General features: G+C 34.9%; 8 protein-coding genes across 15 annotated transcripts; 7 read left to right on the top strand and 1 right to left on the bottom strand.

Moving 5' to 3' along the window:
• Nucleotides 1-7,322: 7,322 nt before the first annotated feature.
• On the top strand, nucleotides 7,323-8,459 carry LOC130960254 (pathogen-associated molecular patterns-induced protein A70-like). Its single transcript, XM_057885622.1, has one exon. It carries the CDS (start codon nucleotides 7,359-7,361, stop codon nucleotides 8,166-8,168), a length of 810 nt encoding a protein of 269 aa, XP_057741605.1. The 5' UTR covers nucleotides 7,323-7,358; the 3' UTR covers nucleotides 8,169-8,459.
• Nucleotides 8,460-24,879: 16,420 nt separating this feature from the next.
• LOC130971426 (cytokinin dehydrogenase 3-like) lies at nucleotides 24,880-29,586 on the top strand. Its single transcript, XM_057897109.1, has 5 exons — nucleotides 24,880-25,516; nucleotides 27,645-27,772; nucleotides 28,169-28,435; nucleotides 28,813-29,081; nucleotides 29,147-29,586. Exons 1-5 carry the CDS (start codon nucleotides 24,925-24,927, stop codon nucleotides 29,433-29,435), a joined length of 1,545 nt encoding a protein of 514 aa, XP_057753092.1. The 5' UTR covers nucleotides 24,880-24,924; the 3' UTR covers nucleotides 29,436-29,586.
• Nucleotides 29,587-62,115: 32,529 nt separating this feature from the next.
• LOC130967392 (cytokinin dehydrogenase 2-like) lies at nucleotides 62,116-65,480 on the top strand. Its single transcript, XM_057892226.1, has 5 exons — nucleotides 62,116-62,864; nucleotides 63,859-63,986; nucleotides 64,072-64,338; nucleotides 64,440-64,711; nucleotides 65,043-65,480. Exons 1-5 carry the CDS (start codon nucleotides 62,222-62,224, stop codon nucleotides 65,329-65,331), a joined length of 1,599 nt encoding a protein of 532 aa, XP_057748209.1. The 5' UTR covers nucleotides 62,116-62,221; the 3' UTR covers nucleotides 65,332-65,480.
• Nucleotides 65,481-78,076: 12,596 nt separating this feature from the next.
• Nucleotides 78,077-80,080, top strand: LOC130984446 (uncharacterized). The gene is made up of 2 exons (XM_057907589.1): nucleotides 78,077-79,476; nucleotides 79,558-80,080. Exons 1-2 carry the CDS (start codon nucleotides 78,077-78,079, stop codon nucleotides 80,078-80,080), a joined length of 1,923 nt encoding a protein of 640 aa, XP_057763572.1.
• A 14,911-nt stretch (nucleotides 80,081-94,991) lies between these two features.
• On the top strand, nucleotides 94,992-98,430 carry LOC130973196 (cytokinin dehydrogenase 2-like). Its single transcript, XM_057897638.1, has 5 exons — nucleotides 94,992-95,694; nucleotides 96,379-96,506; nucleotides 97,130-97,393; nucleotides 97,680-97,942; nucleotides 98,026-98,430. Exons 1-5 carry the CDS (start codon nucleotides 95,049-95,051, stop codon nucleotides 98,336-98,338), a joined length of 1,614 nt encoding a protein of 537 aa, XP_057753621.1. The 5' UTR covers nucleotides 94,992-95,048; the 3' UTR covers nucleotides 98,339-98,430.
• Nucleotides 98,431-120,552: 22,122 nt separating this feature from the next.
• LOC130936152 (uncharacterized) lies at nucleotides 120,553-123,473 on the top strand. Of its 8 annotated transcripts, none has more exons than XR_009068069.1 (10): nucleotides 120,553-120,786; nucleotides 120,852-120,914; nucleotides 121,109-121,193; nucleotides 121,367-121,440; nucleotides 121,638-121,681; nucleotides 121,850-121,913; nucleotides 122,110-122,202; nucleotides 122,320-122,388; nucleotides 122,473-122,607; nucleotides 122,866-123,439. XR_009068069.1 is itself a non-coding variant. In XM_057866198.1 (8 exons), exons 2-8 carry the CDS (start codon nucleotides 120,912-120,914, stop codon nucleotides 123,347-123,349), a joined length of 471 nt encoding a protein of 156 aa, XP_057722181.1. In that variant the 5' UTR covers nucleotides 120,553-120,786; nucleotides 120,852-120,911; the 3' UTR covers nucleotides 123,350-123,473. The 8 variants fall into 8 exon arrangements, 2 of the variants coding, with proteins under 2 accessions (XP_057722181.1, XP_057722150.1); XR_009068070.1 differs by having other exon boundaries at nucleotides 123,284-123,374; XR_009068073.1 differs by lacking the exon at nucleotides 122,110-122,202 and having other exon boundaries at nucleotides 121,850-121,868; nucleotides 122,361-122,388.
• Nucleotides 123,474-124,899: 1,426 nt separating this feature from the next.
• LOC130972491 (cytokinin dehydrogenase 4-like) lies at nucleotides 124,900-128,978 on the top strand. Its single transcript, XM_057897180.1, has 5 exons — nucleotides 124,900-125,570; nucleotides 126,921-127,048; nucleotides 127,625-127,888; nucleotides 128,111-128,367; nucleotides 128,599-128,978. The coding sequence occupies exons 1-5, from the start codon at nucleotides 124,943-124,945 to the stop codon at nucleotides 128,885-128,887; spliced, it is 1,566 nt and encodes a 521-aa protein (XP_057753163.1). The 5' UTR covers nucleotides 124,900-124,942; the 3' UTR covers nucleotides 128,888-128,978.
• Nucleotides 128,979-141,096: 12,118 nt separating this feature from the next.
• LOC130984384 (extensin-like) lies at nucleotides 141,097-142,623 on the bottom strand. Its single transcript, XM_057907588.1, has 4 exons — nucleotides 142,147-142,623; nucleotides 141,904-141,989; nucleotides 141,578-141,638; nucleotides 141,097-141,150 (listed from the first exon to the last, which is right to left on the bottom strand). Exons 1-4 carry the CDS (start codon nucleotides 142,621-142,623, stop codon nucleotides 141,097-141,099), a joined length of 678 nt encoding a protein of 225 aa, XP_057763571.1.
• Nucleotides 142,624-144,179: the final 1,556 nt, after the last annotated feature.

The raw sequence follows: 144,179 nt of genomic DNA, 5'->3' as shown, positions 1-144,179 counted from the left end.
TCTTTCTACAATTTTCACTCTATACATAATTTATATTTTATATTAATAATTTAACAAATCAAAATATATCATCTGGTATTTTTTTACAATTAAAATAAAATTTTTCTTCCAAAATTAACAAACGCGCACTCTTACTCTTATTCTTCATCTTTATCTTTCTCTCTCTTTTCTCTTATTCTCTATTTTTTCTATCTTTCTGTTCTACAAAAAATAAAATTAACAAAATAATATAATTAAAATAAAAAATATTATTATTATATACATATTTTTTTAGTTTTAAACTTTTACCGCTTGTCTTTTTAATTTATATTTTTATTTTTCTTCTTTCAAATATTTATTACATATAATTTGGAGAGAATACTAATGTTATAATTAAAAATTAGAATAAAATTCAATTATTTAAAAAAATTAATTTTGAGTTAATTTTATAACTATCAGTATAATTTTTTATGCTAATATCTAATTATATTTTTATATATATAGAAAAAATATTATTTTTAAATAACAAGTATAAAAATTAATTATTTCTATTTGTGCAATAGACTTAAAATCTAATTCAATATAAAAATATATAAGTTAAATTGTTTTAAATTTTAGATAACAAATGTTAAAATTAATTATTAATAAAAAATTAGACTTTTTTATATAAAAATAATAACTAAAAATTTTATTATTTGATTTTTTATCTACAAATGCCTTGGTCTTCTTAGTTAGAGACTTTTGTCTACTTATGATTTTTTTTATAAAAATAGTTTGATTTTATAATTTTTTTTATGTCATGCATAATCTATGCTATCAGAACAAAGTGAACGGTAATTTTAAAAAAATTATATTCTCGTAATGAAGTAAAAATACTAGTAATATATAAAAAATAAAGTGTGTAAAATAATTAGAGAGATTAAAAAATTTTTTAATTTAAAAAAAATCAAATTTTAATTATGAAAAGTAATATATAATATATTTTATTCGTAAAATTAGTAATATATAATAAAATTATTTGTGCTGTTATCAACCTATCATGTTAGCGATAATTTAGTGTTTATCTCGTTTGCTAAATAAAAAAAAAAGAAAAGAAAGAAAACGTATCAGAGGTCAGCAAATTTTGAAAAAGTTGGTTAGTATTTAATTATAAAAAAAATTGAATCATTTTATACTATTAAATTTAATCTCACACTACTAAAAATATTATTAATGATCAATTAATAATTACAAAACACAAAAATTACTGACTCGTTATCATTCCTTTAAAATAAATAAATAATTTTAGAGCCGAGAAAGAGGAAAGTTGTTCGGAGGAACAACAACGCTGATCAAAGCATTAAAGCTGGCTGAGGACTCCATCTGCATGTCTTTGAAATGCAGTAAACAGAATTCCCGAAAACAAAAAAGTATATATGAAATTGTGGGTCTTGCTTATGAGACCTAACGAAGAAGAAAAGGTGCGGAGACTAGTGAGTGTTGGTTCAACCGTGGTTGGATTGCTGTGTTACGCTTACAGCACCTATTTCATCCCCCTTTTCGGAGAGTGGAACTGGTGGAAGATCTTTCTTTACCTCTTATTCAGTGAACTCCTCACCGTCTTCACGGGAGCTCTAATTGTACAGCTCATGGGAATCAAGTTGTTCTTAGGTGCTGAAACATATCTTGTTGAAACCCAAGCTCAGTCTCAGCCTTCTAATCAATTTCAATCCTCCAGCCAAGATGAGCATCAAGTAATCGTTGACATACATCCGCCGGTGAAGACGAGGGAGTCGACAGGTGAAGACAAGGAGGTGAGGCAGAGGCCGGCGACGACAACGGAGTCCACGGGTGAATTTGAGTCAATTGATAATTCGATAGCTAAATTAAGTCGGAAGCTAATTTTCAGGGTGATTTTGAGAAAATCCCAAAACGAAAAACACACTAAATGATTAATTATAGGTGCTGCTATATAGGAGATTGTATTGTATGATCAGTAATAAAATTAAAGTATCTTCTTCTAATGAACTTGTCCTGTAACACCTATATTATTAGCTCTGCATATTTATGTTCTAATATCTAATCTTACTAAATATGAAGAGTACTTGAAAGCTAATATGATTAATTTTTTCCAACTAATAATTGATATTTACCTTTTCCTTAAAGAATATAAAAGTAACTTTAATTTCGGATTCAATTTGTATTTTGCGTTTAGATTATGAATTTTGATTATCATTTGTCCAGTTCATCCCTTCTTTTTCTCTACCATTTAAAAGCCTTTTTCTACAATGTTGTCACTTGTCAACAAAAGAAATAAAAATAAGTATGTATATTTAAATAAAAATATTATTTGTATATCAAAATTAACTATTAAAATTAGTCACTAATATATTTATATATACATATATATGATTTAATTTATTTTTAATGTATATTTATATTTTAATATATATTTTATATTAGTGATTGACTTTAATAACTAATTTTAAAAATGCATATAATATTACTCATATTTAATTTGTGTTTGTATAAGCTACAATAATAAAGGTTTATTACATTGTTCTTACAAATAAAAGATTCTATTATATTATTGGTACCGTTGTTACAAATCCGATGTTATAATTCCACATCACAAATCGAGTTATTTAGATTATTTAAATATTTTTTATAATTAAATTCAATTAAATAATCTAAACTTAACAAAAATCAATTTTATTAATGAAAACATCTAGACACGCTATAACTCCGATCACTATTGTGTGCTTTTTCATATGTAAAAGAAATATAAATAACGCTGTATTATTAAATGTTCAATATAATGTCAGTAGGGGTGGAAAAAGGTCAGGCGGCCTGCCAGGGCCTGCAGCCTGGCCTAACCTGGCCTGTTATAAAATAGGTACATATTTAAACTCTTTTAAAAGCCTTAATATATTAATAGGTCAGGCCCAGACTTACTAATTAGTCTTATAGGCCTGTCAGGCCTGCCTGGGTCTATTAAAATATAATTAAATATATAAATAATTATTTATTATTAATAAAATTATGAGATATTTTAAATTTATTATATTTTATTATAAATATTTTTATATATTTTAAATATATTAAAAGTTTAAAATTTTTTATAAATATTAAATATATGACATATTACATATAACTATTTTCATTAAAAAATAATTTTTTTAAATAATATTTTTATTTTTGTAAAAAAAATTATCAAGCCTTTTAACAGACTTCAGGCCAGGTCAGGCTGAATAACAGGCTAAGCCTAGTATTTTATAAAGAGCCTATAACAGGCTGCAAACTAGGCTCAGGCCAATCAACTGTATAACAAGTCAGGTCTGTTAAAAGCAAAGCCTGACCTGGCTTAGCCTGTTTCCACCCCTAAATGTCAGGGACTGTCACAGGTTAAGTCTATCTCTGTGGACCAAAACGAGTGGCTGGAATATGGTCAAGGTCAACATAATTCACCCATTAATTATATATTAGTATAAACTAAAAAACATGGCGAATCTGAGGTATATATACTTAATTATTTATAGCATCAGCATGCATTACACACCGTTGTTTGCGTCACATACTTTTCGAGTACGTTTTCATTTATTAATTTTGTTAATTAAATCCCAACACCAAATGGGAGTTGAAATTTAAATTTCTGAGTGTTCTCATGCAACTTATCATCGAAAGATACCATGCAATAATAATGCATCTTTAGAGAGGATATATCTTTCCCATTACATACTTTCCACTTTCCAGCATCACAATATGTTTTCTGTACCACTATAATCTCGTCAAAGATAGTGAACACCACATACATGGCATATGCCTCTATATACCATGTGTGAATTATTGCTATTCTACTTATATTATAATAATATATAGTAATAATAATTGTTGAGAAACATAATACTAACCAAGTTAATTATTTAGTTTTCGTAGCTCCTTCCTTGAAGCTAAGAAGAGGTTCTAGAACTCATAAATTTCAAGTTAATTTTCTCTTAATTATTTATACTTGTGGAACTCGTTACCTAATGAGTGTATACATAAAGAGAAAGTATTGTTATTCAATATGTTTTAGTAACGTGTATCGTTGTATACATCTGATTGCAATAGTTATTAAGAAAAAGTTTGATATGCATGTTGTTTCTTTTTCTTTTTAAAAAAAAATATTAGAGAAAATGTTACTCCCTTCTTTGAGAGATATTAAAATAATATAATTTTTTATAAATGTATATTCTTCTCTTTTTTAACTTTTAAAAAACCTCCTCTTTAATCTATTTTAAATTTTAGAAAAGTCGAGGGGTCAGCAATTTTATTGAATTTTGGCCAGCATGTAACCAGTAGAGAAAGGTGAGCCATTGGATGAAATTTCACACCAATCTCACACCATCAAATCATTATTGATGACTAGTTGATGGCTAACAATCACAAAAATTGCTGGTCCCTAGCATTGCTCATAAATTTTTTGTGCTAACTAATGTTAACTAGGGATGTCAATGGGGCGGGGCGGGGGCGGGGGAAGCCTCCCTGCTCCCCATCCCCGCCCTCAGATTTGCTCCCCATCCCCGCCCCATTCCCCGCCGTGGGGGAATATTGCTCCCCATCCCCATTCCCCACGGGGCCCCATTCCCCGCGGGGACCCCATTCCCCATCTACATAATAGTTCTAACTAATTATTAATTTCTATATGAATAGAGCTGCAAGTATCTATCTTATACAAAAACTGCAAGATTTTATACAAAAACTCTAAATGACACGATGGTAACTTCTTTCGAAATAACACAATGGGGGGACGCAACGACGAGCCAAAGGACAAAACAGTGGACGAGGTGGGAGACGTGGCAACAGAGAGAAGAATGAACACAACGGCAAAATTACGAAAAGGAACGCCGCGAATAGAAATTACAACACGATAAGAGTGAGGGCACGGTGAGGTGTGACGATGTGGTGAGAAGGGTGACGAGGGGGTGGCTGCAGAGAGGTTGGATAGAGTATGGACAACCTTTGAGATCTCTGAATTGAAGAAGGGTTATGCAAATAAAGATTAGGAGTTTTGGGTTTCTATATATATGTCTATGTGAGAAATGACTAAAAAACATATATGAGAAATAAACTATTAAGAATAATTCAGGAAATTCATGAATTTCGGGGAATAGCGGGGACGGGGCGGGGATCCCCGCTCGGGTCCCCACGCCTGCTTCGGGGGAATTTTGTCCCCCATCCCCATCCCCACGGGGAAAATTCCCCACAATCGGATCCCCATTCGGGGCAGTCCCCGCAGGGATCCCCGCGTCTCGGGGAATTTTGCCATCCCTAATGTTAACTTTATCCATTTTAAAAAAAATTTAAAAAATATCCATTAACAAAATTTTATTTTTTATTATTAAATTTTGCTTAGCAAAATACCCTTTAATAAATTATTTTTTTATTAAATTATATTTTTACTAAAATATTTTCAAAAAAATTAATAATTAAATTATTTTTTTCTAAGATTCCTAACCTTCAATAATTTTTTAATTATTAAATTATGATTTTATTAAAAAAATTTAATAATTATTTTTATATTTATTATTAATTTTTTGATATCAATATATATTATTTTAATATTAAATAAAAAATTTTATCACTGTTAATATGTATAACAATTAATATATATTGATATTGAAAAATAATCGTACTAAAATTTTTTATTTAATTTTAAAATAGTATATATAGATATCAACAAATTAATAGTAAAATATAAAAAAATTGTTAGCGAAAATTTTAGTAAAATTATAATTTAATAATTAAAAAATTATTGAAGGGTTAGTATAATTATTAAATTTTTTTAAAAATATAATTTAATTAATAAAAGAATAATTTATTAAAAGATATTTTGATAAGCAAAATTTAATGATAAAAAAATTTGTTAATAGTTTTTTTTTTAAATTCTTAAAAAATAAATAAAGTTAATATTAGTTACCACAAAAAAGTTTAAAATGGATTAAAGAGGAAGTTTTTTAAAAGTTAGAAGAGAGATGAATATACATTTATAAGGGAGCCACTCAAATAAAGACACTGAAAACGTCTTTTTATAAAGATATTTTTTAATAATTAAAATTTAACACATATAATCCATTAAATTGTGTTATTTTTGTCAAAATTAGATTAGATAAATTGATTTGACCAAAAAATGGTGAATCAAATTTTGAATTGGTCTAAATTAATATTATTTTTTATAGAAAATGACTACAATACCTTATTATAAAAAATGACTAAAATGTTTCTATTATATATATATATATATATATATATATATATATATATATATAATAAGAGTATTTTAATCATTTTCTATAATATGCGTATTGTAGTCATTTTTTATAAAATAATAATATTAATTTAGATCAGTTCAAGATTTGATTCACTATTTTTTTTGGTTAAATCAATTTATCTAGCGTAATTTTGACAAAAATAACATGATTTAATCGATTATATATGTTAAATTTTAATTATTAATAAAAAATATCTTTAAAAAAATATATTTTAATCGTCTTTATTTAAATGACTTTTTTATAAGATAGAGAAAAAAAGAATTTTAATACCTCAGGAGTAAAATTTTCTCAAAATATTAATATGGGTTCCAGAATTTTAGTCTTAATATCAAGTCTACTATCCTATCTAACTCGAAGCTATGTCTGCTAAATTGGAGAAAACTTTGTATTCAACCGCACCTACTCAATCTAACTACTATTTTATGAGTAAAGTAGTCAGATCCAAAACAACAACAAATTAAATATGTCGCTAATAAAATTAAATCCCATGTTCCAACATTAAGAAATAAGAAATTCCAGTTAATATAACAACTAGTAAATTAAAGATATACATTTCATTATTTAAAATATAATAATTGCTTGGAACATACACATCAACCATTGCACGAAGACATACATACAATACAAACAAAAGCACATGTTTAGTTTTCTTCTTTAAGCAAAAAACAATTTTCATAAATTTGCTTTTAAAATACTGAAATAAATACTTTCAAGTTACAACACATTTTAAGAAAAAACACAGTAAGTAAGTCTCCCAAATCCAAGAGTAAAGAATGAGTTGATGGTGATAAATCTAAATAATAACAATTATGTTATGCATACAATAAAATTAATTTTTAAAGTTATTTATTAATATAAAATATATATTAAAAATAAATTTAATAATATATATTTATGACTAATTTTAATATAAAAATAGCATCTTTGAAATAATAAAGAGCCGCTTAACGTATAAACAAAATAACAGAAAACGACAAACTGCTACAAGAAGTAAACGTCAACCATGGCACCTTACCACTCATCTCATCATCACTTATAAATTTCTTCAACCTTTTTTTTCACCTCATTCACTCTTCACATACAGCATCCATGGCAGAACCAACAGCTTCAGTGACGCTTCTCATAGCCAGCTGGTTAACACCTTCTTCCATCTTCATCTTTGTCAACCTCGTCATTGGCACCATTGCCATCACCTCCCGCTTCACCTCCTCCCCCAACAACAACCGAATTCAAGAACATGAACTCCAACACCCTTTCACTCGCTCACCCTCCCTCCTGCAACGAGTCAGATCCTTCAGACTCACTCATCAATACACCTACGACACAACGCCGAGTACTGCCGAACCCGGCGAGTTCACTCAGCCTCAACTCGTTCGAACATCCTCGCTTTTGGAACGAGTCAGGTCCTTCAATTTCAGCTTCCACAAACACGAAACCACGGAAACATCACATGCAGAAAAAACAGATCATAACCAGTCCCAGGCCCAGGCCCAGGCCCAAACCAACCAACCGGAATCCGAAGAGCCGGAGAAACCGAAAGAAGTACCGCAGCTGAGACGAACTCCGTCGCTGTTGCAGCGCCTTCAGTCTATGAACTTCTCGCGCCTCTACAGAGGAGAAGAAGAACCCGAACCAGCCGAGGCAAGTGGTTCGGGTTCGGATCCGAGTCGGAAGGATGCTGAGATGAGGAAATCAGCGAGCGAGAGGGGGCATAGCGCGCGGGTGGAAGATGAGGAGTCGGTGGAGAGGCGGAGGCCGGCGACGACGAGGGAGTCGACGGGTGAAGACGAGGAGGTTGACGCGAAAGCGGACGATTTCATAAACAGGTTCAAGAAGCAGCTGAGGCTGCAGAGGGTTGATTCCATTCTCCGTTACAGAGAGATGCTCAGAGGAAACTGAACTCAACTATGACGCTTTTGGATTCCGCCATTGATGATGCAATGTGCGATGCTCAGCGAGTAACGTATTTTGTCTTATTTGCGTCGGGGAAAAGACTAAACTACCCTTCTACACCATTAGTAATTGTGTGTCTTCACTCTTCATAGAGAGATACATAGTTGGGTGAAGTTATTATTGTACCAGATCAAATTAATGAGAGTAGGATTATGTTGATGATGATTAATTATAGGTGCTTCTATATATCAGATTGTATTGTATGATCAGTAATAAAATTAAAGTATCTTCTTCTAATGAACTTGTCCTATAATACCTATATTATTAGTTCTCTGCATATTTTAAGAGTACTTAGAAAGTTAATATGATTAATTTTGGAGGACACTCTGCTAAACATACTTAAAATATATTATTTTAAAAATATTTTTTTATTAGTTAAAATTTAATACATATAATCAATTAAATTATATTATTTTTGTCAAAATTAGTTCAGAAAAATTAATTTAGCCGGAAAATCGGTGAACCAAACTTTAAACCGATCTAACTTAATATTTTTTTATAAAAATGACTATAATAACCTTATTATAGAAAATGACTAAAATATTCTTATTATATATATTTTTAATTTTGAAAACCCTAAATTCTAACCCTATAACGATACAGAAAAAAGAAAAGGGTTAAAATTTAGAGTTCTCAATATATATATATAATAAAAATATTTTAGTCATTTTTTATAACAGAGATATTGTAATTATTTTTTATAAAAAATATTAATTTAGACTGATTCAATGTGTAATTTATCAATTTTTTGGCCAAATCAATTTATCTGATATAATTTTAATAAAAATAATATAATTTAATAAATTATATGTATTGAATTTTAATTATTTAAAAATATCTTTAAAAAAAGACGTTTTAAGCGTATTTATCTAAATGGCTCCCTTAATTTTTTGAGTAAAGTATTGTTTTTATCTCCAACGTATGGAGTAAATCCTATTTGTGCCCCTAATGTTTAAATCGTCATATTTGTATTCCGAACGTTTATAAAAGTGATTTAATGTTATCTTGCCGTCAATTACACATCATGAATGCTTTAGTTTGAGTTTTAAAAATCTCTTCTCGAAGTTAGAATACAAATGTTTGGGATAAAATCGATGATCCACTCCAAAAAATATCTCATCAAAAGTTGAAATTAATTCCTACAACATTTACATAATTTACTTTTCTAAGGACATAATTGAATCTAAACACAAATAATGGGTATAATATTAAAATCGGACACATTCAAATGAGACCTAATTGAGTGAGAATAATTGAAAAATATAATCTGATTTGTTAATATAATTGATATATAGTAGGATAACATTGAATCACTTTTATAAATCTTAGGGATACAAATAAGACAATTTAAACGTTAGGGACACAAATAGAACTTACCACAAACGTTGGGACAAAAACTATACTTTATTCTAATTTTTTCAACTAATAATTGATATTTACCTTTTCTCTAAAGAATATAAAAGAAACTTTAATTTCGGATTTGATGTGTATTTTGCGTTTAGATTATGAATTTTGATTATCATTTGTCATTTCATCCCTTCTTTTTCTCTACCAATTAATTAAAAGCCTTTTTATACAATGTTGCATTGTGATCAGCAAAAGAAATCGAAATAAGTATGTATATTTAAATTGTGTCTCCATACGCTACAAGAATAAAGGTTTAGGACAACTATGGTAGAAAATAAGCATGTTAAATCATGAATTAAAAATATGTTAATGGTTACTGGTTAGTAAAGATTTTCACGGTATTTAAATTATAAAAAGACTGATTGAGATATGTATGTAAAGCATCAAGCATGTGATAGAAGGTGGAGGAACTTAAATTATAATCTCTTGATGATTATATTGAAGAATACTAGATATCTCTTAAAATTAGCTTAATTATGTTATTTGTTGTGCTTGTAAATACATGCAGTAGGTCATAGATTTCTGCATGCGTGCTCCTTCGGAACAACTTTATTATAATTATCCAAAAAAGTTGTGTGCTTTGAGAAAGATGATGGATGCATGGGACTACTATGATATTTGGATAAGTTTGCATGAAAAATAGAAACTCTGTTGATTCTATTCTAATCACACAGCTAATTTTGTCTTGTCAAGATAGTAGCTAGATGTGTACCACATCAGAAAAATTAATCATTATATATTTATAAAAAAATAGTTAATAATTAAATTTTAATGTACGTATAACATCGTTAAAAAATAAAAATAATTCACTTGGATTAAATAGACAATGCAAATATATCTATTCTTTTCTTTTCTTAAAAAGGAAGTATAAGGAGCCAATGAAATATTTGTACAATGTGTACAATAGGGGTTTAGGGATGTCCGATTCAGTATTAGAGATATAATCATTAGTATTACCTTTTTTCATCAGTTTAAACTTTTGGGATAAATAGTATCATGATATGGTATAGAAACTCTAGATCCAAAAGATCAAGAATTTGATCCTTGGTGAACCTTAACTTTTGAGATGAGTGGTTTGATGACATAAAATGTTTATTATCCCTAGTATTCGAATGGTTATTCTGAGTAATATAGGTGATGTTTATTTTTTAACTCATATAACCTATTATACACATTATACAAAAAAATCATGTATTTTTACCATTGTAGTGTATAAAAATATTAGAACGAAAAAGAAAAATATTTGATATTATGTATGAAGTCTGCTTCACAAGGCACAAACGCAGATTTTTTTTATTTAAATATTTTATTTATAAAAATATATAAATGATGAGATATTTATAAAATTGTATTATTTCGAGTGTTTAGTACTCAATTTTTGTCTTAATACATATTTTAAGTGCACCTAAAATATGACTTGATGTCATCCAGCTACACAGAATAGAATCTCAAACGCCAAAATATATTCGTTTTTCATTTATACCTTTAGCATTCGAAATGTGTCTCCTAATGTAATTTTGTAAATACCTCGTTGTTTATATATTTTTTTAATAAAATATTTATTTATTTATTTATTTATTTTTCAGACACATATTATTCAGTGTATTGGACTATTGGAGTATAGCTAGTTAAACTAACTGAGATAGTGTGTCAGGTTGTTAGTTTGTTAGAGTGTGACATTTCTGAATTCTGGTATAACAGTTTTCAGTCTAGAGCTGTGGCTATTCTCTCTCTGCTTTAGCTATTCCAGATTCTGATTCCTCTCTGCTCAATTTAGTTTCTTTACTGTTACTTTCTGCTGCATGACTCTGATATCCAAGGATCTTAGAATCCTGTCACATCAGGGGCGGAGTTAGAAATTATTTTGGGAGGGGCTAACATGAAAAATATAAGTTAAGAAAAAAGAAAAATTAAAAATTAAAAAAGGGTTAACCTAAAAAATTAAAAACTTATACATACACCTTATTAGTTTGGGGGGGCCATTGCCCCCCTTGTTCATAATGTGGCTCCGCCCCTGTGTCACATTGAGGTTTAGTTTGATAAAATTTTTTAAAAAGATGCTTTTGTATTTTTTAAAAGTTTAAATTCTTCATTTTGTGTTTGGTAAATCAAAAAGATTATGTGCTTATACTTGCAGTTTTTAAAAGATTGGGATATTCTTGAAAGCACTTAAGATAGAGCTTTTTAAAATTGACTTGTACTTTTCAAAATTTAAAAATTTAATATAATCTCACATGTTAACTAATTTTCAAATTTAATGCTTACATTTATGTCTATTATAATATTTTTAAATTTTAAAAATTAGTTTACCAAACACAATTGATATGCTTATGTTTATTAAAAGCTATTTTTGATTTGATTTACTAAACATAAATGCTATAATTTTTAAAAAACTATCTTTTAAAAGTTAACTTTTATAAGCTACTTTTGAAAAGTAAAAACTTTATCAAACTAAGACTCAGTTTGAGAAAATAATTTAATTAAGTTACTTTTGAAAAAATAACTTAAGTAATAAATGACTATATTAAAAGTAACTTATAAATAAATTATTTTTATTTGAATTTTTAGTTTTAAAAGTACTTATTTTATAAAAATATGATAAAAAGTAGTAGTATTATGAGAGAAGTCATTTTTTTTAACTTCTTTATAAATTTTTAAATAGCTTTTTAGAAAGCTGGAATTTAATTTAAAAAATTATACCAAACATTAATACTGCTACTTTTTATAATTCAAAAATTAAAAAAAGTTACTTTTAAAATTTTCCAAACAAATCCTAGGACTGAATCTCCAACATCACGTGGATTTTCATGGTTTACTCAAATCCGATTCTCGACCGCAAAACCTAGTGGGCTATGATCAGCAGAATCTATTTGAGCATCGGCCCAATTTTATTAGTCTCCTACATCCAAGAAAGTAATACGTAGTGTTCCAGGCCCAAAAGATGGGCTAAAGAAAGCAAGGAGAATAAACATATAATTGGGCTTCAGCCCCCTTCTTTTACTCTTAGAACTATAGACGCAAGTTGTCAATCATATCCTCCTTTATAAACCCAAAAAAAAAAGTTGTCAATCATATATTATTGTTACTGCTACTTTTCTATTCTATATAATCACCCATGCAATGAGTGAATTTTGTATAACTAGGTAAAATGACAAGTATATAGCTAAGATTTCAGGATTATTGATCTTATTTATTTATTAATTATATGTGGTCCAATGATTTAAGATTCTTTAAACCTTGTTTGTCTTAGTCGATTCTAGTGAATATTAATTCATTTCGACTTTTTAAGTATAAAATTTATCAGGAGGAATATTAGAGGATTTGCAAGATTTATTATTTTTAATTGGTAATTAATCAACAACGTTTAAAAATATAAATTTAAAGTATGTTGTTAAATTATTAAATTAAAAAAATTTAAACAAATAACTAAAAATATTAATAAAAAATAATAAATTTTACTAATTCTTAAATTTTTTTATAAAAAATATTAACTTAATCCATATACATCATGAAAATTTTAGAAGAATCATTTTACTAAGTAAAAAAGAAAAAAAAAAAGAAAAGTTATCTTATGTAAGCTAATTTCATTGTGAGAAAGGAAATAAACAGCACATACAATCATGTTTTTTTTTATATAGAAACACGACATATAAAATGTGACTATAAAAATGGTCAAAGCAAAACTTAATAATAATTATAAACAGTTAAACCAAATCCCATATATTATAATTAGGGATGGCAATATGTATTTTACCCGTAAATACCTAATTTGAGGGATTCTACTCGGTCAAGTAAGATTGCCAATTCGATTCGCAGTGGGCATTAAGATAGGGTGTGGGTTGAACTTTAACCCTACTTAACCAACCCCCATTATATATATGATATATTATATACTTATATAAAAATATGTTTTAAGTAGATATTGAACCAAAGACTTCTCATTAAATGCAAAAGATCCTTAACCATAAAAAAATTATTAATTGATAATTTAATATATTTTTTTTTACATAAAATTCAGTTCTATTTCAAATTATTATCAAGTTATATAATAATTTTTTATCTTTTTTGTAATCCGCGGGTCGGGTCGGGTACTTGTGGATTAATAGTGGATAAGGTTAGAGTTGGGATATTCTCAATCCATGGAAAAAGTTAGAGTTGGATTCAAATCCTACCCTACCCTACCCATTACCAACCCTAATTGCAATAGCTAAACGCAGCTTTTAGAAATACGTAGGTACCCTCTCTTGTATTGGTCTACGTCAAAGTGGCGAAATACGTAGGTACATATACGCAGTACATATTTCGGTACACACGATATATACCAATGTAGTGTTTGTTTTGAGTTATTGAGACGGAGACTGGGAGACTATAATAGAGGTGTTCGCAGTGCGATTTGGTTCAGTTTTTGAGAAAAAAGGGATCTAATCCGATCGTGTAATTAAACTGCGGTTCAGTTTTTTTTATCGAAGCCATCTGAACCAAACCAAACCAATTAAAATCAGTTTGGTTTGGTTCGATTTGTTCGATTTTTCAATCAATTAAAAAAATACATCACGATTAGCAACACTTTGAGCAAGGCTGATGGCTCCTTCACTATAATCCATACCAGTCAAATCAAAGAACTTGGAAAGGTAGCAAGAACAAGATTAATAACACGTGCAATGCAACATAAAAAAACCCAGATATCTCTCAGAAACCAATAGGCAGAACTTCCAAGTACTTATAAGTGTACCTTCCCTCCAAAAAAGCATATAATAGTATATACATTTCCATGCCACCTTTATGTAGCAACTTTCTTTGTTTACTTGAATATATCTTTGTTTTTCATGATTTTCACATATTCACACCTTGCTTTTGATGCTATGGAATTCTCATTTAATTAGCAATTAAATATATTTGTGTAAGAACAAATTTATACGGCACAAGATTCACATGCCTTCCGATTTCCAACAATACACATTTTGTTATAATAAATAGTAATTCAGAAATTTGCTAACTTTTACAAAATCTTTCTTTACTCTTTTTTTATATAAAAGAATTATAGAGCATATATTACTAAAAGTGCAGAACATCGCAAGAAATACCATACCCTTGTTTAGCTAATTCTTGGAGAAGCAAATCATTGCCTATCCCAATGTCAAGTACACTCCAACTAGAGAAAACTTTATTTCCTAATTCACTAGTTTCAGCTTTAACATCATCAACATGATTTGGTATGCGGCCTTGAGAGATGTCAATGCATAAGATTTTTGTCCAAGATGCAACTACTTCCATCACATCAGCCCTAAACCTGCACATACAAAATAAAGGCAGAAAACATAAATGAAAGCTAAACAAGTCATAATGTTCATCATTATAGATAGGAACTAGCAATAAACTACATAAACAAATACAATAAATCAAGGATAGAAACCAGCAATAAACTGAAACAATAAACTGAACAATAAATTGAGCAATAAACTGAACAATAAAAAATAAAGTGAACAAAACCTGAACAATAAACTGATAACCCTAAACTGAACAAGAAATCAATAACAAGCAAGACCAAATTATCAACATAAACTGAACAATAAACCATTAAACAGCATTCCAACAATACAAAATTATCAAGAATAAAGTGAACAAAACCTGAACAATAAACTAATAATCCTAAACTGAACAAGAAATCAATAACAAGCAAGACTAAATTACCAACATAAACTAAACAAAAAATCAATAACCAGCATTCCAGCAATACCAAATTATCAAGAATAAAGTGAACAAAACCTGAAAAATAAACTGATAACCCTAAACTGAACAAGAAATCAATAACAAGCAAGACCAAATTACCAACATAAACTGCACAATAAATCAATAATTATTAACTAGCATTCCAGCAATACTAAATTATCAAGAATAAACTGAACAAAACCTGAACAATAAACTAATAATCCTAAACTGAACAAGAATGGTAAACAACTAAACATTACCTGAATAGATGGCTCGGGCTCCATATTCACTTGAATCGGCTGCTGGGTGGAGGTGACGAGGTGCTATGTTGATCGTGGGTGCTGTCTGCTGTGTTGCCCTGTTGGGTCAGTGGGTGGTGGCGACTGGCGAGGTGTTGTGTTGATCTGGGTCTCCGTGTTCGTGGTGCACCGGTGGTGGGGGATCTCTGCTCTGTTCGGTGGTGGGATTCGGAGGAAGGCTTCGAGGTGGTGGGACTTGGGAGGAACGTCGGTGCCGCCGGTCTCGAACTCAAGGACGTGGGTGGCTGCTGGCTGGCTCCGTGGCTGGGTGCGCACTGCGCAGAGGGCGAGATATGGTGCGTTGCGTGGTTACTGGTTAGGTTTCCATTGGGGATTTGGGAGTTATGTTTCGATTGGGGATTTGGGGTGGGCTAGGGACGCAGTCGCGCAACAGTAGCATTTAGCAGCACACTAGGACTCGTTTGGGGGGTGGGGGTCTGGGGTTGGTAGTTTTTAGGGTTTTTTGGTCGAACCGGTTTGGTTCGGTTCGGTTAGAGTTTTCATGTTAAGAACCGAAAATCAAACCGCACCGCAGAAAAAATAGCAAAACAAGTTTTTTTCGGTTTTTTTGGTTTCGATATGTTCGGTTTTCAGTTTTATGTTTGTTGGTCTAGAGACTGGTACTAAAATTTCAGTCTCCGTCTTCAAATTTTCAGTATTTCAGTACCTCCAAAAAGTAAGGACACATGGGATTAAAATTTTTGGAGACAGAGATAGAAATTTAAATAATAATTTATGTCCAAAATAACCTCATTCTAATTAACTAATTCCTAATTTGCCCCTTTGACCAAATCAAATAATCAGGATTTTCTTCTTCTAATATAATCACATTTCGCAAACCTTGGAGCTCGAAGACCCTGAAGCTGCTGCCGCTACCCATCGCTGCTGACAAGACCACTACCTCGTCATCGCAATCGTCGAACTACCGTGAGCAAGGTTAGTCACTGTCACACCTTCATTTTCGTAGGCACATTTTTTAGTTCATGGTATCCTCGTGAAGCCTTTATTTCTCTTCTCTTCTCCTCCATATTTGCATTTTTCTTGTCGTCTCTTTTGTATTTGTGTTTGTTTTTGTTGTAATTTTATATGAAGTTGTATGTTATATGATTTTTTATTGAAAAGTTCAGCTGCTCTGCTTGTTGAAATTTTGGGTATATTTCAGTGTGTTCTGCAGATTATTTTCTGTTTCGATGTTTTTTGTTTTTGTGTGTTGCATAATTTAAATTTGTGTTCTAATGAACTTAGTTTTGTGTGCTGATTTTTTATTGAAACAAAAATGTCCTATGCCCTTATCTGGTTATCTGCTATATCTTAGACAGAGTCTAATATGTATTATTATTTTTTGTTTGTAATTTTTATAATTTTATTCAATAAGATATGTTTAAGTAATAAATAACAGAATTTGTGTGATTTTTAATAATATTGGACTGCAAACTTTGCTAGAATTGGATATGAAAGTGTGCCCAACTGCTCATACTCATAGTTGACTAAATTTAAATTAAAGTTTTTTAATAGGTGCATTTCGTATTTAAGTATACGCTGATTTGGATTTCATATTAGAGTCAACATTCTCTTCACCTATGTAATAACCCAATTTAAACTTCTATTTTTATTTCCTCAAGCCAAAAAAAGGGTAATATAAAATATTTGATTGTCACTTTTAGATAATTTATACTGTTATAGTGGCTAATACAATAGAATTATGTAAGGAAAAAATATGTATTATTATATTAACCATAATTTTCTCATCTTTATTACTACTATTTAGTATTTATACAAATAAATTGCTCATCATTCAAAAATTGTTATCATGATCTGAATGTTCTTCTTTAACTTATGAAAACTTTTGTTTTTGGCGCTAGAGTTAGTGAAATTTGACAAAAAGGCATTGAATAATTATATCTAATTTAGATTTTTTGATTTAATTAAATTGAATGTTTATGCAAATTTTTTATGAAATGATTTTGTTAGGAAGGAATGGAATGGTCGGAGATTATGAAATAATGTGTTTCTTTTTATGAAATGATGAGATTGAAGCATGATAATTTGATATTGAACTTTGTTCTTATATTATTTGTGTACTTTAGGAATAGAAATAGTGGAAAAGTGTCATTAGGCAGAAGGATAAATAGTAGAATTAGACGTGATGCTTTATAACGTATTATTAGTGAGAGTGATGAGAATTGAATTTGGGAGTTGAGAATGAACATAAATGCCTTTACTAATTTGTGTGAGTTGCTTCAAGTCTAAGGAGGACTTCGTGAGGATGGTCAAGTAAGCTTGCCATAAGAAGTTGCAACTTTTTTAATTATCTTAGCGCATCACAAAAAAAAAAAACCGTAGTCTAAAGTTAGATTTTGTAGGTCTAGAAAAATAATAGTTAGTAAGTATTTCAATAAGGTTTTAAAGGCTATTATATGTATGCAAAATTTGTTATTCGCCAAGGCCTCACCGGTTGAAGAGGATTGCATAGACCCAACATGGAGAAAGTTTAAGGTAAACCTAAATGGATTATATGTATAATTTGTTTTAAGCCTGGAAGGATTTTAAATCTAAAAATCGTAATTTTTTGTTGATTATAGGGTTGTTTGGGAGCATTAGATGGCAGTTATATAAAGGTGATAGTCCCCGAGTCTGATAAGTCAAGATATCGAATAAGGAAGAATAAAATTACCAATGTCCTAGGAGTGTGTATCCGATATATAAGTTTCGATATATAAGTTTTGTTTATGTACTTAGTGGATGGGAGGGATCTGCATCTAATTCAAGAATACTTCGAGATGCAATCACTCGTGGTAATAATCTCAAGATACCTCATGGTAATATAAAATTTATAAGTCATAAGTTAGATTTTGACATTAACCTTGACTGCACAGTAGTAGAGCTTATGTTGTTTGTATGTGTTCATACCCTGATCCAAAGTACTAGCCAGGCTCAATCCAGTTAAAAGTTCCAATCTGAAAAGATTGGCCCACGCCACTTGTCTGACCTTCCCTAAGAGGTCGGAATCAACACATGAAGGCAATTAACATAAGTAAATAACTGCCTCCTTATATCTTTCACACTCTTCTAGAAGAGAGATCCTAATAACCCTAAGATAAAGGAAACGTTATCCACCATCAGAAATGAAACTATTTCAGTGGTGGTTATTGGCCCATCTCCTATAAATACCCTGACGCACTCAGGTACATTTAAGTTCCAACACTTTAAACCTGCTTACCACTTGCTAATTTAGGCATTGGAGAGTCTTGCAGGTACCACCCTCCACCTATTCAAACATACACGTGCAACTCGGACGGTAGCTCCCAAGCATGAATAAGTCAGAGACCTCCATCCTTCAGCGTTTGGGCCTCTCATTTGAGCCCAACCACCCAATTTCAGGTAAACCCCGGAATATTGACACTGTTGTCGGGGACCCAGAGATCAACGCACAATGGCAGAAGACCAACATAAAGACGAGCACAGTGCATCTGAGTTCGATCAAGAGCATCAGAACGCGGCCAATAATAACCAAGCAATAATACCTCTATCAAGAACGGAAGGACCGTAGGGTGGTGCTTAGGGATCAAAGAGAATCTCCTCTGAGATTCATAAGCCCGGAAAGGAGGGGCAACCTCATTCCATTGACCTCATGGGATTACTACATGGCCACCAAGGTCGACTCAAGCAACTAGAACAAGAGCTGGAGCGACAGTGTGAGGCGGAGATGAGTCTAAAGAATGAAATCTAGCAACGAAAAGAGGTTGAAGAAAAGCTCTCGAAGCTAGAATCTAACCTCTGAAATAAGGATTCTCGCGCAGATCGGGAGGATACCCCTTTGGGGGAAGAAGACCCGTTCACTAAGGAAATCATGAGGGCTAAAGTTCCCAGGAACTTCAAAAGTCCTGACATGAACCTATTGACAGGATAACTTATCTGAAGCATCACCTCAGTAAATTCAAAAGTCGGATGTACTTAGCCAACGCATCGGACACTACTCACTGCAAGGTCTTTCCGACGACTTTAATAATGGCAGCCATGAAGTGGTTCGATAGCCTTCCCCTAGGTCGGTTACCATCTTTGACGACCTCTCGCGTAAGTTTCTCATGTGATTCTCAATACATAAAGAAAAGGTCAAGCGTGCACCTAGTCTATTCGGAGTAAAACAGGAGGTCAGAGAGACCCTTAGAGACTACATGGAGAGGTTCAATAAAGCATGCTTAGAGATTCAAGACCTACCTACTGAGACAGTAATAATAGGACTCGTCAATGGACTCTGAGAAGGACCCTTCTCCCAGTCCATCAGTAATAATGTTAGGTTAAAATTAACACTTAATTATTTTGTAGCTGTTAAAGTTAGCATTCAACAGTATAGAAAAAATAAAGATAAACAAATCATAGATAAAACACATAGCAAAACAAATAACTGAAACCTGGTTTAACATATGAAAAAAGAATTATAATGTGCATTCACAAAATAAAGACAAAAAAAGTATGAAAACGTATGAACATGATTTACCAGCAAGCAACTGAAATATGGCACACCATATACACTAATGTAAGAGCAAACACCAAAACAACAAACTAAGAAATGAGAACAAAAATTTCAACTTGACCACAAACCCAGTTTGCAGTGGTTTGAGAATCATGCATTACGTTGAAGAGCAAACCATGAGTGTGACATTTTGTCCGCTTCAAAATTGAGTTGATTAAATTCGACTTCTACTAACAAAATTATAATGAAACAAAATTATCTTCTTTTTTAGCTCTCAGTGATATAATTGAAAACATTTAGCAGAGTAAAAGAATTTCAAGCAATAAGCATATCAACTGCAAGCAATTTTGATTCTTGAAAAACAATGAAAAACAGCAAACATATAACTAGGTTATGTGCTCCAAAACTCAATCACCATGTAACTATTTTCTCCCCTTAAATTTCAAACACCACAAACTCAAAAGTACTCACCATGGAAAATAACTTTTTAAATTGTAACTTTATTCAAAGTTGACAACGATGCTAACTATCTCATACCAGTGTCATCATCAAATAATAAAAAATTTGGTGTCAAAAACATCGTAATCATCAACTTACATACCTTATTTGGAGGATAGTCCCTGTTTTTAGTATCAATATCAACCAATTTGCTCTTATCTAGTATCCCCTAACCAACAGACGAAAGTGAGAGAGAGAGCAAGAGAGAGACAGAGATCGAAAGTGAGAGGGAGACAAAGGGAGAGAACCGTATGCAAAGCAATGGAGAAACGGTGACAAGGCTTCCTCGTCGACGGCGAACTCGACGCCAAGCAGGAGAGTGACGCGACAGAATGGGGTGAACTGATGGGAGACATTGGGGATTGAGAAAGGAGGAAGGAAAAATAGTTGTCTAGAGGATTGGGTGAAGGTTTTATTTTTGTTTTTTTTCTTTTAATTAGTAGGAATAATTTGGTCATTTCACTTATTTTAGTCTCTGTATTTATTTTGAACCAAACAAAATACTGAGACATAATTCAATTCTATACATTTTTCACTAAACACAATACTGAGACTTAATTAAATCTCTGTCTCTCAGTCTCTGTCTCCGAGTCTCTGTTTCTCTTCCAAACGCTACCCTATGGTTGGCAATGAGTAAGAAAATTTTATTAAAACTATATTCTACCCTATTCGCAGATTGAGAATCTCTCAATCCTAATCCTACCTGCATCTTAAAATTTTAAATCTTATCCTACTCTATCATATTCGTAAAAATATCAATTTTTTGTTTTATTTTTATTTTATGTTAAATTTATAAATATACAAATATCCTAAATTACTAAATTTATAAATATACAAACTAGTTTAGTAGTTGCTTACTTATTGTACGACATTACATGAAAAAAATTGTAGATTCAACTCTCACCTCCTATATACCTAATTTTCACAAAATACGTATTATATATGGGATGCGAATAAAATAGAGTAGAATACACTCTAAATCTATATTCTATCCACAGACATATCCAGACCGATTTCTATCTTATCTATAGTGAATTAGATAGTCTATCCTATTCGAACAGATTGAGTCAAATTGAATACTTACAAATAAAATTTGTATTATCTTATCTTTATATTAATTGTAGTAGATTAAATAGTCTATTCTATTCAAATAGATTGGATCGAATTAAATACTCGGAGATAAGATATGCATTGGCAATCCTATATACACTCTTAGGAGTGTGTTCATTTGGTTTCAGCATGCACGTGCCATTTCAATGCTAATCGTTTTCTTGGAATACAATTCAACTATATTTAATTATATTTGTTTACCCGCCACTATACGTGATGAAGTGTAAAGGTTAGGGCCTAGATAGACTGGACCGACCTAAAGTTGTACATATCTAATGTTATTACTTCACGTTTCTGAATTCTAGGACAAGGAAAAATAAAAATGAACCAAACTACGAGGACGAGTGGACGACCACTTCAACAATAACATAAACAACATTTTACTTATGGGATATTATTTTCTGATTGAAATTTGGGACTAAGATTTTATAATTTTTTTTTTCTAAGAAAAGTCAAGCAGCCCATATATGTTGCTAATTATTTTTCATCTTACAATTAAATTTGTGTAATACGTGAAAATAAGATTTTAGATGTATAATCCACATATATGAGTCTTATAATGATATTTACAGAAATCGTTAATTATGTTTGGCGATTTCAATAAAAAAGAGAAGATTGAAGAATAATCAAGAACTGTTAAATTATTGATCAATGGTTAATGTCAATTTAAAAAATTGAGACTATCGATTTGACTAATTTTAAAAATTTTTTGTTCTACTTATAAAATCGTTAATCTCATTTTAATTTATATTTTGTCCTATTTTAAATTGTTAATATCATTTTTATTTATTTTTAGTCCTTTTTTAAAATTATTAATTACGATTTTTTGTGACATTAACAACTTCTATATCGACATATTACACTAAATTAGTATACTATCAATGTACTTATTACACTCCTATTATATGTTTATAATATCAAAAAAATTAGCCCATATATGTATGTATATTTAAATAATTATACTATATATATATATTAAAATCAGCTATTAATATATTAGAATAAAAATATATATTAAAAATAAATTAAATTACATATATATTTATATATAAATATATTAATAATTAATTTTAGTGATTAATTTTGGTGTATAAAAAATATTTTTATTATTTAAAATATGTTCATGAGCGTCTCTGATCTCTGATAGCTTTTACTTACATGAATGTTATAAATGTAATTGAGTGTGCCTGTGTTAATAACATGAACATTATTGTTCAATAAAACCAATAATTCTCTATCTCAAAATTTATAAGGACTATTATTTCAATATCGGAAATATTGTTTTCATGTACAGAAAATAGGAATGTTGTGCTAATTGAAATAAATTTAATTATTCGAGTGCTAAAACGAAAAAAAAAATCATCTATCTCCTGAAGCGTATATATATATATAGTATAACTTGGTATACACTGTACACATAATGTCAACCGTATAAACCATATATCATCTGTTGTTGACTTTGACATATTGTACGTCCCTCATTAAATTAATATCAAGAAGGAACAATAAAATATTTTTTGAAAAACAAATAATATGCATATCTTGGGCATTTGACCATAATATTTTAAACTCCGTCCAAAGGCAGCATGTTCGGTTGAGAAAATTAAATTAAGGATAAGGCATGAAATTAAACAAGAAAATCCAAATGCAGGCGTGCGCAAAGTAACGTACAAATGAAAAAGCAAATTTCACAGATCCAAGGTTTCATTTTATAAATTATTACTAGAGTTTAATTTTAATATATTGATAATATATGAAATTTTATATAATTATTTATTTTATATATTTAAATAATAATTTTAAAAATTAATTATTTTTTTACTACGGTGACAAATACACAATTAATTATTTTTTATTCTAATAGTAAATGAAAAGTAAATTCTTATTATTGTAATCAATTTCATTACGTCTACATTTTTTATAATAAATATTTCGATACTAATATTTGTTTAACTTGTTATGGACAAAAACAGCGATTGTTATGTTAACGTTACTAGATCATTACGTTATGAATTCGTTAAAATCTCACGTAAATACAATCAAAGGACATAAATCATAATAAATCAGTATAAAGTCGGATCATGGCATCAAAGGCAATAAATGCTTAATTAGACCATTACCTAAAAAAAGAAAAATAAAAACTCCACAGGTCTAATTTAAATATTAGAATATTTTATAGGATGTTTTTTCTATTTGTAAAAAAATTATCTAAAATGACAATATTAATAAAATAATAAAATAATACTTTAATTATTTTTAAATTTGTAATGTTTATTATCTGTAAATCTCATTATCTTAATTTAATGATAATTAATAAAGTCGGATCATGGGATCAAAGACAATAAATGCTTAAACCATTACCTAAAAAAAAAAAAAACTCTACCGATCTAATTTAAATATTAGAATATGAGAAGTGATAGGGACAAGTAACTTTTAAGTTTTGTAATTATCAATTGGTCATTCATAATATTTTTAATGGTGTGAGATTACATCTAATAGTGGAAGATTAATCACTTTCCTTTTAATGGTTAAGTGCTGGTTACAAAATACAAAAGTTATTGATTTCTTAGATTTTTTCTTAGAATATTTTTTAGGATGTCATTCCTATTTGGAAAAAAGATATTCTAAAATGACAATATTAATAAAATAATACGTTAATTACTTTTAAATTTATAATATTTATTATCTATAAATTTTATTATCTTAATCTAATGATAATTAATAGCATATTTTTTTTTTCTAAAGTGATAGAACAATTTTAGAAGAGCCAAATCCTTTGGATTTGGTACTATCAATATTTAAGTTAAAATTTTTGAATCACTCAAGCTGGTAACCTTATTAGCACAGATACGAACATAACTATTAAACAAGTATTTTTTTATTTTGTTAATTAAAAATAATAATAATAACAAAAAAATTTTAGTTAAAATCAACTAAAATATATTTTATTTAATATTTATTAATTATTATTTTTTTCAATCTAATATTACCCTAAATAGTATTGTAATAGTAGTGCATGCGTTGCGTAGTTCCAAATCAAAATAAGCACACAGAAATAACCGGCAACGACGTCGTTACACGCGCAAAAATACCCGCAACATTTTCCTCATCTTTGTGCTATACTGCTATATATATAGACAGAAGCTGAATTAGGCATTTTCATCAATTCAAAAGCATATATATAGAGTAATAATAATAATAATAAATGGCTAGGATCATTGTCCTTACTGTATGGATAATAATAGCGGTGAGCATGAGACATATTGGAGAAGCAAAAGAATGGTCACTACTACAAGCACCAAGTGAAATACAACAAAGGCTTATTCGTGACCCTCTCTCAATTTCACTAGCCTCAACCGATTACGGTCACATCATTCACCAAAACCCGTCAGCCATCTTCGCACCAATTTCCGTTACGGACATTTCTAACTTGATTCAATTCTCAAATTCCCTTCCTATCCCTTTCGGGATCGCCGCTCGAGGCCAGGCACACTCCGTTCACGGCCAGTCCATGGCGCGGGACGGGGTAGTGGTCAACATGACGGCTCTCACGGAGGGGAGAGGGGTGGTTGTTGTGCCGGATGGCGGTGCATTGGGTCCTTATGCGGATGTTGGTGGTGAAGCGATTTGGATTGATGTTCTGCATGCAGCACTTAAACGTGGACTCACGCCGTTATCTTGGACTGATTATTTGTACTTATCAGTTGGTGGAACTCTCTCTAATGCTGGCATTAGTGGCCAAACCTTCCTTTTTGGTCCTCAGATCTCCAATGTTCATCAATTGCACGTCGTTACAGGTATCATCTTTCATCCCTTCTACTTATCCAAACTCCGATACAATTAACTAAATTAACTTTACTTAAAGAAGTTGATAATTAAAAATCGTTAATTAGATGAAAATTTAGTCAAATCAATTAATTATAGATCAATTTTACGTAAAATTAATTGTACTTAAGTTTTTACCAAGTGTTTATTAGGTGGAGATTGTAGCTTTTATTATGCAATTGTATTTAGGAGGCCACTCTGATAAAGATGTTTAAAACGTCTTTTTTTAAAGATATTTTTTATTAAGTGGCTTCTTTGTATTTATGTGAAATTGATAATTGATAATTATAAAATGATTTAACAAATTTAATTAAGTTATTATTTAATGATTTTCAATTATCAATTTCACACGAAGATAATTGCACGTAAATTTCTACCGAATTTTTAGATAATTTAATATATTTAATTAAATTATTACCTCACTATTTTTACTATTAATTTTATACAAAAATAACTCGATTTAATTATATTAGAGGCAGCTACGCATGCCAAGACAATAATTAAGATATTAACGGGAGTGGATCCTCTCCAGTGGAGAAAAAACTGGATGGTGTCCAGAGGAGGATCTCACCTTTCATTGTTCTCTCTCTCCTATTTAATTTTGGTCCCACTTATAGAATTAAAGGTGAGAGATCACACTTTATTCTCTTAAGTATTAGAAAAAATGGAGAGGATCCATTTCCGATATTAACACATATTATATGTTAAATATATATAATTAGCTGATAATATTATTAAGGATTAAAAAAGATTAATAATAGGCTAAATGTTTTCTATATATTTTATTTGGTGATAAAAAATTTTTAAAATTAAAGAAAGAACTTATATAAAAAAACATATTACCGAAAGTCAATATATATTATAGAGAGAAAGACAAAGAAGAGAGAATTGTGTCGCAATATACTAGCGTATCACATATACGTCAACAGAAAACGAAACAAACATGTAATAGGTAGTTATATTAGTTTTTAAACTTTGGTTCTTCATATATGACTAAGCCACCTTTTAAAGTTTTGAAAATACACACAATAGACTAAATCTAAAGGCCATTAAACAAATAATTTTATTGAATAAAATCAAATTCAATTAACAAGTTGTTTAAGCGTATTCAAACGATAAGTCACATCATTCATATAATCATATCTTTATAGAAGATTTTAAACTCGTCATTTTATATGAATGAGATATATATAGGTGAGATCAATTTTATGAATGAATTTTGACTTTATGATTAAAATCTGATCCAAAATAAATAGATGTAGTGTACATGCTTCCAAAATATGGTAGTTCTTTGGAACTTTGATAGGGTCAAATTTCAAAATCTAAAAGAATAAAATCTGATATATTGCTTAACATGTTAGCTTTGTCCGCAACATACAGAAGAATGTTCTTTCGGGTTTAATTATCCGATCCACAAATATTTTTTTTTGATAAGGATTCTCCACTAATAATGTTATTTAATCCGGGCGTATTTAATTAGTTTCTGACCCGTTCTTAATTAATTAACATTCATTTTCTGTTATTCAAAATAGAATCTACACCATGACAAGAAAAACATAAAATTAAAGAGAATGTAATTGTCACGTGACTTCATCATATATTTATCAAGATTCTATGTAAACGATTACATCAATGATAGAGTGCAACAAGAAAATCCTAAGCCGTTTAATTTGCTATGACAATGGTTAAGGTTTTTTTAAAAAAAAAACAAGGCTATAATTCTTTTAGAGAGTGTTTTGGATAAAGTATTTGGAGTAGAATGAATGTATTTATTAAAGTATTTTAAACTTTTTAACCCAAAATGTTTTGTTTATTTGAATATTAATATAAAGAATATTATAAATTTCCAGAATTTTTATGGAATACTTTATTTAGTTTAAAATAAAGAATTTTAAATACTCTTATAAAATAAAGAATTCTAATAATTTCTCTTAAAAATTTGATTGATAAAAAAAAGAATTTGGAATCAAACTTGTCTCACATATATATGTACATCCTATCATCTTCTCTAATTGTACATACAAACAATAATATTTTAAAATTAATTGCATGTATTTAAATTTCAGAAATTTAATTAAATACATATGTATATGTTTGCAGGAAAAGGAGAACTAGTGACTTGTTCTACAGAGAATAACAAAGAGTTATTTTATGCCGTTCTTGGAGGTCTAGGTCAATTTGGAATCATAACAAGAGCAAGAATAGCCCTAGGGCCTGCACCCACAAGGGTATGTATCATATTCTATTTTTTACTTATTTTCTTATTAAATTTTTTATTTAAACAAATTAATAATAACCATTTTAAAAAAAATATATCCATGAACCACAATTAGAAATTATCAGAATAGTGATCGATCTTAGCGATTAACAAAAATTGGTTATTAATATCGGCTGATTTAGCGACAGAGATAGAGTTAGTTTCAATTAGGACAAAAAAATATTAGTCGCTAAATCGGTCGCTATGCTGATAATTTTTTGTAGTACACACATTATTAATTCTTGTTAATAAGTTATAATCACAAACTTTCTTTCAGCAAAAAGAAATAAAAAAATTTAATATTAACTCTTGTATAATTAATTAATTAAAAAAAATGATTCTCTTATCTTATTTATGTTTGTTGCAGGTGAAATGGGTTCGTTTGCTTTACAATAAGTTCACTGAATTTTCTGGCGATCAAGAGCATTTGATTGCAATGAATGGAAGAAACGAAACTATTGGAGCCAATTATGTAGAAGGTTTTCTTCTACTAAATCAACCACCACTAGACCTTTCTTTTTATCCAGAAGCTGATAAACCTCGCATAACTTCTCTTGTAACCCAATACGGCATTATCTATATTATAGAATTGGTCAAATATTATGACAATACCACTCAACAACATGTCCACGAGGTAATAATAATCATAATATAGTAAAAATTTACGTGCAGTTATTTATATATAAAATTAATAGTTAAAAATTATTAAATGATGATTTAATCAAATGTTAAATTATCTAATAATTCTTAAATATTAATTTCATATACAAATAATTGCATTTAAATTTTTACAATAAATAATCATATATTTTTTTAGAAAAACTTAATTTATAATATACTATCACATGAAAACATATGCAAAATTAAATAACTAATTTTCAAATTCCCTATTTAAAATGTTATCAAATTTTAGTTAGATCGATGATAGTATAAAATTCTTTACACGGTAAATGAATCAAAATTAAACTCTTCATACTATTTAATAATTTCCTTTTTGTTTTTATTACATAGGATGTTGCACTTTTGGTCCAAGGATTAAAGTTTGTACCTACGTTTATGTTTGAGAAAGATGTGTCGTATGAAGAATTTCTTAACAGAGTTCATTCTGATGAGCTGGCTCTTAGGTCACAAGGACTTTGGGAAGTTCCTCATCCATGGTTGAATCTTTTTGTTCCAAGATCTCGAATTTCAGATGTTGATGAAGGTGTTTTCAAAGGCATCATGCTTAAGCAAAATATTAATCCTGGAATTGTGATAGTTTACCCTGTAAACCGATCAAAGTAAGTTTTTTAATTAATCAATAATTGATAATACTGAATTAATTAATTAACAAATTAATTGACAGGTGGGATGATAATATGTCAGCAGTGACACCGAATGAAGATATCTTTTATGTTGTGAGTATTTTGCGTGCAACGGATTTTGATAAGTTGGAAGCATTTGAAGCTCAAAATCAAGAAATATTACAATTCTGTGAAGATGATGGCATTGGGATGAAGCAATATCTTCCACAAAACAAAACACATCAAGAATGGATGTTACATTTTGGTCCCAAATGGACACTTTTCAAACAAAGAAAACAAGAATTTGATCCCAGAAATATATTGTCTCCAGGACAAGGGATTTTTAATTAGCTAAGCAATAAACTATTTCGTCCTTTATTTGATATATTGTATATTGATTTGTTGTACATTCGATATCAATTACATTACTCTCTGTAACTAAAAATTGAATGTGTTTTCTAAGCAAAAATAAATAACTAAATAATCAATCCCGCTACGTTATCAACAACATTTTTGTCAACTTCTACCAACTCTTATTTATAATTATCTTTAATGAAAGTGTCTTTGTGGATGTGTTCCATAAAAATGTATTTTTTATGGCTGTGTATAATAGAAATGTCTTTATAGATATATTTTTTGGATGTGTTTCTTTATATATATATTTAAAATATAATAATTAATTATTATTAGTAATAAATTGGTAAATAATATGTTAGTACCTATACTTTTTTCTAAATAATAATGCTCATAAAATCCAAGTAGCTTGTGTAAGAGTTTATGGTTTATTTGAATTTGAGTCTCTTTAAATTAGGATTTTATTGATATGTTCCCTAAACGCACATTTTAAGGTATCATAAAATTTTAAAAGAGTTAAAATTTTTACTATTTTACAATTAAAAAATATTTTTAAGATATAAAATACTAAAATAGCTAAATCAGATGGCGGAAGAAAAATTTCACCAAAGTTGGTGGAAAAAAAAGAGGATCAAGAGGGAGTTTGGGCTTTGGGCCACATCTAATTAGGTAATACGTTTATTAGTAGTCCTTTCTTTTCTGTTCAAAAATATCTTCAGAAGTTATAGAGAAAACAAATTAACGCATGCATTGGGCTAATATTTGGTATTAGAAAATTATACTTACGGAATCGAAATGGTCTTACATTCACTGGACCCAAGTGAGCCCAAACGTAATTAACAAATCTTAGCTATATGAGTTTTTCGCTGAAGCTTGTGTACCAATGTGTGTGTTTGTATGAATATAAAAAAAAGTTTATACAAAGTTTACACATTTCTTGGATGAATAATACAATACAAAAGCACCAATCCCCCAACGACTCAACCTATGTTGAGAGCATGACCAAAAAAAAAAAAAAGCTATGTTGAGAGGCAGTTAGTTGAGGATGTAAAATGCCGCAGAAAACAGCTGACTAGCTGAGTTTGTAGTTTCTTTTCGGCTTCAGGCTTCATCCCTGTCGGTATACTCCAAAAAAGAAAAAAGAAATACAATACAAAAATAGTAGTAGTAAAAATTAGAATATATAACTAACATATTGGCGACAAACATTTAAATAAAGTTTAAATTTGTAGTGAATTAATTCTTAACATATCAGATTAAAAAATATTACGAAAACAAAAGAAGTTAAAATTGTTTAGAAGTGTTTTTGCTCTTTTAAATTTAGGAGATATCTAAATAAAATTATAGAGAAAATAAATTGAAAATATGATGTTGTCAGATCCTCCTATTCCTAATTTTTAATATTCAGAGTTCATCATTCCTATGGTGGAGGTTATACTTATAAGAACTTTAACGTTTAAGTTAGCATAAATCATAAGAGATATTAAGTTAGAAATTATAGCTGGATGCACGTATTTAAAATAGTGCATATATTACAAATTATGATCTTATGATGTTATGAATTTTTCTAATATGGATTCTGTTACGGTAGGTAACCGGAGATTAGCCCAATGGATAGCGTTTAACGGCCCAAGTGTATAATGGAGGAGAACTCCGGGTAGGTCCGCAACTCGGGAGGCTCCGTCCGACTTGTGCTCGCGTGTGAATGGGGGGTGGTACCTGCAAGGACACTCCGATGCCTAAGTTAGCAAGGGTGTAAGCAGGTCTTAGAGAGTATTGGACTTAGGGATACCTGAGGGGTGTCAGTGTACTTATAGTGGTGAGCCAATAACCACCGTTGGAGTAGTGCCGTATCTTTAGGGTGGTAACCGTCCCATTATCTTAGGGAGGTTAAGATATGGCTTTATGAAGTGGTTAGAGAGATTTCAGGGGCGGTTACTCATTTGAATGAGTATTTATCTGCCAGCTAATCTCACAGCCGACTTCTTCGTACTAAGTCGTGGTTGACACCGACCTCTTGAGTGGAGGTGGATGCTTTGCTAGGCCTAATCTACTGGATCAGGCCTTTCGTTTGGACCTGGGCCCTTAACATTGGGCCAGGGTATGAACAGTGCCCCTACTTGAGCCCAAGGTCCTTTCAAGGCTTGGGTTCAAGTAATTAACTCGGGTTCGTAGCCGACTTTCACGGGTTTTGAAACCGACGTGATTTTCGCGACCTTTTGTTTCTGACAGTTACGTCAATTCAAGCGTCGTGTCCGTTGGGGAAGCGTTTAGGGATTGAGGGCTTTGGTAACGGTGCAGTCGCATTAATGGCTGCCTCGTTTTTACCATTATGCCCCTTAGCCTTTTTATAAATACTTTCCCTCTCTTTCCATTTTCCGTTTCTGCAATCTTTCAAACTTCTCCTTATCCTGTTCGTGTTGCATCCTTGCGTTCAAAGATTTCTGTTCTTCTCCAACCTTCATTTTCGGATAAAGGTTAGCTTTGCTTTTTTCATGTCATGCTTTTTGTTTGCATGTTTTGTTTTGCAAGTAGATAGGTTGACCTGTAGATTCTAGTTTCGAATCTTTCTCCTTAGAGGCCGTGTTTTTTGATTTTTCTTTTTCTTTTTCCCTTTTTGTAGGTTTCTGCCACTTTTCTTTATATAAAAAATGGCTTCCGTAGACGTTCTTTCTCAATTGGTAGATGTTACGGTCCTTGGGGAGGAACCGTTGGTCGACGCTGAGTTCATCACTCATCTTCGTACTCATCACAGGCTCTGTACTTCAGAGGAGGACGAGCCCAAATACGAACTAATAATCCCGGGTCCTGAAGACCGGGTCTGTTTTGGGAGAGAAAATGAGGAGGCCCCTCATTTTTTCTTTATGTATGAGTGTATGATCACCCGTTTGGGTGTTTTTCTTCCTTTCTCAGATTTCGAGACATCTGTTTTGCATTATTGTAATGTTGCCCCTACTCAACTTCACCCCAATTCTTGGGATTTTTTGAAGATTTATCAGTTTATAAGCCATGCTCTGGACTTTCCGACTTCTCTAAAGATTTTCTTCTTTCTCTTTCATATGACCAAGCCCTTTAGTGGGCTCAACAATAAACAGCAATGGGTATCCTTCCGAGCCATTCAAGGTCGGAGGATTTTCACCCTTTTTGATGAATCTTTTCACGACTTCAAAAACTTCTTCTTCAAACTTCAAGCCGTAGAGGGTCACCACCCCTTTTTCCTGGATGAGCATTCCTCTCCCCGCTTTCCCCTTTATTGGTCGCCGCTTTCCTCTTGTGAAAAGTATGGTCTAGATGACCTGGATGAGGTGGAGGCGGCCATTGTGGGGTTTTTCCGAGAAGCGTGGGGGAAGTCCCCATATTTGGATACCAGAAAAATTCTTCAGGGAACACCGACTTTCGTTCAATCTCAAATAGGTAGTGCATGCATTCTTTATTTCCGAGTTGTTTCCGCCGACTTACATTTTATCGACTTGTAACTTGGTTGTTTCTTTTGTAGATATGGCAAAAAAGAACACTCAGGAGGCCTATCAAAGGGTCCGGGAGGCCAAGGCGAAGTCCCGGGCTAGGTCCGGGGGTGCCGGGGCGATCACTTCTCCTCCTCCTCCTCCTCCTCCTCCTAAGAATACTGGCACTCCTTCTCAACCCATTGTTATTTCTTCCTCGAGTTTGCCTCGACCACCCCCTTCTGCCCAAATTCTCTCCGAGCCCGAGAAGAAGAAGCGCAAGACTTTAGAGTCTGGCTCTTCTTCTTTTGATGGTGGGGTTAAGGCGGATGCTATGGCATTCATTCGAAAGAACATCTATCCTTTTATCAGTATGGATGATGTTTCTGTTCGAAACCACCTCACCACCATGGCTGAGGAGAGTTTTAGGGCGGCGGGTGTTTGCGGCAAACTTTTGGACATCTTTGAGAAGGCTCCCCTTAGCTCCTTGGGTGCAACCTCGAGGGTTGAGGAGTTGGAGGGGAGACTTCTTCTTTTTGAAAAACATGAGAAGGAGTTGAAGGAGGAGAGAGATAAATTGAGGAAGGAGAGGGATCACCTTAGGGAGGAGGTAGGTAAGCTCCGGGCTCAGTGCACTTTGGAGGCTAACCTGAGGAAGACGGTGCAAGACAGCTACCATAGCTTATTTCAAGATATTGTGGCCGTGAGGAAGGACTTGCTGAACTCTCGGAACGCATACGCCGAGTTGGAGGACTCTATCGCCGATGGTGCCGAGGAGTCTTGGAGAATTTTCTTGGAACAAGTCAGAGTTATCGCTCCCGACTTGGACCTTTCTCCTTTACATCCCGACAAGGTAGTTATTGATGGCGCCATTGTTGATCCTCCTGTCCCCGAGGTCATTTCCGAGTCAGACCTGAAGACTCGGGGACAGAGAATTATCGAGTCTCCTCCTCGTCCTACGGATGCCTCGGGTTCTTCCTCCGTTCCTCCAGCTGGTCCTGGTGGCGCCCCTCCTGATGGTGGTGATTCCTCTACTCCGATTAAAAAATGACTTCTTTTAATCTTATGGCTATATGGGGGCCCGGCCTGTGGGTCCCCCCTTTTTTAAACTTTATTTATCTGTTGGTGCTGGTGAACAATTTTTCTTTCTGGCCCTTTAAGGCCGTAAACAAAATATTCCAATCCGTACCCTTTTTTGGATAAGGGTTTTAAAAATAAATGCCCTTTTTTGGATAAGGGTTTATGTTACCTTGTGCGTGTACATGCTTTTCTGTTTTTGGATATGTTTGATCTTTTCTGAAGAAACCCCTTTGTTGGTTTGCTTCGTTTTCTCAAGCCCTTTTCGTTCAAAGGTTTGTATGCAACCTTTGAACTTTTCCAGGCTCTGATATCTCTTTTGTTTATCCTTTATACTCAACTTTTGCTTTTAGTGAGTTTTTATGACTTAGGTTATTTTTGCGATGCGTTTTACTCGGAATATATCCGAGTTTTTCTACTCGGGTTCTTGTCTTTGACTTATGAGTCGGACTATTCCCGAGTTTAATACGATCAACTCATATAACCTCTTTACACCGACTTGTACCTCGTCGTTTCATCCTGACGACCATGTTAGGTCGGTTCATGGGATTTTCACGTTTTGTCGAGCTTAAGTCGGCGCGTTTCGTAGAAAGACTTATAAAAATAAAGGAGGATATTTAATAGAGACATAGTAATGAAAAAGATCTTTATTAATTGGGAAGGTACCTTTTTGCTACTAAGGGTCTTGATAGCCTATTTTCCCTTAGCCTCTACTATGATGCCTCGTTAAAAACCCTTCTCCAGAAAAAACCCTTTTCTTTGGGAAAAAATCGTGAAGTTGGGAAAAGAGTACATCAGGGAGTAGAGTTCGCTTTTAACTGTAGTACCTTTTCATATTACAAGCATGCCACGACCTTGGTAGCTCAGTGCCATCCAAGTCGGTTATTTTATAATAACCTTTTCCTAACACTTCCTTGATTTTGTATGGCCCTTTCCAATTTGCGGCGAGCTTTCCATCTCCTGATTTGTTGACTCCAATGTCGTTTCTGATTAGGACCAAGTCATCTAAGGCAAATGTTCTTCGAATGACTTTCTTGTTGTATCTGGTAGTCATCCTTTGCTTTAGTGCCGCTTCTCTTATCTGGGCATTTTCTCGAACTTCGGGGAGCAAGTCGAGCTCCTCTTTATGCCCCTGTATATTTCCGACCTCATCATGGAGAATTACCCTTGGGCTTTGCTCATTGATTTCTATGGGAATCATGGCTTCTACACCATAGACTAGTCGGAAGGGTGTTTCTCCTGTGGCGGATTGGGGGGTCGTCCTATAAGCCCACAATACTTGAGGGAGCTCTTCAGCCCAAGCTCCCTTTGCTTCCTGTAATCTCTTCTTCAATCCTGCCAGTATGACTTTGTTAGCTGCCTCGGCTTGCCCATTGGCTTGTGGGTGTTCCACCGAGGTGAATTGATGCTTGATTTTCATACTGGCTACCAGATTTCTAAAGGTGGAGTCGGTGAATTGGGTTCCATTGTCTGTGGTGATGGAATAAGGTATTCCATACCTTGTGATGATGTTTTTGTAGAGGAACCTGCGACTTCTTTGGGCGGTGATAGTGGCTAGTGGTTCCGCTTCTATCCACTTTGTGAAGTAATCTATTCCCACGATTAAGTATTTGACTTGCCCTGGTGCTTGGGGAAAAGGACCTAACAAGTCCATTCCCCATTTTGCGAAAGGCCAGGGGGAAGTTATACTGATGAGCTCTTCTGGTGGAGCCACGTGGAAATTTACATGCATCTGGCATGGTTGGCATTTCTTCACAAATTCTGTGGCATCTTTCTGCAAGGTTGGCCAGTAGAATCCGGCTTGGATTACTTTTCTGGCTAATGACCTTGCTCCGAGATGATTTCCGCAGATTCCACTATGTACCTCTTCCAATACCTCGGCGGTTCTTGAGGTCGGCACGCACTTCAGCAATGGTGTTGATATCCCTCTTCTGTAAAGGACATTTCTCACCAAAGTATAATGCTGTACTTCCCTTCGGATCTTTTTAGCTTCTTTTTCCTCTTTGGGGAGGATGTCCAATTTCAGGTATTCGACTAAGGGATTCATCCATCCGAGGTTTAGGCTGGCTACCTCAAGTACCTCTTGTTCATCCTCTATTTTTGACACCGAGGGCTCTTGGAGGGTTTCTTGGATCAGGCTTCTGTTATTCCCTCCGGGTTTGGTGCTTGCTAATTTGGATAGGGCGTCCGCTCTGCTATTTAGATCCCGAGTTATGTGTTTTACCTCGGTTTCTGCGAAGCGCCCAAGGTGCTCCAAAGTTTTTTCCAAGTACCTTTTCATACTGGGGTCCTTTGCCTGATATTCTCCGCTTATTTGGGAGGTCACCACTTGCGAGTCGCTGTAGATCATCACTTTTGTAGCGCCAACTTCTTCTGCTAACTTTAATCCGGCAATCAAGGCTTCATACTCTGCCTGATTGTTTGAAGCCGAAAATTCGAATTTTAAGGAAACCTCTATCTGGGTTCCTTTTCCATCTACCAATATTATGCCTGCGCCGCTCCCTGTCTTGTTGGAGGATCCGTCTACATAGAGTTCCCATGTAATCGGTTTTTCCTTTTGTTCACCTGCATATTCTGCAACGAAGTCGGCGAGACATTGAGCTTTAATTGTTGTCCGAGTTTCATATCTCAAATCGAACTCGGAGAGCTCTATCGCCCATTGAACCATTCTCCCTGCAACATCCGTCTTTTGAAGGATTTGCTTCATGGGCTGGTTTGTACGGACCTTTATTGTGTGAGCCTGGAAGTAGGGTCGTAGCCTTCGTGAGGCTATCACTAAGGAGTAAGCAAACTTCTCTAGTTTGTGGTACCTTAGCTCAGGACCTTGTAGAACCTTACTGGTGAAATAGACCGGGTGTTGCCCGACCTCGTCTTCTCTGATCAGGGCTGATAAGATAGCCCTGTTTGCGACGGATAGGTATAGGACGAGGTCTTTTCCCCGATATTGGTCGAGTTAATATAGGAGGTTGGCTTAAGAATTTTTTGAACTCTTGGAATGCCTCCTCACATTCCGGAGTCCATTCAAACTGGCATCCCTTCCTTAATAGGGAAAATAATGGAAGGGATTTTAGTGCCGATCCTGCCAAAAACCTGGAGAGGGCTGCAAGTCGGCCATTAAGCTGTTGAACCTCTCTCAAACAAGTCGGGCTTTTCATTTCTAGGATGGCTCTGCATTTGTCGGGATTGGCCTCAATCCCTCTTTGTGTTAGCATGAAGCCTAGAAATTTCCCCGCTTCTACTGCGAAGGCGCATTTTGCGGGATTTAGTCTCATCCCATGCAACCTTATAGTGTTGAAGACTTGCGAGAGGTCTGTTAAGAGGTCGTTTTCTTGCTTGGTTTTTACTAACATGTCGTCGACGTATACCTCCATTAGGCTCCCTAGGTGGGGAGAAAACACTTTGTTCATTAGCCTTTGATACGTGGCTCCTGCATTCTTTAGTCCGAATGGCATGACCACGTAGCAATAGTTGGCTTTTGGTGTGATGAACGATGTTTTCTCCTGGTCGGGTCCATGCATCGGGATTTGGTTATATCCCGAGTAGGCATCCATAAATGATAGGTATTGGTACCCTGAGCTGGAGTCCACCAGGGTATCAATACTCGGTAGAGGATAAGGGTCCTTAGGACACGCCTTATTCAAGTCGGTATAGTCGACGCACATTCTCCATTTACCATTCTGTTTCTTGACTAGCACTACATTGGCTAGCCATGTTGGGTATTTGACCTCTCTGATAAAGCCGGCTTCCAAGAGCGCCTGTACTTGCTCTTCTACTATGGAGGCCCTCTCTGGGCCGAGCTTGCGTCTTCTCTGCTGTACAGGTCGGGACCCTGGGTAGACCGAGAGCTTATGGGACATGAGCTCGGGATCAATCCCGGGCATGTCGGACGCCTTCCAGGCGAAGAGGTCGGAATTAGCTCTTAGGAGTTCACCCAACCTTTGTTTCAGAGTTTCCCCTAGGTCGGCTCCTATGTAAGTGTTTTTTCCTTCTTCCTCTCCGACTTGTATCTCCTCGGTTTTTCCTCCCGGCTGGGGTCGTAGCTCTTCTCTGGTTCTCGCTCCACCCAGCTCTATGGTGTGGACTTTTTTGCCCTTTCCTCTCAGATTTAGGCTTTCGTTATAGCACTTCCTTGCCAATTTCTGATCTCCCCTCACCGTTGCTATTCCTCCTGGAGTTGGGAATTTCATGCAGAGGTGAGGAGTTGATACCACTGCTCCAAGGCGATTAAGGGTAGTTCTGCCGATTAAGGCATTGTAGGCTGACCCTTCGTCGATGACTATAAAGTCTATGCTCAGAGTCCTTGATTTTTCCCCTTTTCCAAAGGTGGTGTGAAGGGGTAAAAATCCCAGTGGCTTTATTGGCGTATCCCCTAACCCATATAGGGTGTTGGGGTAAGCTCTCAACTCTTTTTCTTCTAACCCTAGCTTGTCGAAGGCGGGCTTGAAAAGAATGTCCGCCGAGCTTCCTTGGTCTACTAGGGTTCTATGGAGATGGGCGTTAGCTAGGATCATGGTTATTACTACGGGATCATCATGCCCGGGTATTATCCCTTGCCCATCTTCTTTCGTGAATGAGATAGTGGGGAAGTCGGGTGTCTCTTCCTCGACTTGGTAGGCTCTTTTGAGATGTCTTTTGCGAGAAGATTTGGTGATTCCGCCTCCCGCAAATCCTCCCGAGATCATATGGATATGTCTTTCTGGGGTCTGTGGTGGCGGATCTCTCCTGTCCATATCATCTCGCTTTCTCTTTCCATGGGTGTCCGACCTCTCCATGAGATATCTGTCAAGCCGACCTTCTCTAGCCAGCTTTTCTATCACATTTTTGAGGTCGTAACAGTCGTTGGTGGAGTGACCATATATCTTATGGTACTCACAATACTCGCTGCGACTTCCCCCTTTTTTATTTTTAATAGGTCTTGGGGGTGGCAGCCTTTCAGTGTTGCAAATCTCTCTGTATACGTCCACTATAGAAGTCTTTAGAGGAGTATAAGAGTGGTACTTCCTGGGCCTCTCGAGACCGAGCTCTTCCTTCTTCTTGACTTCCCTTTCTCTCTCCCTAGAGGAGGAGGTGGGTCCAGGTCGCGAACTCAGGTCTCTTAGCTTTGCATTCTCTTCCATGTTGATGTACTTCTCGGCCCTTTCTTGTACATCACTTAGAGAAACGGGGTGTCTTTTAGATATGGACTGTGAGAAGGGACCTTCTCTAAGTCCGTTGACTAACCCCATTATTACTGCCTCTGTGGGCAGGTCTTGGATCTCTAAACATGCCTTGTTGAACCTTTCCATATAGGCTCGTAAAGACTCTCCGACCTCCTGTTTTATTCCCAGGAGGCTCGGTGCATGTTTTACCTTATCTTTTTGGATTGAGAACCTCATCAAGAATTTCCTTGAGAGGTCTTCAAAACTAGTGATGGATCTTGGGGGGAGGCTATCGAACCACTTCATCGCTGCTTTCGATAAAGTGGTCGGGAAAGCCTTGCATCTCGTAGCGTCGGAGGCGTCAGCTAGGTACATCCGACTTTTGAAGTTGCTAAGATGATGCTTTGGATCCGTAGTTCCATCATAGAGGTCCATATCAGGGCTTTTGAAGTTCCTTGGAACTTTTGCCCTCATTATGTCCTCACTGAAAGGATCTTCTCCGCCTGGGAGTTGATCTTCTCCTTCATCGCGGGAGTTCTTGAGGGAGGATTCTAGCTGTAAGAGTTTTCTTTCTAACTCTTTTCGCCGTTCCATCTCTTCTTTAAGGTACCTTTCGGTTTCCTTTTGCCTCTCCCGCTCTTGTTCCAATTGCTCCAGGCGGCTATGGACCAGTCCCATTAGTTCAGCTACGTGAGCTGGTCCACCCTTTTCTGATTCGCGACCATCTGAGGAATTTACCTTCGGATTTTTCATTCCGGAGGTACCCTCTCTATGTTGGTCGTTATCTTCCTGGTGCTGGGCCAGGTCTTCATTGTTATTGCCTGCGTTCAGATTCTCTTCTTCGGAATCTGTTTCCGCACGGACTTCTTCGTGGAATCTATCCGCCATTGATGGACGATCTCTCGGGTCCCCGGCAACGGCGCCAATGTTACGGTAGGTAACCGGAGATTAGCCCAATGGATAGCGTTTAGCGGCCCAAGTGTATAATGGAGGAGAACTCCGGGTAGGTCCGCAACTCGGGAGGCTCCGTCCGACTTGTGCTCGCGTGTGAATGGGGGGTGGTACCTGCAAGGACACTCCGATGCCTAAGTTAGCAAGGGTGTAAGCAGGTCTTAGAGAGTATTGGACTTAGGGATACCTGAGGGGTGTCAGTGTACTTATAGTGGTGAGCCAATAACCACCGTTGGAGTAGTGCCGTATCTTTAGGGTGGTAACCGTCCCATTATCTTAGGGAGGTTAAGATATGGCTTTATGAAGTGGTTAGAGAGATTTCAGGGGCGGTTACTCATTTGAATGAGTATTTATCTGCCAGCTAATCTCACAGCCGACTTCTTCGTACTAAGTCGTGGTTGACACCGACCTCTTGAGTGGAGGTGGATGCTTTGCTAGGCCTAATCTACTGGATCAGGCCTTTCGTTTGGACCTGCGCCCTTAACATTGGGTCAGGGTATGAACAGATTCATCTTTTCATGAGCTATTCTTATCATAAGATACTATTTTTTTTCTTCATATAATATCTTGTTCATGATTTTAAATTTATATATAATCGGGATAATTGGATAAGTACGGTTTTGATCCTAAGATTTAGGGTCAAAATCAAAATTGCTATTAATTTTATTTTTATTTAAAATCATTCTCAATATTTCATTTGTTATTAAAATCATCATTTATAAAATTTAATAATTAAAAAATAATCTTCTTTCTTATCTCTTTCTACCCCGTCATCTTCCTCCTCCCACCCTATCATCAGCATTCACTCTCCCTCATCCAAACCCAACACCTCTTCTCTTAGACTCAGAGACTATCCTCTATCAACGAGCAGCCTAACCTCCTTCTTCCTCTCATACCCGTGTCTTTGTCTCCACCAATGATAATCTGCTATCCTACCTCCAGCAGTCCAATGGCACCTCTGCCTCCACCAACAATGTCCCGATCATGTTGTCACTATTGCCTCCACCTATATCACTTCTCCTCCTCCATTCGCGTCGTTTTTCTGCCTCCACCCACCAAAATCTGTTCGCTTCTAGCAGTCTAACGACGCCTCTGCCTCCACCAATAACGCCCCTGTCGTTGCCACCTCCACTTGTGTCCATTCTCCTCCTCCACTTGCTTCGTTGTTCTGCCTCCACATGCGACGACAAAGTCGCCTTCAGCAGCTCAGCGGCGGTCCACCAATAGAATCAATGTGCCCACCGTCATCCACCTTCTCTATTACCAATAAGTTACTAATATAATTTGTATTTAACTGTTCTTGTAATTAGATTTATGAATTTCTGCTTCTTGTAATTGGATTTGAGTTTTGTTAATTGTATTTAGAAAATTTTAATTGTAGTTAGAGCTGAGTTTTATTAATTGTATTTAACGATTTTTAGGATTTGTTTGGGTGAATTTATAAGAAAATATTTTTTTAAGTTCTCTTTTTTCAAAAGATCATTTAAAAAAGTAAAAGTAATTTTATGTTTGGATATTTCATGTAAAAAATATTTGTATCTATTAATTATATTTGAGTACAATAAGATAAAATTATTTTTTTGTTTATTTATTAGATGAAAAATATTTTTTTTAGAAAAATATAAATTAAAACTTCTAAAAAATTTTTTTATTATTTTTTTAGTATTTTTATTTTTATCATTAGAAATTTATCAAACATATAAAAATAAAATATTTTTCATTAAAAAAATGTTTTCTATCGATTTAACGACATTCAAATAAGAACTTAGTTCTTCTTTCTAAAGTATTGAAAGGGACAAAATTGGGAGAAAAAAAAGAAAAAGTATGCAACGATGGGGATAAGGGATATTTTCTTTAATAAGGGAAGAGGACAACCAAATAAAGAAGATGATAAAAGGAATATTTTTATCATTTAAAAAAAATATTTTATTTAAAAAAATAATTTTAATACCAAATAAAATATTGGGATGCTTTTGAATAAAAAATAAAATTAGAAATGATTTTGATTTTGATTTTAGACTTAAAAAATCAAAACAGTACTTATTCTTATATAATTAATATTATAGCATTTCATTTAAATAATTTTTATAATATAATAATTAAGCTCATAAAGTTAAATTATTAAATATTAGAATGAATAATGACAAATTAATTAATATTCTCTTTGTAATATTTTTTTTAGAATTTAAAAAAGGAAAAGTATGAGGAGCCAATAAAATATTTTATTTATACAATGCGTATAATAAAAGTTTAGGAAGTATTAGAAATATAACTATTAGTGTTATCTTTTTTCATCAGCGTAAATATTTGAGATAAGTAGTATCATGATATGGTATTAAAGTTTTAGATTTATCAAAGCAGTTTCTTAAGATTTTTCATACTCTTCAATCTAATTTTTTATATTGGAGTTAGAGAAATTGTAAAAAAAAATATATGCTAACAAAAAAAAAAAATAGAATATATAATTAATTAACAACTATATTGTACACGATATCATTTTTTCCCCATCGCACTTCACATTTAAATCCTTAATCTTTAAAGTAATTTTTGCTCTCGGTACTCACTTCAATAACTTTAAATATGAGTGTATGCGTTACATTACCAGTTCTTCAGCTTAACATATAGTTAAATTCCTATACAATATCACTTTGACGAGTATTACAGTGTGCCTTTATAATTTATATAAAATGGACATTTTTTTAATTTATTTCCTCAAATAGAAGTCTTCTATGAAATTTATCTTACATGTATATATCTACTGTCTTGCCATGTATGTGTTATGGTAGTGTTTGTTTCTCATTTCGCAAGTTCTTCTAACTGTCTTTTCTTATTTTTTTATCTCCTCTTTTTGAAATCCATAGCTCATTATTAACAATTTGTTGAAAAGTATCACTTTGACAAAAAGAGACCACACATATTTACTTGCTTGAAGAAGTTGCATTGAGCAAGAGTAAATTTGAAATGATTTGTGCTAGGAACTAATTATTAGAAGTATAGACAAGTGATGTTAATTGGTTGAAAAATAGGTTAGTTATAAAAAAAAAAAAACTACTATCTTAATTTGTTAGAATTTTAAAATTAAAAATAAAAAAATTAGTTTACATTGACTTATATCATAATTGATTTTCTAGATTTTTTTTATTTAAAAAATATTTTCAATGATATGTATAATTGAATGATATGATTATGCTAAACTAATTAGTCAACTTGTGTTTGGTAATGAATTTATTAGTCTCTATTTTTAAATCTTTGAACTGAATTACATTTTAAGATTATTAAAATAGTTTAAATTCATCGGACTAATTTGCTTATTCATTTAATTAGATAGACTTTATCTTTAAAATTAATTTCATTTAAATTTTAAATTAAACAGACCAAATCTAATAAAAAAATGACAGATTAAACTTGCTAAATAGATAATTTATTTATTTTTTTTTAAATAATACTTTTAGTTTCTTTGATTCGATTCGAAAATTCAATTTATCAACTAAAAAATTATTATCTATTTATTAAAATATTTTACAAAAAATAAATAGATCAATCTATTGAACCAATTAAATTGATCATAAATAGTATAAATTAAAAAATTATAGTCGTTAAATAAAACAAACTTAAATAGATCAATCTATTTAATTTTAATGTGTATGATTAAACAAATCGAGTCTAAATGAGCTGAACGGACCATTTAATAGCATCAACCGAGTATAACGACCTACCGGATTATATTATCAAAAGTAAACGTGTTATTTACTCGTATGGTCCTCAACCTTTATTATTAAAATAAAAAATACAGTACAAATTCAAAACGCAAAGTCAAGGTACAAACAGATATTTTATAAGCTAGTGACATTTTCGTTGACTAGTATTTAGCGAATAACATGGTAATATTATTCAATTTTCCTTAGTACACTTGCTTATATATATTTTCATATATATCGTTGAATTCCTTCTAGTACATCATCTTTGATCTATTCCTTCCCCAACGTTATTTTAGCTTTTACATTTAACCACGTTTCTTATTTATGTCCGCTGCTGTTTTAATTATTCTATTTTTTTACTCATTTATCAATTATCATACATTCATGAAAAGTATATAGATATGTGTGCATGCATAAGTTTTCTTTTTCACATAGAAAAGTATAGGTGAAGAATAATATTAGTGAACAATGTAAATAATAGAATTAAAAAAATAAATTAATTTTAAATATAATTAATAGTTTGATTAATTAAATTTTAATAATAATTATTTTTTAAATTAAAAAAATTAAAATTTTCATATTACTAAATTAAATTTCTGTAACTATCTTTTTATTTTATCTTCCTTTTGTTTGATTTTTTTTTTTTTGCACTCTCAATCTAATCCTAACCCTCCGTCCGACACCACCGCCATCACCATTGGCGAGCACCATTGTCTACCCCTTTTTCTTTTCTTTATTTTCTTTTTCTACTTTCTTTCTCCATTTCTCCTCAATATCCTGTACGCTACCTCTAGTCTCTGTGCAAAGCCTAATCCCGGCGAGAAACCCCAATGCAACCCAGCAGCGGCTGAGCTCTGTGCCGCTGCAACACCGCCTCTGCTGCCTCTCTCTTTCCATTTTTCTCCTTTCACCAACGCAGGTTCCATGCTTCCTCCTGCCCGTGTTCTTTCGTTTATTTATTTTAACTAATTTTTAATTCTGCTTTTAGTATTTAGATTAGGCTTAGATTAATGGATTGATACTTTTTGGATTCCAAAATATTTGATGGCTGATTTTTCTAGATTGATTGCTACTTAAATTGAGTTTAAAATCCCTATTTACATATTGTGCACACCATATGCTCAATGAAATGACTAAGTGAAACTTTTTGTTTAATTCTTATGTTTGGCCAACATTTGTCTTAAATTTTGTTATTTTTAGGCATTATAATTCAGAATTGTGTAATGTTATGCTATTTATAATGATGTTTAGATTGAATTTTGACATAGCACTTGATTATTAGTTTTGTTTAAACACCAAATTGGTTTAAAATTTTAAATTTGGTCATTTCATTAGTGTAATTTAAGAAGTGCATATCATATTTAGTTAAGTGAATTGAATGAAACTACCTATTCATGTATGTTTTAAACATTCCATATGGTTGCCATTAGATTATTTTAAATTTCCATCCTTATACTTCTATGCCATGCATGCACAAATAAATTTGGTCACAACTCACTTTCCAGATGGACATATATATTCTAAGTGGAGATGCTGTTCATTTTAGATGCTCACTAAATGTGTTTTTTGTTTTTGCATTCTTTTTTATTTTTTTATGCTATATAATATTGCTAGAAAATATATATACAGTTGTGCATAACATACAATATAGTACTCAAAGGCCCTAAAATTTCAATTAGCAAGTCCACAATACTAGGGGTGGCAAGCGGGGAAGCCCGCCCCGCCCCGCCAGAAGCCCGCCCTTAGGCGGGCTGGCCCGCCCCGCCCCGCCTAGTGAGGCGGTCCCAGAATCCCAGCCCGTCCCGCCTAACGGCGGGCTGGCGGGCCAAGCCCGCCAAATATCTTTTTTTTTTTACTTTTAAATATTAAATAATATATATAAAGACATAAAAAAATCTCTTTTATTTTTATTTTTAACTATTATAATTTCTAAAAGTATAAATATATTATAATTTTTATATTCACAAACATTAAAGTCTTTGTAATTATAAATATCTAATAAATATAATTATAAACTAAGTTTTCATCCAAAACATAATTATAAATATTGTTCCCAAAGCAAAATAAACATAATCCAAAACATAATTATAAATATTGTCTCTAAAACAAAATAAACATAATCCAAAACACTCAATTTTCATCTTCATTCTCTTGTAAGTTGGGTTGGGAGAAGTTGGGTTTTGGTAAAAAATATTGTAAAAATACCCCCTTACTAAAAAGTACTAAGCCCGGCGGGGAAGCCCGCCCCGCCCCGCCAAAGCCCGCCAAACTCCGCGGTTTAAGCGGTGCGGGTTAAGCGGGCTTTTGCTATTTGGCGGTCCCAATTTTCCAGCCCAGCCCGCCTTTTTTGGCGGGTTACGCGGGCCAGCCCGGCGGGTTCAGGCCCGTTTGCCACCCCTACACAATACATACAAAACTGATTACTACTATAAAAAAATAAATTAATTAATAAACAAATAAGAAGAAGAAATAAGAGAGGATTGGCAAGGAAGGAATTGAAGAAACGAAAAATGGAGAATGGGAGTGTATCATTCACATCCAAAAAGAAATAATGAGTTTTTTTTACTTTTCAAAGCATAGAAATGAACTTGATTTTAGGGTGTAGGTGCGATTCAGTTGTGGCAGATCCATGCATGCTCTATATAAATACTTAATATAAGACTAACTAATTAGGTGAAATTTTTTATTAGTACACTTTTCATTGTTATTATTTCTTGTAAGTTATGTATAGTAATAAATTTTTAATGATATTTTTGGAAAAAGTATTAATAAAATCTTTTTAGTTGAAACTTGTTTAATAGTACGGTATCTAATTAGTTTGTGTATGTTTGATTGTAAGTCATAGAATGTACGGACATTACTGAAAGTGATGACACGAATCTTGTTGATGAGGTTTGATCTCTCGTATATTGCTATTTTTTCGTGAATTGCATATTTGAATTGATCATTAATCCACATGTTCATTGAATGATGTCTGTTTTGAACTGATTTGCAGTTATCGGATCATAGTTGCCTTGCCGAAGACGAAATACCAAGAGTTAGGATGCGGTTTGAGCATTTGAAGCTGGCTTAGGATTTTTATGCAACATATTCAAAGAAAGTCGGTTTCGATTCAATAACGTAGCGGATAGTTATTTCTATTGGTACCCATATGGTTATTTTGTAATAGCCTTGGTGTGGTGTATATAATTAGTTACAATTATGTTAAACTGGATATTTGATTTAATAGGATAGCGGATGTTTATTTCTATTGTTACCCAGTTGGTTATTTTGAATAGTTTGGGTGTAGTGTACGTGATTCGTTAAAAGTATTATAAATTGGATGTTCGATTTAATAGGAAAGCGAATGGTTATTTCTTTTGTTACCCAGATGGTTATTTCGAATAACCTGGATGTAGTTTGTGTGATCAGTTGCAAGTATTTTAATATGGATGTTCGATTCAATAGGATAGCGGATGGTTATTTTTACTGGTACCCAAATGGTTATTCGTAATAGTCTTGGTGTAGAGTATGTGGTCAGTTACAAGTAATAAAGGTTGGATGTTTGATTCTATAGGCTAACAGATGGTTATCTCTATTGTCACCCAAATGGTTATTTAGAAGAGTCTTGCTGTGGTGTGTAAATAGTAACAAATAGTAGAGGCTGGATGTTCGATTCCATATGATAGCGGATGGTTATTTTTATCGGTACCCAGATGATTATTTTTAACTAATAACTTTTACGCTTCGCTAATATCTTGAAACAGAATCCTAGAAATTTATCCTTTCTGTTGTAACAAAATTTCACCATGAAAACACGTAAACAATGTGAAAAAGATATTTGTGGTCTTAAGACTAAGGTCCAATTTGGGTTAACAACTTAAATAAGCTCTTTTGAAAAAAGAGTTTAAAGTAGAAGGACTTTTATTAATAGCAACTTATAAATATGTTATTTTGTGTTGATTTTTAGTTATAAAAGTACTTATTTTAAAGTTGTAGTGCTTGGATAAATAACTGAAAAAAATATAATTTTTTTACACAAGAGAATGGATATTAAAATTCTAATTCACAATAATCTTGATGGCAATGCAAAAGAAATTATTATATAGTTAGTATTTGTTGTTTTATTGTGCATGATATGGTAGGTTAAAATTAAAAATTAATATGAAATGTGTGTCTGATGAGCGGATAATTTATACGTTTTTTGGCATTGTTTTTAGTATATTTTTAGTATGTTTTAGTTAGTTTTTATTATATTTTTACTAGTTTTTAGTTAAAATTCACTTTTCTGGACTTTACTATGAGTTTGTGTGTTTTTCTGTGATTTCAGGTATTTTCTGGTTGAAATTGAGGGACTTGAGCAAAAATCTTATTCAGAGGCTGAAAAGGATTGCAGATGTTGTTGGATTCTGACCTCCCTGCACTTGAAGTAGATTTTCTGGAGCTACAGAAGCCCAATTGGCGCACTCTCAAGTGTGTTGGAAAGTAGACATCCTGGGCTTTCCAGAAATGTATAATAGTCTATACTTTGTCCGAGATTTGATGGCCCAAACAGGCGTTCCAAGTCAGCTCAAGAATTCTGGTGTTAAACGACGGAACTGGCACAAGAATGGGAGTTAAACGCCCAAACTGGCACAAAAGCTGGCGTTTAACTCCAAGAAAAGTCTCTACACATGAAAGCTTCAATGCTCAGCCCAAGCACACACCAAGTGGGCCCAGAAGTGGATTTTTATGTCATTTACTCATCTTTGTAAACCCTAAGCTACTAGTTCTCTACAAATAGGACCTTTTACTATTATATTAGAGATCTTTTGATCATGTTTTTATGATTGAAGAGGCTGGCCATTCGGCCATGTCTAGACCTTGTTCTTATGTATTTTCAACGGTGGAGTTTCTACACACCGTAGACTAAGGTGTGGAGCTCTGCTGTACCTCGAGTATTAATGCAATTACTAGTGTTCTTCTATTCAAGTCAGCTTATTCTTGTTCTAAGATATTCATTCGCACCCAAGAACATGATGAATGTGATGATTATGTGACGCTCATCATCATTCTCACTTATGAACGCGTGCCTGACAACCACTTCCGTTCTACAAGCAAACAAGGCTTGAATGTTTATCTCTTGGATTCCTTAATCAGAATCTTCGTGGTATAAGCTAGAATTGATGGCGGCATTCAAGAGAATCCGGAAGGTCTAAACCTTGTCTGTGGTATTCCGAGTAGGATTCAAGGATTGAATGACTGTGACGAGCTTCAAACTCACGATTGTGGGGCGTTAGTGACAGACACAAAAGAATCACTGGATTCTATTCCGACATGATCGAGAACCGACAGCTGAATAGCCGTGCTGTGACAGAGCGCGTTGAACATTTTCACTGAGAGGACGGGACTGTAGCCATTGACAACGGTGATGCCCAACATACAGCTTGCCATGGAAAGGAGTAAGAAGGATTGGATGAAGACAGTAGGAAAGCAGAGAGACAGAAGGGACAAAGCATCTCCACACGCTTATCTGAAATTCTCACCAATGAATTACATAAGTATCTCTATCTTTATTTTATGTTTTATTCATCTTTTAATTATCAATCCTCCATAACCATTTGAATCCGCCTGACTGAGATTTACAAGATGACCATAGCTTGCTTCATACCAACAATCTCCGTGGGATCGACCCTTACTCGCGTAAGGTTTATTACTTGGACGACCCAGTGCACTTGCTGGTTAGTTGTGCGAAGTTGTGATAAAGAGTTGAGACTGCAATTGAGCGTACCATGTTGATGGCGCCATTGATGATCACAATTTCGTGCACCAAGTTTTTGGCGCCGTTGTCGGGGAATGTTTGAGTTTGGACAACTGACGGTTCATTTTGTTGCTTAGATTAGGTATTTTTCTTCATAATTTTTAAGAATGAATTCTAGAGTTTCAAGGTGATGTTTTCATCATCACCAAAGCTGATTGATTCTCATCAATTTAGCTCTTGAATGCAATGTCCTGCTGAAGCTTGGCTAGCCATGTCTAATTTCTTTAGACTAAAACTTTAGACTAACATTGCATGATTCCTGGAATTCTTATTAAAAATTTTTAATCTCTTTATTTTCTTCTCCATATAATTTTCAAAAAATCCCAAAAAAAATTATAAAATCTTAAAATAAAAAATATTTTATGTTTCTTGTTTGAGTCTAGTGTCTAATTTTAAGTTTGGTGTCAATTGCATGTTTCTGTTCTTCTTGCATTTTTCGAATTCATTCATGTGTCTTCATTAATCTTCAAGTTGTTCTTGATGATTTCCTTACTCTGATCTTTAAATTCTCTTGTCTTGAGTGTTTTGTTGTTTCTCATATGCATTCTTAATTTGTTAGTGTCAGTAGTATACAAACTTCTAAGTTTGGTGTCTTGCATGTATTGTTTATTTGATCTTAGTGGCATTTTGATTATTCCTCATCATTAAAAATTCAAAAAAATATTTTAATTTGTGTCTTTTCAAGTCAATAATACAGAGAATTGAAGATTCAGAACATGCAGCAGAGGAATTACACAGAAAAAGCTAGGCGTTCAAAACGCTCAGTGAGAAAGGAAAACTGGCGTTTAAACGCCAGCCAGGGTGCCTGGCTGGGCGTTTAACGCCCAAAAAGGTAGAGTTTTAGGCGTTAAACGCCAGAATGGATACCATTCTGGGCGTTTAACTCCAGGATGGCACAAGAGGGAAGATTTTATTTTTAATTCAAATTTTTTTTCAAGTTTTCATAATTTTTCAAAATCAAATCTTTTTCAAATCATATCTTTTCAATCATATATTTTCAAAATCAATTTCTTTCCATTTTTCAAAAATACTTGCTAACAATTAATGATTTGATTTAAACATTTCAAGTATGTTGCCTTTTCTGTTGAGAAAGGTTTAATGTCTGAATCATATCTTTTAAAATTTCTTGTTAGCTAAGTCATTAATTTTAAAAATCAAATCTTTTTAAACTGTTTTTCAATCACATCTTTTTCAAAATTAATTTTTAATCATATCTTTTTGATTTCTACTTTCAAAAATCTTTTTCAAAAATCACTTTATTTCTTTTCCAACTTTAGTTTTCGAAAATCATCAATCAAATTTTCAAAATTTCTTTTAATTATTTTAAAATCTTTAACTTTAATTTCAAAAAAATTCTTCCCCTCTTCTCACATCCTTCTATTTATGAACTAACACTCCTCCTCAATGCACAATTCGAATCCTATCTCTCTTGATAAGTTTGAATTCTTATACCTCCTCCTTCTATTCTTCTTTTCCTTTGACACCTCAAGGAATCTCTATACTGTGACATAGAGGATTCCATACTTTCTTGTTCTCTTCTCTTTCATATGAGCAGGAGCAAAGACAAAAGCATTCTTGTTGAGGCTGATCCTGAACCTGAAAGGACCTTGAAGCGAAAGCTAAGAGAAGCTAAAGCACAACTCTTTGGAGAGGACCTAACAGAACTCTTCAAACAAGAAGAAGACATGGCAGCCGAAAACAACAATGCCAACAATGCAAGGAAGGTGCTGGGTGACTTTACTGCACCTACTCCCGACTTCTATGGGAGAAACATCTCTATCCCTGCCATTAGAGCAAACAACTTTGAGCTTAAACCTCAATTAGTTTCTCTAATGCAATAGAATTGCAAGTTCCATGGACTTCCATTGGAAGATTCTCATCAATTTTTAGCTGAATTCTTGCAAATCTATGACACTGTGAAGACCAATGGGGTTGACCCTGAGGTCTACAGACTTATGCTATTCCCTTTTGCTGTAAGAGACAGAGCTAGGATATGGTTGGACTCACAACCTAAAGAAAGCCTGAACTCTTGGAAAAAGTTAGTCAATACCTTCTTGGCAAAGTTCTTTCCACCTCAAAAATTGAGTAAGCTTAGAGTGGAAGTCCAAACCTTCTGACAGAAGGAAGGTGAATCTCTCTATGAAGCTTGGGAAAGATACAAACAATTGATCAGAAAGTGTCCTTCTGACATGCTTTCTGAATGGAGCATCATAGGTATCTTCTATGATGGTCTGTTTGAACTGTCCAAGATGTCATTGGACAGCTCTGCTGGAGGATCTCTTCATCTGAAGAAGACGCCTGCATAAGCTCAAGAACTCATTGAAATGGTTACAAATAACCAATTCATGTACACTTCTGAAAGGAATCCTGTGAACAATGGGACGAATCAGAAGAAAGAAGTTCTTGAGATTGATACTCTGAATGCCATATTAGCTCAGAACAAAGTATTGACTCAGCAAGTCAATATGATTTCTCAAAGTCTGTCTGGAATGCAAGCTGCACCAGGCAGTACTAAGGACGCTTCATCTGAAGAAGAAGCTTATGATCCTGAGAACCCTTCAATGGAAGAGGTGAATTATATGGGAGAACCCTATGGAAACACCTATAATCCTTCATGGAGAAACCATCCAAATCTCTCATGGAAGGATCAACAGAGACCTCAACAAGGTTTCAACAACAATAATGGTAGAAGAAACAGGTTTGGCAATGGCAAGCCTTTTCCATCATCTTCTCAGCAACAGACAGAGAATTCTAAGCAGAGCCACTCTAACTTAGCAACCATGGTCTCTGATCTAATCAAAACCACTCAAAGTTTTATGATTGAAACAAGGTCTTCCATTAGAAACTTGGAGGAACAAGTGGGTCAGCTGAGTAAGAAAGTTACTGAACTCCCTCCTAGTACTCTTCCAAGCAATACAGAAGAGAATCCAAAAGGAGAGTGCAAGGCCATCAACATGGCCAAATTTGGAGAGGAGGAAGAGGCAGTGATCGCCAATGAGGAAGACCTCAATGGACGTCCACTGGCCTCCAATGAGTTCCCTAATGAGGAACCATGGAAATCTGAGGCTCACACTGAGACCATAGAGATTCCATTGGAATTACTTCTGCCATTCATGAGCTCTGATGAGTATTCTTCCTCTGAAGAGGACGAAGATGTCACTGAAGAGCAAGTTGCTAAGTACCTTGGAGCAATCATGAAGCTAAATGACAAGTTATTTGGTAATGAGACTTGGGAGGATGAACCCCTTTCGCTCACTAAAGAACTGGATGACTTGACTAGGCAGAGATTACCTTAAAAGAGACAGGATCTTGGAAAGTTCTCAATACCTTGTACCATAGGCACCATGACCTTTGAGAAGGCTCTGTGTGACCTAGGGTCAAGCATAAACCTCATGCTTCTCTCTGTAATGGAGAAGCTAGGGATCTTTGAGGTGCGAGCTGCAAGAATCTCACTAGAGATGGCAGACAATTCAAGAAAACAAGCTTATGGATTTGTAGAGGATGTTCTAGTAAAGGTTGAAGACCATTACATCCCTGTTGATTTTATAGTCCTAGAGACTGGGAAGTGCATGGATGAATCCATCATCCTTGGCAGACCCTTCGTAGCCATAGCAAAGGCTGTGATTGATGTTGACAGAGGAGAATTGATCATTCAAGTGAATGAAGAATCCTTTGTGTTTAAGGCTCAAGAATACCCCTCTGTAACCATGGAGAGGAAGCATGAAGAGCTTCCCTCAAAACAGAGTCAAACAGAGCCCCCACAGTCAAACTCTAAGTTTGGTGTTGGGAGGCCACAACCAACTTTTAAGTTTGGTGTTGAACCCCCACATTCAAACTCTAAGTTTGGTGTTGAGAGGTTCCAACATTGCTCTGAGTATCTGTGAGGCTCCATGAGAGCCCACTGTCAAGCTACTGACATTAAAGAAGCACTTGTTGGGAGGCAACCCAATGTTATATTTATCTATTTTTCTTTGTTATTTTATGTCTTTCATAGGTTGATGATCATGGGAAGTCACAAAATCAATTGAAAAAGCAAAAACAGCATGAAAAACAGAAAGAAAAAAACAGCACACCCTGGAGGAAAATCTGCTGGCGTTTAAACGCCAGTGAGGATAGCAGAATGGGCGTTTAACGCCCAGTCTGGCACCATTCTGGGCGTTTAACGCCAGACAAGGGCACCAGACTGGCGTTTAATGCCAGGAATGGGCAAGAAGCTGGCGTTAAACGCCAGAAATGGGCACCAGCCCGGCGTTTAACGGCAGGATTGGCAGAAGGAGCATTTTTGCTCGTCACTTGGTGCAAGGATGAATTATCCTTGACACCTCAGGATCTGTTGACCCCACAGGATTCCCACCTACCCCACCACTCTCTCTCTTCTTCACCCATTCACCAATCACCTCAACACCTCTTTCCCAAAAACCCCTCACCTATCAAATCCTACCATTCTCTTCACCACTCACATCCATCCTTCATAAAACCCCACCTACCTCACCATTCAAATTCAAACCACTTTCCCTCCCAAACCCACCCATAATGGCCGAACCTTACCCCTCTCTCCACCCCTATATAAACCCATCTTCACTCCTTCATTTTCACACAACCTACACACTACTTCTCCCCCTTGGCCGAAAAATAAAGCCACCTCCATCTCCTCTATTTCTTCTTCTTCTACTCTCTCCTTTCTTCTTTTGCTCGAGGACGAGCAAAACTTCTAATTTTGGTGTGGTAAAAGCATTGCTTTTTGTTTTTCCATAACCATTTATGGCATCTAAGGCCGGAGAAACCTCTAGAAAGAGGAAAGGGAAGGCAAAAGCTTCCACCTCCGAGTCATGGGAGATGGAGAGATTCATCTCAAGGGTGCATCAAGACTACTTCCATGAAGTTGTGGCCATGAAGAAGGTGATCCCCGAGGTCCCTTTCAAACTCAAAAAGAGTGAATATCCGGAGATCCGAAGAAGAGGTTGGGAAGTTCTTACCAACCCCATTCAATAAGTCAGAATCTTAATGGTTCAAGAGTTCTATGCCAATGCATGGATCACCAAGAACCATGATCAAAATGTGAACCCGGACCCAAAGAATTGGCTTACAATGGTTCGGGGGAAATGCTTAGATTTTAGTCCGGAAAATGTAAGGTTGGCATTCAACTTGCCCATGATGCAAGGAGATGAACACCCTTACACTAGAAGGGTCAACTTTGATCAAAGATTGGACCAAGTCCTCATAGACATTTGTGAAGAGGGCGCTCAATGGAAGAGAGATTCAAGAGGGAAGCCGGTTCAACTGAGAAGGCATGACCTCAAGCCCGTGGCTAGGGAATGGTTGGAATTTATCCGACGCTCAATCATTCCCACTAGCAACCGGTCCGAAGTTACTATAGACCGGGCTATCATGATTCATAGCATCATGATTGGAGAGGAAGTAGAAGTTCATGAGGTTATATCCCAAGAACTTTATAAGGTGGCGGACAAGTCCTCTACCTTGGCAAGGTTAACCTTCCCTCATCTCATTTGTCACCTCTGTAATTCAGTTGGAATTAACATAGAGGGAGACATCCTCATTGATGAGGACAAGTCCATCACTAAGAAAAGGATGGAGAAAACAAGAGATCCCACTCATGGACATGAGGAAATTCTTCATCATGAAATCCCTGAGATGCCTCAAGGGATGCACTTTCCTCCACAAAACTATTGGGAGCAAATCAACACCTCCCTAGGAGAATTGAGTTCCAACATGGGACAACTAAGGGTGGAGCACCAAGAACATTCCATCCTCCTCCATGAAATTAGAGAAGATCAAAGAATCATGAGAGAGGAGCAACAAAGGCAAGGAAGAGACATTGAGGAGCTCAAGCACTCCATAACATCTTCAAGAGGAAGAACAAGCCACCATCACTAAGGTGGACCCGTTCTTTAATCTCCTTGTTCTTTATTTTTCTGTTTTTCGAATTTTCATGCTTATGTTTATCTATGTTTGTGTCTTATGATCATTAGTGTCTTAGTGTCTATGCCTTAAAGTTATGAATGTCCTATGAATCCATCACCTTTCTTAAATGAAAAATGTTCTTAATTGAAAAAGAGAAGAATTGCATGAATTTTGAATTTTATAACAGATTAATTATTTTGATGTGGTGGCAATACTTTGACTTCTGAATGTATGCTTGAACAGTGCATATGTCTTTTGAATTTGTTGTTCATGAATGTTAGCTCTTGAAAGAATGATGAAACAAGGAGACATGTTACTGAGGATCTGAAAAATAAAAAAAAATAATTCTTGAAGCAAAAAAAAAAGCAGTGAATACAAAAAAAAGAGAGAAAGCAAGCAGAAAAAGTCAATAGCCCTTTAAACCAAAAGGCAAGGGTAAAAATAAAGTCGTTATCCGAGGCAAAAAAAGAGTGTGCTTAAGAACCCTGGACACCTCTAATTGGGAACTCTAGCAAAGCTGAGTCACAATCTGAAAAGGTTCACCCAGTTATGTGTCTGTGGCATGTATGTATCCGGTGGTAATACTGAAAGACAGAGTGCTTTGGGCCACGGCCAAGACTCATAAAGTAACTGTGTTCAAGAATCATCATACTTAACTAGGAGAATCAATAACACTATCTGAATTCTGAGTTCCTATAGAAGCCAATCACTCTGAATTTCAAAGGATAAAGTGAGATGCCAAAACTGTTCAGAGGCAAAAAGCTAAAAGCCCTGCTCATCTAATTAATACTGATCTTCATAGATATTTTTGGAATTCATTGCATATTCTCTTCTTTTTATCTTATTTGATTTTCAGTTGCTTGGGGACAAGCAACAATTTAAGTTTGGTGTTGTGATAAGCGGATAATTTATACGCTTTTTGGCATTGTTTTTAGTATGTTTTAGTTAGTTTTTATTATATTTTTATTAGTTTTTAGTTAAAATTCAATTTTCTGGACTTTACTATGAGTTTGTGTGTTTTTCTGTGATTTCAAATATTTTCTGGCTGAAATTGAGGGACCTGAGCAAAAATCTTATTCAGAGGCTGAAAAGGACTGCAGATGCTGTTGGATTCTAACCTCCCTGCACTCGAAGTGGATTTTCTGGAGCTACAGAAGCCCAATTGGCGCGCTCTTAATTGCGTTGGAAAGTAGACATTCTGGGCTTTCCAGCAATATATAATAGTTCATACTTTGCTCGAGATTTGATGGCCCAAACAGGCGTTCCAATTCAGCTCAAGAATTCTGGCGTTAAACGCCGGAACTGGCACAAGAATGGGAGTTAAACGCCCAAACTGGCACAAAAGCTGGCGTTTAACTCCAAGAAAAGTCTCTACACATGAAAGCTTCAATGCTCAGCCCAAGCACACACCAAGTGGGCCCGGAAGTGAATTTTTATGTCATTTACTCATCTTTGTAAACCCTAAGCTACTAGTTCTCTACAAATAGGACCTTTTGCTATTGTATTAGAGAGCTTTTGATCATGTTTTTATGATTGAACCCTCTTTGGGAGGCTGGCCATTCGGCCATGCCTAGACCTTGTTCTTATGTATTTTCAACGGTGGAGTTTCTACACACCATAGATTAAGGTGTGGAGCTCTGCTGTACCTCGAGTATTAATGCAATTACTAGTGTTCTTCTATTCAATTCAGCTTATTCTTGTTCTAAGATATTCATTCGCACCCAAGAACATGATGAATGTGATGATTATGTGACGCTCATCATCATTCTCACTTATGAACGTGTGCCTGACAACCACTTCCATTCTACAAGCAAACAAGGCTTGAATGTTTATCTCTTGGATTCCTTAATCAGAATCTTCGTGGTATAAGCTAGAATTGATGGCGGCATTCAAGAGAATCCGGAAGGTCTAAACCTTGTCTGTGGTATTCTGAGTAGGATTCAAGGATTGAATGACTGTGAAGAGCTTCAAACTCGCGATTGTGGGGCGTTAGTGACAGACGCAAAAGAATCATTGGATTCTATTCCGACATGATCGAGAACCGACAGCTGAATAGCCGTGCTGTGACAGAGCGCGTTGAACATTTTCACTGAGAGGACGGGACTGTAGCCATTGACAACGGTGATGCCCAACATACAGCTTGCCATGGAAAGGAGTAAGAAGGATTGGATGAAGACAGTAGAAAAGCAGAGAGACGGAAGGGACAAAGCATCTCCATACGCTTATCTGAAATTCTCACCAATGAATTACATAAGTATCTCTATCTTTATTTTATGTTTTATTCATCTTTTAATTATCAATCCTCCGTAACCATTTGAATCCGCCTGACTGAGATTTACAAGATGACCATAGCTTGCTTCATACCAACAATCTCCGTGGGATCGACCCTTACTCGCGTAAGGTTTATTACTTGGACGACCCAGTGCACTTGCTGGTTAGTTGTGCGAAATTGTGATAAAGAGTTGAGACTGCAATTGAGCGTACCATGTTGATGGCGCCATTGATGATCACAATTTCGTGCACCAGTGTCAATGTATATTTTGTTGCTGTTTTTTAGTTTTTTTTTATTGTGGCTTTTCATAATTTAAAGTTTAAAAAAAAGTTGTTGTCTGCTACTTTCTAAACGGGTTCTAGGTACATCTATTGCTTTCTCTGATTACGGTTCTTCCTCACAGGTTCATCAATAGTCCGCTCACATTATTTAAAAAATTTAACACGCATAAAAAATATTATTTCTATAAATAACTGTGTATTATTTTTAAAATTTTAACACGAATCTTTACAACATCCATGATTAAAAATAATAAAGTCATAAATATGTAGACATCAAACATTATGCAACTATAGTATTTACAACCACTTTAACTCATATCTAGTTAAGCCACCCCTAAAAGTCATCTCTTTTTGCATCCATCGTTTCTTACAAAATTGAACATCCATAATTCATAGAAATTAAAAGTCAATCACATGAACAAGAAACAGATAAAGAAAAGAATTCTAAAATATCAAGCCCAAACTCCATCAAGTTTTATACAGTTCGCTTTAATCCAAGCATCCATGAACCATGTGATATTACTATTTTTGCTGTAATTTCAAAAAAAATATGAAAATCAACAGCAGAACGTCAACAGTCATGCACAGTATGAGTACACAGACAGATAACAAAAAAATCAAGTAAAACAAGGTCCTTGAAAGTGTACCAGTCAAAATTGAACTTCTGATTACGAAAATCACCAAAACAAGTCATAATATAATCAGCTTGATAGGCTCTAGAGATTAGTAATAATAGAAATTGCTTCCTAAATGCCGTAGATCATGTCACAACGCTCAACTTTAAACATTCATCATCTAGTATAATTTTCGCGCTGCAAGTATTAAAAAAATCAAACGGACCAATTAACTTGCAAATTCAAGGCAACGCATTATTTATTTCGATCTGGTGTGTCATAAGAACTATTCATACTGACTTACTCACTGTTTTTAAAATCTAAAACTGGTTTGTTTAGAAAATGTTCCCAAATATTGATTGCAAAGGTAGTCAAATATGCTGATCAACATGTAAATAGAGTCTTTACATGGTCAAACTCAATGCCAAAACTACTTTCATTTAGATCCTATTCAATCAAATGTACCAAATGCAAGTAGACATGTGAGGAAAAATTAAAATACACTCTCAGCTAAGACTAGAAAAATGTAAATTGATTCCAAATTATACTTACAATTTTTTCGTTAAATAAACAAACAAGATACCAAGTTAAACCTATCTCTTCAAAATCAAATATGCATAATCAGATAATTGAGCAGTTATTCAAATGTGACACCTTTTTAGGTTATGTATTGGAAGGAAAAAATAAGTTAACATCCTCAACCAAATTTCAAACAACTGTGCAAAAAATTCAACCATCCATTCATGTATAGAAATGACCATTCGACTTAGAGTGATTAAACAACTCACAAAGTAACAAATTTCAAGCACGTGCTTCACACCAATTACTGACTTACTAATACTTGGAGACAAAACAAATCCAAATACAGTCAAGCATTAAAAAACAAGACGCGAAAAATCGGATCCTCAACAACATGTACATGTCATTATTCTTTTCAGTTTCCTTATGTTAACAAACACTTGAAGAAGTCAAACAGACCCAGCAATTCCCACAAGTAGCAAAATCCTTCTATACAACCACAACATAAAAATTACTATGAACATCTAAACCTTGAAGAAACAGCTATCAGGAGACTAACCTTCAATAGGGGCAAGCAAACACACACCAGGTTGTTCTGGTTTTGTCCGAGGAAGACTCTAAGCGGCGCGGACATGTAGGGACTTCAACTTCGGGAGATGACCGTTAAAAGACAACGCGGGTGGCAGTTGAGCGACTTTCACGTGACGGCGACAGGGGGTTCGCCTGCTGCTGCTCGTCTTCACAATGGAAGCGCGCCGGGGATGGTCGGTTCGGAGAGAAGCAGGGTGGACGACAGAATACAACAGAAAAGAAGTGTCGGATGTGGGAAGGTCCTCCTTTGTTAATGCCGTTTCAATTGAGGGTAGAAAATGGCTACTACTTTTTAAATGTCGTTTCAATAGTGGAGAAAGAGAAAAGTTTTTACTGCTAGGTTCAAAAAGGGAGAGTAAATGGCATGATTATGATATTAGTAATTAAGATGATTAAAATTAAAATTAAAAAAATAATGTATATAAATATACTATGTTAATAATTTAATTAGACTAATTTTTAAGATCTATTATTTATATTATTCAACAAATTTATTGTCTACTTAGCATTTCCCTTTTCACATATATGCGTGCACAAATGTAAATCCTCTTGCTCTAAGGTATATATACTATATGCTTGATAATAATCTTGATTGATTTGTTGACTTTGAGATATTAAACTACAAAAAATGTGACTTTTAAGTTGTATGTATAACGATGTGGACTAATCTTTTTCACACTTCTTTTTCAATAAAAAATATTAAAACGATCTCCAGCATTTGACTATAATTTTTTAAAACTCCGCGTGGAAGGATAAACAACTATAACTAATTAAATTACAAAAACTAAACTATAACTTTTACTAATCAATAAAACAAGGGAATTAGTCAAAATGAAGTAGATACATATCCGAACTCTGGACAAGTTATTGCCATTCAAGAGAAAATATAATATAATATAATATAATATAATATAATATAATAACAATTAATCAATACATAATCATCATATATGATGGATGATGAAAGATGTTAAGAAAGACAGAGTATGAAAAATTAGTTCTAGAAAATAAGAAGCAGCAAAAAAATTTATAAGACGAATGATTTATTAATTTTATATTTAAAAATTGGTAAAAACTCATGTGAAGTCGATTTTACGTGAAATTAATATCTAAGAATTGTTAAATAAAAATTTAGTCAAATTAGTCAAATCATCTAACGGCTCTCAGTATCAACTTCACATAAAATCGATTGTATATGAGTTTTCATCTTAAAAGTTTTGAATTGAATATAATTATTTATAATATTATTTAGGTGTTTCTTTTCACTTAATTTTTTTAAAAATTTTTTAATAGGCGAAAACTCTTGGCGGTGGCTAACAAAAGAAAATGCAAAATAACAGGTGAAGAAAAATCCCAAGTCGGCCAAGTATGCATGGTTGCATCATGCAAATGACAGAATAACAAGAATACAATTATTGTTTGTTGTTTCTATTATATCCTTGCAGCTATATTCTTTTAGCTTACAACAACAAAATGAGTTTTCTTAGTATTTTAATGGAACATTTTTCTATAATTATTCATTATGAAAATTAAAAAAATTATCACTCCATAGCTTATCATTAAAAAATATTATGTTTATTGATATACTTGGTCATCTTTAAATTTAAAAAATGAAAATATTATATATATACTAAAATTTAATTACTAAGTTAATTATTATATATTTATATACAAATATAAATTATTTAATTTATTTTTAATGTATACTTTATATTTTAATATATATTTTATATATTAATGACTGATTCTTTTGGATATTGTTTAAAAAAATAATATTCACAAAAGTTTTATTATGTTATAATGAATATATAAAATATATTAAAAATTAATGTTTTTACTAAAATAATGTCATAAAATTATTATATCCCAAAAATTTAAGTTCATAAAAAAATAATATAAATAATTGTATTTCTTGACTTTTTGGACGTAGAACTTTGAGATTATATCATAAAATTATTTCTCTTAAAAATTTAAGCTGAAAAAAAAAAGATAATATAAATTATTATATCTCTAATAAATAAAAAATTGAATATTTTATCCCTTCTAATCAAATCAATTTGATATTCGATCAAATTGATTTGTTTCAGATATGTTGAGGAAAACAAATTAAAACTAAAGTTAAACCAGTCTAATTAAATTTTATTCCATTTATATATTTAGATTTACTTTTCATTAAAAGATAGTCCAAATCAGCCGCCGGTTTATACTTCTAAACAAAAAAACAGCGGGCATATCATTACAAGTTTCTTAACAACCACTCTCTTTTTTATTCACTTAAATTTGAAAAACGGGTCCAAAATAGACACTCAGTTAAATAATATAAAAATAACGTTATGTACCCTGATTTCTTATACTTCCTCGCCACGGAGTAGCTAGCTCAGTGTATAAATAGCACACAACCTATGTACCCAATAATCCACAGAAATCAGAGTTAGTGCTCTTACACACTTATATACATTACTCAAAGCATATGTATTAAGTAAAAATAGCACACAAAAATGGCAAGGTTTTCTATACTTGATAAAAATGGTTTTATGTTGGTTCTTTTATTATGTCTAGAAATTACTAGTATGCTCACAAATGCAGAAATATCCACAGATCTATGTCCAATATTATTTCATGCACCCACACCCATCACACTATCCAATAAATTTGCTTGTGACAATACTACCCTTACACTTGCCTCAACCGATTACGGTTTTGTGATTAACGAAAAGCCGTTAGCGGTTCTTGAACCAACTTCCACGCACGACATAACAGAACTGATAAAGCTGTCAAATTCCCTTCCTACCCCTATCCCAATAGCAGCTAGAGCGCAAGCACACTCGGTGTACGGACAAGCGATGGCGCGTGACGGGATAGTGGTGAACATGACGCATCTGAACCGTTACAGGCACGGGAAAGGGATTGTTATATTTCGCGATGAGAAGGATCCATGGAATTCTTATGCTGACGTGGGCGGGGAGCAGGTGTGGAACGATGTGTTGCATGCCGCACTGGAATATGGACTCACACCACTCTCGTTTACTGATAGTTTGGGCACTTCGGTTGCCGGAACCCTCGTCAATGCCGGAGTTGGTGGCCAAGTATTCAAATACGGCCCTCAGATCTCTAATGTTTATGAACTCGATGTTATTACTGGTATGCATTCCTATTATTCCCTATGCCTTTGTTTATGAGACACTGGTAAAAATATACAGAGACATAACATTGTACATAAAAATATAGTGGAAATTTAGGTGCAGTTTACTTCAGGTGAAGTTTGATAGCTGAGAATTTCATTAAATAAAAATTTAGTCAAATCAGTCTAATTATCTAACTGCTCTCAATTATCAACTTCACGTAAAATCGACTGAACTTGAGTTTCTACCTAAAAATAATTGTATTTAGTGGTATTAAATTAATATATTTTAGATTTTTTATGAAAAAAATACAAAAATATTAAAAAGAGGTAATTTTTTTATTAATTTTTTTTAGAATAAAATAATAAAAAATATCTATAAATTTACACTTCGAATTAGTTCTTAAAAAATATACCAATAAAATTTGTTATGATAGTAGATATGATATGTTATCTCTAAATTAACTCTTATGATTAGAGTATAAATTTTTAATTTGAACTAATTTATTCATGTTTGCTATCGTAAAAGACATTATTGATATTTTTATTTTTTCAAAAAATAATATCAAAATATAAATTTTCAAGAATTTATTTATTATTTTATTTTTTTGTATGAAAAATAGAACAAATTATATTTTTAATTTATTTTAATTTATTACTAAATTAAATATAAAAATATTATTTTTTATTTTTTATATTTTTATTTTTAATATTTTATCTTATTATTTTTTTATAATTATTTTTAAGGGATCATTTTATTTTATTTTACTAAATTTAAGTGAAGTTGTTGAAGACAACAGGCGTGATTCATTCAACATGTTTAGTTAAATTATTATCACCTAACAATTTTTTTTAGTCAACTTTTCTTTTTCATTTGATTGGTTTATTTTTTCTTCTTATATTTCTTTGGGTTGGGGGAAACGTGGAGTGTTCAGTTTAGTCATGTGTGTAAGCAAAATTTTATATACTTGTTTAAATATAAAATTTATGAATTGGATCTTGCGTCTTTGACAGGAAAAGGAGATCACGTGACCTGTTCTGCCAAAAAGAATTCAAAATTATTTTACGGTGTCCTTGGAGGTTTAGGACAATATGGAATAATCACTAGAGCAAGAATAGCTTTAGGTCCCGCCCCAGCAAAAGTAAGTATTATTTAACTATTATTGAATTTTTATTATTATATTTATTATAAATATTAACTAAGTTTTGGCGATGATTTTATTGCAGGTGAAGTGGCTCCGTTTGCTTTACACTGATTTCTCTGAATTTACTAAGGACGAAGAACACTTAATTTCAGTTCATGGAAGAAGTGGCAGCAATGGATTCGATTTCGTACAAGGTTTTCTTAAGATAGAGTATTGGCCTGATGACCTTTCCTTTTATCCAATGGAAGATGTGCCTCGCATACATTCCTTAGTGTCCCAACATAACATCATTTATATCTTAGAGCTTGCTAAATATTATGATGATAGTAATCAAGCCGACATTGACGAGGTAATTAATTATTTGTTAATCATTTTATAGTCACGCGTATATTTTCTTAGGAGCCACTTACTTAGTTATTTACCATATATTGATGTTTTTTTCTCAAACAGGATGTGGAAAATTTGATCAAGGGGTTGAAATACGTTCCTACATTTAAGTTTGAAAGGGACGTATTGTACGAGGGTTTCCTAAATAGGTACAACTTTGTTGATCACCTTCTTGCGGCACAAGGGCTTGCAGAGGCACCAAAATCTTGGTTGGATCTCTTTGTTCCAGGATCCAGAATTTCAGATATAAATGAAGGTGTATTCAAGGAAATTGTCTATAAGCAAAATATTACTGCCATTGGGATCATGTTAGTTTTTCCCATGAACAAAGCAAAGTAAGTTCCGTCACTAAATGAATCTAAAGTAAAAACTCAAGTACAGTTAATTTTATGTAAAATTAAAGTTGAGAGTCGTTAAATAATAATTTAGTCAAATCTATTAAATTATTTAACGATTTTTAACTATCAATTTCAAATTAAATTAATTATATCTGAATTTTCACCTAAATTTAATTAAAAAGTTAATTTTTTTGGGTTAATTTTTAAAAATTATTTTTTTACGCTAAATTTTAAATCTCCAAAAAAGATAAAAATAATTAATATTAACTGATTTAAAATTAATTAATTATTTATATTTATTCTAATGTATATATTAATTAATTCACAGATGGAATGATAAAATGGCGGTGGCAATACCCGATGAAGAAATATTCTACCTTGTGAGTCTTCTACATTATGTTTCACCCGATAAATATGAAGCATCGAGTACTCTAAAATATCAAGTATTAGATTTCTGTAAAAATTCGGGTATTGGGATCAAAGCATATCTTCCAAAAAACAAAACTCACGAAGAATGGAAGGAGCATTTTGGACATAAATGGGAAAGTTTCAAAGATGGAAAAGATGAATTTGATCCCAAAAGAATATTGGCTCCTGGACAAAGAGTTTTCAATTGAAAACAACGAGAGGTTTCAAGTTTCAGTACGTCTTGTTTTAATTAAATAGATCAATAAGCAGTTTACTTAGTGTACTTTGGATATTAAATTTTAATGTATGCTCTTGTCATATGTAGTCAATAAAATAACATAAGCTCTTGTTATATGAATTTGGATTTGAGCTTTTTTTTTTTTTTGAATTTGGGAAAAGAAAAGATAGTTACTCACAAAATATCTCATAAATAATCATGAAAACAAAAAAAAAAAATCAATGATAATAAGTGTGTTCTATGGTCACTTTTGATGTTTGATGGTTACAATGACTAATGTGTTTGCATTAATTTATGGCGGCTTACACGTGTAATAAAAAAAGGTGTTTGAATTTAGATTTGACATTGTTAATAACAGTAAAATTATTAAGCAAACATGATAAATAAGTAAACAAGTAAATATATATATATATATATATATTTTTATGTCATAGGCTCAGTGTTACATGCAATGCAAAATTCATCTGCCCGGATTATTCTATCTGACCCGAATCTCATCCCTAATTCGACTGAAATAAAGGTCTTTTCCGCTATTTTGATGCTTGACGAGATGAGTTTTGTGGCTACTAAACGCTACTTCGTCGTTGCAGTCTCCTTCCATATCTTGTCTAAGGCTAAAGATGATAAATGCAATGCTGGTAACATGCCGCCGTCGCCACTTATCAATGCCGTTGTGTTGTCTACACTCTTCGTTATAGTTGCGACGGAACTTGGTTGGACTTACCCGTACTTGGGATTTATCACCGCCATTAGAATAGATACCTAGCTCTACTTTTAGACATATTTCACTTCTCCAAATTGGTTCTGGTCCTCGATGTTTGTTAAGATACATGGTCTGATTCAGATGTTGCTGATGCTATTGTTTGGTTAAAATGTCCTCCGATTTTGTTGATATCAATTTTTTTTCATTAGAATTATGTTGCATAGTTCTTGACCAGACATGATGATTAGCATAAAAATTAAAATAAATTAGTGAACTTAAATACTCTTTAAAATTGCCTGAAAAAATGCTATGAGGAAGTATAGGGAGCCAATACATGTTCCGTACAATGTGTACAATGGGGTTAATTTCAAATTAAAATTAATCTATGGGCAATGATGGTTATCAGTGGCTAAGAGAAGGGATGATTGAATCTTAGTCCCTTTTTGCTGAGTATCATTTTCTGCCTTTTAGAATAACTTCAGGAGATATTTCTGTTTTTTGTCTCGTCATTAGTCAAGAGACATTTTTTTTGTCTTGTAATCGGTGAAGAGATATTTTTCAATTTTGTCTCTTACGCAACAGAAACAGTAATAGAGTAGAAGAGAAAGAGAGAATCACACCAAGAAGTATCATAGTTCAGCTGCTCAGTGCAATGCAGCCTACATCCAGTCTCCATCACAACAATGATGGGATTTCACTATAATCATACAGATTACAAACACCAATTCTCCCTAGGAACTATCCTTTCTATCCGGGACAAGTCCAGAATCTATCCCCAATTCTAAACTTGACTTGGTCACTTGCCAAGCTTTCAACTGCAAAGTGCTAACCCAACTTGTAAGGGGATTCCCACAGAATCATGATACACAACACATAGATGTACAAGGAACCTCTAAGACACCTATGGTTTTTTTTTTTAATTTTGTACACTCTTCCTTTTTTCACTCACTGACTTTTTCTTACAAACCTCACTGTTTGTCTTTTTCACCATGAGACTCAGACAGACAAAACTTAAAGAAAATACAAAATAAAAAATATTGAAGGAGAAGAACTTCTGTTAGCTTGGGTAGCTATGAAAACTCTGTGCTTTCTCTCCTTACCTCAACCCTTTGCCGTTCACCCTTATTATAGAAGGGGAAGCTTGCAAGGTTGAAACGGTTCAACCGAGCCAACTTCTTCTTCTTCAATCATCAAAACTGGTTCGGACAAAGAGAGGAGAGAGGGAACCGAAAGCAAAAACCAACATGCAATTACCTCTCTCTCATCCCTTCTCATCAAGATTCATCAATCTGAGCCTTCCATCTTGACTTGGTTCTCAAGAAGGATTTTTGACCCTTAATGAACCCTTGATTCTTGACAGCTCCATCTGCTCCACTTCTGCTTCTTCCTTCACGTAGCTACAGTAGCTATCTTTTGTGATGGTTGAACAGAAAGTAGAGACGAGCCATGCTACAGGGATCTTCTTCTCTGACTGAAATGGATTGCTACCATTCTTGGGCATGAAAATCTTGAGACTTTTTCACCACATCTTCCCATTAGTGGCAAAGATCTCAGCCACGCCATACTGTGGATCTTCTTTTTGCAAGGGCCATCATCACCTTGGCCTCTTGCTTGTTCATAGCTTTACTGCTACTGTACTTCTCCTCTGATAACTTACTCTTTCTTCTTTCCTGTGACATGACCGAAGACTAGAGAGAGAAGAGTGAAAAATTTTCAATGGAATTGATGAATGAAATTAAATGGGTTACTTCCCCACTCCCCATGCTTAGTAACGTGTGAGAGTAATAAAAGCCATCAAATCAATTTTAACTTTCTCTTTTCAGTTACCAAGGCATTAAAACAAGTTCATTAAATTTGAATTCCACCAAAATATAGAGTGGGTAACCGAGGAAAGCATGCAACAGTACTTTCTTTCTTTTTCAATTTTTCGGACCAAGCCTTTATGGTCTTGTAGCAAAGATTAATTGGGCTTCATATTAATTCTCTGGCCCAATTACCATGTAAATAATTCAGCCATATATTATGTAAAATATTTTTGTGCAAGGCTGAATCTATTTTCTTGACACATTTGGGTTTTAAGTTGTATTAAGCTCAATAATAAAAAATCTGCACAATAACAAAATTAGTAATCAACAAATGTGAATTAAAATTCAGTTAATAATTTTGTAATTAATTATTTTTAACAATATTTGATCATCATCATATTAATTTGGAATTTTCTAAACTCATTAGGTAATTAATTAATTTTAAAATTATTCTAATTTAAATTTTGAAACAAAATAGGATTAGGGTCAGTTATAGAATCACAACAAAGACGTCACTTGCTCAATACGGTATCATCTCCATCATCTCCGTTTCTCATCGGAAACTACATTCCCACCAGTCACTACCCACCGTCGGACTCTCCTTCCACCGACGTTGTCGTCTGCACAGGCCCTCGTCCAACACCACCTACCCGTCGTGTGTTTCCGTCGTCGTGTGATCAGTTTCAAGTATTTTAAATTGGATGTTCGATTTAGTAGGATATTAGATATTTATTATCCCTGGTACCCTGATGGTTATTCTGAATAGTATGGATATATTGTGTTTCATAAATTAGTAGTAATTTATCCTGAATGTTCGAACCTTTACGATAGCGGATGGTTACTTTTTCTTATCCGCCAATGGTTATATAAAACTGTCATTGCTTATTGTGTGTGATCTTATACAAGAATTTTAATCTGAATGGCACAGCTTCGATTGAATCGCGGGCGTTCTGTACACCTGTAACCAAGGGCGAGCCGCTAGAATCTAGTGGGCGGGAGACACGCGATGGAAGCTAGTGGTAAAAGATGCTCAACGTTGACCAGAGTTTCATTGGAGGAGACGGTGGAATATTCAACATTGTATGTAAAAGATTTGGTTTGAAACGTCACGATAACAGAAGAAAGGGTGATCGAAAAAAATTAGAATTACTGATTATATAGTGATGGTTATCTCAAAAATAAACATCACTTTTGGAATAAGAATAAATATAAATAATTTTAATTTTTATTTATATTAGGCCAAAAATAACTCATTATATATATTATATACTTATTTTATTGACTATTTATTAACTTTTTATTGAATAGTCAATGCTTAATTATTGATAGTCACCAATAATGTGGCCACGAGAAATGTGGTCATGATAATATAATATCATATTTCATATATATATATATATATGCCGACATAACCGATTGCGACTAATGATTTTGACGCATCCCAGTTATTGGTTGACCACGAAGGAGAGATAATTAAGTTCCTTTCCGTTAATTATTGTTTAATTTTGTGCAAAATCAGCACGCAGCCTATGAGTAACTATCTAATTAATAAAAAATATATATTTTAAAAAATATTTTTATATAAAAATAATATTATAAATTATTAAATCATTTAATATATTAATTAAATATATTTAATTGAATAACCTAATAATTTATATTCTTAATTTTACATGATAAATATATCTTAACTTTATCGACATATTTATCTTATTAATAAAATATATGTTATGTTATAATTATAATTATAGATATATACTTTTATTTAGGGGTGGCAACATATACTTTATCTGTAGATATTCAATTCGATTCAATTTGATTGGATAAGGTTATCAACTCAATTCATACCGGATAGGATAGAGTGTGGATAGGATTTTTGTACGAGTCATATAGGATATGAATTGAGTTTCAATCCTATTCGACCAACCCGCACCCTATATATGTATATGTTATATATTTATATAAAATATATTTCAAATGGATGTTGAATCGAAGATATCTCACTAAATGTAAAAGATTTTTAGTCACTAAAAAAAATTCATTAATTAAAAATTTAATACGTTTTTTTTACATAAAATCAGTTTTATTTTAAACTATCATCAATTTATATAATAATGTTGTATCTTTTTTGTAATTCGCGAATAGAATCGGATATCCGCAAATTAAGAATGAATAGAATTAAGATTGAAATATCCTCAACACACAAATAGAGTAGAATTGAGTTTATAAAAAAATCTCAATTCACGAATAAAATTAAGGTTGGATCCAAATCATACACTACCCTATCTATTGTCACCTCTACCCTTATCGATTAGATTCTTTCGAAAATATAATAGAAACTATGGGTGTTCATGGGTTGGGTGAAATCGGGTTTGTCCTAATCTAGACCCGACCCTAAATATATACTGGATCTATTTTTTAGACATTAACCCGGCATAGACCCAATGAAACCTAAATATTTTTGGACCACAACTACACCGGATCCAAACCAGGTGAAAATTGAGTCTTTAAAACTTTAAGAAACTTATTTATAAAGAAACTTATTTATGATGCACTTTGTTGAGTTTGAAAAACCAATAATTGATTAAAAGTGATGCACAATTATTATTATCTAGTTATCAATTGTTTGTGTAATGTATTTAGTTAGTGTGCAGAAAAATAGATTAAATAATGGTGAGTTTTATGGTGTAGAAGAAAAATTTTTTCTACACCTATATATTTATGTTGTCAAAAGGATTGTGAGACAAGTGTATAGAGAGAGAGTGTGGTTAAAGACAAACTCTGTTCATATTAAGTAACATGTTTCATGTGTACTTTAATATCACGTGATGGTGGTATATAGAGTAAGTTGGTTAATTATATTTATTATGATTAATTATTAAAAATGATATTGAGTCTGGTTGTAGTTGTATTTTTAGTTTAAACTATTTTGATTAAAGTAAAAATAAATTTTGATTATGGACTAATCTATTGATCTCAATATTTTTTTTGTCCTATGAAATTTTGAACGCGTGTTTGTGTGAATTGTTAAGCTTACAAAGGGACTGTATGTACTTATCAAAGTAACTCTACTAAACTCACATAAAATTTAGACTCTCTTTTTTCATGAATTAATTTTTTTTATTCACACATAGAAAATTAAACTTAATTCCCATATATTTATTAATAACTACTTATTTTAATATGTGTATATAATTATATATTCATATATAAATATATTTAATTATTTATGTATAAATAAATTAAATTATGTATGTACATTCACATATATAAATAAATTAATACCTTTTTCAAAGTATATATTACTAATTAAAATTTTTATTATTAAGTAATTATATTCTAACTGTATTTTTAATAAGTTTCAACAATTATTTCAAAAAAAATATTTAAATTAGTACTTTAAATACTAAACACATATAACCTAAACGATAAACATTCATTTATAAATATTTAACGTTAAATTTTACACCGTACACCCTAAATCTTAAATCATACCTTTTAAATCCTAATCCATAAATTTTAAACCTTAAATCTAAATTTTAAATTGTAAACCATAAATTTTAAACTCCTAAATTTTTAATCTTAAATTCTAAATCTTGTACTTAAAGTTAAATTGTGATCCTAGAAGCAATACTTCAAAAAATTCGGATTACTTTCATGTATTTTCATATGAAAAAATAGTTTTTATACCATTAATTATATCTATATAATAAAAAAAAATTTAGGACCAGCACTTAACCAGTAGAATTACTTTAATGAGTACATATAATCCTTTTGCAAACTTAACAATTCACAAAATACACGTTCAAAATTCAATAGGACAAAAAAATATTGGGATCAATAGTTAGTCCATAATTAAAATTTACTTTTACCTTCTCAAAATAGTTTAAACCAAAACACAACTACAACCAGATCTAATATCATTTTTAATAATTAATCATACAAACACAATTAATCAGGTTATTTTGTATACCACCATCATGTGATATTAATGTAACATATATATGAAGTATGTCAGTTATTATGAGCATGTCAGATACCATGAGCAGAGATTGTCTTTAACCACATTCTTTCTCTATACATTTGTCTCAACTACTATTTTGACAACACAAATATATAGGTGTACAAAGAATCTTTATTCTACATCATAGAACTCACCTTAAATAATTTGGCCTAAGAAACAAATCATAAAGCCCACACTAACACAAATCTTGCTCTACTAGCTACAAACAAACCAAATATTATGATTGGCCTCTAAACAAAATAAGAGAAAAGAAATCAAAGATTGCCCAAATGCCTCTTAACTCTATTTGGTCATCACCAACACCCACACTCTAAAAAATTTGAACTCCAAATTCAATTTATTTTAATATTCTTGAATCTTCTACCGAAAATCAAACTCTCCTCTCTTTCTTCTCTTTCTTTCGGTCACGTCACTCAATAAAAAAGAAAGAAAAAAATGAAAACTGCAAAAGCTAGGTTATGGAAAAAGGCAAAAAGATTATTTTCAAATCTAAGCAAAAAAAAAAGGTTACAACCAAGAAGTTATTTTATCTTGGTCTGAGAATGTCAAAAAGCTTCTTTCTCCTTTTGTGCTTCACCAGGAACCATGAAAAAATCTACCAAGTCTCAAGCTCAAATCAAGCTACCATAGAGACAGTAGAGTCAAACATGGTTAGAAGCTCATCAACACTCAGAAATAAAATTTGGGATCAAAGTCAAGCTCAACGGATGAGATCATTGGAGCTTGAAGAAAAAGGATGAGAGAGAAGGTAAGTTGCATCTCTCTCTCTCTCTCTCTCTCTCTCTCTCTCTCTCTCTCTCTCTCTCTCTCTCTCTCTCTCTCTCTCTCTCTGACTAAGCTGTTGCAAACTCTGATGATTGGAGAAAAAGACAGCATTGGATTGAATTTGGTTCAACTTTAAAAGCTTCACTCTTTTATAATAAGGGTAAACGGCCAAAAATTGAAGATAAGAGAAAAACAGAGTTGAACTCACGGTTTACATGTATTTTTTTTTCAGTTTTGTCTGTATGAGTCTCATTGAAAAAAGGCAAATATGGTGATGTTTGTAAGAAAAAGCCAATGAGAGATAAAAAACAATGAGTTGAACTTGGAGAAAAAATCATAAAATGTCTCAGATATTCTTTGTACATCTATCTATTTTGTATCATGATCCTGTGGAAATTTTCTTACAAGTTGAGTTAGCACTTTGCTGTTGAAAGTTAGGTTGAGTCCTAGTTAAATTTAGATTAGGTTAGAATCTGGATTACCCAGATAGAATTGGGTAGATCCTAGAAAATGATTGGTGTATGTATTAATATTGTGAAAAATATAGTGAAATTTCATCATAATTATAATGGAGACTGGATGTAAACTACATTGCACTTAGTAGCTGAATTAGGATATATCTATATGTCACTTCTTCCTCTCTACTCTATTTATGTTTTAAGAGACAAAAATAGGAATCTCTTTATTCGATAGGAGATAAAAGTAAAAATATCTCTTTATGTTCTGTTAATGATACAAAAGTATCTTTCAGTAAAGGAAGCCAAGATTCAACCTTTTACTTCTTTTAACCACTGATAACCATCACACTTATTTGTAAAGAAGAAATTTGTTACTGAAAAGTTGATATCTATATTTAAATTTAAACTTGTCCATAAATTCTAATTTGATACTTTTTTGATTTATTTTTTAATTCAACAAATGTGATTAAAAATAAAACAATAAACTTATAATTAATATAACATAATATTAAAATTAATTTAATATATATATATATATATATATATATATATATATATATATTCAATTTTCTTAAAATACACATGAGTTGGATAAATATGGATTCGAATCTAACCCAAAATAATGACTGAATTTATTTTTAAAATTCTTATTCAATTTTAAACCTAATAAAATCACATTAAATTAATCTTTAAAATATTTAAAATGAAGTAAAATTTTTGAGTCGGAATGGGTTATTTGCACCCCTAATAGAAACTGGAAGCGCAAGTCAAAAGGGACAGAGATAAATCAAATCTCTTCATTAATAAGCCGGTGACATTTTTTGTTGTGCCGTCCTTGGCCAGAATTGAGCTTACAACAAGTTGATATTATCCTATTGTTTGTATACTATAGCTCGAATAATCAACCAAATTAGTTGATATTTTAATTTTAAAAATTTAAAATATATAAAATAATTTTTAAATTTATTTTTATTAGATAATATAATTTTTTTGTTAATTATTAACGATAACTATTGACGTTAAATATTAATTCACAACATAATTATTAAGTGTCTATATATTTAATTAAGACAAATTAATCTCCAAAATAAAATACAAAACCATCTCTAAAAAGTTAAAAAAATCTTAAAATAATTCTTGAAGAATTTTTGAAAAGATTATTTTAAAATTTTTTAAATTTGTAGAAATTGTTTTGAGATTTTTTTAAAAGTCTTTGGGACTATTTTATCTTTTATCTCAAAGATTAATTTATCTAACTTACATACATAAACATTTAATCAATAGCAAAACTTGAAGAAAATTTTTGAAGGATAAAAAATTTTAACGTAAAAATTATATAATAGTATTTATCTTAAAAAATTTATAAATATAATTGTTACGGCCTGGCCCAAAATCCGCACGGGTCGACTCGACTCAAGCAATACCCGACCCGGACACGCGCCCCCCCAACCGACCCGGACACGCGTCCTGTACGGTTCATACGCGGCTGCAGGACAGCGTCCTTGGGAATATGGGCCTGTCCCCATGAGGGGCCCACTACTGACATGTATATAAAGGGAAGATTGGCTCTTCCCACGAGGTACGTCATATCCTTTCACCTCGTTATTCGGCCCGCCTGCACATTACTGACTTGAGCGTCGGAGTGTCTTTGCAGGTGGCACCCCCCTCATCTTCTCTTCAGACCAAGTGCTCGTCTGCTCGACTAGTTCGCCACCGGTGTGACCCAAGCTAAGGCGTCCTCACCCCTTCACTCACACACCCGACCTGTCCGGAAACCGACCACTGAACATTGGCGCCGTCTGTGGGAAACTCCCGCCTAAATGGAAGTCGCGCTAGGTCCCGGCGACCGAGCTCGAGCAGCCGGAGCAGAAGGGGCAGCCTCCGTCGCCTCGCAAAGAGGAGGGCGGAGATCCCCCCAACAACGCACGAGAACACGACCATTCGGGGGAACGGGCGGCGACAGCGCCATAATAATGCAGGAGCTACGCCACAGAGTCCAGAACCTAGAACGACAGCTGGCTGACTGGGAACGGGATGGACAGTCCACCGATCCGAGCTATACCCCGTCTCCCGGGGGCGAGGAGGAAGACTCTCACCGAAGCCGCCCGCGGCGCATATCTGCATCCCGGACGGAAGCAGAGAGCACGCGAGAGGAGTCACCCATTCCGAGAAGACGGAATGACACAGTCATCTACTCTCGCGGCAGACAATCCCGCCGAGCGGCAAGAGGTCGCGAAGACGGAGAAGGGAGATCCGAGAGAACACGACAACCCGTGATTATGGGCATCACGCCGTTCCACCGATCTATCCTCGAGGTCCGGTTGCCGAAACACTTCGACAAACCAACGGACATGAGATACGACGGGACTCAAGACCCTCTGGAACACCTCACGGCCTTTGAGGCCAGGATGAATCTGGAAGGAGTGGGGGACGAAGTGAGATGCCGCGCCTTCCCGGTAACATTAGCAGGGCCAGCGATCAGATGGTTTAACGGCCTCCCGCAAGGTTCCATCTACAGTTTTTCAGACATCAGTCGCGCATTCCTGGCCCAATTTACAACGCGGATCGCGAAGGCTAAGCACCCTATCAACCTTCTAGGGGTAACCCAGAGACAAGGAGAACCGACAAGGAAGTACTTAGATCGGTTCAACGACGAATGCTTGGAAATTGACGGCTTAACCGACTCGGTGGCCAGTCTTTGCCTAACAAACGGCCTCCTCAACGAGAACTTCCGAAAACACCTTACCACGAAACCGGTTTAGACGATGCATGAAATTCAAACAGTGGCCAAGGAGTACATAAACGACGAGGAAGTCAGCCGAGTCGTGGCTGCCAATAAGCGGCAGTCCGGTTACAGCCAAGCCCGGCAACCAGTCGACGGAGAGAGAGCAAAGGAAAAAGCTAGGGAGGAAGCGTCAAACAGGGCACCTCGACCGTTCCCCCGGGTCGGGAAATTCAATAACTACACTCCACTCACTCTCCCCATTGTGGAGGTCTACCAGCAGATAGCAGAGAAGGGAATTCTTCTGAAGCCCCGAACACTTAAGGACCGAACGGGAGGAAATAAGAACCTTTATTGTGATTACCACAAGGGTTATGGCCATCAAACGCAGGACTATTTTGACCTGAAGGATGCGCTAGAACAAGCGATAAGGGAAGGAAAGCTAGCAGCGTTCTCCCATCTCATCAGGGAGCCGAAGAGACGTTACCGCGATCAAGACGAGGAAGGCAAAGCCCGTTCGGCCAAACGGCAACAAGAGCCCGAGGACAGAGACCACGGCCTCACTGTGATAAACGTGGTAACGGCAAAAAATGCTGCACCAAAATCACGGTCGGCACACAAGAAAGACGCCAAGGTTCTGGCGATCTCATCCCCGCCGGTGCAGAGCTCCAAAAAACCTCCATCCATTTCCTTCGGCCCGGAAGACCAATGGTTCAGCGACGCCCCGGAAAACCCTCCCATGGTCATAACGGCCAGAGTGGGAACCGGCCTCGTCAAACGGATCCTTGTCGACACAGGAGCTGATTCAAACATCATGTTCCGCAACGTGTTCGATGCACTAGGGCTAAAGGACGCCGACCTGACGTCTCACCAGCACGGGGTTATCGGGTTAGGCGACCACTTCATCAAACCAGACGGAGTCATTTCCCTACCTATCTCGGTGGGGCAGATACAAGGCCGAAGATCGGCGATGGCCGAGTTCGTAATTCTCCGAGATTCCACAGCCTACAACATCATCTTGGGAAGAAAAATAATCAATGATTTTGAAGCCATAATCAACACCAAGCTGCTAGTTATGAAGTTCGTTACCGATGATGGATCCATAGGGACCATAAGAGGAGACCTCGAGACGGCGGTCGCTTGTGACAACGCCAGCCTTTCCCTGAGAAAGAAGTCCAAGGAAGCATCCGGCGTGTTCCTAGCCGACCTTGATGCCAGAATAGAGGACAAGCCGAGGCCAGAGCCAGTAGGGGACCTGGAGAAGTTTAGAATCGGTGACGAAGAGGAAAAGTTCACATTCGTTAACAAGAACCTCCCACATGAGCTGAAGGAGCCTTTGATTGAAATGATAAGAGCCAACAGGGACTTGTTCGCCTGGACACCAGCCGACATGCCGGGCATAGATCCAAAAATCATCTCGCATCATCTAGCCGTCAAGACGGAAGCACGACCAGTGGCTCAACGGAGAAGAAAGATGTCGGCGAAAAGAGCAGAGGAGGTAGCCAAGCAAACGGCCAGCCTCCTAGAAGCAGACTTCATACGTGAAGTGAACTACTCGACATGGCTCTCGAATGTGGTATTGGTGAGAAAACACAACGGCAAGTGGAGAATGTGCGTGGACTATTCCGACCTTAACAAAGCATGCCCCAAAGATTGCTTCCCCCTCCCCAACATAGATGCACTCGTCGACGCCGCGGCGGGATACCGGTATCTAAGTTTCATGGACGCCTACTCCGGTTACAATCAGATACCGATGCACCGTCCCGACGAAGACAAGACGGCGTTCATAACGCCAGGAGGAACTTTTTGCTATAAGGTAATGCCATTCGGCTTGAAAAATGCGGGGGCAACATATCAAAGGCTGATGAACAGGATATTCCGCGACCTCATAGGGAAAACAGTTGAAGTTTACGTGGACGACATCCTGGCAAAAACAACACGACCTGACGACCTCTTGAACGACCTGGCGAGCGTATTTGCGTCCCTCCGTCAACACGGTATGAGGCTGAACCCCCTCAAGTGCGCCTTCGCCATGGAAGCCGGCAAGTTCCTGGGATTTATGATAACTCAGAGAGGGGTAGAAGCTAACCCGGAGAAATGCCAGGCAATACTCCAGATGAAGAGCCCGGGTTGCATCAAGGACGTCCAGAGGCTGGCAGGAAGGTTGACCTCACTGTCCCGATTTCTCGGAGCTTCGGCAACAAAGGCCCTGCCATTCTTTAACCTCATGAAGAAAGGGATGGCGTTTGAGTGGACACCCGCGTGTGAAGAAGCCTTTCAACATTTCAAGGAAATCCTGGCGGCACCTCCCGTTCTCGGGAAGCCAAAGGACGGGGAACCACTATACCTATACCTCGCTATAACAAGCGAGGCCCTGGCCGCAGTTCTGGTACGGGAGGACGGGAAAGCTCAACAGCCAGTCTATTTCATAAGCAGGGCCCTGCAAGGAGCGGAATTAAGATATAGCAAGTTGGAAAAGCTAGCCTTAGCACTCCTAACTTCCTCGAGAAGGCTTAAGCAGTATTTCCAAAGTCACCAAGTTGTCGTCAGAACGGACCAAGGGATCCGGCAAGTTCTCCAAAAACCCGATCTGGCGGGAAGAATGATGACTTGGTCCATCGAGCTCTCCCAATACGACATACGATACGAACCCCGGCAAGCCATTAAGGCGCAGGCCATGGCGGATTTCTTAGTTGAAGTAACAGGAGACCCAAGCGAAGACGTGGGTACACGGTGGAAGCTCCATGTGGACGGAGCTTCCAACCAGACCTTTGGAGGTGCCGGGATCATCCTGGAAAGCCCGGTCGGGGTTGTGTACGAACAGTCGGTCAGGTTCGAGTTTCCCATCTCGAACAACCAGGCAGAATATGAAGCCCTTATAGGAGGCTTAACCCTAGCGGCAGAAGTTGGCGCGAGGAGACTGGAAATATGCAGTGACTCCCAAGTCGTCACTTCCCAAGTAAACGGTAGCTACCAAGCCAAAGACCCCTTGCTTCAGAAGTACCTGGAAAAGGTTAAAAGCTTGGGCCAAAAGTTTGAAGAGGTCACGGTCCACCACGTACCTAGAGAAAGGAACACACGGGCAGACCTCCTGTCGAAGTTAGCTAGTACAAAGCCGGGAGAAGGGAACCGGTCTCTCATTCAAGGCATGACGAGAGAACCCGCAATCACACTACACGTGACAAGCCTAGGTTCTTCATGGCTAGACCCCATCATCGACTTCCTAGAACACGGCAAACCCCCTAGTGACCAAAAGGATGTGGCGAAATTGAGAAGGGAAGCGGCCAAATACGCCGTCATCCAAGGGCAACTGTTCAGGAAAGGGCTCAACCAACCCCTACTGAAGTGCCTACATCCCGACCAAACGGACTACGTCCTCAGAGAAGTCCATGAGGGCTGCTGTGGGCACCACATCGGAGGCAAGGCCCTAGCGAGGAAACTAATCCGAGCCGGATACTATTGGCCGTCGATGATGACGGACTCCAAAGAGTTTGTGAAAAAATGCGTAAAGTGCCAACAGAACGCCAACTTTGCCAGGGCGCCGGCCTCCGAGTTAAGCCTGCTAACGACCTCCCGGCCGTTCTCTCAATGGGGAGTCGACCTCTTAGGACCCTTCCCAGTCGGCCCGGGGCAAGTCAAGTACCTCATAGTCGCAATTGACTACTACACCAAATGGATAGAAGCCGAACCGCTAGCTAGCATATCCTCGTCCAATTGCAGGAAATTCATGTGGAGGCAAGTGATAACGCGATTCGGGATACCGGAGGTCGTCATCTCGGACAACGGCACGCAGTTTGCTGACAAAAAGTTCACGGAATTTCTCAACGGCCTGGGTATAAGGCAAAGGTTCTCCTCGGTAGAACACCCCCAGACGAACGGACAGGTGGAGTCCGCTAACAAGGTTATCCTTTCAGGGCTAAAAAAGAGGTTGGACAATAAAAAGGGTGCTTGGGCCGACGAACTAGCATCGGTCCTCTGGTCTTACCGAACAATCGAGCAATCCTCCACCAAGGAAACCCCTTTCCGACTAACGTACGGGGTGGATGCTGTAATACCCGTAGAGATCGGTGAACCGAGTCCGCAGTTGCTTTTGAAAGGAGTAGAGGAAACCGTAGAAAAGGACCTGATAGATGAAGCCCGGGAAATGGTCCATTTGACAGAAACGGCGATAAGACAAAGAATGGCTCTGCTCTACAACACCAAAGTGCTCAAGAGGGAATTCGAGCAAACGACCTCGTCCTAAGGCGGAATGATATCGGCCCGCCGACCCCCGGAGAAGGCAAGCTAGCGGCTAACTGGGAAGGCCCCTATAGAATCAGGAAAGTGATGGGAAAAGGAGCAATCAAGCTAGAAAGACTTGACGGCAAAGAAGTCCCGAGAACATGGAATGCGGACAACCTAAGAAGATTCTACTCCTAGAAGAAGGCCCGACAAACCAACCAGGCTAGCTAAGTAGTTAATTTGCAAATTTAACTTTTGAACTTTTCATAGCGACTTACGAGTCCTTTATACAACTACCGAATAAGATAGACTTGTGCAAATTTTCTCTCCTATTTTGTCACTTAATTTTCCAGATAAACCACCACGTCCAACAACGGCGCGCGTTCCCGGGACTGATCACCCCGGGAACCCGTCAACCACAATCGTAACGACTACGCAAAAGGCCGTAGGCCATTGATATAAGTGACGACAATAAACCAAAAACGGTTAAAAGAAACGGAAATACAACCAAACGAATGAGGAGAAATTCATCACGACAACATGAGCAAACGATTAAAACGGTCATTGACAAGCCAAAAACGGCTAAACAACAAATCGTTCACAAGCCAAAAACGGCTAAAACTAAAATAGATTACAAGTCAAAACAAAGCGGCTAGGCAAAAACCGCAAAAAGAGAATTCATTTCTTGGGGACATCGACAACCTTGCCATCCTGAATAACCTTGCGGACACCAATCGCCGACGTGTCGAATTCGGGGGCAACAATTTTAATTTGAGCTTTGAGGGCTTCCTCGGTAGCCAGGATCGCCCCCTTGCCCTGTTTGACGACGTCCTTATACTTCGCCTTCCATGTCGACAGTTCGGCCTCCACGGCCTGCTTCTCTTTCTCAACTTCGGCCACACGCTTTTGCGCCTCGCCGACCTGACCCTCCAAAGCCATTTCACGCTCGACCAAACGTTCAACCGTCGCATCCGACTCCTTCTGTTTCTTCTCAGCAGCTGTTGCCTTCTGTTCGGCGGTGGTAGCTTTCTGCTCGGCAGTGGTGGCTTTCTTCTCGGCAGCGTCCAGCTTTTCCGAAGATTGAGTCAATTGCTCCCGAAGGGTTTCAACTTCACTTTTTAGCTTGTTATTAGCCTTCCCGGCAGAATCCAACCTCCTACGGAGAGACTCCATACCGGACAGTTCGAACTCGGCCTTCCGAGCTATGACTGCACCGCGCAGGAGAGTGCGATACATCCACCTCGCCTGCCCGGCAAGGGATGACTCGTGGAAATACTCCTCGGTACCGGGGATCAGCTGGGAGTCTATGAAGTGCCCGGCGTCAAAATTCCTTTGCATGACGGTGAGGACGCCCTCAGGGCTAGACGACGCCGTGGAGGCCTTCTTTCTTTTCTTCGGGTTGGGGACCTCTTCCACCTCAACATCCGCTTCTGGCACGGAACCCCCAGTTCCAATCACCTCGCGGATAGGGGAGGCATGGACGGCCTTGCCACCGCCGACCACGGTACCTTGAGCCGAGGTGCCGATCTCGTCAGTCTCGGCCCTTTGCTCGGGAGCATCCTTGCCCTCCGAGGGAGCATCAGGCCCCTCGGGCGTGGGTTGCTCGTCACCCTCCTCGTCGTCACCATTGCCTAAGAAGGTCTGAAACAAGTCGGGAAGACCCGTCACCGACGCAGACATATCCACTGCAGGAAAACAAAGAAGGTCGGTTAATCGCCACATAATATCAACAGAAGAAAAAAAGACAAAGGGTAAAGTAAAAAGCTTCTCACAAATATAATTACGACCGGACTCCCGGTCACCCATGAGGAGGTGGGGATTTACTTGGTTCTTCCCAAAAACTGCCATCAATACCTCGGCAATTTGCTTATCCACCTTCGACATGCCTCTATAGGTTACCTTAATAAAAGTATTGGCCCCTGCCCCGAAACTCCAATAAGTCGGGATGAGCCGTACCCCCTCCAAAGACAACCAAAAGGGATGACGACCTTTGGCAGGGCGGACCTTAAAATACTTGTCCTTAAACCCATGATAAGAATCTTCGGACAAACCGAAAATCTTCCGACCCTGGGCAGACCGGAAGGACATGAACCCTTTTCTGTGTTTCCCCTCCTTGGAAGGGTTTGTGAGGGTGAAGAAGAAGAGGAAAACATCCACGGACACCAGCAGTTCGAGATATTCACAGACCATCTCGAAACAGCGGATCGAGGCCCAACTGTTCGGATGCAACTGCGATGGTGACACGGAAATTCGATTTAAAAGTGCCATTTGAAAGGCTGAAAACGGAATACGAACTCCGACTTGAGTGAACATGGCTTTGTAGAACCAAATCCAGTCGGCGACCTGGCGAGGTTGGAAGTTGAGTTCGTACAATCGCTCGTGAGGAGCCGGGACGAAAACGTCGTAGTTGGCCTCTTCGTCAGTCCCACCACACAGATACCCGGCTTGACGGAACTCGGTGAGCTCCTCCTCGCCCATTTGATTAGGCGAATCCTTCACGTCGGAAACGACCCAAGCATAGGGATCGTACGCCGCGGGGTTAACGGATGCCCGGGAGACCGTGCGAGCCATACCTACATGGGGGGACCATCCAGTCAGTCTAAGAGATCGGTTGCTCAGGCCGAATACAGACACTACCCCCCACGACTCCCCGACCAAGGCCAATCAAGACTAAATGGCGAAAAGAACAAGAAAAAGCCTACCCTGGAATGGTATTTTCCCCCCTAACACATCTACTCGTAACTAAAAGGCTATACAGTAACATCAAAGAACCAAGCAACAAGCATACAAAAATAATGCATAAAAAGGGGAATGATTCGAGAGTTACCTAAATTGATGAAGAGAGGATAGAGTTGTGAGTCTGGAAAAATGCAAGAAGGACGAACAGAGGCACCGCAGCAACACCTTGAAACTTTGCAACTGGGAGGAAGAAAGGAAAAAATGGGGAGTGTAGAAAAGTACAAAAGCGTCGAAACCGATCGTTTAAAAACTGCTTCCCCAAAGCGCGAAACACCTGGGGGCAGAATGGTCTTTTCAAACGGGATTTTTCCACCCCATTATGAGCATTCAATGCTCGGCGCAAGAAACGAAGCGATGAAACGGTTGCTTGAGCAACCAAGGGACACGCGCGTTGAAGGCATATCCTCCCCACGAGCGGCCGACCAAACGAAATGCGAGACGACACGCCATTGGTAGCTCCCACGACTACCATTGGCGCGTGGGGGCACTGTTACGGCCTGGCCCAAAATCCGCACGGGTCGACCCGACCCAAGCAATACCCGACCCGGACACGCGCCCCCCCAACCGACCCGGACACGCGTCCTGTACGGTTCATACGCGGCTGCAGGACAGCGTCCTTGGGAATATGGGCCTGTCCCCATGAGGGGCCCACTACTGACATGTATATAAAGGGAAGATTGGCTCTTCCCACGAGGTACGTCATATCCTTTCACCTCGTTATTCGGCCCGCCTGCACATTACTGACTTGAGCGTCGGAGTGTCTTTGCAGGTGGCACCCCCCTCATCTTCTCTTCAGACCAAGTGCTCGTCTGCTCGACTAGTTCGCCACCAGTGTGACCCAAGCTAAGGCGTCCTCACCCCTTCACTCACACACCCGACCTGTCCAGAAACCGACCACTGAACAATAATTATTTGTAAGTTTGTACTAATATATATGATAATAAATAAATAATTATAAAAATAAAAATTACAAAATATTTAATTTCTCAAAAGTGATATAAATGAATATAATTGTTTAGGACTTAAAAATTAAAATTTTTAAGATTGTAACTTAAAAAATTTTTATCCGCAATTTATACGAATATAATAATACTAATATTTATTGAATATAATAATACCATCTTTTATTTTTATAATAATACTGAATTTAATTATGTTTAAATTTGTTAAAAACCCATTTCAACCCTTAATAACCATCTAATACTAAACTATATTAATAGAGGGTTGTCTAGTAAAAATTCAATGTGTCTTACAAGAGAGAGCTTAAGAGTTGGATTTATTATGGTGCTCCTTATGCGGTGTATCATCTGTGGTCTCTCATTTCCTCAGTTCTTCTGCATCAATATTTGGGATTTTGGTTATGTATAAAGTAATATTAGTTTCAATGTCTTTAATGTCTTCTAACAACTCTCCTTTCAACTTTTCCAATTCCTTTAATGTCCTTCTATTTTTTCATTCATTCTTTGCTACATACATTTATTTCCTCTGACAACTCTTCCTCTTCAACTCATTCTTTTAATATCAAGTAAGATAAGAAGAATGAAAAATTTTAATTTTAAATTTTGAATCGAAAAAACAAGTATATTTATAACCCCTTCTTCCATTATTCACTATATTTTTCTGGTTGCTTTATCCATTATTTATTTTTTCAATCTGTCATCGTGATCACAGCGGTAACGGTGGCGGTGAAGAGCATGGTGACATTTGCGATTGCTATAATTACAGTGGGATGGGTCACATGGCTTGGGATTGTAACCAAGGAGGCATGTATGGCAGCGATGGTAGACGCAAATCTGCTATAACTATGGAAATTCTAGATATTTTGTAATGGACTGCCCAACAAACTCTTTGATAACAAAGTTTGATCACTTTCGATTTTCAGAAATTTTCAATTTTAAGATTTTTCATTTGATGTTTTTCAAATTTTTGTTCAAATTTACTATATTTTGAATTTTTTCATTTTTTAAATTATTTTTTTTTTGCTTCATCAAATTCTACAATTTCAGTGAGGTGTTTATCCATTTCGGGTAGTGATTCAAAGTATCTTGATAAAGAGAAGTTGAGAATTGGATATTTTATAATGTTCTCTATACAATTAATTTATTTGTAGTCTCCCATTCAATTTTTTTTTTCAAGTGAACTTTACTTCTTATTTTCCATGACTTCTGATCATTTCTTCCTTCAATTAATTCTCTTTTATCATTGATTATTTTTCATTTATTCTCTACTTCCATATTTATTTTCTCTTCACCTAACAAGTATAACAAAAACTTAGAAATTTAAAATTTAAATGGCAACAAAAAAAAAGTATATTTATAACCCCAACATTTATTATTTAGTGGATTTGTATAGTTGTTTCTTCGCTTAATTTTTTTGAATCCATCATCATCATGGTGGCAGTGGCATTGCAATGAACATTGAGGTAGGAGTTAGATGGTGGATGAGGTGGCGACCACTATGGTGGTGGAGCAGAATATGGAGGTGGTTGTTATCAATGTGGTGGTGGTGGATTCAAAGGAGAAAACGGTTGAATAGAATAGATCAGTGACAAAAACTGAGCCGCGATAATTTAGAGCACATGCAGCAAGACTAGGAAAGCATAAAGCACATGAGCGACGTATAAGGAGTAAAATAAAAGTATGTGATTCACGATCATTGTTTGAAACTTATTTATGCAGCAACATTGTTCACGAACAATCCAACTTTTAAACTTTTCAAATAATTCGCAGCCTATTGAACATCCTGAGATCCCAAAGTGAAACTATGTTGGATCTGGCATCGGACAGACAACAAGCACAGATAGTAAAATATTCTTATAGTATGAATTCTGAAGCTAATATTTCTATTGCTTTTGCTATATACTATTGCATCGTCAGAGGCTTAAAGGGTAATTTTAGTTTTTTAATTTGTCCAGTCCTCAAAAAATCTTCAAAGATCCCTTTCGGGGTGGTTATAATATGCTAGTAAGAGCTATTGTGTGCCTTATAACTCTAAGAAATGTGATGGCAATGACATGTTGACTGAATTTGTATTATTATGTTTGTGATTCTGCTTGATTGTGTGTGCTATTTTTTTTAATTTAAATCTGCTTCATTTTTAGAATTGAGCAATGCTATGTAGCTAGCAAATATTATCATTTCTGGCTAGCAATAATTTGCACCTATATTTACAGATATTTTGCGTACAACAAACATATAATTTGCACGTATGTTTACCAAGAGTAATTTTATTATTCTAAGCATTTTACATGTTTAATTTTACACATTTCTTTCCATACGTAATTTTACACCATCATTTTGATACTGATAAAATATAAACAGATATGATTGGTCCTCTAATTACTAACGGAATCGTTTAATAGGAGCTTTAAGTTCTTCTAATTGCAATGAAAAGATTTACTTAGAACCACCTAACAGGAATAATGCACAAAAATTCTTATGGAAGTTCCTCCTCATCAAATTCCTAAGTTCGCAGTTCACATCTTGGGATATTGATGACTTAATGGAACTATTAGTTATTGAATCACCTAAAAATTTAAAATACCCTTTCTCTCATATTATCTTTTATTTATTACTATTAATAATAATTATAATAAATATATGATTATGAGTAAATATTAAATAAATATTTATATTATTTATATAAAATAAATTTTAAGCATTCTAACTATTTTTTATTTAGTGAGTTTTATGTATATGTTTTGTATTAAGACTTTTTTTTCTTTAACTCCCTGTCTTGCTATTCTTTGCAGGTGCAGGTGCATTATTTTTGCATCTATTAGGTTATGCAATTTATAAATGAATTATGATATATTAAGCATTTTTTTCTCCTATTAGGTAATTCAATCATAGATGAAGTATTATATAATAATTTTAAAAGAGAGTCACACTCTATTAACTACATGAATGATTAAAAATTTCAATAACTTTCATTATTTTTAGTATTTTCTTATCATTATCTTTTAGTTTATTGTTTCTAATGATTAAATTTTGAGAAATTGTAGTTCTAAATATAAGAACATAGGAAGCAATCTCTAAATACATAAAAATAGTGAAAAATGATTACAACAATCACTTTTATAAAAGGTAATAATATGAGTGAGTAAAAACCTTCAAGGTGTGTTTCAAAAAAGTCATATATTTTTTTTTCATCCTGAATTATTTTAATTCCTCGCTATTACGTATTCTTTGAGCAATTTTAATTAGTTTAAATATCAAATATGCAGTTATAATAATCCATTTTGTCAACTTATTTCTTTTAAAAAATGAAAGTATGGTCTATTAATTTCAATATATAAAATATTTAGTCACTAAAAAGATATATATAATGTTTGATCTAATGCTATAATGTAAAATTAAAACTAATTTATTAATTAGATTCAACTTGACGTACTTTTTTTTAGTCACTAAATAATAGTACGAGTCAAAATACAAAAAAAAAAAAAAAAAGAAAAGAGAATCAAGATGTGAATCTATCATATGTCTCAAAAACTATCTCAAAAACTGAGGAGGTTAATTCCAGTCATATAATAAAATTTATGTAGAAATTTGTCAATACATTGTCAAATAATAAGAGTGCTGAAGCTCTTCATGATAGGTTAATTAATATAAAACTTATTCATTTAACATATCTAATAGCAACATAATTTTTTTTCTTATAGTATGTCAGATTTTTTTTACTATATTTTTTACAATCTATATTATGATGTTAAAGTGAGTTGTCTCTTAAATGCTCCTTAAAGAAGGAGATGTACATATGATCTGCATTGACACTAACAGAAAACAAAAGATACCTATTCTGCTAATAGATTGTTAATTATGATTATGATGTAAAATTCTTTGCTTTATATTCTGTTACTACTACTTGATTTATCAAACACATGAAGACGCAATAATGTAGACGACTCTAAATGGCGCTTGATCTCGACAATTAGTTATTCTCATTTTGATTAAAAGTGTTATACGATTTTTCATTTTTGCTAGATATATTTTAATATTTTCTATGTTCCAAGTGTTTATATAAATGTAAGATTAAGCAAGATATATTAAGTATTTTTCGTGATTTATACAGACAATGCACTTGAACATACATAAATGTAAGAATTCATGTAATTATATAAATTAATATTAAATTTAATATCATGTAATTATATAATATTTATAGCATTTTGAAAAAAATGAGATGTAAGCATTTAAAATTTATCGGTGTTTTTAATGTTTGTGGTTTATATAAATGTTTTTTTCTATTATTATCTATAGGTGTTAAACATGTATGATTTTTGAACTCATAAAATTATTCAAATATATATAATGGGTTATTCTTTAGAAAATATATATAATGTATGTTTAATGAATTAATTTTTTTATATATAACATTTAGTCAATAAAAAATATAATATTTATTATAATGCATAATTAAAACTAAATAATTAATTATATTCAACTTGACTTATAAATTTTTTTTTTAGTATAATCTGCTCATTAAATTATAAAGGAGGTTGTACAAAAAAAGAAGACTATTTAGTTTTGTTAGATTTATTAATTAAGTAGTAAGATTTTAAACATATAATATTTTAGTTATTTTTTTGTAAAATATGTGTTGTGTAAATTTATAATATACTATACTAACGGGGTATATATATATATATATATATATAAAATTAATATGAATGCAATTTATTTTTATTTAGCACCTCACCTTTCATTACATAATCATATTATGTATTATATTATGTATTTTTTTATTCAATTTTTATCAGATAATTATGATATGATATTAGCCATATGATCATTTAAGTTTTTTTAATAGTTGTTAATAGATATTTAACAAGTTGAAAATGTTTGTATATTCAAAATTATATTAACACATCTATTTGAATTGAAGGTGGACATACTGAAAAATGTGTGAATTTAGATGTTTTTATTCATGTATTTTTTTGTTAAATCTATTTTTTTTTATACAATGAACATGAAAAATTCTTTTTTTTTTTTTATGTAATATGACATAAAACAATTTTTTTAACATTAGTAATTAACATATAAAAAATAATTTTAATTTTTCATTCAATGAAAAAATTTGCGTATGTTAATTTAATTTGATTAATGGTTGACATTATATTATATGCATACATAATATATTTTTTTATTTCTGTATTAATATTTTCAATACGATTAATGTATTTTTTGACTATATTAAATATTCTTTGTGCATCGCATAGATTATTCACTAGTTATATTTAAAGTAAAATATTTGAAGTAATTGTGAATAAAGTTAAAGTTAATAGTTTGAGAGAAAAGATAGATATATAATAATTATGAGAGAGAAAAGCTTTGCACTATTTTATTTTTGGTCTTGATTTTTTTAACTTCAACTCTGATAAAAAATAAAAAAGTAAAAAACTTGAGCAAAATGTGAGAATTGGCATGAAAGATGAAACACGATTAGTTAATAGCCTAAAACCTCAATTAATTGAGATATTTTTTTAAAGGTAAAACTATTAATTATTTTATAAAATCTTGGAAGGGGAGGGAGGTCATGGCTACCTTTTGTCCAAACTAAACTCCACTTCTATATTCAATAGTCACGTTTGTGAATTAATATTTCAAATGAGTAGTTATCGTTAATGACCCACAAAAAAAATTATATTATCTAACAAAAATAAATATTATGAATTGTTTTATATATTTTAAATCTTAAAAAACTAAAATATTTGATTTTAAAATTTAAAAAATTAATTTGAGTATTTACTCTTTTATATATATATATATATATTCTTTTAATTTTCTTTACCAGTTTACTGTTCTTACTTAATTAGGTAATTTTACTTTGCTTTACATACCGTGGTTGATGGTTGAATGCTACAAGTTTTCTTGCCATGAATCATTATGTCTATCCGTTCGATTCTTACTTCTTTGTATACTTATTTATGAGCTTAATTCTTATTAGTCCTATAACTACATTTAATTTCTGTTTCGCTTGATTTTTTAAATTTTGACAGGTTATTGAATTAAGTTTAATTTGTATCAATATCTAAGATTAGAAAATAGATACAATTTTTTTTAAAAAAATTAATTCAAAAATTATTTAGCGTAAGTGTTAAAACTGTGTATGTCAAAATATTCGTGATAAATTGTCAAACAAAAGAATAAATAAAGAAAAATAAAAATTTAGTTATAAAATGCTTTAAAAAAAAAGATTTAAAATAAAATCATAGAAAGACGAAAAATAACAGGAAAGAAAAAAAAAGAAATAAAATAAATAAACACTGTAAAAATAAAATAATAAATAAATTGAAATCTAAAACAAATGAACAAAAAGAAATCAAATATCCAAAAAAATAAATGAAACCAATAAAATGAAATAAACTGCAAATAAAAAAAATCAAGATAAAAAAATAAATTAATTAATTAATTTTAGACACGCATATACACTTGTATTTTATATGGATCTTTTTTACATCAATATAATTTTAAATTTTGTAAAATTTTATGTGATAGTGTAGTATTTAAATTAAAAATTTTTAATTTTTTTCTATTTATAAACCATAAAAGTAAATTTAACTCAAAAAAATCTTGATCACAATCTAATTTTTTTATTTTTCTCATGTCATAACCTTACCTTAATCCAATGTTCTTAATTAGCTCAGAACTTCGACAAAATTTTTCTACTAATTTAAAAAGTAGTACAAAACGCACGTAAACATTAAATGAAGATGAAACAATGTTTTTGTCAACTTTTTTATATGAAAAAAAATAATAATGTACTAATCGCCAGCATTTGATTATAATATTTTATTTAATTTCCGTAGACTGGAGAGATGCATTAAATGTAACAACTTTCTCTGAAAGTAAATTCTAATAATTTTCTTTGTCTAATAATAAAAGGAATTGAAAACGTCATTAATTATGACAAGTATACACAATTAGTCAATTACTTAATCATATCCAATAATCTAATTAAATTTAGTTAATTTATTTGGAGATATATATTAGGTTTTATATATTCATAATATAAAGTAGAATTTTATACAATTATTTAATTAAATTTATATTTAAATATTTTTTAAAATAAAAATTTAAAATTAATTATTTTATTAATATGATAATACTATACAATAAATTATTTATATAAAATGATTTTATATTTAATATATGCATGAAAATTAAATTTTATTTAAATTTATTTTTCATTCAAACATCCTAAGCAGCCCGTTTAGTTAATGTGCAAGGTCGTTAGTCGTTACTTGTCATTAATTAATGTTACATACGGGAAAAATAAACAAATGAAAGAAATGAAGTAAGAAATAAGACAAAAAGATCATTATTGCACAAATTCCATACGATTTTATTTTAATCATTATTCAACTCCGCGCCTGATTAGCTAATATTGTTAATTTTAACTGCTATTAGCTGTTTGGATTTCGTGATAGAAATATAATATGGTGATGAAATACAAGAAATATAATATCTCCTGCAACTACGTCAGTCATCAGAGAAATTAGAGGAATGGAAAAAAAGACATTTTGATTTTGTGATGAAATTATATATATATATATATATATATATATTTCGTGGATAAGTAAAGTAGAATGAATTTATTTTTTGTTTTATTAAAAAATTAATTAAAGAATAGAGTGATTTTTTTATTTTAAATATAATTTATTCTAAATTATATAATATAGATAAATGAAGTTGAATGAATCCTATTTTAAAATGTACTTAAAATGAATTAAGAATAATTGGACTTTTGTGAATAGGTTAAAGACGACTATAAAAGTGCATGAAATGCATGATTTCACATAGATTTTAAGCAATAAATAAGGATATATGTAAAAAACTTCGATGTTTAAGTTAACAATAATATATAATTTAAATAGGATAAATATATAACAGATTGAAGTGTTAGAATATTTATAAGATGAAGTGATGATGACTTGGTCATCAGTATAAGCAATTTTATGTGAGAATAGTGGATAGTTATTTCTTAGATTGTGTGGGGAGTTTATCCAGATTAAAATTAAATAGTTATTCCTCTGAGTATAGTTTAAGTGAGTTAAGTTTGACCCTGAATTTGAATTTTTATATTAAATAAGTTAAATTTAAATTTGTATAAATTTAGTTTATTAGCTCATATATATATATATATATATATATATATATATATATATATATATATATATAACACCCTAATTTTTATTAACACGTCATAATCGTATCAAAAGTAAAGTATTACTAACATGTTTTTTTTATTAACTATTAAATATTGAGCCTTCAGTTTGATATCGCGTTTTAGTTTTATAGAAAATTTCAGCGATTTGTGTTTAGTAATTAAAATCACATATCAAAAATCTTCAAATAATAGTAATCACATAATTATTAATAATAATAAGTGTTATACAAATAAATTCAATATAAAATTCGAATACAATACATATTCCTTTGAATAAAATAAAAGTTAAAACAACAAGGACGAGGAAACTCTATAAAATAACAGGAATCACAAGTAAATCTACTACTCGTCCGCAAATTCATATTGAACCTTCGAATTTGTCACTGAAATGGTGAAAGATTTTGGGGTGAGAACAAACCATACATTCTCATTAGAGAATGAGAATACCGTAAAAGTAATGAATATAATGCAGATAATTAATTTACCCAGTAAAACTATTTTGTTAGACCTTTAAAAATATTTTTACTTTTACTTTACATAATTAATTACCATCTTTAAATTTTCGAATTTTAAACAAAACTCAATCACAATCTCAATTCTCAGTCACCTCAATACACAAACTAATAGCAATAAAACAAACAGCACAATCACAGAGAGACAAGATAAGCGAACATAATCAAATGCAAATGTGCAAACAATGATGATGCATGTCTAGTCTTATTGCAGGTAATGAACTTATTTGTCGGTTTCGACCCGTACCCGACGCAATCTAACTCGCAAGTCAGATAATGCATTCCAGCGGCATAACTTTTGCAAGGTTTCAACCTCTTGCAGCCGCTGATTCTCCAGCTGAAATATGCCAAACATGATCTCTGCAAGTATTTCCAGGTGCTGATTCTCTAGTTGAAGCATGTGCCACTTTCTTCTGGAAGTCATTTCATACACACGGGCATCCCCGCACAATCATTCACACACAAGGCCCACGGCTTCTAGTGAGCGTTATGTATCAACGTTCTCATTGAGCCGTCTCTATTGTGTCAAGTGAGCGTTACGTATCGCCGTCCTCACTAGGCACTTGGCACTAAGGCTCAACAACACTCAATATCTTTTTCAATCACTGCTCTCTACTCTTCTGTGGCAGAAGTCCCTTTACTTAATAAACCGAATTAAAGTCATTACTTAAAACAAACTCCCTTCTCAAAAGATAGAATTTAAAACATTAGACTTTTCTTAACAAATCGAATTCAAAATATAATAAATCCTTTTCAACTAAATAAGTCTCAAATAATTTAGTTTGACAAAACCAAATCTTTTAAAATAATATTTCAAGCAAAACTTCAATTTCATAAAAATTTTGGCAGCATCTCCCCTAAAACTTGGGTTATGCATGCCACCATTTTGGGTTCCCTCTTTCTCAATAAATAACTCATCATAAACCAGTTTAACGACTATCATTCTTTCATCAGGTAACATTCAAAATTTTCAACAATTCTAAAATAATAAAAAAACCAATAACAATCATCATCCTTAAACACAGCAACAAATCAATCTCAACACAATTTCATTACGTTCAACCATATTCACAATTACAACAATTTCAATTTCGTCAATTTTCATTAATTAATTAAATAAGACATTTATAAATTATTTGCACTTATTCACTAAATTTCAATGATATTCATAAATTAAAATGATTAATTTTAAAATAAAATTCTCTACTTCTGTATGAAATTAAAATACTCAAAGCTTCAAAAAAGTTTTATGACTAAGCCGTTGAAAAAAAAACGTTCAGAATCACCTATGTTTTTTAAAATTTTAGTTGACAGAATTCAAGAAATAAAAGAATTATATCATTATTAACTTCTACTGATTAAGAGTAATGTCAACATTAAAAAAAAAATACAAATATTTTTATCAGATTAAATTTTTTATTAAAATTATGGATTGTAAAAAATTGTGGAAAGAAGTTCATGGTTCCATCGCCTCACATATACACCTCTCTCTCTCTTTTCTTTCTTTCCTTCTCCAAATGATTTCGGCTGAATAAAGATGGGATGATGATGATAATTAGTGGTTTAATGATTATGTGTCTTGGTTATTAAATGGAAAAGAAATATGTGTAATTTTATATATATATATATATATATATTTGTGTATGATATGATTAGCAAGCTATGTTTACCTTTAACTTCTTCGGTCATATATATATATATATATATATATATATATATATATATATAAAAGCCTTATTATGTTCTTTCTTTCTTACTGTTTGCAGCAAACGAACCTAATAATAATAGTCATATATATATATATATATATATATATATATATGTGAATGTAACTTAAGGAGCTTTACTTAAAGTAACTTAGGAAGTTGTTGTAATAATAATAATAATAATAATAATAATAATAATAATAATAATAATAATAATAATAATCTTTTATCTTTTTTAAAATATCTTGTTATAATAAAATTATTTAAAAATCTTATAAATTTAAACTCAAAGTATTATAAAATTTAATTTAATTATTTTTAGAAAAATATTTTTTTTAAAAATAAAATAATAAATTATGAATAACTCATTATTTAATTTTTAAAAAATTTGAATTATATATATATATATATATATATATATATATATATATATATATATATAATAGAGGACATAAATTATAATTAATAGAGACATCAATTTTTATTTATCTAGAATTATAAATTATGTTCTTGTAAATGAGTTCACTCTATGAGTTTTTGGTAAATTGAATTTAAACTTTATAAATAGACTCAATTATAAATAGACCAAGTCATAAGTGAAATATAAATTTTTTGGATTGAATTTGAATTTAGCATGACTAAATTTTTTTTTGACTCACTTCCAACCCTATCTAGATTGTGATGGTGATAACTGAAATAGTAAGAAAGAAAACTATTACTTATCCGTCAAGTTAGGTGAGATTCGAACCATGGTATCTAAATAGAACAAGTTATATTCAGTTAGCCATTGAGAGACGCTCTTACACTTATATATACACCCCAAGCGTATAATAAAGTAATCAAATATCACACGTACAAATATACAATGGCAAGGTTTTCGATACTTGAAAATGTTTCATTGATTCTGCTCATAAATCTAGTTATAATAACTACGACTACTACCACAGTGCTCACAAATGAAATAATAACCACATATCAATCATGTTCAGCATTTCATCCATCCATGGAGATTTCAAGTGACCTAGATTATGACAATTCTACCCTTACACTCGCCTCAACCGATTACGGCCTTAAAATTCACGAGAAGCCTCTGGCAGTCCTTCAACCAAAGTCAATAACTGAAATATCAGAACTAATAAAAGTGTCAAATTCCCTTTCTACCCCTTTCACAATAGCAGCACGTGGGCAAGCACACTCGGTGTACGGACAAGCGATGGCGCGTGAGGGGATAGTGGTGAACATGACGCATTTAAACGGTTACAGGCACGGGAAGGGGGTTGTTATATTTCGTGATGAGAAGGATCCATGGAATTCTTATGCTGACGTGGGCGGTGAACAGGTGTGGGATGACGTGTTAAATGCAGCACTTGAATATGGACTCACACCACTCTCGTTTACTGATAGTTTGGGCACTTCTGTTGGCGGAACCCTCGTCAATGCCGGAATCGGTGCCCAAGTATTCAAGTTTGGTCCTCAGATCGCTAATGTTTATGAACTCGATGTCATTACAGGTACATCCCTAAAGTTGATAGTTAAAATTTTAATTAAATACGTCATTTAATGATGAAAAAAATTTACGTGTAGTTATTTTTATGTGAAGTTGATAACTGAAAATCGTTAGATAATGATTTAGTTAAACTTGTATTGTTAAATTATCTAATAGTTCTCAAATCTCAACTTCACATAAAGACAATTATATGTAAGTTTCTACTTAGTCTTTATTTATATCTAAATACAAGATACATAATATAAAATTATTTAATTTCATATTTTTTTAATTATTATTAAAATAATTAAATAATATTAGAGATAATAAAAATGTAATTATAGATAATTATGGATAGCATTTATTTTTGTAATAAATAAATGATAAAAAGTCAATACAAATAAAGCCAGTGGTTAGCCGCTTTATTAATCGTTAAAAATATGGTTGAGTTATATTGATATGTATATAGTTGACTTTTTTTTATGATTATCAAAATAATTTATGTATAGCAAAGTTTCTAACTCGATCTCTAGTTCTCTACAAGCAAAGTACAAGAAATATTGGAAATTAAAGGGGTTAAAAAAATAGCCGCAAAGCACTAAAGTGAAGCATTTGATTTATGAGATATGATACTTCTACTATATTTTTTAATATATATTTTTTATGATATAAAAATAATTTTTTAATAAGTTGGTTCTTGGCTTTATAGGGAAAGGAGATCTTAAGACTTGTTCTGCAGAAAAGAACTCAGAGTTATTTTATGGTGTTCTTGGAGGTTTAGGTCAATTTGGAATAATAACGAGAGCAAGAATAGCCTTAGGACCTGCGTATACAAAGGCAAGCATCATATTTTATTATATAATTCTATTTGCTTATATTGAATTCAAATTTTATTAAGAGAAATATCACGAACAATATTTTTATTAATATTAGCTATATATACTAGTCAATATTTTATTTTTATATTGTTCAAATCAGGGGCGGAACTAGGTACAAGTAAAGGGGGGCAATGGCCCCCCCTAATTTTAATTTTTTACATGTAAATTATATGTAAATTTCAGTTTAGCCCCTCTTTAAAATTTTATTTTAGTCTTATTTTATTGTGTAAATATTTTTTGCTCCCCTCCAATATTTTATCTAGCTCCACCCCTGGTTCAAATTTAACATATAAAATTTATGATTTAAAATTTAGTACTTAATATTTAAAATATTAATAAATATTGATAAAAAAAAGAATTTTATTAGTCATGTAGTCTTGTTCTTTTATTTATTAATTAAATTAGAACATATATATCACTTTGATTAATATTTACTTGCTTGTCAAAATTAAAAAAAAAATCATATTAACAATGAACAATTAAACTTCACTATAATATATAATTTTAATCAACAAATTAAAAATATTTACTATAACATATCCTTAATTAATCGGAAAAAAATTATGGGTTGACTGATTGCAGGTGAAGTGGCTTCGTTTGCTTTACAGTGATTTCTCCGCATATTCTAAAGACCAAGAATACTTAATTTCATTGAATGGAAGAAATGATAATGCATTCGATGCAGTAGAAGGTTTTCTTATGATAAATCAGTGGCCGAATATCATTGACTTTTTTCCAACACAAGATCTGCCTCGCATAAATTCCTTGTTAGCCCAACATAACATCCTCTATGTCTTGGAGCTTGCTAAATATTACGACGACAGTACTCAAGACCAAATTGACCAGGTACTTTACTATTAATCAGGTGCTATTTATTTAGAATTTAATTCGATATATTGTAAAATTGTTTTATACATTGCATTTAAGAGAATTGTTGTAATTGTACAACTGTGTTTTACCATTCTGAAAAAAGATAATTATTTTTATTATGTGACATTATGTAATTGAATGTACGCATAAAATTATTAAAATTAAATTTTTTATTTATCTAGCTATATGTTTTATTATTGGGAATCACTTTTTCTTATTTCAGATATTAATAAATATACTATACCTTATTGTTTTTAAATAGGATGTTGAACGTTTGGTGATGGGGTTAAAGTATGTTCCTACATTTAAATATGAAAAAGATGTGTTGTACCAGAATTTTCTACATAGATATGAGAGTGCAGCAGCTGGGCAAGGACTTCCAGAAGGACCTAAATCTTGGTTGGACACTTTTGTTCCAGGATCTAGAATCTCAGATATAAATGAAGGTGTTTTCAACAACATTATCTTTAAACAAAACCTTACTGCCAACGGAATCATACTAATCTTCCCCATGAACCAAACAAAGTAAGTTCCATCATAATATATAGTTAATTGATCGAATAAATTAACAAAGATATGTTGGTTAGTATATAATATATAATTCACAGGTGGAATGATAAAATGTCAGTGGCTATACCTGATGAAGAAGTGTTTTATCTCGTGAGTGTTCTGCAAGCAGTTACATATGATACGTTGAAGATATTTGATGATCAAAAGAATCAAATATTACAGTTCTATAAAGATTCAGGCATTAAAATCAAGCAATATCTTCCACGAAACAAAACTCACGAAGAATGGATCGAGCATTTTGGTTTCAAGTGGCAAAAGTTCGAGGACTCAAAGAATAAATTTGATCCCAAAAAAATATTAGCTCCTGGGCAAGGGATTTTTCAATTGAACAATAAGATATGTATGTTTTAAGTTCCATAACGTAACATCTTTTACAAAATAAATAAAGAGTATACTTTTGTGATATGTAAGTTGTTAATTTCCGTTCTTCTAATAAAATTAGAGTGGCCTTAGTAAAATAGATCTTTTAAATATTTTTATTATTATGTACAAATTGAATTAGAGAAATTAAAGTGTTCATGGTTCAAATTAATTTAAATTAAAAAAAAAGAGATTGAACTATAGAAAATTCAACTTATTTTTTTATTAGTCATGAATACATATATACAACTTTTAATATGAAATTATATCAAATATTTTCTATCTTAAAAAGCATAATTTACAATCCTGACAAATTAAAATGCATAATATTTTTATGTATATTTAAATTATCCATTAATATAAACCGATTAGATTTTTGTGGCTGATAACTAATTAATAAAATTTAAATACTTTTTCTTTGACCAATTAAAACGATAAAGGAAAAAGCGACAGGGAGAGAAAAGAGTAAAAAAAATGTGTTTTTTATGAAGAAGGAAGAATAATAAGGTGCAACTAATAATAACCAACTATATAAGTGCTGAACATTCAAGAGCATGTCTGGGAAAAATTGCAAATGAAAGAGAGAAATTCAATTTTTGCATGATCTCACGGTCAACAGTTTGGACTTATCCATATAGGCGTGTCACCCTCTCCAATCAAAACTTTGTTATAAAAAGATAAAAAGAATTGCTTCCTAACAAAGATAAGAAAGGTATTTTTAGAAAAAAGATTGGAGGTTTCGATGGTTCACAATCTTGGCTGAATATCTTTGTTCCAGAATTTGAAATGTCACATATGAATAAAGGTGTATTCAAGGACGCCATTATCACAAAGCACATTATTAATTCAAACTCATACACACTAGTCGTCTACATGAACCGGACAAAGTATTTAGTTTATGTATTAGTCAATATATCCAATTTTATTTGAATAGTGGGTACATTATTACTGTATACGCATACCATGTTTATTAGTCAAATATAGTTATTTGAATAGTAGGGAAATTAATCATATATCTGCTTACGACGGCTTAGATCAGATATTATAATAATTTCCACAATTCGTAGCATATCATATATGTGCATCACTTTTTTTTCACTAAAAAATATAATTACACTGCAAGAAAAAAAAAGTCCATCGTCACTTTTTTTTGCTACGCTTTAAAAGAGTGTTCAAAAAAAGTTAATGGCCACATTTTTATAAGGGTGCCAACTGATTAGAGATTTAACCACGTTTTTTTATTACGTTTCAAAAGCGTGGTTGAAAGAGTCAATGACCACGCTTTTACAAAAGTGACAATTAATAAGAGATTTAATTATGTTCTTTTTATGCCACGTTATATAAACATAGAGAGCAACAGAAACGCTTTCAAAACGTGCCAATAAAATTAGGTTATCGTGATGTTTTTAAAGCGTATCAATAAAGTATGTAAAACTATACTGAGCAAAAACATTAACCCTAACCCAAAGTTTCTTCATCATTGCATTTGCAACCCTAATCCCAGAGCTTCTCCATCGCGCCTCCAACTCAAACCCTAGAGATTCATAGCACTTCCAACCCTCCTTTGGGGCTCCCTCCATCTCAACGTTCCCTTTCGTTTCAAACCTTCCATTGTGCTCTATCTCTCTCGCAAGCCCCTCCATGGCTCAAACACCTTGTTTCTCTTTGGCGCCGCCAATCTACATTATCCTTCCTCCATGCCATGTTTCTGGTCGTCAGTCTATATCTCCTTCGCGTGTCTCATCATCCTTTGCGTGGGGTTGTATTGAATCTTTGAACTCTGAAGCTTTTCCGCATCCCTGACTCAACTTCTACCTCTACTTCTATAGGTGAGTTTATTTTAAATAATTTGATTTTGTTTTCAAAAATAGTTTAACTGAAGCAACTGTATTTTTAGCATAGCAAAACTTAGTGAATGTGAATGACAACACCTGAGTTTTACATCTTTTTTGGCATAGAAAGTGATATCTGGCTTCAATAGTCTCATAAATAGTTCATAATATGTGAGTTTAATCTCTGTTATGGTGTATATATCATGTATGCTTATTTATAATTTGTACATAAGTTTTTATTTATGAGTTTGGCCTGACTCAACTCATATTAACTCACTTATAATCCTATTTGTGAAAGTGGTAATTGAAATAGTGGAGAGAAAAGCTGTTACTTACCTCTCAAGTCAGGTCAAACTCAAATCATGATATCCGAATTCTTAATTTAAGGTATGAATAAATTTTTTGTTGTTACATTAAGAAATTAGATTAGAATTTGAGTTTTTATCTATTATACTGTGTTTCTGGATTATTATCTACTATACTATTCTCTCAAAAAATCTTGATTTCTCAAACCATCCAAAATAAAAAAATGTTAAGTAGATTATAACAATATTTGATGATGATAAACATGTTGGTGATTGGTTTAAAAGTTTAATTGATTGGTGTTCATACCTTGGCCCAATGATAAGGGCCCAGGTCCAACTAAAAGGCCTAATCCAATAAATTAAGTCTAACTAAGCGCCGACCTTCACATACGAAGTCGGTGTTCATCACGACCTGCTCTAAAGAAGTCGGACATGAGATTAGCTGGCAGATAAGCACTCATTCAAATGAGTAACCGCCCCTGAAATCTCTCTAACCGCTTCACAAAGCCATATCTTAACCTCCCTAAGATAAGGGACGGTTATCATCCTAAAGATACGGCACTACTCCAACGGTGGTTATTGGCTCACCACTATAAGTACACTGACACTCCTCAGGTATCTCTAGGCCCAATACTCTCTAGACCTGCTCACACCCTTGCTAACTTAGGCATCGGAGTGTCTTTGCAGGTACCACCCCCCATTCACTTGCGAACACAAGTCGGACGAAGTCCCCCCGAGCTGCAAACTCAGGCGAAAACTTCCTCCCTCACGCATTTGGGCCAGTCAACGTCATCCGTCCAATCCATCTCCGGTTACCCACCGTAACATTGGCGCCGTTGCCGGGGACCCGAGAGATCATCTATTAATGACGGATAGATCCCACGAAGAAGTCCATGCGGAAACAGATTCCGAAGAAGAGAATCTGGACGCAGGTAATAACAATGCGGACTTAACCCTCCATCAAGAGGTTAATGATCAGCCAAGAGAAGGCACCTCCGGGGTAAAAAACCCGAAGGCAAACCCCTCAGACGAGCGAGAATCGGAAAAGGGCGGACCATCCCACGTAACTGAACTGATGGGGTTAGTCCACAGCCGTCTGGAGCAATTAGAACAAGAGCGGGAAAAACAAAAGGAGACAGAGAAGTACCTAAAAGAGGAGATGGAACGGCGAAAAGAGTTAGAAAGGAAACTCTCAAAGCTGGAATCCTCCCTCAAGAGTCACAATTCCCGCGACGACCAAGAAGAGTCACTCTTAGGTGAAGAGGATCCTTTCAGCGAGGACATAATGAGGGCAAAAGTTCCGAGAAACTTCAAAAGCCCTGATATGGACCTCTATGATGGAACCACGGATCCAAAGCACCACCTAAGCAACTTTAAAAGTCGGATGTACCTAGCGGATGCTTCCGACGCCACACGATGCAAAGCTTTCCCGACCACTTTATCAAAAGCAGCAATGAAGTGGTTCGACAGCCTTCCCCCACGATCGGTCACCAGCTTTGAAGACCTCTCAAGGAATTTTTTGATGAGGTTCTCAATTCAGAAAGACAAAGTGAAACATGCACCGAGTCTCCTGGGAGTAAAACAGGAGGTCGGAGAATCTTTACGAGCCTATATGGAAAGATTCAACAAAGCATGTTTGGAGATCCAAGACCTGCCCACAGAGGCAATGATAATGGGGCTCGTTAATGGACTCAGAGAAGGTCCCTTCTCACAGTCCATATCTAAAAGGCACCCCATTTCCCTAAGTGATGTACAAGAGAGAGCTGAAAAGTACATCAACATGGAAGAAAACGCCAAATTAAGAGACCTGAGCGGACGACATGGACCCCCTCCCTCGACAAAAGAGAGGGAAAGGGAAACCAAGAAAAGAGAAGAGCTCGGTCTCGAAAGGCCAAGGAAATATCACTCTTATACTCCACTGAAAGTTTCTATAGTGGATGTATACAGAGAGATTTGCAACACTGAAAGACTGCCACCCCCTAGACCTATTAAAAATAAAAAAGGGGGGAGCCGCAGCGACTACTGTGAGTACCATAAAATATATGGTCACTCCACCAACGACTGTTACGACCTTAAGAATGTGATAGAAAAGCTGGCTAGAGAAGGTTGGCTTGATAGATATCTCATAGAAAGGTCAGACGGCCACGGAAAGAGGAAGCGAGATGATATGAACAGAAGAGACCCACCACCGCAGACCCCAGAAAGACATATCCATATGATCTCAGGGGGATTCGCGGGAGGGGGACTCACCAAATCCTCTCGCAAAAGATATCTCAAAAGAGTCTACCAGGTCGGGGAAGAGTCACCCGACCTCCCTACAATTTCATTCACAAAAGAAGATGGGCAAGGAATAATCCCTGGACACGATGATCCAGTGGTAATAACTATGATCCTAGCAAACGCCCATCTCCACAGAACCCTAGTAGACCAAGGAAGCTCGGCGGACATTCTCTTCAAGCCTGCTTTCGACAAGCTAGGGTTAGATGAGAAAGAATTAAGGGCCTACCCCGACACCCTGTATGGATTAGGGGACACGCCAATAAAACCACTGGGATTTTTGCCCCTCCACACCACTTTTGGAAAGGGGGAAAAATCAAAGACTCTGAGTATAGACTTCATAGTCATCGATGTGGGGTCAGCTTATAATGCTCTAATCGGCAGAGCCACCCTCAATCGACTCGGAGCAGTGGTATCTACCCCTCACCTCTGCATGAAATTTCCGACCTCAGCGGGAATAGCAACGGTAAGGGGAGATCAAAAGCTAGCAAGAAAGTGTTACAATGAAAGCCTAAACCTAAGAGGAAAGGGCAGATAAGTTAACACAATAGAACTCGGCGGTGCGAAAGCCAAAGAAGAGCTACGACCACAACCGGGAGGAAAAACCGAGGAGATACAGGTGGGTGAAGAGGAAGGGAAAAACACCCATATAGGAGCCAACCTAGGGGAAACTCTAAAACAAGGGTTGACTAAGCTCCTAAGAGATAATTCCGATCTCTTCGCTTGGAAGGCCTCCGACATACCCGGGATTGACCCCGAGCTCATGTCCCACAAGCTCTCGGTTTATCCGGGATCCCGACCTGTACAACAAAGAAGACGCAAGCTCGGCCCAGAACGAGCCCTAGTAGTAGAAGAGCAAGTACAGGCGCTCCTGGAAGCTGGCTTCATTAGAGAGGTCAAGTACCCAACATGGCTAGCCAATGTAGTGCTAGTCAAAAAACAAAATGGTAAATGGAGAATGTGTGTCGACTATACCGACTTAAATAAGGCATGTCCTAAGGACCCTTATCCCCTACCAAGTATCGATACCCTAGTGGACTCCAGCTTGGGGTATCAATACTTATCATTCATGGACGCCTACTCGGGATATAATCAAATTCCGATGTATGGGCCCGACCAGGAGAAAACATCATTTATCACACCCCGAGCCAACTACTGCTACGTGGTCATGCCATTCGGATTAAAGAATGCAGGAGCCACATATCAAAGGTTGATGAACAAAGTGTTTTCCTCCCACTTGGGGACCCTGATGGAAGTATATGTCGACGACATGCTAGTAAAAACCCAGAAAGAAGTCGACCTCTTATCCGATCTCTCACAAGTCTTCGACACCATAAGGCTGCATGGGATGAGACTAAATCCGGCAAAATGCGCCTTCGCGGTGGAGGCAGGAAAATTTCTAGGATTTATGCTAACACAAAGAGGGATTGAGGCCAATCCCGATAAATGTAGAGCCATCCTAGAAATGAAAAGTCCGACTTGTTTGAGAGAAGTCCAACAGCTCAATGGCCGACTTGCAGCCCTCTCCAGATTCTTGGCAGGATCGGTACTAAAATTCCTTCCACTATTCTCCTTATTAAGAAAGGGATGCCAATTCGAATGGACTCCGGAATGCGAGGAGGCGTTCCAAGAGTTCAAAAAGTTTCTAAGCCAACCTCCTATCTTAACCCGACCAGTACCAGGGAAAGACCTCGTTTTGTACTTATCCGTAGCAAACATGGTTGTCTCGTCAGCCCTGATAAAAGAAGACGAGGTCGGGCAGCACCCGGTCTATTTCATCAGTAAGGTACTACAAGGCCCTGAACTAAGGTACCACAAACTTGAAAAGTTTGCCTACTCCTTAGTGATAGCCTCACGAAGGCTACGACCTTACTTTCAGGCTCACACAATAAGAGTCCGCACAAACCAACCCATGAAGCAAATCCTCCAAAAGACGGATGTTGCAGGGAGAATGGTTCAATGGGCAATAGAGCTCTCCGAGTTCGATCTAAGATATGAAACTCGGACGGCAATTAAAGCCCAATGCCTCGCCGACTTCATAGCAGAATACGCAGGGGACCAAGAGGAAAAGCCGACTACATGGGAGCTCTATGTAGACGGATCCTCCAACAAAACGGGAAGCGGCGCAGGCATAATATTGGTAGATGAAAGAGGAACCCAGATAGAGGTTTCTCTAAAATTTGAATTTCCAGCCTCAAATAATCAGGCAGAATATGAAGCCTTGATTGCTGGGCTAAAATTAGCAGAAGAAGTCGGTGCTACGAAGGTGATGATATACAGCGACTCACAGGTGGTGACCTCCCAAATAAGCGGAGAATATCAGGCAAAGGACCCTAATATGAAGAGGTACTTGGAAAAAACTTTGGAGCACCTTGGGCGCTTTGCAGAAACCGAGGTAAAACACATAACTCGGGATCTGAACAGCAGAGCAGATGCCCTATCCAAAGTTAGCAAGCACCAAACCAGGAGGGAACAATAGAAGCCTGATCCAAGAAACCCTCCAGGAACCCTCAGTAATAAAAGATAAGCAAGAGGTACTTGAAGTAGTCGGTTTGGACCTCGGATGGATGAATCCCTTAGTCGAATACTTGAAATTCGACATCCTCCCTAAGGAGGAAAAGGAAGCCAAAAGAATCCGAAGGGAAGCACAGCATTACACTTTGGTGAAGAATGTCCTTTACCGAAGAGGGATATCAACACCATTGTTAAAATGCGTACCGACCTCAAGAACCACCGAGATGTTGGAGGAAGTACATAGCGGGGTCTGCGGAAATCATCTCGGAGCAAGGTCACTAGCCAGAAAAGTTATCCGAGCTGGATTCTACTGGCCGACCTTGCAGAAAGATGCCACAGAATTTGTGAAAAAATGTCAACCGTGTCAGATGCATGCAAATTTCCACGTGGCTCCACCAGAAGAGCTCATTAGTATCACTTCTCCATGGCCTTTTGCAAAATGGGGAATGGATTTGTTAGGTCCTTTTCCCCAAGCGCCAGGGCAAGTCAAATACTTAATCGTGGGAATAGATTACTTCACAAAATGGATAGAAGCAGAACCGCTGGCCACCATCACCGCTCAAAAAAGTCGCAGGTTCCTCTACAAAAATATCATCACAAGATATGGGATACCTTATTCCATCACTACGGATAATGGAACCCAATTCACCGATGCTACCTTCAGAAGCTTAGTGGCCAGCATGAAAATCAAGCATCAGTTTACCTCGGTAGAGCACCCACAAGCCAATGGGCAAGCTGAGACAGCTAACAAAGTCATACTGGCAGGACTAAAGAAAAGATTGCAAGAAGCAAAAGGAGCTTGGGCTGAAGAGCTCCCTCAAGTGCTATGGGCCTACAGAACAACACCCCAATCCGCCATGGGAGAAACACCTTTCCGACTAGTCTACGGTGTAGAAGCCATGATTCCAATAGAAATCAATGAGCAAAGCCCAAGGGTAATTCTCCACGACGAGGTCGGAAATGTACGGGGACACAAAGAGGAGCTCGACTTGCTCCCCGAAGTCCGAGAAGGTGCCCAGATAAGAGAAGCGGCGTTGAAGCAAAGAATGACTACAAGGTACAACAAAAAAGTCATTCGAAGAACATTCGCTCCAGATGATTTGGTCTTAATCAGAAACGACATTGGAGTCAACAAATCGGGAGAAGGAAAGCTCGCCGCAAATTGGAAGGGACCATACAAAATCAATGAAGTTTTAGGAAAAGGTTATTATAAAGTAACCGACCTGAACGGCACTGAGCTACCAAGGTCGTGGCATGCTTGTAATATGAAAAGGTACTACAGTTAAAAGCGAACTCTACTCCCTGATGTACTCTTTTCCCAACTTCATGATTTTTTCCCAAAAAGGGTTTTTTCTGGAGAAGGGTTTTTAACGAGGCATCATAGTAGAGACTAAGGGAAAACTAGGCTATCAAGATCCTTAGTAGCAAAAGAAGGTACCTCCCCAATTAATAAAGTTCTTTTTCATTCATAATATCTCTTATAATATCCTTCTTTATTTTTCTAAGCCTTTCTACGAAACGCGCCGACTTAAGCTCGACAAAACGTAAAAATCCCATGAACCGACCTAGATGGTCGTCAGGATAAAACGACAAAGTACAAGTCGGTGTAAAGAGGTTATATGAGTCGATCGTAAAAACTCGGAACTAATCCGACTCACAAGTCGAGACGAGATCCCGAGTACCAAAACTCGGAAATACTTCGATTCATAAATTGGAGTATAAAACCGAGTAGAAGAAAAATGCATCGCAAAAGTAACCTAAGTCATAAGAACTCGCTAAAACAAGTTGAGTCTAAGGGATAACAAAAAGAGATAGGAAAACCTAGGAAGAAGTTTAAAGGATGTCCCGAAAATCCTTAAACGAAAAACAAACAAGCCAAAAAGAAAGGTTTTCAAGAAAAAGCTAAGGGGAATTCAGAAAAGCATACACGCACAAGGCAACTTAAAACCCTTATCCAAAAAAGGGTATTTTGTTAAATCTAAACCCTTATTCAAAAAGGGCACTTGCCAAAGTATTTTGTTAACGGCCTTAAAAGGCCAAAAGAAATTGTTCAAGCGTCACCAAACAACATGAAAATGAGTTTAAAAAAGGGGGGACTCACAGGCCGAGCCCCCATATAGCCATAAAAAAATATAAGTTATTTCTGCAGAGGAGTAGACGGATCACCACCAACAGAGCCGGGAGGAGCACCACCAGGACCAGGAAGAGGAGCTGAAGAGGAAGTCGGAGGAACAACTGAAGAACTCAGAGCATCTTTGGAACGAGGAGGAGACTCAATAATCCTCTGCCCCCGAGTCTTCAAATCTGACTCGGAAACAACCTCGGGGGCAGGAGGATCCACGATAGCACCGTCAATGACAACCTTATCAGGATGTAAAGGAGAAAGGTTCAAGTCGGGAGCAATAACTCTGACTTGCTCCAGGAAAATTCTCCAAGACTCCTCGGCCCCATCAGCGATAGAGTCCTCTAACTCGGCGTATGCGTTCCGAGAATTCAGCAAATCCTTCCTCACAGCCACAAGATCCTGAAATAAACTTTGGTAACTATCATGTGGTGTCTTCCTTAAATTCGCCTCCATAGTACATTGGGCCCGCAGCTTACTCTCCTTCTCCCGGAGACTATCTCTCTCCTCCCTCAACTTGGCCACCTCCGCCTTTAACTCCCTCTCTTGATCTTGGAAAGCAAGAAGCCTCCCCTCCAACTCCTCAACCTTTGGTGCACGAATTTGTGATTCGCACAACTAACCAGCAAGTGCACTGGGTCGTCCAAGTAATACCTTACGTGAGTAAGGGTCGATCCCACGGAGATTATTGGCTTGAAGCAATCAATGTTTATTTTATTTGTCTTAGTCAGGATATCAATAGGATTCTTTAGCCTCGTATTTTAATAAAGAAAAAGGGCATAAAATAAATAGTTATTACTTGAACAATAGAGTTACTTGTTTTGCAGTACTGGGGAATATGTTGGAGTTTTGGAGATGCTTTGTCCTTTGACTTCAACTCTTCCTTGAAATCCTTCTTCACACGCAAAATCCATTCTATGGGAAGCTCTATATAGGGTGTAACCGTTGTCAATGGCTACCTCCCATCCTCTCAGTGAAAACATTCCTATGCTCTGTCACAGCATGGCTAATCATCTGTCGGTTCTCAATCAGGTTGGAATAGAATCCATTGATCCTTTTGCGTCTGTCACTAACGCCCAGCCCTCAGGAGTTTGAAGCATGTCACAGTCATTCAATCCCGGAATCCTACTCGGAATACCACAGACAAGGTTTAGACTTTTCGGATTCTCATGAATGCCGCCATCTATCTAGCTTATACCACGAAGATTCTGTTGGGAAATCTAAGAGATATTCATTCAGTCTGATGTAGAACGGAGGTGGTTGTCAGGCACACGTTCATGGATTGAGGAAGGTGATGAATGTCACGGATCATCACCTTCTTCACAATTAAGCACGAATAAACATCTTAGATAAGAACAAGCGTGTTTGAATGGAAAACAAAGGCATTGTATTAAATCATCGAGACGCTGCAGAGCTCCTCACCCCCAACAATGGAGTTTAGAGACTCATGCCGTCAAAAGGTATGTAATTCAGATTTGAAAATGTCATGAGGTACAAGATAAATCACTAAAAGTTGTTTAAATAGTAAACTAGTAACCTAGGTTTACAGAATATGAGTAAACTAAGATAATTGGTGCAGAAATCCACTCCTGGGGCCCACTTGGTGTGTGCTGGGGCTGAGATTAAAGCTATCCACGAGTAGAGGCCTTTCTTGGCGTTAAACTCCAGGTTATGACGTGTTTTGGGCGTTCAACTCCGGATCATGACGTTTTTCTGGCGTTTAACTCCAGATAGCAGCATGAACTTGGCGTTCAACGCCAAGTTACGTCGTCTATCCTTGCGCAAAGTATGGACTATTATATATTGCTGGAAAGCCCTGGATGTCTAATTTCCAACGCCGTTGAGAGCGCGCCAATTGGACTCCTGTAGCTCCAGAAAATCCATTTCGAGTGAAGGGAGGTCAGGATCCAACAGCATCAGCAGTCCTTTTTCGGCCTAAGTCAGATTTTTGCTCAGCTCCCTCAATTTCAGCCAGAAAATACCTGAAATTACAGAAAAATACACACACTCATAGTAAAGTCCAGAAATATGATTTTTGCTTAAAAACTAATAAAATTCTATTAAAAACTAATTAAAACATACTAAAATCTACATGAAATTACCCCCAAAAAGCGTATAAAATATCCGCTCATCACAACACCAAACTTAAACTGTTGCTTGTCATCAAGCAACTAGATAAATAAAATAGGCTTTAGCAGAAATTAAGAAGTAATAATATTTTAGAGTTTTAAATGAAGCTCATATTCTTATTAGATGAGCGGGGCTTGTAGCTTTTTGTTTCTGAACAGTTTTGGCATCCCCCTGTATCTTTAAATTTTCAGAATAATTGGCATCCTTAGGAACTCAGAATTCAGATAGTATTATTGACTCTCCTAGTGTAGTATGTTGATTCTTGAACACAGTTATTTTATGAGTCTTGGCTGTGGCCCTAAGCACTTTGTTTTCCAGTATTACCACCAGATACATAAATGCCACAGACACATAACTGGGTGAACCTTTTCAGATTGTGACTTAGCTTTGCTAAAGTCCCCAGTTAGTGGTGTCCAGAGCTCTTAAGCACACTCTTTTGCTTTGGACCACGACTTTAACCACTCAGTCTCAAGCTTGTAACTTGGACCTGCATGCCACAAGCATATGGTTAGGGACAGCTTGGTTTAGCCGCTTAGGCCTGGATTTTATTTCCTTGGGCCCTCCTATCCATTGATGCTCAAAGCCTTGGATCCCTTTTTTACTCTTGGCTAGTGCTCATGGCTTGTTTTTTTTTTTTTTGAACTGCTTTTTCTTGCTTCAAGAATCAATTTCATGATTTTTCAGATCATCAATAATATTTTTCGTGTTCCTCATCCTTTCAGGAGCCAATATTCATCAAATTCAAAGTACAATTTATGCACTGTTCAAGCATTCATTCAGAGAAAAAAAAGTATTGCCACCACATATAATTAATTATAGTCTTTATTACTAAGAACTCAAAAATATAAATTACTTCTTTATTCTAAAAAATTCTACTACTTTATTTATGCCTGATGATGATGAGAAAAATAAATTATAGCTTAATTGGAAATAAAGTCAAAAAAAGATATGCTAATTACTACTACTCCTATATAACTTCTAAGGTAAAATCCTATAATAATACTATCACAGAGTTAAAGCTGGAATTAGAACTTAACAACCTGTATTTTGGGAAGTGGATGTTCCTCTAGTCTGTGGGGTGCCTTCAAGAATTAATTTCTGACGCTTCAGCTCCCTTAAGTTCACATCCTTGCTCTTCCTGTTCTCTTAGGTGCCATGATCTTAATGAGTTTTAGCTCAGTGATCATGGCAAATCACACCAAACTTAGAGGTTTGCTTGTCCTCAAGCAAAGGAAAGGAAAGGAGAGGAGTAGAAGGAAAGGCATTTTCAAATAAAGATAAGATGAGTTGAAAAAGATATGAGAAGAAATTAAAAATATTTGAAAAAGAATTGGATTGGAAAAAGATTTGTGTTTATGAATTAAGATATATTTGATATTTTTGAAAAAGGGATTTTAGAAATTAGGGTTCTTAGAAAACCAATTTGATTTTGAAGGATGACATTTTGAAAAATGTTTATGCAAGAAATCATGAATTGAAACTTAAAAATTTAGAAAAATTGTAAAGAAAAACGAATTTTACCTCCTCCCCACCATCCTGGCGTTAAACGCCCACATGGTGCATGTTTTGGGTGTTTAACGCCCACATGTTGCTTCTTCTGGGCGTTTAACGCCCAGCTGGTGCTTCTTTCTGGCGTTGAACGCCAGAAAGTCCTTCGTCACTGGGCATTTTTCTGAACGCCCAGGATGCTAGCAGACTGGCGTTAAACGCCCAGAAGGTGCATCTTTCTGGCGTTTAACGCCCAGAAGATGCTCCTTTCTGGCGTTAAACGCCCAGTGGGAGCTTCTTTTGGGCGTTTAACGCCCAAAGTATTTCTTACTGGCTTTTTCACGCCAGTGAGCTTCCCAAATTTCCTGTAACTCTGTGACTTCAACCAATTGCTATTTCACCTTTGAAGATACTTGGACTCAAACCTGTAAAGAAAAGAAAATTTATTTAATTAGTAAATAAACTTTGTAAATGACTGGGTTGCCTCCCAGCAAGCGCTTCTTTAATGTCATTAGCTGGACTGTCACTGATCTTCAATGAAGTTTCAGTCTTGAGCATTCTTGCTCGAAATTATCTTCAAGATAGTGTTTAACTCTTTGTCCATTAACAATGAACTTTTTGTTAGAGTCACTATCCTGAAGTTTATGTATCCATATGGTGATACGCTTGTGATTACATATGGACCTCTCCACCGGGATTTTAATTTCCCAGGGAATAATTTGAGCCTAGAATTGAATAGTAGAACTTTCTGTCCTGGTTTAAAGACTCTGGATGACAATTTCTTATCATGCCATCTTTTTGCTTTCTCCTTGTAAATTTTTGCATTTTCAAAAGCATTGAGTCTAAATTCATCTAGCTCATTTAACTGGAGCAATCGTTTTTCTCCAGCTAACTTGGCATCGAGGTTTAAGAATCTGGTTGCCCAGTAGGCCTTGTGTTCCAGTTCCACTGGCAAGTGACATGCCTTTCCATACACAAGCTGGTATGGAGAGGTCCCTATAGGGGTCTTGAATGCTGTTCTGTATGCCCACAGAGCATCATCCAGGCTTCTTGCCCAATCCTTTCTACGGTTAATTACAGTCCGTTCTAGGATTCTTTTGAGTTCTCTATTTGAGACTTCAGCTTGCCCGTTAGTTTGTGGATGATATGGAGTAGCTACCCTGTGGCTAACTCCATAACGAACCAGAGCAGCATAAAGCTGTTTATTGCAGAAATGAGTGCCCCCATCACTGATTAACACTCTAGGGATACCAAATCTGCTGAAGATGTGTTTCTGGAGGAATTTTAACACTGTTTTAGTGTCATTGGTGGGTGTTGCAATAGCCTCCACCCATTTGGATACATAATCCACTGCCACCAGAATATAAGTGTTTGAGTATGATGGTGGGAAGGGTCCCATGAAGTCAATGCCCCATACATCAAACAACTCAATCTCCAAGATTTCTTGTTGAGGCATGGCATAGCTGTGAGGTAGGTTGCCTGATCTTTGGCAACTGTCACAATTAAGCACAAATGCACGGGAATCTTTATAGAGAGTAGGCCAGTAGAAGCCACTTTGGAGGACTCTTGTGGCTGTTCGCTCACTTCCAAAATGTCCTCCATACTGTGATCCATGGCAATGCCAAAGGATCTTCTGTGCTTCCTCTTTAGGCACACATCTACGGATTACTCCGTCTGCACATCTCTTGAAGAGATATGGTTCATCCCAAAGATAGTACTTTGCATCTGTGATTAATTTCTTTGATTGCACCCTGCTGTACTCTTTGGGTATGAATCTCACTGCCTTGTAGTTTGCAATGTCTGCAAACCATGGCACTTCCTGGATGGCAAACAATTGCTCATCCAGAAAGGTTTCAGAGATCTCAGTGAGAGGGAGGGACGCCCCTTCTACTGGTTCTATTCGGGACAGGTGATCTGCTACTTGATTTTCTGTCCCTTTTCTGTCTCTTATTTCTATATCAAACTCTTGCAGAAGCAACACCCATCTGATGAGTTCTGGGTTTTGAATCCTGCTTTGTGAGTAGATATTTAAGAGCAGCATGATCAGTGTACACAATCACTTTTGATCCTACTAAATAGGATCTGAATTTGTCAATGGCGTAAACCACTGCAAGTAGCTCTTTTTCTGTGGTTGTGTAATTCTTCTGGGCATCATTTAGAACACGGCTGGCATAGTAAATGACGTGCAGAAGCTTGTCATGCCTTTGTCCCAACACTGCACCAATGGCATGGTCACTGGCATCACACATCAATTCAAATGGTAATGTCCAGTCTGGTGCAGAGATGATTGGTGCTGTAACCAATTTAGCCTTCAGAGTCTCAAATGCCTGTAGACACTCTTTATCAAAGATAAATGGCGTGTCAGCAGCTAGCAGGTTGCTCAGAGGTTTAGCAATTTTTGAAAAATCCTTTATAAACCTCCTATAGAATCCTGCATGCCCTAGAAAGCTTCTGATTGCTTTAACATTAGCAGGTGGTGGTAATTTTTCAATTACTTCTACCTTAGCTTGATCCACCTCTATTCCCTTGTTCGAAATTTTGTGCCCAAGGACAATTCCTTCAGTCACCATAAAGTGACATTTTTCCCAGTTTAAAACCAGGTTAGTCTCTTGGCATCTTTTCAGAACAAGTGCTAAATGGTTAAGGCAGGAGCTGAATGAGTCTCCAAATACTGAAAAGTCATCCATGAAGACTTCCAGGAATTTTTCCACCATATCAGAGAAAATTGAGAGCATGCACCTCTGAAAAGTTGCAGGTGCATTGCACAGGCCAAATGGCATCCTTCTGTATGCAAATACTCCGGATGGGCATGTGAATGCCGTTTTCTCCTGATCCTGGGGATCTACTGCAATTTGATTATACCTGAATATCCATCCAGGAAGCAGTAGTATTCATGACCTGCTAGTCTTTCTAGCATCTGGTCTATGAATGGTAAAGGAAAATGATCCTTTCTGGTGGCTGTATTGAGCCTTCTATAATCAATGCACATACGCCACCCTGTAACTGTTCTTGTAGGAACCAGTTCATTTTTTTCATTATGAATCACTGTCATGCCACCTTTCTTAGGGACAACTTGGACAGGGCTCACCAGGGGCTGTCAGAAATAGGATAAATAATCCCAGCCTCTAGTAATTTAGTGACCTCTTTTGCACTACTTCCTTCATTGCTGGGTTCAGCCGCCTTTGTGGTTGAACCACTGGTTTGGCGTCATCCTCCAGCAAGATCTTGTGCATGCATCTGGCTGGGCTAATGCCCTTAAGATCACTGATGGACCACCCAAGAGCTGTCTTGTGTGTCCTTAGCACTTGAATTAGTGCGTCCTCTTCCTGTGGCTCTAAGGTAGAGCTTATAATTACAGGAAAGGTATCACCTTCTCCAGAAATGCATATTTCAGGGATGGTGGTAATGGTTTGAGCTCGGGTTTAGGAGGTTTCTCCTCTTCCTGAGGGATTTTCAGAGGTGCTATTATCTTCTCTGATTCCTCCAAATCAGGCTGAACATCTTTAAAGATGTCCTCTAGCTCTGATTCGAGACTCTCAGCCATATTGACCTCTCTTACCAGAGAGTCAATAATATCAACATTCATGCAGTCATTTGGGGTGTCTGGATGTTGCATTGCTTTGACAACATTCAACTTGAACTCTTCCTCATTGACTCTCAAGGTTACTTCCCCTTTTTGGACATCAATGAGGGTTCGGCCAGTTGCTAGGAAAGGTCTTCCTAGAATGAGAGTTGCACTCTTGTGCTCCTCCATTTCCAGCACCACAAAGTCAGTAGGAAAGGCAAATGGCCCAACATTGACAATCATGTCTTCAATCACGCCTGATGGGTATTTAATGGAGCCATCAGCAAGTTGAAGATATATCCTGGTTGGTTTGATTTCTTCAGTTAAACCAAGCTTTCTGATAGTAGATGCCGGTATTAGATTGATACTTGCCCCAAGATCACATAAAGCTTGCTTGGTGCAAGTGCCCTCTAATGTGCATGGTATCATAAAGCTCCCAGGATCTTTAAGCTTCTCAGGTAAGCTTTTCAGAATGACTGCACTGCATTCTTCAGTGAGGTAAACTTTTTCAGTTTCCCTCCAATCCTTCTTATGACTTAAGATCTCTTTCATGAACTTAGCATAAGAGGGTATTTGCTCAAGTGCTTCTGCAAACGGAATCTTTATTTCAAGAGTCCTGAGATAGTCTGCAAAGCGGGTAAATTGCTTATCCTGTTCCGCTTGGCAGAGTTTTTGAGGATAAGGCATTTTGGCTTTGTATTCCTCAACCTTAGTTGCTGCAGGTTTATTACCTACAGAAGTGGGTTGGGAAGCCTTCTTAGAAGGGTTGTTATCAGCACTTGTATGTGACTGATTCCCTACTGGCATTTGAATGCCAGTGGTGGAAGCTGGAGTGGCGTTAGACGCCACCTCCTTGTTTGTTACTGGCGTTTGAACGCCAGAACCATGCTCCCTTTGGGCGTTCAACGCCGGATTCATGCTTGTTTCTGGCGTTGAACGCCAGGAATGAGCATGGTCTAGGCGTTCAGCGCCAGCTTTATTCCTCTCTGGGCTCTGATTGTCTTCAGAGGGATTTTGAGTATCCATCTGTTCATTTCTTGGTTTCCTGCTGCTTTGAAGTGAGGTATTTAATGTTTTCCCACTTCTTAATTGAACTGCTTGGCATTCTTCTGTTATTTGTTTTGACAGTTGCTTTTCTGTCTGCTTTAATTGTACTTCCATGTTCCTGTTAGCCATTCTTGTTTCTTGTAATATTTCCTTGAATTCGGCTAGCTGCTGAGTTAGAAAGTCTAATTGCTGATTGAATTCATTAGCCTGATCCACTGGACTGAGCTCTGCAGTTACTGTTTTAGCTTCTTCTTTCATGGAAGATTCACTGCTTAGGTACAGATGTTGATTTCTAGCAACTGTATCAATAAGCTCTTGGGCCTCTTCAATTGTTTTTCTCATATGTATAGATCCACCAGCTGAGTGGTCTAGAGAAATCTGAGCTTTTTCTGTAAGCCCATAGTAGAAGATGTCTAATTGCACCCATTCTGAAAACATTTCAGAGGGGCATTTTCTTAGCATCTCTCTGTATCTTTCCCAGGCATCATAAAGAGATTCATTATCTCCTTGTTTGAAGCCTTGGATGCTTAGCCTTAGCTGTGTCATCCTTTTTGGAGGGAAATAGTGATTCAGGAATTTTTCTGACAGCTGCTTCCATGTTTTTATGCTGTTCTTAGGCTGGTTATTTAACCACCTCTTAGCTTGATCTCTTACAGCAAATGGGAACAGTAATAATCTGTAGACATCCTGATCCACTTCTTTATCATGTACTGTGTCAGCAATTTGTAAAAATTGTGCCAGAAACTCTGTAGGTTCTTCATGTGGAAGACCAGAATACTGGCAGTTTTGCTGCACCATGATAATGAGCTGAGGATTCAGCTCAAAGCTACTAACTCCAATGGAGGGTATACAGATACTACTCCCATATGAAGCAGTAGTGGGGTTGGCATATGACCCCAGAGTCCTCTTGGACTGTTCATTCCCACTTAATTCCATGTTGGAATAAAAGAAATGGTATATATGTTGATATTATTTATTTTATAAAAATTAAATTTTTTTTTTCGAAATAGAATAAAAACGAAATAAATAAAAGAAAGTGGAAATATTTTGAAATTGAAAATTGAATTTTTATGTAAAAATTTCGAAAAATGTAGTTCAAAATTAGTTAGAAAATAAAATTTTTTGAATTTTGAATTTTATGATGAAAGAGAAAAACACACAAAAGACACAAGACTTAAAATTTTTAGATCTAATGTTCCTTATTTTCGAAAATTTATGGAGGGAAAACACCAAGGAACACCAAACTTAAAAATTTTAAGATCAAGACACAAGAAAAACTCAAGAACACCTTGAAGATTCACAAGAACACCAAGAACAAAAGAAAGAACACCAAACTTAAAATTTTTAGAAAACCAAGACAAATTTTTGAAAATTAAAGAAAACTTAACAAGAAAACGCCAAACTTAGAGTTTGGTACAAGATTCAATCCAAGAAAAATTATTTTTGAAAAAGGTTCCAAAGGGTATAACCAATTATCAAGAACAACTTGAAAATCAAGGAAGAACCAAGAACACTCAACACGAGAATTTTAGAGAAAATATAAAATATGCAATTAACACCAAACTTAGAATAAGACACTAAACTCACGAAAAATTAACAATTAATTAAAAAAATATTTTTGAAAGAAATTTTGAAAATAAACTATCCTATCAGAATTTGATGACTCTATAACAACAAAAAGGAATTATTCCTAATCTAAGAAATAAAATAAGCCTTCAATTGTCCAAACTCAATAATCCCCGGCAACGGCGCCAAAAACTTGGTGCACGAATTTGTGATTCGCACAACTAACCAGCAAGTGCACTGGGTCGTCCAAGTAATACCTTACGTGAGTAAGGGTCGATCCCACGGAGATTATTGGCTTGAAGCAATCAATGTTTATTTTATTTGTCTTAGTCAGGATATCAATAGGATTCTTTAGCCTCGTATTTTAATAAAGAAAAAGGGCATAAAATAAATAGTTATTACTTGAACAATAGAGTTACTTGTTTTGCAGTACTGGGGAATATGTTGGAGTTTTGGAGATGCTTTGTCCTTTGACTTCAACTCTTCCTTGAAATCCTTCTTCACACGCAAAATCCATTCTATGGCAAGCTCTATATAGGGTGTAACCGTTGTCAATGGCTACCTCCCATCCTCTCAGTGAAAACATTCCTATGCTCTGTCACAGCACGGCTAATCATCTGTCGGTTCTCAATCAGGTTGGAATAGAATCCATTGATCCTTTTGCGTCTGTCACTAACGCCCAGCCCTCAGGAGTTTGAAGCACGTCACAGTCATTCAATCCCGGAATCCTACTCGGAATACCACAGACAAGGTTTAGACTTTCCGGATTCTCATGAATGCCGCCATCTATCTAGCTTATACCACGAAGATTCTGTTGGGGAATCTAAGAGATATTCATTCAGTCTGATGTAGAACGGAGGTGGTTGTCAGGCACACGTTCATGGATTGAGGAAGGTGATGAGTGTCACGGATCATCACCTTCTTCACAATTAAGCACGAATAAACATCTTAGATAAGAACAAGCGTGTTTGAATGGAAAACAAAGGCATTGTATTAAATCATCGAGACGCTGCAGAGCTCCTCACCCCCAACAATGGAGTTTAGAGACTCATGCCGTCAAAAGGTATGTAATTCAGATCTGAAAATGTCATGAGGTACAAGATAAATCACTAAAAGTTGTTTAAATAGTAAACTAGTAACCTAGGTTTACAGAATATGAGTAAACTAAGATAATTGGTGCAGAAATCCACTCCTGGGGCCCACTTGGTGTGCTGGGGCTGAGATTAAAGCTATCCACGAGTAGAGGCCTTTCTTGGCGTTAAACTCCAGGTTATGAGTGTTTTGGGCGTTCAACTCGGATCATGACGTTTTTCTGGCGTTTAACTCCAGACAGCAGCATGAACTTGGCGTTCAACGCCAAGTTACGTCATCTATCCTTGCGCAAAGTATGAACTATTATATATTGCTGGAAAGCCCTGGATGTCTACTTTCCAACGCCGTTGAGAGCGCGCCAATTGGACTCCTGTAACTCCAGAAAATCCATTTCGAATGCAGGGAGGTCAGGATCCAACAGCATCAGCAGTCCTTTTTCGGCCTAAGTCAGATTTTTGCTCAGCTCCCTCAATTTCAGCCAGAAAATACCTGAAATTACAGAAAAATACACACACTCATAGTAAAGTCCAGAAATATGATTTTTGCTTAAAAACTAATAAAATTCTATTAAAAACTAATTAAAACATACTAAAATCTACATGAAATTACCCCCAAAAAGCGTATAAAATATCCGCTCATCAGTAACCGCCCCTGAAATCTCTCTAACCGCTTCACAAAGCCATATCTTAACCTCCCTAAGATAAGGGACGGTTATCATCCTAAAGATACGGCACTACTCCAACGGTGGTTATTGGCTCACCACTATAAGTACATTGACACTCCTCAGGTATCTCTAGGCCCAATACTCTCTAGACCTGCTCACACCCTTGCTAACTTAGGCATCGGAGTGTCTTTGCAGGTACCACCCCCCATTCACTTGCGAACACAAGTCGGACGAAGTCCCCCCGAGCTGCAGACTCAGGCGAAAACTTCCTCCCTCACGCATTTGGGCCAGTCAACGTCATCCGTCCAATCCATCTCCGGTTACCCACCGTAACAATTGGGATTTGATGAAATTATTTATTGTTGCAGGCTCATATTCATTGTGTAGCCCAAACAAAGAAGACAAGCAACCCAATTAGAGAAATTAAGTGCTTTTAAGGCTGCTGAATGGAATCCATAACCTAGCCTATTGCCATTCAAAAAAAAAGGTAAAATATTTTCATAAACATGAAAGTTAATTACTTGTTGATCTCACATTCCTCTCTGTACAATTATTTCGGATAATATGAAAAAGTGGTGACTACTTTTTTCTGCTATGAGTCAAGGGCTAATATTGAAATTTGAGACTGAAGCACAAGGTTAATGGTTTGGATTTATCAAATCCATTGATGATCTATTTTCAAAGAAGCTGTGTTGCTCAACTCTTATTCAAATCCCTAAGTTTATGATCTGATTGAAGAAAAAGAAAGTAAGACCTCAACTAGCTCAAGATTCAAGAAGCTGACCTTGTGAAGTAAGTCCTAAGTATGAAAACATAACTCATACAAAAAGGAATATCAGTTCAGTTTGCAAGTAAGGAGAGAGAATTCGAGAAAAGAGAAGAAAAAAACCTCACAAATTGAAGTTTGAAATCTTGGAAGTATTGCACCTATACTAAATGGAGCATTCCGTCAAGATGAAAAGCGATATTTGAGAATTCAGAATCTGGGTTCAGCATATAGAGTTCGAGTTGTTCAACATCATCTCCTTTATGATCTATCATTGATTATTCTATTTCTAGGTTGTATCTTTTTTTCGTTTCTATTCAATAGTAAAAGGCTTATATTAAGTGAGGTATTAAGAAAAAATTATTGAGAAAAGTCAAAGAGAGGAACTTGGAAAAAAACCAAGATCTATTTCTTGTCTCTTTTTATTGTATTTCTATTTTGCATCTTGTATCTGATGTGTCACTTGCTAAGTTGGATACACTACAAGAAAAATACCCATTCAGTCACACTTTTTTCAAGCTACATTTGAAAAGCATAGCATATTCATAGAATAGGCTACACTTTTCTCAGTGTTGCCTATTTTTTAGAGAAAAGGAAACACAATTCTGGCATCATTTAAAAAGTGTAGCCTTAGGTATTATAAAAATCACTTATAAAGCGTAGTCGTATGTTAATATCTATAGGTACACTTTTATATTAAAGAGAGCGCTTTTTAAGAATAGCATATTTGTTAAGTTTTGGGTGCGCTTCAAAAGTGTTGCCTATGTATCTAAGTCAAATGCCCAATAACACTTAGTAAATTTTTTGAATTTTCACCAAATGATACATGCGGACAAACACTTAGCCAAATCAGAAAACATAACCCTTAGCCACTGAAAACATAACACTCGATCATCACTACCCTTAGCTTTTCCCTTCTTCGCGCTACTCATCACCCCCAAATCAGTGAAAAGGATTGCCATCACCAGTCACCACTCACGGCGTCACCACTCACTCGTATTCATCACTCACAACTCACCACACCGTCACTCACGCACTCTCATCCTCCCTCAACTCACACACACAAACCAGGTAACCATTCTTTGTTCTGTATCCTCTCTTTCTCACTCATTCTCTAACTCGCTCTCACTTTTCAGTTCGAAGGTGTGTATAATTTTGATAGTGATGATGAACGGGAATGGCTAAATGAAATAGAGATGGTATGTATTAATTTTCAATTGGTTATGCTGTGAATTTTTGGGGGTTTTGGGGTCTAATTTTAGGTTTTCTAATCTTCTAATTAGTTGTTGTTGTTCTTATATTGAATGGACTTTTTATCTTATTTTCACAAATAATAAAGGGGTCTACTCTGCTCTCTAATTGATCTCACTGTAGTTAATTGGTGTCATTTCAGGCCACAAGCAGAACTAGATCGCTAATTTGGAAGTTTCACAAATTAGGAAGAGAGCAGTTGACAGGATTAATAATGTTATTGGAATGTATGAATCAATTATTTGTACCTTATATTTCTTCAGGGTTTTATTGTTTGTTCATTTCTCTTAGTATATAGTATTTCTTCAGGGTTTTATTGTTTGTTCATTTCTCTTAGTATATAGCTTCAATCTATTGTGCTTTATTGATTATAATCCTTTTTCCTTTTTAATTTGTGCAGTTCCCATTTCTTCCAGATACAACGATTTGATGCTCAGAATATTTTCCAAACACCCAGATTTGTTCCCTGAAGAGGTGAGTATCATTCACGGGAAGAAATCAAACTTTTAAAGAAAGTATTGATGTTTCAGAGGAAGTGGTATTCTCTTTCTCCTTCACCACTTAACCAAAATTCTTATTTCTTAATTAATTGGTGGATTCCTTATTGCGTGTGATGATGGTATTAGGGATAGTGCTAATTTTGCTACCTCCTTCTTCAAATGTCAATGCAGTTTGAGCATTTTGATGATTTCACTATAACTTCTTCATGGGAAAGGTTTGTTTATTTTTTGAGCCCTCTTCGTTCAAATTTGCATGAAATCTCAATTACAACAACACTTTATAGCATTACTGTAAGAGAAATGATTCTTTATGTTGAAATGATGCTACTCTAATGTCATGATAACATTATTCTTTTATGTTACTTAATAAATTTATTTTGTAGGTTCATTTCTAAAATTGAGGTAATTTGTCGTCTCTGGATGGCGGATGGTCCTAACAATTTATTGGTATGCTTGTTTAATTTTAAGTTTCGGGATTTGAATTAGATTATCTCGTGGTAAATACAATTTGTTTAGTTACTGCTAGTATGAATATTGAATCTTTAATAGCAGTTCTAAGATATTATTAGTTTAGTATACCAAGCGTGCTTTTCTATTCTTTACATTTCTATTAGTGGAATTTTGCTGTTTTCTTTTATTCTAGGAGAAAGGTGCAATTCCCTTGGAGAATTTCAAAAACTCATACAAGATCAAATCTGAACTGCAGTATGATGTGAAAAGTTATTGCATATATAGAGTACTATTTTGAAACCAAAACTGGTGCTAATTTTGACTATTTATTTTTGTTTGCAAATATTTGGTTGGTTTCGAGGACTTATTTTTGTTTATTTGTTTTGTCTTCTGGGTGATGCAGGCAAATCTTTTGACTGAAATTTTACTTTTTATGATTTGCAGTTATGTTTTGGTGTAAAAAAAACTTTTGGTATGGTTTAGATTTTTTTGTTTTCTCTTTTCAAATAGGATATTGTGCAAAGCTTATTTTTGGTTTTATAATGTAACTGTTTAGGATGCTGGTTTCAATCGTAATCATTCCAGTGAAGTTTCTTCTCCAGTTGCTGAGTACCTTCCAGGTTATATGGACTATCAAGTAGGAATGAGACCACAGATCCCTGTTGAAAGAAAATGGGCCCTCGGACTTCAGGTGCAGTGTTTTACTTAGCTATTTAGTAGTATTTACACAACTGAATTTAGTGATATGCAGTTTCTATTTTGTTTGTTTTATTCAATTGATGCCATCAATAAATAATGAATTAATGATGATTTCTTACTGTTAGAGGAAATAATAGTTTTATCAATGTCTATGATTGTCTAACTGGTTCCAGATCTGTGGTTTATTTAGGGAATTAGAATTGTTGATTAAATGTGTTCCTTATACAATTCATTGCTTGTTGGCTTGAAGGGTTATCGGTCACAAATCCAGAAGGGTTGAAAGAATCAGATTGTGAATCTTCTTTGTCTTTTTCATGGAGGAGTTGCTACTGCTACTGCTACCTCTCACTCTCACTGTTCTTCTTCTTGTGTTGTGTCCTTCTCTTTCTGTAACTGTAATAGTACTTATTGGAGGAAACATAACAAGAATGAGAAGAAGGCATAGCAAGGTTGAGGGTGGGAGAGAACACTAAAAAAAACACCATTGCCATTTTAGTATTATGAACTTATGATCAGTATCAATATTTTTCTCTTATTCTCTCACCAATATATGGCAGTTGAGTTGTGTGTGAAACTCTTATTCTCTCACCGATTTAGATTTCTTTCAGCAAAAGAATAAATATATCTAGTATGCTTTTTAATTCTGGTTTATTTTCATATTATGCTAGGGGGATGATGCTGATCTTATTAAGCAGATAGTCAAATATGTTCTGCAAATAAAGAATTGTCTTTAGCGAATCCAAGGCTTGAGGAGAGGAATCTTGTGAATTTTATTGAGAATTATTATATAAAAATTGATATATGTATAGTTAACTAATGACTTTTATTAGATGTATAAATATTCACAATTAATTTCATTCTAGTACTTTTGAATTATTATTATAAATATATTTTGGTTAGAGATAATTTTTACCATTTAAAAAAATTATTTAGTATAATTATATATTTATTTTTATTTTATAATATTTAACTCATTTAATTAAAAATACAGAATTATTATACATGTAATCATATTATTAAATATTATGTTGTATTAATAATTATTAGAATATCATATGTATACAGAAAATAAAAAAAATAAGGGACCTAAGGCTACACTTATATACAATAGCTATGGTATACAAAAAAAATGAGGGACCTAAGGCTACACTTATAAACGGTAGCCATGGTATACACTGTGGCTACGGTTTACAGGTGATGCAGTAGCATTGAAAAGCGTAGCCTATTCTGGTAAAAATAGAAGCTGAAAAGCGTAGCCTTTGTTCCTGGACAGCATCACTTGAAAAGTGCACCCTATTCCCAGACGCCAAAAGCGTAGCCCTTGGTGCAGAAAAGCGTAGCCTTTGAGATTAGGCAACGGCCGAATAGGAATCACCCCAAAAAGCGTAGCCGTAGCCTAAAGCATCATTTTTTTTTTACTTTTGTCTACACTTTTCAAGTGTACCTGAATGGGTGTTTTTCTTGTAGTGATAAGCACTTAGTGTGTTGAGAGTTTAAAAAGTTACATAGCCAAGTCAAGTTTATGTTGAAATCTGATTTGTCCTTGATAAGATTAGGTTAAATTCTTGAGAGTTGATGTATGTAATACATGAAATGATAGTAAAAATTTCATCAATGTTGTAGTGAAGACTGAATATAGGTTATATTACATAAGACAAGACAACTGAACCAGAATATATGGTTGTGTCATTTTTTTCTTCCCTGCACTGATTCTATTTTTCACGATTTATGAGACAAAATAAAATTGTCTCCTACATAACTCATCATCTTATAGATAGAACAGAAGCTAAGTTTCATTTTTTTGTTTGAAGTATAATTAATCAAATTTAAAAGAAAGTTATAGATTTAATCTCCTTCTTTAGACTATCAAAAATCTTCAAAAAAAAATATGAAAAAAAATAGATAAAAAATAGAATAGTTGTCTTTCATTCAATATATCTCTTTTATTTATTATATTCTTATCTTTTAATCAATACCACCATAATAATTCATCTTTTCTTACAAATATAAGAATTGATTAAACTTTCTTTAGTATAAGGTATATATAGAACACGATGGATAACAATATGTCAATATTACCCTTGTATTAGTCAAGTTCGATGTCATCAATACTTCTGCTCGCTCATGATATAGAGTGTGCAAATTAAAAAATAGAACAAGTTATATTCACACTTAGCCATTGAGTCATCAATACTTCTGCTCGCTCATGATAGAGTGTGTAAATTAAAAAATAAAATGAGTTATATTCACAGTTAGCCATTGAAAGACGTTCTTACACTTATATATACCCGAAGCGTATAATAAAGTGATCAAATATCACACGTACAATGGCAAGGTTTTCGATACTTGAAAATGTTTCATTGATTCTGCTCATAAATCTAGTTATACTCATGCTCACAAATGCAATAATAACCACACATCATCCATGTTCAGCATTTCATGCATCCACGGAGATTTCAAATAACCTAGTTTGTGACAATGTTACCCTTACACTCGCCTCAACCGATTTCGGCCTTACGATTCACGAGAAGCCTCTGGCGGTTCTTGAACCAACGTCAATAACTGAAATATCAGAACTAATAAAAGTGTCAAATTCCCTTTCTACCCCTTTCACAATAGCAGCACGAGGGCAAGCACATTCGGTTCACGGACAAGCGATGGCGCGTGAGGGGATAGTGGTGAACATGACGCATCTAAACGGTTACAGGCACGGGAAGGGGGTTGTTATATTTCGCGATGAGAAGGATCCATGGAATTCTTATGCTGACGTGGGCGGTGAACAGGTGTGGAGTGACGTGTTAAATGCAGCACTTGAATATGGACTCACACCGCTGTCTTGGACTGATAATTTGTTCACTTCTGTTGGCGGAACCCTCGTCAATGCCGGAGTCGGTGGTCAAACATTTAAGTTTGGTCCTCAGATTGCCAATGTTTATGAACTAGATGTTATTACAGGTATTTCTAACAGTAAAAATTTACGCGTGCTTACCTTTATGTAAAGTTAATTTATTGGTGAAAATTCTGGTGAAGTTGACTTGACGTGAAGTTGATATTTGACGTTAGATAAAAATTTAGTCAAATCAGTCAAATCATCTAATGACTTTCAGGTATCTACTTCACGTAAAGTTGATTGCACATAAATTTTTACCTAATTTAAATATTAATAAAAAATATAAATAAATAATTTCTTATTAAAAAGTTTAAATAATTATTAATTAATAACAATTTATAAATTAGAATTACCAATTAATAATAAATTAGCCGATAATAATTAATTAGTTGAATGTTCGTTATCTAACAGAATTTAATAGTAATTTAATTAAATATATTAATTTATCTAATGATTATTAATTATCAATTTTATTTACATGATAATTATATGTGAATTTTTATTCATATTTAAATACAAGGTATATAATATAAAATTATTTTATTTTATATTTTTTAATTATTATTGAAATAATTAAATAATATTAAATATAATAAAAAATGTTATATATATATTTTGTGGATAGCATTTTCTCTTGTAATAAATAAATGATAAAAGTCAATACAATATAATGCAAGTGGTTAGCCGCTTAATTAATCGTTAAAAAAGAGTTGACTAATGGGTAGGTATAGATAATTGAATTTTTTATGATTATGAAAATAATTACGTAGCAAAATTTCTAACTCAATCTCTGCGACTACAAGCAAAGTACAAGAAAGATTAGAAAGGGGTTAAAAGAATAGCCACTAGCATCACATATAGGGTGTACCAAAAGTAATGAAGTATTTGATTATTTATGAGATATGATACTTCTACTATTTTTTTATATATTTTTTATGATTTAAACATAATTTTTATTAATTAATTTTAATATTAATAATAAAAGTATATATAAAGATAGTGTATATAATATTTTTTTTAAAAAAAAATATAATGTTAAATTTATACTAAACATCAATATCCAAATTAACTATTATGTATTTATGTATATTTATTTTATATATTTTTTTAATTAAATAGTTAAGTACCAAAATAATCAAGCCTATTTTTTACAGTAATATAATAGAATTTTTTAAAAAAATACTAAATCCACATTTCTATATGTGATAATTGATTAGTGACTAAAATTTTACATATGTTATTTAGTATGATTTTTCTTAATTTCCTGATTCCATGTGGTATATGTGGGCATTATTATTCATGTTGTTTGAACTTTGAGTTCCTACTCTCATACTACGTCGTTGACATTTCCTATAGATGTATCTTTGCTTATATAAAATGCAATAAATGATGTTGGTTCATGGCTTTATATATAGGTAAAGGAGTTCTTGTTACTTGTTCTGCAAAAAGGAAGTCGAAGTTATTTTATGGTGTTCTTGGAGGTTTAGGTCAATTTGGAATAATAACGAGAGCAAGAATAGCCTTAGGACCTGCTTATACAAAGGCAAGCATCATATTTTATTATATAATTCTATTTGCTTCTATTGTTCTTATTTTATTGACATGTGATCATATAAAAAACAAGTAAATAGTCAATATAAAATCATTTTTATTATATATTTACATATAATAAGGGAGATATATTATTCAAAAGAAGTTTGGTGCATCCGTGCATACATTTTTTTAAATACCTTTCATTTTACATAATATGTCAAACTCAAAAGTGTTACTTGTAATATTTGAATTTAAATTTTATTAAAAAAATACCAGAAAATAATACTTTTTATCAATATTAGTTATACTTAGTTAATATCTGATTTTTATACTATTTAAATTTAAAATTTAGAATTTAGTACTCAATTTTTAAAATGTTGACAAGTGTTGGTAAAAAATTTAATTTTAGAAGAATTAATCTTTAATATTTACTTAATTGCTTGCCAAAATTTTAGAAAAACCATATTACTTTGATTAATAGTACTATAATATATAATTTTAACCAACAAATTAAAAGTATTTACTATAACATACACATATCCTTAATTAAAGGCAAAAGAATTATGCGCTTGTTGACTGATTGCAGGTAAAGTCGCTTCGTTTGCTTTACAGTGATTTCTCTGCATATTCTAAAGACCAAGAATACTTAATTTCATTGAATGGAAGAAATGATAATGCATTCGATGCAGTAGAAGGTTTTCTTATGATAAACCAGTGGCCGAATATCATTTCCTTTTTTCCAACACAAGATCTGCCTCGCATAAATTCCTTATTAGCCCAACATAACATCCTTTATGTCTTGGAGCTTGCCAAATATTACGACAACAGTACTCAAGACCAAATTGATCAGGTACTTTACTATTAATCATGTGTTATTTATTATTTAGCTCTATGAATTACGGATATTTTGTTGAATTGTTGTGTCTGTATATGTGTTAAATACATTTTGGATATAACATTATTTATCGACATTTGCATGACACATGTGTCTGTTGTATGTTTTATTATTGAGAATCACTCTTTACTATTTAATATACTAATAAATATACTATACCTTTTGTTTCTTAAATAGGATGTTGAACGTTTGGTGACGGGATTAAAGTATGTTCCTACATTTAAATATGAAAAAGATGTGTTGTACCAGAATTTTCTACATAGTTCTGAGAATCCAGGACAAGGACTTCCAGGAGGACCTCAATCTTGGTTGGATATTTTTGTTCCAGGATCTAGAATCTCAGATATAAATGAAGGGGTTTTCAACAACATTATCTTTAAACAAAACCTTACTGCCAACGGAATCATACTAGCCTTCCCCATGAACCGAACAAAGTAAGTTCCATCGTAATAGTTAAGAATTTAATTTTGATACACTAACAGTATTTTATATTATTGTGCAATTATATTTGTTCTTTTACATGACTATTTATGCGGTATAACATTACGTAATTGGATATACATATAAAATTATTTTATACTAATAATACAATAAAATTAAATTTAATAGTTAATTGATTGAATTAATTAACAAAGATATATTGGTTAACATATAATAATTCACAGGTGGAATGATAAAATGTCAGTGGCTATACCTGATGAACAAGTCTTTTATCTTGTGAGTGTTCTGCAAGAAGCTACATATGATACATTGAAGACATTTGATGAGCAAAAGAATCAAATATTAGAATTCTGTAAAGATTCAGGCATTGGAATCAAGCAATATCTTCCACGAAACAAAACTCACGAAGAATGGATTCAACATTTTGGTTCCAAGTGGCAAAATTTCAAAGACACAAAAAATAAATTTGATCCTAAAAGAATATTGGCTCCGGGACAAGGGATTTTTAACTGATAAACAGTATACTTTTGTGATATATGTTGCTGTTTATTTCTGTTCTTCTAATAAAATTAGAGTGGCCTAAGTAAAATAGGTGTTTTAAATATTCTCATTATTATATAAGAATTGAATTAAAGAATTTCCATATTATTATAATGTTGTTTACATCACAAGTCATTACAGTACTCACTTATATAACAGACATTCACAAATAAGAGAGGATATTATAACTGCTTCTAACCTATTCGAACTAATAGCTGTGAGCCTCGCTTTCATTTTCAGAAACACAGTCGCCAGAAAAAGAGGTGTTTACGATTCAAGTTAATTCGGGTTTAAGAAAATGAGACCTGAACCGATTAGATTTTAATCGGATTTGATTAGTTCAGATTAAAAGTTGTTTGTAAGTAGATTCAAACGATTAAATTCGGTCCGATTCGTTCAATATTCAAAGATACTTGATTAAAAATAAATTTTAAAAAATATAGAAAAATAAAAAAATTATGTAATGATATGTAATTGAAAAAAATAATAATAGATTATCAAAGTTATTTTTAAATAAACGGTTAGAATCGAAATCGTCACTCATGTAATTTTTTATTTAAAATTGCCTTAAACGTTTTATTTCATATTAAAATCATCCTTTTAATTTTTTAGTAGACAATAATACCCTCCACCACCACTAGCACTTTTATCACTACCATCAGCATCTTTACCACCAAATACACAAAATCAGATTCAAGAATACCAAATCAAATTAAACAACATCAAATTTAATAACAAAATCAACACATAACAACAATGAAATTAAAAAATAACAAATCAAAATTAGAATTAGAAGCAAAGACAGAAGCAGAAGCAAAAGAAGCAGAAGAAGACACAGAAGCCGAAAAAGCAGAAGCAGAAGCAGAAGCTCAAGCAAAAAAAAAGAGGGGGAAGAAGGGGGACGACGAGCCAGTGACCAAGGGGGAGGAGTTGCCGCTGTCACACGCGTCGCCGTCGCCATCGTGTCGCACCCAGGGGAGAGAGAGAGAGAGAGAGAGGACGCGAGCCAGTGACCAAGGGGGAGGAGTTGCGCCGTTACACGCGTCGTCGTCGAAGTAGAAGTCGTCGCGTCGCCGCCAAAGAGAGAGAGAGACAGAGAGAGGGAGCCCGCGAAGATGGAGAAGACGCGAAAGTAGTGGTGAGTGGTCACCGTGTTGCCGCCGCTTCTGTATCCTCTCCCCTCTTCCACTTCCCCTTCCCCCTTCTCCCTCTTCCTTTCCCCTTCCCCCTTCGCGTACTCTTTTTCCCTTCTCCTTCCCCTCCCCCAACGCAATCTTTTCTTTTATTATTTTTAAATTTTATAATTTTTTATTAAAGTCGGAGTAATTTAATAATAAAAGACGATTCTAAATCAAAAACTACATCAGGAACGATTTTGATTTAACCTATAATTTAATGTTAGAGACCAAAATAATACTTATCCCTTAAATAAATATCATAATTTAAATTAAATGTGAAGGTTGTGGTAGGCTTAGAGAAGGGGGTTGAATCTATGCCTTCCTTTTACAACTGTTATAACCTTTTTTTTAAACAAAACTTTCAAATCTGATTCTATTTGTACTCAGCAGCGGAAATTTATGAGACAATTTATTTTTGTCTCATGAACATCAGAAAAACAGAACACAGCAGAGAAGAGAAAAGCTAACACCAGCATATATCCTGGTTCGGTTGCCTTGTGTTATGCAACCTACGTCCAGTCTCCTCCACAACAATGGAGGAATTTTCACTATAGTTAAAAGTATTACATATATAAATTTCACACTCAAGTTCTAACCTAACTTGACATTGGCTATGCTAACACCTAACTATTCACTCTTAGTGCTAACCCAACTAAGAAAGGGATACCAAACAGGTACAAGATACAAGACACTTAACCAACCTAAAGAAATCAGAAAATAACTCTAGGCTTTTCTCTCAAGTGTATCACTCAACCTTTTTCCACTCATGGCTTTTACTTGAGCTTTCTCACAATGCCTTTTCTCACAAGAAATTACAGAAAGATAAACATAGAAAAGTACATTACAATTAGTAAAACATGAAGGAGATTGACTTCATCAACAGCCTTTGTGCTATGCAAAAACCAGATTAGCAAGCCTCTGATTCAGTTCTTCATACTGGCGGAATGCACCTTTGATTAGGATACACTGTCCAGTTAGTTAAACTTTCTCAAAAAACACTTCTCAGAACAAAACCTCAATACTTTGGTTAACTCTCCTTGTCTTCTGAGTGAGCACCCAACTTCTTTTATCTCCTTGCATGTTGCTTGGTTCTTCTTCCAAGGTAAACACCTTGAGCCTTGAGCTTCACCAACCCAAGATTCACTTTTTCTCCTTAAACCTTAGAGTAGAAAATTTTTCTTCTGACTCCTTCATCTTGGCCAAAAGCCATAACACAGCAACCACAAAACTCTTCTAGTGGTCAACTTAATCTGGACCCTTGAAAACCAACTTGGTCCTCAAGTCATGTTTAAGACCGTGGATACACAGCAGATTGGGGCTGAAGGCAACTTTCCCTTGTATGCCATTTTCGGACTTGCAGAGAGTTGGGAAGAAGAAAAGAAGATCTGATGCATGAAAGAGGAAATAGTTTACCTTTATTCTTGACCTAAGCTTGATTTTGTTTATTCTGGATGATTAGACTTCGGCCTCTCAAGCTTGATCTTTCTCTTTCTTTCTTCTTCTGTGAATGGCGTGTGGAAGAAGCTCTTTCTCTTTCTCTTTCTTACTTTTCTGAAACTTTGATTTGACTAAGACAACAGAGAGAGGAGCGTTGCTTTGGTAAGAGTAAGATGGAAGGAAATGAAATCAACTCGGGCTTGGATTAGACATCCATTAAGCAACCCGTTTGATTTTGGCTTTGTTTCTTTTGGGCTTTGCTTGTTTGACCAGCCCACCAGTTGTAACACCCTACCACACTAAGCTTTACGCTTAAGTCGTAAAATAGAGGTGGTGTGGTATTACGACCTCTAAAATAAAATGAGTACATATAATAGCAGAAGAATTATAATATGCTAGGAGCCTTGAAGAATAGAGGAAATAAAAATCACGAATATAAAAGCGCAACGCTCGAGAAATGAGTTAACTTGCGTGCTAAGAAAGCCACAGCTGTCAAGTGTAAAGTAACCCAAAACAGGAACAGAGAGTCAAAGATACAAAATAACGAGCTCCTGACTCAGCCTGCGAAGTCAAGACTGGCCGGAGAATATACACACATATATACATATACATACATATCCAAAACCCAAATGTACATAAACAAAATCCTGCCTCTCCATACACCTCTAGGAGGATAAAAAAGAATAAGTTATGGAGGAAAAGCTAAGTACATATATACACATAGCATACAATAACCCAGTAACCACTCCGCTTCAAGAGTCCAGACGCCTAACGAGATGCCTCTCGACCTGCATCTGAAAAACAACAACATCGTATGGAATGAGAACCGGAGGTTCTCAGTATGGTAAAGGTGTCACACATATAATATATAAGGTCCTGGGAATGCCAGAGGCAATCCTAGAACGCCGACACTCAGATTGTAGAGCTTAAAGTATTAAACAGAAGCCATAAAAGGAGGTTTTCTAAAAAATATGTAGACCTGACTTAACTTAACCTTAAACTTAAATCTCATACTGCCATTCCTCCACACCTCCATCTCCATCAGTATTTCACAGACAAATAAACAGATAAAGGAAAGCACAGGAAGGTTACAAATACTGCAGGTAACAAATATACATTTAGTATGGCAAATACATTTAAGCACACCCAATTAAAGCTCAAGCAAGTAGTTCAAGTAATATGCATATGATGCATGCCTGTCCTATGGCTGATGAGGCTCATCTGTCGGTTATCCAGCCAACCCGACAAGTCTGAATTGTCCTTAGACTGTCCCCCGACGTGCATCCCCAAGAGTCTATGCATAGCTTTATCTCAAATAATCAATATTGCTCAATGGGGGTAACATTCCCGGGAATTTATATAGTGCCCGGTCACACTTACATCGTAGGGTCAACAGAGTATCGAGTTTTCAACCTGGTACACGTGGTGGCAAGCCATGGCACTTAACCCAGGGAACATCGTATCTCAGATTATTCAAATTCATAAGCCATATAAATAATTCAATTATAATTCATCAACATCCACATTATTCTCAATTGCATCTCATTCATCATCATACATCAAACATATTCAATCCTTATCCTTCATCATCACACCTCCCATTCCATCTATCAATAGTTCCAATTCAAAACATTATTTATCCTTTTCTAAATGAATTAAACCTAAAACATGCTCATTTTCTTAATAACTCAAAATCAGACCATATAACCGTTGAATCTAAACCTTTTTAAATAATCATATAAACAAAATCTCTAATTTTTTTTTATAAAATTTCAGCAGCATCTCCTCTAAAACTCGGACTTTGCCACCCTTTTCGGGTCCAAACCTGCATTCTCTTCAATTCAACATACCCTTTCTCATCATCATAACAATCACCCCAATAAATCTACCTCAGATCAACAATTATACTTATATAATATTCAAATCCAACAACCAAAATTCAACTAAGAATCATAGTTCACTAATCCTAGGCTTCTAACACAAAATACCTCAAATCAATAATTCACCAAATTATTAGTTAATCAACAAGCACCAAACCAACCATGTTCATCAACAATAACATTCAACCATAATTCTCTCCAAATTAACATAACAACATTCACCATCCAAAATTAATAACTAATTATCCAATAAACTTCAACCAAATATATTCATCAACAAATTACTAAACATTAAACATACACCTGCATTCCAACTTATCCTATGGTCGTCTAGCCTAAGTTTTCACAGAACATTATATATTAAATGCAAGAAACCTAAACCATACCTTGGCCAATTTCCACGTCGACCAAAGCAAATTATTTAAAATCAAGGCAGCCCCTCAAAATTCAACTAATCCGCTTCCTCCAAGTTCCAGTATTCACAATTTCAAGCTCCAATTATTTATTCACAACCTAATACACATTTATAACACATATATATCCAATTTAATACTCAAAGCTCAAATTTAATGAAATTAAAATAGAATTATCATATCCTCACCTTACCCAAGCTTCACATAAGCAAGAGTGAACGTTTTCCTCAAGCTAATTGGATCCTAAAACATCAAAAATCAAAGAAATTCAATACCCCTTCTCAAAACTCGAAAATTGGGGGAAAAGAGTGGCTGGGAGTATTTAGTGACTTACCTATGAAATTGTTCCGGTAGAAACGTAGAGCTCGACGCGGTGGACGCGTGGCCGCAAACGGTGCGGCGATCGGAGTTTGGACGGAGAAGTTACGGCGGGTTGAAATTTGCCGTAGGGTTCGGGAACGTTTCTCTTCTCCATGGAGCTTCAGCTGCGTTTCTGTTGAAATGAGGAAGAAGGATGTGCTGGGTTCATTTAATAGGTTGGTCCGGTTTGGGCCCGGTTCAACCGGTTCAGCCCGTTCGGTTCAATCTTGGACTGATTTCTTCGAAATTAGTGTCAAAATTATCGTTTTAATGAGCTCTATCCTAATTTGATATAATATTTGCATTTCTAATCTTCCTTATTAAAAATTAATTTATTGACTAATTATCTACTAATTAATCGGGGTTTACATTCTACCCACCTAACAAAGAATTTTGCCCTCAAAATTCAGTTCTAGTTACCTGAAAAGAGGTGTGGATAGTCCTTTCGCATATTTGATTCGAGTTCCCATGTATGTTTCTCAATACCAGTTCAACTCCAAGCTACTTTTACCAATGATACTTCTCTTCCTCGTAATCGTTTAACCCTGGTTTCATCAATTCTTACCAGGGCTACTGGAAGTGTTAGATCTTCTCTCACTTGGATTGGTTCTGGTTCTAGAATATGACTTGTGACAGGAGTGTACTTCCTAAGCTGAGACACATGAAACACGTCATGCAAATTCGAAAGATATGGCGGTAAGGCAATTCTATAAGCCACTAGCCCAATCCTCTTCAGAATCTCAAAGGGTCCAATATAACGGGGATTCAGTTTCTTAGTCTTAATAGCTCTTTCCACTCCAGTGGTTGGTGTAACTTTCAGAAAGACATGCTCCCCTTTCTCAAATTCCAAAGGCTTTCGCCTCTGATTAGCATAACTTTTTTTTTGGCGGCTTTGGGCTATAAGCATTCGACTACGAATCTTCTTTATCTGCTTAGTCGTTTCAGCTATCATCTCAGGCCCTAACAAAATCCTTTCTCCAGCTTCATACCAACACAACAGAGATTGACATTTTCTGCCATACATAGCCTCATATGGAGCCATTCCAATGCTCGCATGATAGCTATTATTATAAGCAAATTCTATTAATGGCATATACCAATCCCAGCTCGCTGGCTGGTCCAAAACACAAGCCCTTAGCATATCCTCCAAGGTCTGAATAGTTCTCTCTGACTGACCATCTGTTTGAGGGTGATACGCAGTACTCAAGCTTAACTGAGTCCCAAATGCATGCTGAAAAGCTCCCCAGAACCTTGATGTAAAACGAGGATCTCTGTCAGATATAATAGTAGAAGGCACGCCATGTAACCTAACAATCTTTTTAATATACATTTGAGCTAATTCTTCCATTGTACAACTTATTCGAATAGGAAGAAAGTGAGCTGATTTTATCAGTCGATCCACAACCACCCAAATAGCGTCACAACCAGATCGGGTTCTAGACAAACATATCACAAAATCCATTGCGATACTCTCTCATTTCCATTGTGGAATCTCCAAAGGCTGAAGGGTTCCTGATGGTCTCTGATGCTCAATCTTAACCTTCTGACACGTTAAACATTTAGATACATTTAATGCCACATCATTCTTCAACCCTGGCCACCAGAACATCGCTTTCAGATCTTGATACATTTTGGTACTCCCTGGATGAATTGAGAACCCACTCTTATGAGCTTCCTTCAAGATACTTTGTCGCAGGTCTCCAACATTAGGCACAATAATCCGGTTCTTGAACCTCCATAAACCATCTTGACCTTCTGACACTCTCCACTCTTTTTCCTGTTCAACTGCTGGTAATACCTTACGTAACGCTTCATTATCTCGACGAGCCTTCAAAAGTTCTAACTTAAAATCACTTGAAATCTGCAACTGACTCAAACACAGGATTCCAGATTCTTCTTGAATTTCCAAATTCAAACCTTGAAATGCCTTTAGTAATTCTTCTTCCCATAGCATCATCCAAGTTGCATATAAAGACTTTCGACTCAAAGCGTCTGCCACAATGTTCACTTTTCCTGGATGATAATTTAATTGAAAATCATAATCTTTCAGAAGCTCCATCCATCTCCTCTAGCGCATATTCAACTCCTTCTTCTCAAAAAGATACTTTAAACTCTTATGGTCTGAGAAAATATGAAACTTAACACCATAAAGATAATGCCTCCAAATCTTTAAAGCAAACACAACAGCAGCAAGTTCCAAATCATGTGTCGGGTAGTTCATTTCATGCGGTCTTAACTGCCGTGAGACATATGCTACAACATTCTGGTGCTGCATCAGAACGCACCCCAAGCCCTTCAGTGATACATCACAATACACCTCAAACGGTTCACTCAATTAAGGCAATACCAACACGGGTGTAGTAGTCAATCTGTGCTTTAATGCTCAAAAACTCTCTTCACACTCTGGGTCCAAATAAAAAGTGTATCATTCCTAATCAACTTACTTAAAGGTAAGGTGAGCTATGAAATTCCTTTAATGAATCTGCGATAATACCCCGCCAAACCTAAGAAACTCCTGATCTCTGTCACTGAAGTTGGTCGCTCCCAATTCATCACTGCTTCCACCTTAGCAGGATCCACAGCTATTCCCAGCTTACTCACCATGTGACCGAGAAACTTCACTTCACTCTTCCAGAACTCACATTTAGATAGCTTAGCATGTAACTTCCTGTCTCTCAGAATTTGCAGCACAGTTCGCAAGAGTTTAGCATGTTCCTCTTCAGACTTAAAATAAACAAGAATGTCATCAATGAAGACAATAATAAACTTGTCCAGATACGGTCGGAAAATCCTGTTCATATAATCCATAAATACTGCCGGGGCATTAGTTAACCCGAAAGACATCACTGTATACTCATAATGACCATAACGGGTTCTGAAAGCAGTTTTCGGAATATCCTCGTCTCTAACCTTTATCTGGTGATACCCGGATCGCAGGTCAATCTTAGAAAACACACCAGCACCCTGTAATTGATCCATTAGATCATCGATTCTAGGCAACGAATATTTATTCTTCACAGTGATCTTATTCAATTGCCAATAATCGACACATAACCGCATACTCCCATCCTTCTTCTTTACCAGTAACACTGGCGCTCCCCACGGAAAAACACTTGGTCGGATAAAATGCTTACCCAACAGATCTTCCAGTTGAGCCTTCAGTTCAGCCATTTCTAAAGGTGACATCCTATAAAAAGTAATCGAAATCGGACCGGCTCCAAGCACCAACTCAATTGCAAATTCCACTTCCCTATTAGGTGGAAAGAATTTATATCATTCGGGAACACATCTGGAAAATCACATACAACCGGAATCTGCTCTAAATTCTGATCATCACCTGATACTCCCACAGTTAATAACATAACACCCTGACATTCAGTTCTAGAATAGTTTACTATCATAGAGTTCAAATAATAACTATTCACCACAATCGGCGCTTCTGACCCTTCCGGCATAAATTGTACTGACTTCTCAGAACAATCAAGTAAAACATGATTCTTAGATAACCAATCTCCCGGTTATCCCAGCATCATCTTCCTGCAGGATATGTCGTATTCCCTACCACCAATTCTGAGCCTCGTCTTGCAGCTGATAAGTTTCTAATTCAACTCACTGCTCTTCAGGAACTTGTTGGGCCTGCAATGCCCATTCCATAGCCTGAATCCAATTATCTGCATCAGTAGGATTTGAGGTTCCCCTAAAAGTCGGAGGGTGAACTTTCAGAAATGTAGCAAGTGTCATAGGACCGTCTTCATCATTATTGTTCTCATGATTACTCTGATTTATCTGGTTACCCAACACCTCAGCTGTTGCCTGCATAGCTGCAGCCATATTTCCCAGAGCAGCCATAAATCCTACTAGATCATTCCCTGCCAAACCAGGAGTAACGGTGCCTATCCTACTTCTACCTCACCCATGACCGTGTCCGCGAGTCGACAGCTGGTCCTTATACACACTAAACAAGTGATATTAAGTTGATCAGTCTCAATATCGCAGGTCTAATGCTTTAAGTTCCAAATGCATGCTCACAGACGTTTATGCCCTATATATCAGTCAGATATCCTAATAGCACATAAACACATATACAGAGAATGCACAGAAGTACAATCTGTCCGTCTTTCAGGCTTTATAGGAACGAACTGCTCTGATACCATAATGTAACACCCTACCACACTAAGCTTTACGCTTAAGTCGTAAAACAGAGGTGGTGTGGTATTACGACCTCTAAAATAAAATGAGTACATATAATAGCAGAAGAATTATAATATGCTAGGAGCCTTGAAGAATAGAGGAAATAAAAATCGCGAATATAAAAGCGCAACGCTCGAGAAATGAGTTAACTTGCATGCTAAGAAAGCCACAGGTGTCAAGTGTAAAGTAACCCAAAACAGGAACAGAGAGTCAAAGATACAAAAAACGAGCTCCTGACTCAGCATGCGAAGTCAAGACTGGCCGGAGAATATACACACATATATACATATACATACATATCCAAAACCCAAATGTACATAAACAAAATCCTGCCTCTCCATACACCTCTAGGAGGATAAAAAAGAATAAGTTATGTGGAGAGAAAGCTAAGTACATATATATACATCATAGCATAACAAAATAACCCAGTAACCACTCTGCTTCAAGAGTCCAGACGCCTAACGAGATGCCTCTCGACCTGCATCTGAAAAATAACAACATCGTATGGAATGAGAACCGGAGGTTCTCAGTATGGTAAAGGTGTCACACATATAATATATAAGGTCCTGGGAATGCCAGAGGCAATCCTAGAACGCCGACACTCAGATTGTAGAGCTTAAAGTATTAAACAGAAGCCATAAAAGGAGGTTTTCTAAAAAATATGTAGACCTGACTTAACTTAACCTTAAACCTAAATCTCATACTGCCATTCCTCCACACCTCCATCTCCATCAGTATTTCACAGACAAATAAACAGATAAAGGAAAGCACAGGAAGGTTACAAATACTGCAGGTAACAAATATACATTTAGCATAGCAAATACATTTAAGCACACCCAATTAAAGCACAAGCAAGTAGTTCAAGTAATATGCATATGATGCATGCCTGTCCTATGGCTGATGAGGCTCATCTGTCGGTTATCCAGCCAACCCGACAAGTCTGAAGTGTCCTTAGACTGTCCCCCGACGTGCATTCCCAAGAGTCTATGCATAGCTTTATCTCAAATAATCAATATTGCTCAATGGGGGTAACATTCCCGGGAATTTATATAGTGCCCGGTCACACTTACGTCGTAGGGTCAACAGAGTATCGAGTTTTCAACCTGGTACACGTGGTGGCAAGCCACGACACTTAATCCAGGGAACCTCGTATCTCAGATTATTCAAATTCATAAGCCATATAAATAATTCAATTATAATTCATCAGCATCCACATTATTCTCAATTGCATCTCATTCATCATCATACATCAAACATATTCAATCCTTATCCTTCATCATCACACCTCCCATTCCATCCATCAATAGTTCCAATTCAAAACATAATTTATCCTTTTCTAAATGAATTAAACCTAAAACATGCTCATTTTCTTAATAACTCAAAATCAGACCATATAACCGTTGAATCTAAACCTTTTTAAATAATCATATAAACAAAATCTCTAATTTTTTTTATAAAATTTCGGCAGTATTTCCTCTAAAACTCGGACTTTGCCACCCTTTTCAAGTCCAAACCTACATTCTCTTCAATTCAACATACCCTTTCTCATTATCATAACAATCACCACAATAAATCTACCTCAGATCAACAATTATACTCATATAATATTCAAATCCAACAACCAAAATTCAACTAAGAATCATAGTTCACTAATCCTAGGCTTCTAACACAAAATACCTCAAATCAATAATTCACCAAATTATTAGTTAATCAACAAGCACCAAACCAACCATGTTCATCAACAATAATATTCAACCATAATTCTCTCCAAATTAACATAACAACATTCACCATCCAAAATTAATAACTAATTATCCAATAAACTTCAACCAAATATATTCATCAACAAATTACTAAACATTAAACATACACCTGCATTCCAACTTATCCTATGGTCGTCTAGCCTAAGTTTTCACAGAACATTATATATTAAATGCAAGAAACCTAAACCATACCTTGGCCGATTTCCACGTCGACCAAAGCAAATTATTTAAAATCAAGGCAGCCCCTCAAAATTCAACTAATCCGCTTCCTCCAAGTTCCATTATTCACAATTTCAAGCTCCAATTATTTATTCACAACCTAATACACATTCATAACACATATATATCCAATTTAATACTCAAAGATCAAATTCAATAAAATTAAAATAGAATTATCATATCCTCACCTTACCCAAGCTTCACATAAGCAAGAGTGAACGCTTTCCTCAAGCTAATTGGATCCTAAAACATCAAAAATCAAAGAAATTCAATACCCCTTCTCAAAACTCAAAAATTGGGGGAAAAGAGTGGCTGGGAGTATTTAGTGACTTACCTATGAAATTGTTCCGGTAGAAACGTAGAGCTCGACGCGGTGGACGCGTGGCCGCAAACGGTGCGGCGATCGGATTTCGGACGGAGAAATTACGGCGGGTTGAAATTTGCCGTAGGGTTCGGGAACGTTTCTCTTCTCCATGGAGCTTCAGCTGCGTTTCTGTTGAAATGAGGAAGAAGGCTGTGCTGGGTTCATTTAATAGGTTGGTCCGGTTGGACCGACGGTCCGGTTTGGGCCCGATTCAACCGGTTCAGCCCGTTCGGTTCAATCTTGGACCGATTTCTTCGAAATTAGTGTCAAAATTCTCGTTTTGATGAGCTCTATCCTAATTTGATATAATATTTGCATTTCTAATCTTTCTTATTAAAATTAATTTATTGACTAATTATCTACTAATTAATCGGGGTTTACACCAGTCTTGCTGATTGCTTTTCATTCCATTTTGGTTGTTGAATTTTGGCCTGCAATAATAAACAATTAGTAATAAGTAATTATAATTAATCAACACTAATTATTTATTTTGCCCAAAAATAATGTTTGTTATCACTAATTAATTTAGTTGATTTCTCAACTCAAAAATCTCCCCCTTGATGACAAATATGATATAAGCAATCATCAAAAGGAAACAAATTTGAGTAGATTTAGAAACTCCCTTTGATTTTTGTTATTTGCTTTTATATTGCTCCCCCTTTCTTTTTCAGAATTAGCTCCCCCTGGATTTATGCTTTCCTCTTTGTTCCTGTTTACATATGCTTATATGGAGCCAAACAGATGCTATATACTAACCAAAAATGCAACAAACAGAGATAGTTTTAATTGCCAAAAAAAAGCTTTAACACATCAGGGTCAGGGTCAAGATAGCAACATATCATTAAGCAAGTTTCCAACCTTATTCACAATATTTGCAAACATTTGCAAGTCAAGATTATTAAAATCTACAGCAGTCAAACTAAATCCACAAAAACAGTAATCAAAAGCAACTTCAGTCAATTTTGCATTCAGTATTCCAGAATTGCACATATTACTCCCCCTTTTGTCATCAAGGATGGAAAATAAGTAAAGTCAATAAAAATAGCACCTTAATCACTGCAAGAAAAGGTTAGATCACAATACAAAGTTTCAACTATTCTAATAAAGCAACAGTGTTTAGAGTTATTACAGTCATCCGAGATAAAACAGTTCAAAAGTAGCAAATTAAACAGAGTTCATGAGACAAAATGAGACCACAGCAGCAGCAGTATTCATGACCATTCCCCTCCGAAACAGCTTCTTCCTCATCCTCAGTGGCCTGATCTCTATCCTGGTTCAGGTTATCAATGAACTTGATAAATACAGCCACTATATCCCTTGATTTTCGAAGGAAATTTCATGCTTGCTAGCTAGCTTCCTTTGTTCCTTGCTCATGGCAATCAATGATTTTATTGGGAGACAAACTCCTGGACCACATCCTTGACTACATTCAGCAGAGCGGATTGCTTCCCAATAGAGATGGAAGTACCCTCGGTGGAAGGAGGAGGAGAGTCATCCGGAGTGAACTCTTCATCATCATCATCATCTAGAACCACTCTCTCAGATCGAGTTGGTACTTTTTCCTGTTTCACTCTTTGTGAACGCACAGGAACAGACCTTGGCTTAGATTTTGCTGTCTCAGGAACAGGGTCTTCAATAGCAGGACGCTTACCCTTGGATGAACTAGGTTTCGAGGAAGTTGGTTTGGTTAGCGCTACCTTAGGCGGTGGCGTCGGCTTGGCAGGGGCTGGAAAACGTAGCGTGGTCTTGGTCCGTGCCATGGGAACAGTGCGAGGAGGAGAAGTAGGAGGAGAAGGTGAGGGAGTGAAAGTGGTGTCTTGAGAACGAGTTGATGGTCTAGGATATCCTGAAAGTTTATAGATCTTTTCACGCGATGCTCTTTTAGCAATAACTTTCTTTCCCATTTGGTTAGATTTAGGTTTTTGATGGAAGAGAAGCAGTTGAGTGAAAGGGAAGAAATCGAAGGGTTTGAGGAGAAGTTATGAAGGAAAGAGAGGGAGTGTTGGTAACCGTACCCAAAAGTGGATTTCCAAAACCATGCAACTACATCACCTTTTGAAATGACATGAAAAAACTTGACCTCATAAAAGAAAGATTTTATTTGATTTAAAAATTAAAAAAGGAAATTAATTTTAAATTTTGAAAAACCTCAAACTGAAAATCTTTTTGGATCAAGAACATTAAATGAAAAATCCTTTCAAAAAAATTAAGCACACACCCCACCAAAAACAACAACAAAAAAAATGTAACATTCATATATGGGCCCAGAGATGGTTGGATTTAAGGAAACACATTGGACCACTCTAGATCTGATTTTTGGGTTGGCTCAGATTAACTTTCACTTGAAACAAGCCCAGAACACACTGATTTGAAGGAAACGTTCATCACCTGCCCAGAGTTGTCTCATACCTGTTTATGAGACAAAAAGCTCCAGCAAATACATTAGTATTTTTTAAATAAGAAATCATAACTCAAAATTCCTAGACAAGTCCTAAGCATGCAGAATCTATCCTCAGCTAATGGTTTTGTAAAAATGTCTGCTAATTGCTCTTCAGATTTAACAAATTGAATACTAATATCCCCTTTTTGGACATATTCTCTTATTGAGTGAAATTTCATTTCAATATGCTTTGTCGTAGAGTGAAAAACTGGATTTTTAGAAATATTGATGGCACTCATATTATCACACATCAAGGGAATATTTTCAGCATTTAATTTATAATCAGCAAGCTGTGTTTTTAACCATAAAAGCTGAGAACGACAAGAAGAAGCAGCTATATACTCAGCCTCTGCAGTGGATAAGGCCACTGTCGGTTGCTTCTTACTTGACCAAACATTTAAGGACTTTCCAAGGAAACAACATAGGCCTGAAGTGCTTCTTCTATCAACTCTATCACCAGCAAAATCTGCATCACAATAACCAACAGCAGAAAAATCATCAATCTTAGGATACCAAAGACCAAAATTGGATGTGCCATGAACATATCTAATGATCCTTTTAACTGCTGAAAGATGTGACTCTTTAGGTTTGGATTGGAACCTTGAACACAATCCAACAATTTGCACAATGTCGGGTCTAGAGGATGTTAAGTACATAAGAGACCCAATCATTCCTCTATACCTAGTCTCATCTACATCTTTCTCAGTTTCTCCCTTATCTAATTTAGAATTAGGGTGCATGGGAGTTCTCATGGGTTTGGCATTTTCCATACCAAATTTCTTAACTAATTCCTTGGCATACTTCTCTTGATAAATGAAAATACCATTTTCAATTTGTTTAATTTGTAGCCCAAGGAAAAAATTAAGTTCACCCATCATACTCATGTCAAATTCACTTGTCATGAGTTTTCCAAATTCAGAACAAAAGGGATTCATTTGCTGATCCAAAAATAATTTCATCAATATATATTTGGACTAGAATAAAAGACTCATTAGAATTCTTGATAAATAGAGTTGTGTC

The sequence above is a fragment of the Arachis stenosperma genome, chromosome 1 (assembly GCF_014773155.1).
Source record: "Arachis stenosperma cultivar V10309 chromosome 1, arast.V10309.gnm1.PFL2, whole genome shotgun sequence".
NCBI lineage: Eukaryota > Viridiplantae > Streptophyta > Magnoliopsida > Fabales > Fabaceae > Arachis > Arachis stenosperma.
This window is presented reverse-complemented; position numbering and strand designations above follow the sequence as displayed.

What these genes read in the sequence shown, in the direction of transcription:
- LOC130936152 (XM_057866198.1), top strand. An exon ending in ATTAATAATGTTATTGGAAT is followed by an intron (nt 121,194 to 121,366) that starts GTATGAATCAAT and finishes TAATTTGTGCAG; the next exon opens with TTCCCATTTCTTCCAGATAC. An exon ending in ATGGTCCTAACAATTTATTG is followed by an intron (nt 121,914 to 122,472) that starts GTATGCTTGTTT and finishes GTAACTGTTTAG; the next exon opens with GATGCTGGTTTCAATCGTAA.
- LOC130973196 (XM_057897638.1), top strand. Translation starts at nt 95,049, where the DNA reads ATGGCAAGGTTTTCGATACTTGAAAATGTTTCATTGATTCTGCTCATA. An exon ending in TAGGACCTGCGTATACAAAG is followed by an intron (nt 96,507 to 97,129) that starts GCAAGCATCATA and finishes GACTGATTGCAG; the next exon opens with GTGAAGTGGCTTCGTTTGCT. An exon ending in TTCCCCATGAACCAAACAAA is followed by an intron (nt 97,943 to 98,025) that starts GTAAGTTCCATC and finishes TATAATTCACAG; the next exon opens with GTGGAATGATAAAATGTCAG.
- LOC130972491 (XM_057897180.1), top strand. Translation starts at nt 124,943, where the DNA reads ATGGCAAGGTTTTCGATACTTGAAAATGTTTCATTGATTCTGCTCATA. An exon ending in TAGGACCTGCTTATACAAAG is followed by an intron (nt 127,049 to 127,624) that starts GCAAGCATCATA and finishes GACTGATTGCAG; the next exon opens with GTAAAGTCGCTTCGTTTGCT. An exon ending in TTCCCCATGAACCGAACAAA is followed by an intron (nt 128,368 to 128,598) that starts GTAAGTTCCATC and finishes AATAATTCACAG; the next exon opens with GTGGAATGATAAAATGTCAG.
- LOC130967392 (XM_057892226.1), top strand. Translation starts at nt 62,222, where the DNA reads ATGGCAAGGTTTTCTATACTTGATAAAAATGGTTTTATGTTGGTTCTT. An exon ending in ATCAAGCCGACATTGACGAG is followed by an intron (nt 64,339 to 64,439) that starts GTAATTAATTAT and finishes TTTCTCAAACAG; the next exon opens with GATGTGGAAAATTTGATCAA. An exon ending in TTTCCCATGAACAAAGCAAA is followed by an intron (nt 64,712 to 65,042) that starts GTAAGTTCCGTC and finishes ATTAATTCACAG; the next exon opens with ATGGAATGATAAAATGGCGG.
- LOC130984384 (XM_057907588.1), bottom strand. Translation starts at nt 142,623, where the DNA reads ATGGGAAAGAAAGTTATTGCTAAAAGAGCATCGCGTGAAAAGATCTAT. An exon ending in AGCAATCCGCTCTGCTGAAT is followed by an intron (nt 141,990 to 142,146) that starts GTAGTCAAGGAT and finishes AACCTGAACCAG; the next exon opens with GATAGAGATCAGGCCACTGA. An exon ending in TTGCAAATATTGTGAATAAG is followed by an intron (nt 141,151 to 141,577) that starts GTTGGAAACTTG and finishes TTATTATTGCAG; the next exon opens with GCCAAAATTCAACAACCAAA.
- LOC130960254 (XM_057885622.1), top strand. Translation starts at nt 7,359, where the DNA reads ATGGCAGAACCAACAGCTTCAGTGACGCTTCTCATAGCCAGCTGGTTA.
- LOC130971426 (XM_057897109.1), top strand. Translation starts at nt 24,925, where the DNA reads ATGGCTAGGATCATTGTCCTTACTGTATGGATAATAATAGCGGTGAGC. An exon ending in TAGGGCCTGCACCCACAAGG is followed by an intron (nt 27,773 to 28,168) that starts GTATGTATCATA and finishes TGTTTGTTGCAG; the next exon opens with GTGAAATGGGTTCGTTTGCT. An exon ending in TACCCTGTAAACCGATCAAA is followed by an intron (nt 29,082 to 29,146) that starts GTAAGTTTTTTA and finishes ATTAATTGACAG; the next exon opens with GTGGGATGATAATATGTCAG.
- LOC130984446 (XM_057907589.1), top strand. Translation starts at nt 78,077, where the DNA reads ATGGCGTTTGAGTGGACACCCGCGTGTGAAGAAGCCTTTCAACATTTC. An exon ending in GTCGGCCCGGGGCAAGTCAA is followed by an intron (nt 79,477 to 79,557) that starts GTACCTCATAGT and finishes GTCCAATTGCAG; the next exon opens with GAAATTCATGTGGAGGCAAG.